The sequence below is a fragment of the Urocitellus parryii genome, chromosome 6, assembly GCF_045843805.1.
Source record: "Urocitellus parryii isolate mUroPar1 chromosome 6, mUroPar1.hap1, whole genome shotgun sequence".
In the NCBI taxonomy this organism is placed as follows: Eukaryota; Metazoa; Chordata; class Mammalia; order Rodentia; family Sciuridae; genus Urocitellus; species Urocitellus parryii.
The window spans coordinates 37,249,515-37,367,393 of NC_135536.1; the positions used below are offsets into that span (position 1 = coordinate 37,249,515).

Sequence of the window (117,879 nt, forward strand, 5' to 3'; positions counted from 1 at the left end):
TCTCTCTCTCTCCTCTCTCACTCTCTCTTTAAAAAAAAAAAAAATTGTTGCTTCGTTTTGGTTGTTGTTCTAGAGATTAAACCTAGGGGCAGTTTACCACTGAATTACATCCCCAGCCCTTCTTGCTTTTTTATTTTGAGACAGGGTCTTGCTAAATTACTGAGGCTGGCTTTGAACTTGCAGTCCTCCTGTCTCACTCTCCTGGGCTGTTGGGATTACAGGCTTGCCTCATCACACCTGGCTGACCTCAGTTCTTGGTAATTAATTAGATGAACAAAATACCACATTGTGAAGGCTAGTATGGCTGGGTCCAACAATGTGTGTGGTTGGCATTCAAGGATCAGGAAGGCATTCATGAGGCCTTGACCATTGCAGGAGGGTTTCCTAATGGAATCTTTAAAAAAAATTTTTTTTAGTTGTAGTTGGACATAAAACCTTTATTTTATTCATTTATTTTTTATGTGGTGCTGAGGATCGAACCCAGGGCCCACACGTGCTGGAGATACATACATATATATATATATATATTCATTTTTTAGTTGTAGTTGGACACAATACCTTTACTTTATTTATTTATTTTTATTTGGTGCTGACGATCAAACTCAGGGCCTCACATGTGCTAGGCGAGTGCTCTACCACTGAGCTACAACCCCAGCCCCTAAATATTTATATTTCTTATATACCTCTCTCAGACCCTGGAAATGTATGTAAAGTGTTCAGTGTAGACTTTGTCCTTTCCGAACTTGTAACAAGTTAAAGAGGAAAAGAGACAATTTCCCTGGCCTGGTGTACTTATAGTCCTAATGAGTAAGGACTTACTCAACTTATTCTTGTGCCAGGCATCGTGGTGGGAGCTTTGTGAATACTAGGTGTGTGTATACATTCAGAACACATGTGGGAGGCAGCAGCAGAATGGTTAAGAACATGGACCCTGGAGCTGACTGCCTGGTAATAAATCCCGGCTTGTGAGTACTAGCTATGTGACTTGGGGGGGCAAGTATTTAACCTGTCTTGAGTTTCATCTGTGTCTAAATTTCTTCAGCAGTGTCATAGGGAAGATATTACTTAGCTGCTTGAGTTGAAATTACGATTAATCTATATAAAGTGCTTAGAATAATAACTATATTGAGTAAAAGACTCAGTAAATAACAATAATAGCTATAATTATTATTATTTCTAATCTTCATAACAAACATGCAAGGAAACTGAGGTTCGAAAAGATTAAGTAACTTGCTGAGGGCCACCCATGTAGTAAGTAGCCAAATGGGACCTGTGTCTGGTCTAGTTTGGTCCTCCCACTTCACCAGCTGCTTTGAATTTTATCTACCACCTGTTCTTACTTCCTGCTCTATATACACTCATAGGAACATCATGCGTGGAACACAGATACCCACAGGTGCAGGTTTGCCAGGTACAGTGTTACATCATAGTCACTAAGGGAGGAGGAAAGGGGATGGACAAAGGCTGAGGTAAGCATGAAATATTTCTTAGTGATTAGCAATCTTGAAACTACAGAGGTTGAGTCAGGCAGGCTTAAGAGAGGAAGTGAGTCTCATGAAAAAAATTTGAATTAAAAAAGGTAGGGCCTGGGTTTTGGAAAGAGAAGGCAGGAAGGGCTTTCAGGCATGTATATGACGTGAAGGTGGGGGAGAGAAAGCCAAACAGACTTAATTGGCTGGCAGAGAGGTGCTGAGCCAGGTGCCTCTTTGGATAAGAGTAATGGAATTAATGATAAGACTCTTGCTTGAAGGCAAAATGAGATTCCAGAAGTTATATCTGGCCTCCTCTGTGAGATAAGTGGGAATCACGCAGGTGTCTGAGAGCCACAGTCTGAATGATTGGAGGAAGAAGTTTTACTGTACTCTGTAGAGACAGGAACAAGTTATGATTGTCAGTAAGTCCCAGACTGCTTATTTAATGCATTCATTATGGATGGGAAGCAGGTGTTACTTTCCATATCTTACAGTGAGGAAACAATGCATGCAGTTGGTTCACCGAGGTTACATAGCTTGCCCAAAGTAGAATAGCTGGGAGGAAACATGGCCAGAATTCAAACCAAAGCCTGGGTGTTCACTGCGTAGGTGAGAACGGTCATTGCCAAAGGCCTAGACTTGAACTTTTTGAGCCCTGGAACCCTGGTGTTTGTTCACATCTGCTAATCTTTCTCTCCTTCTGCCTCCAACATGCACATGCACACACACTGCCTATGACCCTGAGCAGAGACCAGAAATGGTTTGTAGGGAGGAAAGGGTTGATGAGCCCTAGGTCAGGTCCCAGTCAAAGTGGGATAGCAGACATGGATGGTGTGAAGGCAGCAGGAATAAGTAGGAGGCAGATACTGATGCTATCACTGGGCCCTGTGTAGCTTGTGGCATTGTGTGTATTCATTCAGTTGCTTGATACTTAGCATCATAGTTTGGTGTCACAGTGTGCCAGTAGCTGCCAGGGATCTAGTGCTGGACAAAAAAAAAAAAATACTGTCTTCTTCCTGGACCTTCTGATCCACTGCAGCCCTGTCCCAAAGAATTTTTTTTTTATTTGTTCTTTTAGGTATACATGACAGTAGAGTGTGTTTTGACATATTATACATACATGGAGTTTAACTTCCCATTCTTGTAGTTGTACATGATGTGGAGTTACACTGGTCATGTACTCATATATGAACATAGGAAAGTTATGTCCAATTCATTCTATGTCTTTCCTTTTCCCATCCCTCCTCCCTGCCCTCATTCCCCTTTGTCTAATCCATAGTACTTCCATTTTTCCCTAGCCTCACCCCTTTATTGTGAGTTAGCATCCTTCATTTCAGAGAGAAGATTCAGCCTTTGATTTTTTGGGATTAGTTTATTTCACTTAGCAGGATAGTTTCCAAGTTCATCCATTTACTGGCAAATGCCATAATTTCATTCTTCTTTATGGTTGAGTAATATTCCATCATATCATATATATATTGTATATATATCATGTATATCATATATATATATCACATTTTCTTTATCCATTCATCTGTTGAAGGGTACCTAGGTTGGTTCCATAGTTTGCTATTGTGAATTGAGCTTCTATGAAGTGGCCAAGTCACTATAGTATGTTGATTTTAAGTCATTTGGGTATATGCTGAGGAGTGGGATAACTGGGTCAAATGGTGGTTCCATTCCAAGTTTTCTGAGGAATCTCCACACTGCTTTCCAGAGTGGTTGCACCAATTTGCAGTCCCACTAGCAATGTATGAGTTTACCTCTTTCTCCAAATTCCTACCAACATTTATTTTTACTTGTATTCTTGATAATTGCCATTCTGCCTAGAGTGAAATGAAATCTCAATGTAAGTTTTAATTTGCATTTTCTAATTGCTAGAGATGTTGAACACTTTTTCATATATTTGTTGATAGATCCTATTCAATAGAATTTTTTAAAAATTTGGGGGGCGGTACCAGGGATTGAACTAAGGGGCACTCAACCACTGAGTCACATCCCCAGCCCTATTTTGTATTTTATTTAGAGACAGGGTCTCATTGAGTTGCTTAGCACCTTGCTTTTGCTAAGGCTGGCTTTGGACTCCCGATCCTCCTGTCTCAGCCTCCCTGAGTGGCTGGGATTACAGGCTTTCGACACTGTGTCTGGCTCAATAGAACTTTTTTTGACAATTGAAAAAACGCTCATCATTCGTACCATTCAATACAGTTACCATTAGCTCCATGTGGCTGCTGAGATCTTGAAAAGTGGCTAGTACAACTGAGGAATTAAATTTTTAATTCTGTTTAATTTTAATTAATTTAAATTCAAAGATCCACCTGAGGCTTGTGGCAAGAATTAGGCAGGACAAATCTCATGGGTGAGCTATGTCAGCTGGAGTAGGACAGAAGGATTGAGTTATAAGGCCTTTTCCTAGATCTGGTGATATGTAATGGTTTACAATTTTCTTTTAAACTTCAGATGCTTGCTTTATTCTTCCTGTAAAGCTTATTAATGAATAACATACATACATATTAAAAATGCACAAATTATAAGCATACAGCTCTGATCCTCCTATTTTAAAATTCTCCCAATCACAGGGGTGGGTAGAGGTTAGTGGGGGAACTGAAAACACAGAGGGTGGAGGTGAATGTGGGGAAAAGGCTAGAAAACCTTCTCTTCGGGGATGTTTAGGACCTGGAATCAGATCTGAGTCCTTATGTCCAGGAGGGGTGGGTGTGCATTGAGGGCAGAAAGAGACAAGGACTATTCTTTTTTTTTTTTTTTTTTTCTGGTACTGGGGATTGAACCCAGGGGTGCTTTACCACTGAGACACATCCCCAGCTCTATTTATTTAGTGGTGCTGGGGAATCAAACCCAAAGCTTTCCGCACGCTAGGCACATGCTCTACTGCCGAACTACATCCCCAGTCCCTTATTTTTTTATGTTGAGGCAAGGTCTTACTAAATTACTTAGGGCCTCATTAGATTGCTGAGACTGGCCTTGAATTTGAAATCCTCTTGCCCCAGCCTCCCAAGTCACTGGGATTACAGGCATGTGCCACCACACTTGGCAAAAAGAACTTTCTAGGACTCATAGGCAGGATTAGGTAGTAGGTGGGACCGAGATATAGGGACAAAGGCAGCTCTGAGTTAGGTTGTAAAGCTGAGAGACTGAGGATCTGTGGTTTCCACAGAGGTCTTAGAATGCAGTGTGGGGAGACAGGGTTGTGTAAGAAGAGAAAAACGTACTTCTAACCTGTTCAGTTTGATGTGGTGATGTCCCGAGGCAGTAAGAAATACTTGCCTGGAGAGAGGCTGAGAGGTCAGGGCAGAAGAGGTTGGCGTGGGTGTCAGGCATGCACAGGTAGTCATTACCCACCCCCCAGGCAGGGAATGGGCATTGGGGGGAGGGAAGAAGCAGCTTTGGTAGAGTCATCACAAGGGCAGGACTAAGGGTGCAGGTAGAGGAGTCTCAATTGGGGAGCAAAGAGAGAAGTGCACAATGAAGTAAGAAAGACAGCTGCAGTGTTCCCAAAGCCATTATTAAAGAGACAGAATAATGACTAACTGCTTTACAGCCATTATGACTAGAAACTGACACGTGCTCAGAGATGATAGACCTTGGAGCCCAGGCTGTCAGATTCCTAGATGCTACAGTCTTGCTCAGATTCTTTATAGCCTGGCCTTGCACACTGTACTCTGCCTGAGATGGCCAAGGCAGGGAGTGTAGGAGGAAGTGAGGAAGGAAGCTCAGGAGGCTCCTGGGGAGCTGCGGTGGACGTGCTAGAGAATCACCTCCCACCTCCTAGGGGAAAGAGTCAACAAGGGGAGGGAATTCTGGCCTGATGTAGCTCAGCCGGTTTCTAGGGACTGGTGTTTATACAAGACCTTTGGATGAAGAGGAACCCTGGGGGCACCCTGGGGACTTGAGGATAAATCAAATGTTGGGAATTCTGACACTCAGCAGAAGTCATGCTAATGGAAATGAGAGAAATATCTGCTGGTTGGTGCAAACCTGTAATCCCAGCTACTCTGCAGGCTGGGGCAGAAGGCTCATGAATTCAAGGCCAGCCTTGGCAACTTAACAAGATTCTGTCTCAAAAGAAAAGAAAAAAAATGCATCTGGGAATGTAGCTAAGTGGTAGAACACCTCTGGGTCCAATTTTCAGAACTGAAAAAAAAAAAAAAAAGTAGGGGGAACTCTGAAGAGGCTTACACAAGAATAGAATTGAGCAGAAATAGAATCAGATTCTTTGCTCCCTATTGTCTGCACAAGAGCAAATGTGTGAGAGGTGGAACAACACTAACCCGTAAAGGAAGGGAGATTGTGGCTGGCACAGGGTTGGTAGGAGCAGACTCTATGATTTGCTTGCCAGAAGCACTAATATGACTGAGCTGCACTGAGAGACCTTCAGTACCCAGAATGATGGACCTCCTAGGTTCCAAACTCAGTGACAGTCAGACCCCATTGGGAGTGTGACCCATTTGAGAGGGCCAGGAAGGAGAAATCAGGGTGGTCAGGAGAGCCCATAACCAAAGAGAGGAAAGGGAGATGCTTAACCAGAAGTGAAGGCTCAACAGGCAGGTTATAATAGTCTTCAAACTCCTGGAACAGGAAGTACACTGATTCTGTGTATCTTGAAAGAAAAAACAAAGACAAGTAAGTGGATATAGCCTTATTATGGATGACTTTCTAATAAATAAGGCTGCCCCAAGGTAGAATGGGCCTTAATGAGTGGTAGTGAGCTCGCCATCATGGAAGGCAATCATGCAAGTGTCAATCACTTTGTGAGAATATAGTAGAGAACATTCAAGGACCAGAGTCTCCTACCCTGAAGTTCTATAAGATTCTTGATCCTTGGGATATACCAGGGAACTAGAGTGATTCAGAGCCTAAGAAAATGCTCCATACTACCTATTTCCCCAGGGTCCTGGGGAAATAGGTAGTATGGAGTTCTTGGGCACTTGGATTCTTTCTGGTCCTCCCTGCACCAATTCCTTTTGAATCAGACTGCGAAAATTCCTCACTGGCCAGTGATGCCACTCTGCATACTTCCTGACTGGGGTAGGGGAGGAAAAAGGCTGACCAGTGATAGGGGAGGGAAATTTCCCAGGGCAGGACCTAAAGGACAGGAAGGCCACAGAGGGAAAGTCCCCATATGGGACATTCTGTTCCACCCAGGGTGCGGTGGGTGCTGACTCAGGTTGGCATCTCTGCAGAAAGAGATGAAGGAAAAGCAACAAGGAGATGGGACTGAAAATCTGGAAAAACTTCTTGAGCCAGAACTGGATCCTCCATTGCAGGAGCCAGGCAATGCATGGTGGTTGGTGAAGATGACATATTGGCTTAAAATTGCCCAGAGCACTGGTGGGGCTGGAAGTGTGGCCAAGAAGCATACTACCTTCAGTGTTGTGCCAGGGCCACTACACAATTTGAGGGGGCATCATCACAATCAGTTTAGGGTGTCTACAATGTTAGTGCCAGGAAGCAGAAGCTCTGAAGTTCTGTGCCCAGTGAGAAACTGGAAGGAGGACCTGATCCCGTGGGGGAGTCGCATTCACCCATTCCACAACAGTGAGTGCCTGCCCTTTCCTTGGACCTGCACTAGGCACAGCGGCTACTGCAGTGAGCCAAACACCACTCAGTACTTGACCTCACAGAGCTTCTGACCTAAAGCAGTGCTTTTCAATATAAATTTCTTAATGACAGAAATAATCAGATAAGCAAATGTGATCTCAGAGAGGTATATGGTGCTGGGTGAGCATCTAATGGGGAGTACATAGACTTCCTAGAGGAAATAAATCCAGGGCTGGGTTGCAGGTGAGGAGGAGCAACCCTGGTTTGGGGCTCTGTTGTACACCTCTTTTGTACCTCTCAGCACCAGTCCTGTGGTACCTGCCTTCTAGCTCATCATGAGGTGCAGCATCCACTTTTACCCTGCTATGAACCATCCAGGTTGCATTTGACTGCATTTCCCTTCACTAGAAAGGTGCCAGCACCATGATTGCTGCTTCATTTAAACATTTATGTAATTCAGCTAGTTCATTATCAAAATGACAATGGCTAGGCGCCAGCACAGCTCCAAATATGGCAGAGACCAACATAGATAGATAAGGTCCCTGCTCTTAGAAAGCTTACATTCTAGTTGGAGAGACAAACCCTGTAGAAGTCAATATACCTGCCTGATGGTTTCATAAGCATTCTGGGGAAAATTAAGCCATGTATTGAGACAGAGCTGGTGGCAGTGGTGGAAGCTAAAAAAGAATGAATGAATGATGAGCTGCAGAGGCCAGAGTAAGACAGGCTGCACCCCACTGGGCTGGAGTAAGGGATTAATGGTGGGGGGTGGATCTCAGATCCCAAGGCAGGGAGTGTGGGTTAGGTGAATCAGGCAGGGTTGGGTATACTCTGGTCCTCACAGCCAGGGCTTTGGGCACAGGAGGGAGTGGATAGGGAGTGGTGCAGATGCTCAGAATTCAGTGTAAAGGAGACTGCCTGGAATTGCTGACAGGAGCAACGCTGTGAACCCAATCATGATTCAGGCTTGACCTCTGCTTCTGGCAAATGACACGGGTGAAGGAGGATAAGAAGGATCTGCAGTTGTCCAAAGAGCCACCATGGCTCTCGTAGCTGACAGCCCTGTAAGGAGGTCCTCTCCAAACTCCAAACCTCTCAGTAAGAGGCATTAGGTTGAGGTTCAGCATGTGGGGTCCAGGCTAAGGACTAATGGATAGTAGAAGTTACTGAGTCTTCAGAGGATTAGTACTCAGGTGCAGATGTTGCCACAGGCTGCCCAACCCACCAGCCCTCAGGGAGGGAAGGCGGAGCCCTCACCAGTGGGTCCCAGTGGGAGCTCAGCCACAGTCTGGTGGCTTGGCACTGTTCAGTTCTGTGCTGCAGGGGTCAAAGTTTCTGTGTGAGGAAGGTGGCCACAGCATAGTGGGGTATAAAGGGTCTAAGACCCAGCCCTGACCTGGGGTTGGGGTACTTATTCTTATTTAGGGAATGGAGGACATTTAGCTCTAATACTAGTCAAGGCCCAAGTGAACATCATAGAAAGAAGTTCCCCAGAAAAGTAAAAGCAAGGGTACAAGAAACCAGGAGAAGCTTCTAGAAGCTTGAGATGGGCCTGTGAGTTGAATCTGGCAGGCAGAAATGGGGAGGGGCCTGAGAAGGAGGATTGAGTGGTATTACAGAGATCAAAATAACTCAAGCAAAGGTACAGAGAAAAGGAAGTGTGGTTGAATTCAGGCAAGGGCAGGACTGAATTTGGCTGGGAAGTCCTCAGGCTGAGTAAACTTTGAATACTTTTACCATCTGCCCTTCCCCAACACTCCCTCTGCAGAAAATAAAAGGTCCTCCAAAGCCACAGCCAAGCAAAAATCAAAGCAGCAGAACCAGCTTGGTACAGAGGAAAGAACTTGGGCATATTTAGTCAAATCCAGACTCTTCTTTTGTAAGGACCTACAATCCTGGACAAGTTTCCCACCTTTTCTTAATTTACCCAAAGTTGGGACAAGTTACTCATCTTTTGTTTAAAAGATGAGCCTCAGTTTTCTTATCTATTTAAAAGTACTTACTTCATAGGGCAGATGGAAAAATTAAGATTTAGGTGAGTGTTTTGGTCATTGCAGGCGCTTAATAAAAATAAATTCTCTCAGCCTTTATAACACCAGGCACCTCTGCTGTGTTAAAGCCACAGGGAGGGAAGGCAGAGCCCTCACCAGTGGGTCCCAGTGGGAGCTCAGCCACAGTCTGGTGGCTTGGCACTGTTCAGTTCTGTGCTGCAGGGGTCAAAGTTTCTGTGTGAGGAAGGTGGCCACAGCATAGTGGGGGATATGTTGTCAGTGCTCCCTTTTTTTTTTTTTTAATATCTTTTTAGTTGTAGATGGACAAAATACCTTTATTTTATTTGTTTATTTTTATGTGGTGCTGAGGATTGAATCCAGTGCCTCACGTATGCTAGGCAAGCACTCTACCACTGAGCCATAACTCCAGATCAGTGCTCCCTCTTGAAGAAGCCCCTATAGGTGTGCTCAGGATGCTTAGGCCATGTCTGCTCTGGCTTTGTTTCTTCTGGAACTACCTCTTTGAGGAGGGGGAGCCAAGACCTCACTTAATGGCACATGCATCTTGTGTTGGTACTTGCTAACAGAAATTGCACAAAGCTGTCTCCACTTCTTCTTTCCCAGCATTCCTCACAGACTCCTCCATTTCCAAGGACCTAAGGAAGAATCGTCTCCTAGTGATTCCTCATTATCAAGTTAAGCACAGGCTACTTCCAGTTCCTCTTCACTCCTGGCCTTCAAGTACAAGCAGTCCTTCTATTCCTCCACCTCACTCCAAGCTGAGCCTGTCCCTGGGCCCTGGCTGGAACAACTCTTCACCCCTGATAAGTGGTCCCTTGCTGAGTGGCCTGGGTGCTTCGGAGGGCAGTGGAGAGTACATCACACTGAGAACTGCAGACCTCTTGATACAAAACAGCTCTGGCCAAACCCTGAACTAAGAGACTTGACGAGACTCTAGCATGGGTTTTAGCAGCATAAGGTCATGTCCCTAGGATGTCACTAGCCCCCTACCCCACCAAAGTGCCTGCTTGAGAAAACTCAGTGCTGCCAGGAAAATTTACTATATGTTCTAGTCTGTACCTTATGCTAGACCCCTGACCTTCCTGTTCTTAGATCATCTATTAAAATGGGCTTAGGTTTCTTTTTTCTCTTTTTTTCCCTAACAGCAATAGGGATTATTTATTTATTTATTCATTTTGGGGGAGTTCCAGGGTACCAGGGATTGAACTCAGGGTCACTCAAGCACTGAGCCACATCCCCAGCTCTATTTTGTATTTTGTTTAGAGACAGAGTCTCGTTGGGTTGCTTAGTGCCTCACTTTTGCTGAGACTGGCTTTGAACTTGCTATCCTCCTATCTCAGCCTCCCAAGTCACTGGGATTACAAGCATGCACCACCACAGCAATAGGAATTAAACCCAGGGGTGCTCTATCACTGGGCTATATCCTCAGCCCTTTTTACTTTGAGACAGTCTCACTAAATTGCTGAGGCTGGCCTCCAACTGTGATCTTTCTGCCTCAACCTCCTGATTGACTGGGATTTCAGGCATGCAACCTGGAGCTAGATATATAGTTGCAAATACGTATCTCTTACAAGCAGAAGCATCTCTCAAGGACCTAAGAGCTCTTTCTTTGAAATGTTATCTTCAAAAAGGAAATGGCCTGTTTCTCCATTTCTTCGAGGTGAGAATCCTAATTTAGATAACTGATAACAAACACAACTAGCCTAACCACACTGACTGACTCTATTGCGCCTCTGCTCACTCCCCACTCCCCCATCCTTTTAAATCACCAAAGTCACCTCTGCACTAATCAGAATGGAGCTCAACTCTTTCTCCTACTATCACCAGATGCTAAATAAAATCTATTTTCACTCTTTAAAATTAACATTTAAATGTTTTTATCTTTGATACCTCCTGGTAGAAAAATCTAGACTGTCCCCCTCTTTAACCTCTGCCCAGTCCTGGGGTGAATCTTCCTCTGCAGCTCAATGTAAGGATGATCTGTGGGTGAAAGCACCCACAGGTGTGTATTTGTTGGGGAGCTGACAAACCAATGTCAGGCAGGGAATCAGGACAGACTGAGATGGATGAGGACACTCTTGGCCACCTGGAGACAGGAGCTGAGGCAGAGGTAGGTTTGACAGAGAAAGGCAAGGAGTGGGCTTGGTGGCCCACTCCTGTAATCCCAGAAGCTTGGGAGGCTGAGGCAGGAGGATCACAAATTCAAAGTCAGCCTCAGCAACTTAGAGAGGCCCTAAGCAACTCAGTGAGTTCCTTTCTCTAAATAAAATACAAAAAAAAGGTCTGGCGATGTGACTCAGTGGTTAAGTGTCCCTGGGTTAAAAAAAAAAAAAAAAGGCAGAGATAAGAATGTTGTAACTCCCTGTAGATGGTGAAACTTGATAGGAAAGGGTTGTGTGCAGCCTAGGGTGGATCCTGGGGGTTGTGACCCCTCCTGCTTCTCTGAGTCCCTACCCTGAAGTGTTTGTCTCCTGATGGTAGCAGAAAGGTCTTGGAGAACTGACCTTTGTTTTACAGTCTTGCTTATACGTGTCCACTCTTTCCTGCCCAGAGCTGGGCACTGAAGAGTAGCAACAAATACCAGTTGACTAAGAGATGGAAGTTTAGAGAATAAAGATTCCAGTGGAGAAGTCAGTTGGGAATGTTAGGTAGTAGCTAGCAATAAGCAGTGTAATCATGGCAAGGTCACAAGTGTTCTTATATTAGGGTCTTCTTTAAACTACTTTCAAAGTAGATGAGAAAGCAAAGGGTGGTAGTTAATTTGTAGAAAATAAGCAGAAGCAAAGGAGCTAATGGGAAAATATATGTCAAAAGAAAAGGATTCGTGGGACTATCTCTTGACAGGCTGCAATGATGCTGATGTGAAGCTAGGAGTTATGGTTATCAGTATCTCCATTGGTCTCGGTAGGAAGAGTCCTTTAGTAGCACAGCTGCACTAAGGTAACTTTTGACCAGCTACTGACCCCAGTGCCCATATTAACATGGGACTGACTGGTAGATGAAGCCCCCTAAATAGGACGGCCACCATGACAGTTCCAGAGAGGACCAATTAAGGTCAAAAACTCCACCGCCCAATGTGAAGGAGGAGTTGAACACCATGACAGTTCCAGAGAGGACCAACTAAGGTCAAAAACTCCACCGCCCAATGTGAAGGAGGAGTTGAAGTGGCAAAGAGTACAGAAAGTGGTCCCCAATTCTCCTGGTAAACATGGAAAAAAAAAAAAAACTAGTAAATTTGGAGACAGCTTATCTCCTTTGTCGTTCTCTGCTTAGAGATGGCCCACTCTTGAGAGTGCTCTGCTTAAGCCTCACTTTGCTTTCACTTTACTTTCACCTCACTTTCTCTTTACTTTCGCTTATAATAAAGTTCTTTTGTCTGGCTTTTGGTATCGGACTTTCAATTCTTTTTTTCTTTTTTTTCCGGTACACAAGAACCGAGGTTTGGAGTTTCAACTTCCTGTTTTCCTGTGACAAAAAGAATAGGTGGCAGGACTGAGTGTCAGGAGGTACAGTGGAACAATGGGAAATCTGAGGACACAGGCAGAAAATCTCAGGGAGGAAGAATTTTTTGGAGGAGATGAGCCATCTTAGGGAAGAGGACCAGGGACTAGAGGTGATGGGAGAGGTGCCATGGCAAAGTGACTTCTGAGGTCATGGTGGGGGTTCTCCCCAGGGATGGAAGGCTAAACAGCTGAAGGGACCAGATGTCTCATCTGACTCTCAAAGACAGCTTGGAGGCCTTTGGGGGTTGAGGATGAGGAAGAGGAAAAAGGACAGCTCCAAACTCAGCCATCTTGGCTTGATTTACTCATTAAACTCAGCTCCTGTGGGGCCCTTATGCATGTCCTTCATCATGCCTGAACCCCCTCCCCAGCATGACTCACTTTACCTCATTCACTTTACTACTATCCTTGTTTGCCAGGCCAGGGAACTTCCCTCCCATCACGGGTCAAAGGGGCCTTAAGCAGTTAATGGAAACTCCTCATCGACTTGTTCCCAAAACTGGAATCTGAGATACCTCAGTCCAGCCCTGCCTCCATCACCTTCCTATTTAGTGTAGGGAAACTGGTCAGAGCTCATATCCATGGGGACACCGTGGGCATACGCTCCAGTCTGTCTCATTTCAACACCCCTAACACATGGGTAGCTGCTCTAGAAAAAGAATTTCACTTCAGGTGAGACCTGGCCTGCTTTAGTGGGGGAGATCAGGGCTGGGCTGAGCCTCAGACTGGCCTCTTCCAGGCTTTCACAGCACCTCTCCACAGCCTGTAGTCTTTCCTCCTTAAGCCATCACACTCACTCTCTCTCTCTCACACACACACTCTCTTTCTCTTTCTTTCACCCTCCCTTCTGGTGGAGCAGGGAGGTTACAGGTATGGGAACAGTTGAATAGGACTGGAAGGGATGCTGTCTTTGGGCCTAGGGTAGCTGCCTACCTTAGAAAGGTGGGACACAAGGTCAGAACAGGTCTCAGAGACAAGAAAACAGAACCCCTTAGCTGGAGAAAGAGAGGCCAATTCTCTTCTCTGGATGTTTATATATTTGCTTGTATAGGCATGAGCTCTCTGTGGCTACCTGAGAATGTGGTAGTACTGTCTGCCTCAGATTGAGGACTGAGCACTAGTGGGCAGGGGATGTGAGACTTTTCATTTCACCTTCTTTTGGATCTTGGGCCATGCAGATATGTTATCTCTGGAAAATGTAAATTAAAAATGCAAAACAAAATATTCATTCCTCATTGGGCTCCTTTTGGGGGTTAATCATCTTCTAGGGACCTGTGAAGCACCTTGATTTGCTTGGGTAGGGTGGGCTGCATCTCAGCCAGTCCCCCAGCGTCCCACTAGGGCCAGCCATGGGCAAACCACCTTCTCCTCCCAGTGCCTGCTGCTGGTCTCTTGGTCTCCCATGCCAGGAATAATACTGTTGAAGTCTTGTCATGACTGAAGACCCTGGTCTGCAGGTGCTGCCTCCTACAATCTCTCCTCAGCCCACACCTTCACTGATCACATCCCTGGAAATGTGGACACTGTACCAGCCTCCTGCCATTGCTTCTCTCAGGCCTGCCTCTCCTCCCTCTGTTCCATCTACACACACCTCAGCCCCAGGAGGCTTCATCAAATGCAGTCTGATCATGCAGGTCTTCTGCTTAAATCCTCCTACAGTTGACTATGACAGGGTCTGTCCAGATGCCCCTGAAACCTTTTTTCATTTTTGTGCCTGGTGCCCCCCTCAGTGTGCCATTAGGGTTGATACCTGTGGTTCTTGGAGAACTGCCCTTGGCCTCCTGTGGCCTTCTGTGCTGGATAGCAGTTTAACCGAGTAAGCAAGATGACCCTGAAGGGCTTATGCAATCAGTTCTGCAGGAACTGATTCAAGTGATACTACTCCAATGAGAGTGCATCATTGCCATCAGCCATTCCTCTTTCCTTTCCTGGGGTTTTGCCAGTAAATTCTTCCTCATTCCAGGAAATCACAGACAGAAATCTGCCCTTGCTGAATGGAACCTCACCTAGAGATCCCAGCTAGAAGGCAGCAGATATCTATGGAGAGAGTGGAATGAGAGTAAAAGCAGTGGGAGAGTGGGTGCTTCTAGTCAAGAAGGGACCCTGCTTCCCTCCCAGCTGGGGCACAGGAAACAGACCTTGCAGGAAAGAGCAGAAATAGGTCTGGAGGAAACAGGTCTTATCCTAACCCTTTGAGAACTCACACATTTGTGTATCTTTGAGTCATTCTCCCAAGTCCTTGTCACTTTCTGAGCACAGAGTTAGTACTCACAGACACACGGGAGGAAAAATGGGATCTTTATTAGCTTCCAGAGCATTTTTCAATATTGATGCGAAAAGTAAAATGTAGGGACAAGGAAAACAAAGGCATAAAGAAGGACCTATCGGGGCACTCAGAATTGACCATGGATGCCAAGCAGAGGCCTTCTCTTCATATCAAGGGCACGATATGCAAGAAAGGCCAATTGTTCCACTGTCCCAATCACCTGAGGCCCAAAGGGAAGAGAAGCAGAGCTGTGACGTCAGGACAGGAGAGTTAGAACTTGCTGGTGTAGAGGGTAATAATCCACTTGGGCATGCGGAGGAAGCTGGGCAAGTAGGAGGCCAGCCAGCCCAGTCTGGAGACATGTGAAAGAATAGAGTGCAAAGAAAAATAGTCTTGGATAGGGCGACCTGGGGACAAAAAAGGAGAATTTGATCCTTGTTTCCCACTTCTCAGGCACCCCGACCCTGGCTAAAGAGACTGAAAGGAGTGAGCAGGGAAAAAAAGAAATGGCAGTCAAGTCTGGCTGCTGGGCCCAGCTCTTACCATCCACATCTTGAAGGCCATAGCGTCGAGCAAGGTCACAGGATGGTAGCACCTTCCCACTCAGACTGAGGATATTGGGGTCTGTGGACAAATGTACAGTTGGAGATAGCAGGCATAGGAGTGGTGCAGAGTGACAAGGTACCCACTAGGACAAGGCATTGCTGAGACAGGCTGGGAGGCCTGGAGAACTGTTTCTCTCTGTTCCTAGGAAGGCTCTTAGCCACACCTTCCAGGAGCCAGTTGCTGAGGCTTGCAAAGCTTGAACTAGGAATCCTGACCCTTGAGCTTCCAAAAGAGAAAAAAGATGGGCATATTCCTCAATAGCCTCCCAAACCAAAACTAGACACTGGCTGCCATTGCCTTGCAGATCCTCCACACCCTTTCTTGTTACCAGGTGTTTCCAGTGTCTTCACCTGTTGCCAGAGCCACCACACATTTGCCACTCATTTCTGTACTTTCTGCTGACGAGAAATTTGGTCTGAACTGAAAAATGGATTGAGAAGTAAAGGGTTAATTTCCAAGAGTACTGCCCAAATCTTTCCTCCTTGAGGGCTGGGGATGTGGCTCAGAGGTAGACTGCTTGCCAAATCTTTCCCCCTTTTAACTTCTGTTCTAGGAGAACGAGGGACCAAAGATCTCATGCTGGACTTGCAGGATCCAGTGTAATAGAAGGGACCCAGAGCCATTTCTCTCCATGTTCTGGCAAGCCCTGCACCCAGCACTACGACATGCTGCCTTTCCTGAGTAGAAGGGTCTGAGGGTGTCTAGTTTTTTTAATTTTTTTTTTTTTTTTTTTTTTTAGTGGTAGATGGAAATAATACCTTTATTTTGTTTATTTAGTTTTTTTAAATTTTTATGTGGGGATCAAATCCAGTGTTTCACAAATGCTAGGCAAGTGTACTACCACTGAGCCACACCTAAGCCCTGAGGCTAGTTTAATGCAGGGGTCAAGTCCATGGACTTTGGAGCTAGATAGTTTTTCCATTTATGACATGTATGATCTGGAACAAGTTTTTTCCTTCCTTCTCTTTCTTCCTTTTCTTTTTTGGTGCTGAATATTGAACCCAGGGCTTGCACATGCTAAGCACATGCTCTACCCACTGAGCTATATCCCCAGCCATGGAACAAGTTTCTTAACTCTTCTGGGTTTCAGTTTTTTCGATATGTAATATGGAGATTGTATTTTCCTTACAAAATCAAAAGAAATAATATGTGTATGGTGCTTAGCCCTATGCCTGCCCCAGGTAATGGGAATATTTACTTGTCATTGTCTTGTCATTGAGGATGGAGAGGGTGATTCCCCTACATTCTCCATTTCCCTTCCCCTCCCTTTACCAACCTGCTTAAAGATAGAATCTTCAGAGCGCCCCTTGTCTGCCATGTAATCCTTTAGTACTTCTGTCTGTACCAACCCTGGCCACAGAGATACATAACTGACACCATGGTGCCTCAGCTCATGGGCACAGTCAGCAGCCAATCTGTCACACTTTGGAGGGATAGAAGGTAGAATGAGAGTCAAGGCACCTGATCATGTCACCTTCCTCCCCTGCCCTTCTTGTCTCCAATGGGGATGCCCCAGGTTCTTGCCTTTTACCAAGAGCCCACTTTCCCCCATGCAATATCTACTCTGGCAGACCTAGGGAGTCCAAAAGGAATCATTCATGGAACAAAGGGAGAGATGAAGAACAGCCAGAATTATCATTCTGACCACTGGGTATTGTACCTCCCAAGCTGTAAATATCATCACTGTCCTCTCTCCCCCTAGTCCCTGTGCCACTGTGTCCTTACCGCAGCTTTGCCAACACCATAGGGGACGTTGAACATATACTGCAGACCTCCAGGGGAGGAGATAACCACGATGAGCCCCCGGCCAGCTGGTACCATCAGCCGTGCCCCATATACTGAGCACAAGTAGTGACCTCTAGCAGGGAAGAAGGAGGAATGAATGGTACAGATGCTGGCCTTGACACTACAGCCCTTGGCTGCCTCCTGTGCCCTCTAGTGGCTGCACTCAGCCAGGGAGGCTGCATAGGGCTGGAGGCCACATTCTGGGAATAGAAATGGCAACCTTTAGAAGACCAAAAAGCCATGTTACAATGGCAATTATAAATATAAAATAGTTCAGGGAAAAGAAACTTAAGAAATGTATAGGGTCTAAATGGAAAAATTCTAAAACTATAAAAGAACAAGTGCAGATAAAATGATCCAAAGAATTGACATATAAAGCATCTGTTCTATGTAAATTAATTCACAAATGTAGTCAATTTGAGTTATATCTCAATAAGACTTTTTGGAAGAACTGACAAAATAAAGATCAATGATAAAAATAAATGTGCAAGGACAGCCAGGAAAATTCTGAAAAATAATAATAGTATCTTGTAGGTAAAGGGGGTTTGCTACCTGCACTATCACCATATTAAAATGTACAATGACATAATAATCAAAAGAATGTAGTATTGGCATAAGGTGGACAAGTTATGCCAAAGGTATCTGTTAATGAAGTAAGTTAATGAAATAAAAACAGTCAATAAATAGATCCAGGTGTAAGTACATACATAGCATAAAGGGAACATTTCAAATCAATGGAGAAGAGATGGACAAGCGACCATTTACTTGGGTTGGAAAGAACTGATTCTCTACTATATTTCAAAATGGACTGCAAAAGGATCAAATATTTAAATATAAAAAATTGAATGCACAAAAGTACTAAAGGAAAACCTGATTGAAATTATAAACTTGAGGTAGGGAAGGCTTTCCTTAGCATCACACCAAGACAGAAATTATAAAACAAGATTGACAGATTTAGCTGGACACAGTGATGCAGGCCTTGTAACCTAGCTACTCAGGAGGCTGAGGCAGGAGGATCATACCTTTGAGGCCAACTTCCCTGTCTTGAAATAAAAAATAAAACAAAAAAAGGCCTGGGGGTGTAGCTCAGTGGTAGAGAATCCTTGGGTTCAATCCTTGGTACAAAACAAACAAACAAAAATCCCAAACAACCCGAAGATATGACTTCTTAATAGATGGGACACTCATGGGGACATGCGCGTGCGTACACACACATACCACACACACACACACACACACACACACAATTTCTGTATATGTAGAGACTAGAGAAGGATATGCATGCAAAAAATGAGTGATAAATTGGGAAAAATAGTACAATATATGCCAAAGGTATCTGTTAGAAATCTCTTATAAATCATTGTGAAAAAGAATAACTTCATAACACAAATGACAATCACAAAAGTATAAAGAGCCAATAAACAATGGGATAAAAGGTCAACCTCAAAAATAGATAAAGTAATATCAATTAAAATCACCTTTATGGTCAGGCACACTGTCACAAGCCTGTAATCTCACTTGGAATGGTAAGGCAGGAAGATCACAAGTTTGAGGCTAGCCTAGGCAACTTAGGGAGACCCTGTCTCAAAACAAAAAAGGGCTGGAGATGTAGTACAGTGGTAGTGTGCTTGCCTAGCATGTACAAGGCCCTTAATCCAAGTATTGTGCAAAAATTAAAACAAAGCAAAGCTCTTATATAACTTTGGCTTATCAGAGTAGCAAAGCTGGCCTGAGTAGCTTGATATTATCTAGCATAGCTGAGAATGTGAGGGAACAAATTATTCCACTTCATTGTTTTGAGATTAAAGATTGGTTGGAATGCCAGTGCAGTAGCTCATACCTGTAATCCCAGCAACTTAGGAGACTGAGGCAGGAGGATTGTAAGTTCAAGGCCAGCCTCAGCAACTTAGTGAGGCCTTAAGCAACTTAGAGAGACCCTGTCTCAAAATTAAAAAATTAAAAAGAGCTGGGGATGTTGCTCACTGGTAAAGTGCCCCAGGATTCAATCCCTAGTTAAAAAATTGGTGGGATCTTTTTGGAAGACAGTTTTATAATATTTATTAAATCTTTAAGAAGTACATATTTGTCATGGTTTGGATTTGTCACGTCCCCCAAAGGTTCACATGCTGAAGGCTTAGTTCATTGAAGGTGGCATAGTGGTGGAAACTTTGGGAGGTGGGGCCTAGTTGGAAGAAGTGGGTCACTGGGGGCATGTCCTTGAAGGGTCTCTTTCCCCAGACCCCTTCCTTTCTCTCTCAGATTCCTGGGTGCCATGAAGTGAGCAGCTTTATTTCACCTCATCCTTTCGCCATGATATGTTGTCTCATTACAGGCTCAGAAACAATGGAGCCAGCTGACTATGGACTGAAACCTCTGAAACTGAACCAAAATAAATTTTTCTTCCTCTAAGTTGATTTTCTCAGGCATTTTGTCACAGTGACAGAAATCTAACACAATTTCTTTGATTCAAGAATTCACTGCTGTGGGGCTGGGGTTGTAGCTCAGTGGTAGAGTGCCTCACATGTGAGGCACTGGATTTGATTCCCAGAATTATATAAGAATAAATAAATGAAATAAAGGTATTGTGTCCATATATAACTGAAAATATATTTTTTACTTTTTAAAATATTTTATTTTTAATTTTAAAAATAAAATTTTATTTTATTTTTTTAATGTGGTGCTGAGGATCGAACCCAGGGCCTCGCATGTGCTAGGCGAGTGTTCTACCGCTGAGCCACAACCCCAGCCCTGAAAATATTTTTTTTTAAACTCTGCAACAAATAAAGGATTAGATAAAATTTATCTAATTGCAAGTCTTTCCCAATAGCTTTGGGAAAAAAAATAGAAAGTTCAGTGGGAGAGTGCTTTGCTAACATGTGTGAAGCCCAGTGTTCAATTAGAAAAAGGAGAGAGAGAGAGAGAGAGAGAGAGAGAGAGAGAGATAGACAGACAGACTTGTATAAAAAAATCTAAATATATACCAGGCTATTAATGGTAGTTGTTTCAGGCAAAGGAGGAAGGATAGCAGTTAAGGAAATAAAACTGTACTGATTTTCAGCCTGGAGTAGTGGTGAACACCTATAATTTCAGTGACTCAGAAGGCTGAGGGAGAAGGATCATTGACTAATTTTAAGTTCTTTGGGTTTTGCTTTCTTGCTTCTGTACTGACATCCCTCACTGTTCTCACAATCTTTCTTCCACTGTGGAAATCACAATTGCATTCTAATTTTGCTTCCTGGGATTGCCATCAGAGTACCAAAATTGAAGCAGTGTGTGTTCTTATAGGCTTTAGTCACAGATTTCCAGATAATCTCTTGGTTACTTTCACAGGTACCAAGTGTTATAATAAAGTATAATCCATAAAGTATAGTTTAATTTTTATTGTTGGTTGTTCAAAACATTACATAGCTCTTGACATATCATATTTCACACTTTGATTCAAGTGGGTTATGAACTCCCATTTTTACCCCATATACAGATTGCAGCATCACATTGGTTACACATCCACTATAAAGTATAGTTTAATTATCTGAGAGGGTAAAACTGTTTCAACAGTAACTAACATAGATATAACTGCCTATTATGTTGGACAAATTCTAAATGCTGTACTTCATTTCACTTATGTGCCAGATATGTGTGTGAACCCATAACACCCTTGCCATCCCAACTCTGATTTGGGAATGCACTTGCCTGTGGATCTAGAGTGAAGATGTGGAAGCTAAGGATAGCTGGAGCCCCCTCTTTCTTATTAACATTTTCTTGATCAATTCCTCTCTCTAATCATTTTTGAAAATTTAGACTACAGGCTGTGAGCATTACTGAGAGGAGGAGGCTCCCTTTTGGGTCTTACATTTGTGTAGGCAGAGAGTGAGGCAGGGGTGAGGCCAAGGGCTTATTTAGATGAAAATGATGGATAGAACAAGGTGAAAGTTACATTCTCAGCTACACACTCATGTGTATAGAATTTCTCCAGAGATAAGAAGGGCAACTGGAATACAGGGAGGGAAAAAAAGAAACTGGGGAAGGCCAGAGGGAAAAGGAAAGGGAATATGGGGAAAAGCTTGGGCCCTTAGGTAAAATGAGTGAGGGGAGCCCAGCCACTGCAATGGGGCATGGGTAGCACATACCTGAGTCCAACATTGTTCATATCATCCCAAATTGAGGCTGGGGCTTCCCAGAATGCTTTATTGGTAGTCAGGACCGTCTAGAAGGCATAGGAAAAGTGATTGGTTGTATGATCTGAATGAAAGAAGGTATAAAAGGCTGGGTAATAGAAGGGACACTGGGATGAAGACTCAGTGGTCAGAGGGGGAGGTAAGGAGTGCGGAGATGGATCAAGTTCAAAGGGTACCTGGACTCCAGCATAGGCATTGTTGACCAGCACATCCAAACGCCCATGCTGCTCCCGATCTACTTGCTCAAACAGGCTTTGCACTTCACTCTCTTGGCTTGAATCACATACCACAGGCACACACCGGCCCCCAAGGGATTGTGCCTAGAGAGGAACAGGGGATATGAGCTCATAGTTGCACAGTAATACAAGATATAACACAATTTCCCCAAATAAAATGGGTGGGGGGCAGGCTGGGGATATAGCTCAGTTGGTAGAGTGCTTGTCTCACATGCACAAGGCCCTGGGTTCAATCCCCAGCAAAAAGAAAGGAAGGAAGAAAGAAAGAAAGAAAAAGAAAAGAAAGAGGGTGGGGAAAGTGAAAAGATCAGTTCAGGCAACATGGTAGGCAATACTGCCCTCTGGTGTCTTTTTTTTTTTTTTTTGAGAGAGAGAAAAGTTTTTAATATTTTTTTAGTTTTCGATGGACACAACATCTTTATTTTATTTTTATGTGGTGCTGAGGATCGAACCCAGCGCCCCACGCATGCCAGGCGAGCGCTACCGCTTGAGCCACATCCCCAGCCCGCTCTGGTGTCTTTTTGAAAAGCTTCAGGGGATGTGTAACCGATGTGATTCTGCAACTTGTATTTGGGGTAAAAATGGGAGTTCATAACCCACTTGAATCAAATGTATGAAAGATGATATGTCATGAGCTTTGTAATGTTTTGAACAACCAAAAAAAAAAAAAACAAAAGCTTCAGGAACAGTGAGTCCTCTTTCAGTGGGGTAGATTGGGATCTCAGATTTTAAATTTACAAATGTTTACTACGATCATGCATAAGGTGTTATATTTTGCAAACCAAGGGTAAAAGACAAGACATGGAGTCTACTTCCAGAAACAAGTAGCTATTCTTTCCTGTCCTTGGTCATTTCCAACTCTCATGCCCTTAGCTCCATCCTTCAATCCCAGCCCTCTTTCCCTCACTCCACCAGTGTTCTTGCTTGGTAATCAAAAAATTAAAGCTACTGGGAATTAACTATTTCAACTTCTTTCCTGCCTCACTCTCTACAAACGGGTCCCCTTTCTCCAGTTTCAGAGAAGAAGAAGAGTACCTTATTCAAGAACAACACTCTTTTCTACAGATCCATGCTCCAGCCCCACATTATTAGCCCATGGACTGAATTACTGTAGTGCTTCTAAATGCTCACTTGACATTCAATCTTTTTGCCTTAATTCTTTGGTGGGGTGTACCTATAATCCCAGTGACTCAGGAGGTTGAGGCAGGAGTATTACAGGTTCAATGCCAGCCTCACGAACTTAATAAGACTGGCTCTAAATAAATAAATAAATAGGCTGAGGATGAAGCTCAGTGGTAAAGTGCCCCTGGATTCAATATCCAGTACTTAAAAAAAAAAAAAAGTAACCCTTCACAATCAAGTCAGTATGAACTATCTAAAAAAGTATGAACTATCTGAAATCTTGTAGCTGGATCATCTCTTAGAGAATAAAGCCTAAGTTCTTCACCAGTTTTCTTTTCTCCAGTGCTAGGAAGCAAATTCAATATCTTGCTCTATCATTAGGCAACTGCTCTACCACTGGACACCTGCAGCCCTTTACCAGGGTATTCTAAGACTCACTATTTCCCAGCTTTTCACCTACTACTCTTCCCTTGCATTACCTTACAACATTCATATTCTTTCACCATTTCCCTTCTGTTCCCACACAGCTCCCTCTGTTATAATGCTTTTTCTAACCTTCTTTATCTAATTTTTACCTTTCAAGATCCAGAATTTTTTTTTGGGTGTATGGTGCTAGGGATCGAACCCAGGGCCTTGTACATGCAAGGCAGGTGTTTTACCACTAAGCTACATTCCCAATCCCTTAAAAAAAATTTTTTTTGAGACAGGTCTTGCTAAAGTGCTCAGGTTGACCTAGAATTTTGGCTCCTCCTAACTCTGAAATAACTGGAATTACAGTCATGTGCCATCACACCCAGCTCAGAATGCTTTTCCTAACCACTCCCTTTATTATCTTCAAGCTCCCTTCACACCCTTACAGCATTCTGTGCATCTCTCTCTCTTAGCATTTACCATATTCCCTTTACATTGAAATGCCTGATTTCGGTATCTGATTTCCTGTTGGACTCGAAATTACACTTTATTAATCTTAGTAACCCTAGTGACTTTCTCAGAGCCTAGCAAGTCATAGATACTCAAATATTTACTGAAATCCAGCAGTGAAAATTTACAGTTCAGTAAAACCTGCCTTAGAGGAAAACACAGGTCCAAAGCCCTTTAGTTCCAATTCTCAAACCCCTGCAACTCTCAAACTCAAAAAGGTTTTCCATAAAACTTATTTGGTAGCAAAATTCAGTCTTACCTGAAGTTATTTATGAGGTTTATCTATTCTACTCTAAGTAAATATTCATGTTTTCTGAGGAATATTAGGGTGTCATACCACCAGCTCCACCTGCAGCCCTTTACCAGGGTCTTCTAAGATCAGACAAGGGATCAGGAGGTGTGGTTAATTGGAAGGACTCCCTCAAGTGGTCACTCACCTCCTGAGCAGTGGCCCGAAGGGTGTCCATATGGCGGCCAGTAATGTAAACCGTGGCACCTGCTCGGCAGAGCTGCAAGGCAATGCCACGGCCAATACCCCTGGAGGCACCAGTCACCACACACACTTGGCCCTTCATGGGAGTTACCATAACTCACAGGCAAAGAAGGATATCTGTGGAAGCAAAAAGTTACCTTGCGGGGAAATCTACAGACTGTGTGTGTGGGTGGCGGGTGTGTGTGTGGGGGGGCGAGTTCCTGCAAGGGATAGGAAGAAGAGTCAAGGTTGGAATCCTTTGATGCGAGAAAAGCTTCAGCTTCAGGACAAGTAGGTGCGGGCCCCAGGACAGTCTGACTGTCCTTTTGCGGGGCTCAGGAAGTGAAGAAAGGGCTGGATGGCATCCCCCTATGAATGGGGCTAACTAGGTGGGAGAATTTGCAGAGGCGATTCCTCGAGGTGTGTCTCGGGCAACCTACAGCTCTGGCCACCGGACTGGAAGGCGCAGCCAGCAGTGAACGCAGAGGCCCCGAGATCCTGAGCCTTCAACGGGAAGAGCTTGTGCGCTTTACCTGCAGCCAGTGTCGCCTCTGGGATTCTCGTTCAGTCTAATTCTCCAGACCTTTAATATATTTCAGCTCTAGAATGTTGATTCTGAACACAGGGCGGGACGAGGTCAGAGTGCGGAAGCGGGGTGAAGTCCTGGTGCTGACTGGAGTTGGGCTGACAACGTGGAGCGGCGGTTCAAGGATCGCGCCTCAGCAGCATTCCGGCCGATTCTGAGGTAGGACCGAGGGGGCGGGGTCCTGGGCGGGAGTTAAGACCCACCGGTGATGGGCGGGAGACTTGGGCACACCCACCGCGCCCAGGGAGGGCCGTCGCGGAGCTATGACGCAGCACGTTGCGCCAGGAGCGTGCCGGCGCTCCTCAGCTTGATCACGAGTGGGCCCGCACCTGGTGGCTTGAGATTCTTTCTGCAGCTAAAGAAAATTTCCCAGACCCAGAGGCCCCTAAACACATATGGGACTGGGTCCGCGCTCCCCCCACAAGGCGGGGCGCCAGTTCCCAATTGGCGGCAAACGGGGACGCGGAGCAAAAGGGTCGGGGCGGCCCCCACGAGGCCGGGAGCAGCATCCCCGGCCGCCTGCAGACAGGGGATCAGAGCAGACTCAAGATGCTCACCCGCACCTGAGCCCCGAAGCTTTGGAGTATTTCCGACAAGCGCTGTCAGCGCTGAAAGAGGCTCCAGAAGCCGGGGAAGAACGAGGTAGGGAACAATTAAAGGGTGGGACCAAGAGCGCAAGATCCAGGACAGGCATGGAAACTTCCTGGGGTCCCCAGGGTGTGGGCACTTAGTTTTCTCTCTCATGCCTTCATCCTCTGCCCCCATTCTCCGCCTCTTGGTTAAGTGATGGACCTTATGCTTTTCTCAGTGTTTAAAATATTTCTGTCCTCTTTTTTTTTTTCAGAGCTGATGGTACACAATGTTTTGAAAGAAGTGGAGGCTCAGGCTCTAGCCTTGGCTACGAACAGGACTGGCAGTGAGATGCTGCAGGAACTTTTGGGGTTTAGTCCTTCGAAACCGTTGTGTAGAATATGGGCTACCCTGCGCTCCAACTTGCGCTTTGTGGCCTGTCATCGGTGCGGGGTCCATGTACTGCAAAGTACTTTGCTGCAGCTGCCTCGATTGCTGAGGAATACTGCAGAGGAGGAGGAGAAGGAGGAGGAGGAGGAGGAGAATGGGAAAGATGGTTCCTTGGAGACCCTGGAGGAGCTGGTCCTGGGACTAGCCTCTGAGGTTTGTGATGATTTTCTTTTCTACTGCGGAGACACACATGGAAGCTTCTTGGTCAGAACTCTGCTGCAGGTGTTAGGAGGGACTCTTCTGGAGTCTGAGAGAGCCAGGCCAGGTGGCTCCAAATCTTCTGGTAAGTATAAAAAAAAGGGATAAGGATCTGGTGGGAAGGAGAGTTTAAAAGAAGAGAGTAAGCAGAAGAGTAAATCTTTTTGGAGGAGACTTAATCCTGCAGAATTAGCAGAGTAATTGGGGCAGATCTTAGAAGGCCAAGGATTAGTGTGTATATTACTAGTCTTTTAAACTGTGGAACCAGCCTAGATGTCCATCAGTAGATGAATGAATAAAGAAAATAGGGTATATGTATGCAATGGAGTTTTATTCATCCATAAAGAAAAATGAAATTACATCCTTTGTAGGAAAACAGAGACTAGAGACCATAATGTTAAGTAAAATAAGTCAAACTGAGAAGGTCAAGGGTCATATGTTTTCTCTCATGTGGAAGCTAGAGAGGAAAAAGGAAAAGAAAGGTGGGGGCAGATCTTGTGAAAATCAAAGGGAAATAAGTAGAGGAAAGATACCAAGGGTCGGTCGGGGGAAGTGTTGGGGAGTGATATTGGTCAAATTATATTGTTATATTGTGTACAGGTATGAATATGTAACAACATTCAACTATAATGTACCAATTAAAAAATGTGGAAATAGAGGCCTAGAGATAATCATGTGCAAATATGATTAGGGGACAGCTGTTGTCATGGGAGCAGGAAAGGGAGGTGATTTGTACGGAGCAAAGGATTTTTTGTTTTCTTTCTTTTTTTTAATATTTATTTTTTTAGTTGTAGTTGTTTTACTTATTTATTTTTACGTGGTGCTGAGGATTGAACCCAGGGGAAGCCAGTGTTCTACCGCTAAGCCACAACCCCAGCCCCCAAACTTTGTTTTCTTTTTAGCATAACCCACAAGAAGTTTTTTTTGTAAGCATGACTTTAGCTTATGTGTGTGTACACATATAAGAATCAAGTAAAAGTATGGGAAACAATACCTTTGCTATATGCAACCTACTCTGATATTTTCTTTCCTTTTAAATTTTATTCTGCTCTCATTTCATTTAAAAAAATACTAGTTGAGATTAATTTGATTTAATTATACAGTTACAGGCTGAGACTTACATTTTTGAAAAAGTCTGGGAAGTAAGGTTATTAAAGAGTTTAAATAAGGCCTGATTTTGGGATACCTTAAATACCTGGCTGGGGAGTTTGAACTACCTCCTATGGACTATAGGGGAGCTGATTAAAGTTTCTTAGAAAAATTAAAACAGAACTATCATCTCAGTCAGTTATCCAGAAAAGATATTTAGTTGTATGACATCTCTTCTGTATTGTCAAACTGAATTCTTGTTCATGTATGGAATTTTTCTCCCTCCTGGACGGCAGTTTGTAATTTCACCATTGCATGTGTTTTTGATATTCATTCAGAAACCCAAAGGGTCATAGCTCGGGAATATAAGCCAACTGATTTTGAGGTCCCTGAAGCCTTCTTGAATTGCCTTCAGAATCTGAGCTCCTGCTTTTTGAAGGACATTGCTGGTAAGAAGGAAAGTAGGAAGAGGGCCTAGGATCTAATTTTATGGAAGTGATTACCAGAAGCCCTTAGGTCAGTTCATTCTTCCTTTTTCCTTCTCTTTCCTTTTCCTTTCTCCTCCTTCCCTCTTCCTTTCTGTTTTTTTTTTTTTTTTTTGGTGTGTGTGTGTTTTTTTTTTTAAGTTCATCTCTTAAAACTTAAATCTGGTTTGATGTTGCAGAGTAACTCTATATGGATGTTTTGTGTCTATAGTCCCCTTACTTTGTTGTTTAAGGTTTGAGGTTGGACAAGTGGTTTGAATTTTGGATAAGCTGTTTAATCATTTCTGACCTCTCAACAGTGTTTATCACTGACAAGATCTCCAGCTTCTGCCTTCAAGTGGCCTTACAAGTCTTACACCGCAAACTGCCCCAGTTTTGTGCCTATTTGTGCAATGCTGTGATTGGCTACCTGAGTACTCGTAGTTCCTCAGCAGCTGGCAGGTATGATCAAAATTCATGGGACTATGTAAAATGAATGAGGTGATGTGCTACAACTGCATTTTGGATGAAGTGGAGTTAAGATGCCCAATTCCTGGGCTAGGGTTATAGCTTAGTGGTGGAGCACTTGCCTAGCATGTGTGAGGCATTGGGTTCGATTCTCAGCAGCATATATAAATAAATAAAGGTCCATTAACAACTAAAAGAATATTTAAAAAAACAAAAGATTGCCTGATTCCCTTCTCCTTGTCCCTAGCCCCCTATTGCTATTTCTTCGGGATCAAACTAGCTCCAGACTCCTGGAACAGGTGCTGTTGGTGTTGGAGCCTCCGAGGCTCCAGAGCCTCTTTGAGGATCACTTCCAGGGACAGCTGCAGACCTTGGCTGCACATCCCATTGCTAACTTCCCTTTGCAGCGCTTTCTGGATTCAATCAGTACCCCTGAGCTGGTGAGTTTGAAAGTCTGCACTGGGTATCTTTCTGCTATTGTTGTTCATTGGGCCTAATTTTATTGTATGCCTGTCTCTACATATCTCTGACAATGTGTTGTCCATTGCCCTTATAAAGTTATTCCTTGGGGTTTTTCAGGATGGAGGTACACTCCTCCCAGAGAGGATTTGTTTTAGCTTTTCAGGTGTAAGTACCAGCAAGAAACTGGCTTAATTTGGTTTGCAGCTTGAAGATCCATGGCCCCCTCAGACTCTGAGTACTTGACCACAAATCCCATAAGCACTGACTGGGGTCTTTGCCATAACTTCTCTTTTCTTTTGCTTCTTAGCAGCAGGATGGGCTTCTCTGTGGTCTCATGGTTTAGGAGGTGTTGAAAAGGGGCAGATTTATTTCTAGTTTTCCCTTACCTCTACTTCTCCCTTATACGTAGCGGCTATTTAAAGTCCCTTCCCTATGTGAGGTGGTACCTCTAAGACTGCCCATTGTTAGTGCTTTTTATGTTTTATTTAGCATTTTTAGTTGTTTTCAGCCGGAAATTCCTCTGAATAATGTAGTCGACCATTAGCAGAATGCCAAAGATTGATCATCCCATGTTTCCCCTCAGCTGTCTCCTGTGTTTGAGGAACTGAGTCCTGCCTTGGAAGCTGTACTGGCCCAGGGCCACCCAGGGGTAGTCATTGCCCTGGTGGGGGCCTGCCGCAGAGTTGGAGCTTACCAAGCCCAGGTCTTGCAGCTATTGTTGGAGGTGAGAAGGTGTTATTTGCAAACCATTATTGCCCTTGGTCTAAATTACACCAGTTAGGACTTAAGGCATTGTACCTCTGGACCAAGAGGTCTGATGCTAAGCCCTGGAGTGAAAATTCTCTCCCAGAACTAAAAGAGAAGTTTATTTAAGGGACAAGTGTTTATTCAACCCTTGTGTTAATGTGTGGAGGAAGGCTGGGGATACATTAAGATAGATGGGATCCTACCCTCATGGAGCTCACTTTCTTATAGAATTAGGCCTTCTCACCTTTTCTGAATGTCTTTTCTATCTAGAAAGTCAAGATTAAGGATGGGGTAGTTCTCAGAGTTGTCATGTATTGTCTTCCCCTCTAGGCATTCCACTGTGCAGAGCCCTCCTCCCGGCAAGTGGCCTGTGTGCCTCTCTTTGCCACTTTGACGGCTTATGAGGTGTACTATGAACTAACGGAAGAGGAGGGGGCAGTGCCTTCAGAGCACCAGGTGAGGTAGGGGAAAGGCCAAGTTACTGACTAATTGGGGACCAGCTCTCCAGGACTTAGGAAGCCCCTTGGGTGAGGATAGTGAGCCTTCTGACTTCATCCAAGTGAAGGTGGCAGCACCTGGGGATGAGCCTATCCACCTCGTTTTGTGCAGCCTCCTAATTTCCTATCTCTGTGCTCCCAGGTAGAAATAGCCACAGCCAGGACCCTGGGAGAAGTGACAGTGCTTGGGTCTCTACTGCTTCAGCATCTGCTGCACTTCTCTGCTCCTGGTCTTATACTACGAAGTCTGGGTTCCTTGACAGGACCACAACTTTTGGCTCTGGCCCAAAGCCCTGCTGGCTCTCATATACTTGATGCCATTCTGTCCAGCCCCTCTGTGACACACAAACAGCGCCGCCGTGTGCTGCAGGCCCTCAAGGTGAGATTTCTGGCTTTTGCTTGATTTCCCCCATCATCCATTTAGAGAAAGTGTGTTTTCCCCAGGACTCTACCTTCAGAGTCAAAGATAGGAGACTAGAACAAAATTGTTTTGACTTTTGACTCAGCCTCTCAACTCTTCTGAAACTTTATCTCCAGCCCCCACTGACACACACAGAAGACATTTTGTGCACTTCTCTAGTAGAACTTGTCTTGCTTGCCTCAATGTAGGGACAGTACGTGTCTCTGGCCTGTAGTCGTCATGGCAGCCGTGTCCTAGATGCCATCTGGAATGGAGCAGCTTTGAGGACCCGAAAGGAAATTGCTGCTGAACTGGGTGAGTTACCAATGCTTGTCTTCAGTGTTTCCTAACTTCCCCTTCTGTTATGGCAGAATGCTGGGTGACTGGGAGTGGGCTTAAATTCAGCAGAAAATTGAGTTCCAAAGGGTGATCTTGGTCATAGATTCTTAGCAGTCTGCTCTCAATTTCTCCTCTGCTAACTGACTGTGCAGTCCTCTGCTCCCACCCGTCCTTCTGGCTTCTGTTCTTTGCAGAGTGAGGCATTCACTCTGTCTCAGTGACAGGCCCATTATTGGGGAAAAAATGGAGGGGCTTTTACCAGAAGAAGAACCTGTCTTTGAGCATGAATGGTACTAAACATGAGTGGTTCCCTTTGCAGGTGAGCAGAACCAGGAGCTGATAAGAGACCCTTTTGGCCACCATGTGGCTCGGAATGTGGCCCTGACTACCTTCCTGAAGCGGCGAGAAGCTTGGGAACAGCAGCAGAGTGCAATGGCCAAGCGAAGGCGGATATTGAACTCAGTACTTGAAGACTGAGGCCTTGGAGTCTGGAACTGGATGTTAATGGGGAGGGTGAAAGGAGTACCTACTGTCTCCCTTTCCTGATTTAAATTGGAGTCAAAAGTCTTCTCGGAAAACATTTTTATATTTTTACTGGAAATATTTTTGTTATTTTTTTTTTAAAGGAAAGTTAGAGATTTCAAATAAGAGAAGGCTGTCATCAGTGTGCTAGAGCTTAGGGACTCAGTAAGTATCTCAATGTAGCAGCAATCAGGTTGAGATCAAGATGCCTGGGGACAGGCTTGTGGCCTCTCAGGGTAAGTGGGAGACTGGAAATGTGGGTAGAGCAGGGCAGCATTCTTCAGGAAAGGATATAAGCTAAGAGAACAAGATGTTAGAACAGCTCATGAGTTTTGTCATGATATAGGGGTGGAGGATAGTGGGGAAAGCAGGTGAGTTGTCCAGGTTACACTGTCCATAGGGCCTGAAACCTGATGCTGTCGTAGTCTTTTCAGCATTGTCTCATGAAACAAGTCTGGGAGCAGAAGTGCAGAGTCCCTTCTCAGTAATGGAGACGACCCTGCCGCTGCCACTGCTCTGTTCCCTCCACTACATGGCGAAGGGTGGAGGAAATTCCCAGGAGCACATGGCCCAGGCCTTGCAGCAGTGAGGAGATCCAACGAAGGAGCTCCCTAAATGGCAGAGATAAGAGAAAATCAAATGATTGGGGAACGTGAGAGTTGGTTCTTGAGCTGGCAGCTGGGGGTTTTTTTCACAAAGAAGAGCTATTTGGGGATAAGAGAGTATAGGAGATGGAATTATGGAGACTATCCGATGGTAGGGGCTGGGGTAGTATGACATATTGATCTCTAACCTGAGTACTTTTTTGGGGCCAATTCCTTGAAAGTCACAGCTCATGGAGTAGAGCCCGTAGAATGTGGCTTTGACATTCAGGCTGCCAAAGAGGTCTCGAGGATTTTGTTTGTACACATCAAAGGTAATGCGGGCGATATCTTTGCTGTGCTTCGGCTTCTCCCGGCCCAGGCCATATGACAGCACTCCACTCTGTAGGATATCCTCATTAGTGCAGTGGATACTGACACCCCCATCAGCACTGGGTCAGACCCACCCTCTCTTGGGCTTCTGTCCACTATGTCCTAGGTAATTCCACATCTCACTCTGTGCCTCTGTCCCTAGTATCAGGGTTAGGCTAAAGAAGGAGCATTGGAAAACTACAAAGGATTGTTGGCCTGAACAGTGCAAGTATGGTCCTCTTACCCTGGTGGGGCTCCAGCTCTGTCCCAACTCCAGCACCATCAGGCATGTGTCATCCTCCAGCATCTGGAAGAAGTCCTCACTGTCCACAGAGGTCCCATCCTCTTCTAGTACCAGTGTTAATGCTCCATGCAGCAGCAGGGTCTTTAGTGCCTATTCAGTGGCAAGAAGCAGGAGGAGCAGATGTTATACTATGCCTCTCCCCTCTAGTTGCCCAACATTGATCTGTTGTCCCTCGGCAATGGTCGATATCCCAAGTCTACTCTCCGGTACTTGCTATCCCTGGTAATGGCAACAGCTCTCGATATACTTCAGTTGTTAGAGGACCCTCATTAGGGGCTGACCTTTTTCCTTTTTAAAAAATTTTTGTGTTGCTGAGGGTCCAGGGTCTCCATATGCTAGGCAAGTGCTCTGCTTCTAGACTGAACCCTTAGCCCCCTTTTTTCCTTTTTGCTCTGTCATTGTCACCACTTCCTGCTTCCCTCCCTCTAAGTCATTCCTACTAGTTTAGAATAAAAACTTTGGCCAGGGGCTGGGCAGTGGCTCATGCTTGTCCCAGCTACTTGTGAGACTGAGGTTGAATTGCTTGAGCCCAGGAGTCTGATATCAGCCTTGGCACAGAACAAGACCTCACCTCAGCTCAAAAAAATCTAGCTAGATTCTCTTGAAATCCATCTTTCTGCCTTGTCTACAAGGTCTCACCTCCCTCTTCCCCCAACCTCAGTGTTTTCCACATCATTTTTCAGTAATGATGATGGCGAGAAGCAGGAGGAGCAGATGTTACAGATACGTGTGCCACGTATCTATGAAGACATTACATACTTCTTTTATTCTTTTCAACAACCCTAGGAAGTGGTTTATTATTGTTTCCTTTGTACAGATGAAGAAACAGGTTTTGATTTGATAGGTCACATAACCTCCCAAGATTTTTTTTTAAAGAGAATTTTTAAATATTTTTTAGTTTTTGGTGGACACAACATCTTTATTTTTATGTGGTGCTGAGGATCGAACCCAGCGCCCTGCGCATTCCAGGCAAGCACATTACCGCTTGAGCCACATCCTCAGCCCACCTCCCAAGATTTGGACAGCAAGGAAGGGGTAAAATCAGAATTTGAATTTGGTTTTTCATACATATCACCATTTCACACTGACTTCTGAATTCCATTTTCCAGCCCTCCCTATATACTGCTTCCCCTATTCCCAGAGAAAAGCCCATAACTTGGAAAAAAACCAAATTTACCCCAATTCAACAGAAGTTATTTGGGTCACACCTCCGCCCCCATTGACTCTTAGCCCTTGGAGGGACAGCTATGTGACCTTAGCCCTTTATACTCTGTCATCTCAAGTTGTCACTATTGAGCCCCTTGGCTGCCCCTGTTATAGGAACCTAGGAACCTGGCTCACTCACCTTATCTAGCAGTTCCTGGCGGGTGGCAGCTGTCAGACCTTTCCTAATTGTCCGCTTATGATCACAGACACGGAAGGGTCTCTGAGGCGGTGGGGCTGAAGTCCATACCCTTCGGCCAAGCTCAGAGCTCATATTGGATACAGCCCTGGTTGTAAAGTTGGGAAGAAGAGGGAAGAGGGGTGGGATGACTGAGGAGCCAAAGAGGGAGGGTCCTAGGTTTGCAGATCAGCTAAGGGAGAGGCGTTGGAATGGGTCCAGTAGTTCAGGAACTGGACAAATGTGTAAAGTAGGGGGAGGAGGGGAAGTGAGTCTCTTAGGGGCTGAATGGAGTTTTGTTCCCCACCTAACCATATCCCCAGAGTTAGAGGGTAGAGAGGAGAGTTAGTAATCACCTGAGCAGGCCATTGGGGTTCAGGGATGAGAAGTACTCCATGGTAGAGGGAAGTAGGAGAGTTGCCTTCCTGGGGCCTCTGGATTGGACACTGCACTGTGGTGCTGGGGCTGAAGTGACGTTTTCTCTTACAAAGCTGGGCTCTCAGTCCTGAAGAGGTGGGGAATGAGTCAAGCCCAGCTCTGGCCCCCCTCCCTGGCCAGTACGAAGGACAAAGTCCAAGGGGAGAGAAGGAGGAGGGACCTAGATAAGGTGATAGAAGTTGGACTGCCCAGCAAAAGGCTGTGAGACATGCGCAGGTGCCCATGCGTGTGCACGTGCACATCTGTGTGTGCTGAGGGCCCTTGTGAGGGTAAAAAGGATGGAATGTGACCTCCGGTGTTTTATTTCTTTGGAGGGAATTTCTAGGAATAGTTTCTGGCTCCCAGCTGCTGAGAAGCTGTATTGTATGTAAGGTGCACTATTCTGTGCTCCACCTACAGGAAAAGCCATGGGCTGTAGCTTCCTGGAAAGATTGGGCAGAAGGTGAGGAAATGGGTTTAGGGTGGGGAAATGGGGTGGGAAACAGGCTTGGGCAAGGCTTGGATAAAATGAGAGGTGAGGCAAGTGTTTGGAAGTGGTTTGAGGAAAGGATGGATCCTGATCTTGTCTGAGACCCTCTCCTTTCTGTTGACCTGCTCTTTCCTGGGTAGGAGAGGGGCTTGCCAACATATTCTTGGCTCATTCTCCAGAACTGTTGCTTCAGTAGTGACCTTTGTTCCCATCTTTTTCCTTTCACCAAGTAATGGGCATGAAGGAGATGTGTATGGGGCAGGAGGTGTCCTTTGATGGCATCAGGACTTCAGCTTTATCCATCTCTGATTTCAGTTGCAGTGGGATGAACATTGTATGAAAGCTTAGACTCAAACTGGAGTTAAACTTAAACACCTCAAATGACCACAATTCCTCTTCTCCTGCCTTGGAAGGAACCTTATAGGGTCCCCCAGATCCTCCAACTTTTTTTTTTTTTTTCCTGAGAAACATGGAGTTCCTTCACTACTCAGGGACCCAGCCAGTTGCATTTCTTAGGCAGGCTCAAGGCTTTGGCAAGATACTGATAAAGGTGTTTAGATTGTTGCCCAAAACACTGAAAGAAACTAGCCTCAGCCCTGAACCAAATTCCTTAAACCCTCATGAACTCTGTACCCTGATGCCCTTACTGTGGGGATAAGTGGAACATCTTTTACTCTCCCTTTCATAAAGATATACTGCAGCCTGCTCTGTAAATACTTGGGACCAGACACCCTGGAGTTAAGTGTTTCTTTGGATTCCCAACTAGCCCCATGTTGGGATGATTGGGATACCTTGTGGGAACTCTCTTGCTACTTTTGGGGTGACTTTAGCTGTGAATTTAGCCCAGATGTAAGAATCCTTGTCAGAAGTTGTCAGCTTACTCAAACCCCTACAAGCACAGGGGCACTTATAGTGGCATTAATGCTTCAGGACAGTCTTCCAACAGTGGACACACCTTGGTCTCCTGTTCTTGGCATTCTGTACATTTCCCAGAGGTAGGTCCAGTGCCTACCAAAGGAATGTAATGCCACGCCATGCTCTTATGGGTTTCTTCTTTCGTACCTATTTTGGTGTGTGTGGGGGGTACTGAGGATTGAACCCAGGGGTGCTTAATCACTGATCCACATCCCCAACCCTTTTTATTTTTTATTTTGAGGCAGGGTTTCAACTTAGCTTCAACAGGTTAAGTTGATGAGGCTGGCCTCAAACTTGAAAACCTCCTGCCTTGGTCTCCTGAGTCACTGGGATCACAGGTGTGCACCATCACACCCAGCTTCTCTATATTTTTATCTTGCTTCCTCCTCTGCTTCCTGAGTCAACCTTTCAAATACAGGATTACCTATACCCACGCCCTTATCTCAGGCTCTGCTATTGAGGAACCAAACTAAGACAATGCTTTTGGTGTCCTTGTTCCCAGAGAACTACAGTTTGGGCTGTTGACTGGGCAGAGGACTTTCTTTTCCCCCTCCCTCCACTCTATTGATCTGCTGGGCCCTGTTGCTCCCTCACTCCCTGCCAATCTCTTCATTTCCAATCTTTGCCTGACCTCTCCCAGCAGAGAGAACTTCTTTTCAATATGTCTCTACACAAACTGCATCCTTTCCTTTCTTCTTATATCCTTGTAAAGATTGGTAGTGTGATCTTGTGGTTGTGAATAATGATTCCCCAGCCAGGTTATAAGCAAGCCCCTTATGTTAGTCAGCTTTTCATCACTGTGACCAAAGTACCTGACAGGAACAACTTAGAGAAAGAAAAGTTTATTTTGGTTCACAGTTTCAGAGGTCTCATTCCATTGTTAGCTGCCTCCATTGCTCTGGACCTGAAGTAAGACAGAATATCATGGTGGAAGGGCCTGATGGAAAAAAGCTATGCAGCCTGTGAGAACCAACCAGCCAGAAAGGAGGAGGGAGGGGGAGGGGTGAGGGAGGGAGGGGGAGGGGGAGAGAGAGAAGAGGAAGAGGGGAGAGGAGGCCAGGGACAGTGATAGTCCAAGGCCATGCCCAAGTGATCTACTTCCTCCAACAATGTCCAGCCTCCCAGTAGTCCATTCAGCTATCAGTGGATTAATCCAGCAAATAGATTTATATAAGGTCAGAACCCTAGTCATTGCTTAAAAGTTCCACCTCTAAATCTTGCTGTAATAGGGGCCATACCTCCATGAGCTTTTGGGGACATTCAGATCCAAACCACAACACCCCTTAAACCTCCATGCATTTCTGTCTCCTCCTCAACACACCTAGCACCATTCCTTACACTGAAAAGTTGTCATTGACAACCCAGCCAAAGTCCAGAGGGTGGAGAGAAACTCCCAAAACAAGAGATGGTTGGGGGTGGACTGGGAGCTGAGGAAAAAGGGAACTCAGCAGGGTTGGGAGGCTGAAAACAGGCCAAGTGAGAGCAGCTGAGAAACTGAGTTGTGTGGGTCACCTCTGCTGAATGCATGCCAAGGAGGCCAGGAAGCATAAGCATTGCAGAAGGCATGCTGGAAAGATTGGGGGGGCAGAAATGAAGAAGGGACAAGAACAAAAGCAGGGGCTGGAGTTGTGGCTCAGTGACAGAGCACTTGCCTTGCATATGTGAAGCACTGGGTTTGATCCTCAGTGTTAGGTCAGTTGAAGTGGCTAAGGGAACAAACAGCCAACAACCAATCAGGTGCCAACAGACAAGCAGTGATAATCATCTGTCAATCAGTGGGGTCTCCTGACTGATCCTGGAAGGACATGGAATTCAGCGAGATCTCCAGACCAACCCCAGGAGAACAAGCCCTTTCCTATCGCAAGCTCTTCCTTCCTGCCCCAAACCTGATAAAATTACAATCCAGCTGAGACTGGGTGCAACTCCACCGGACCACTCTGTTGTACTGGAGAGTCTTGCCCAGAGCGAATCTCAATAAAGCCTTGTTCAGCAGCTTTTAGTCTGCCTCCTTTTCTTCACTGGTGCCTGACCTTACACTCAGAATCACATAAAATAAGTAAACAAAATAAAGATATTGTGTCCATGTATTAAAAAAAAAAAAAAAAGCAGGGTTCAGGGTCAAGTATCAACTGAGTGTTTCTGCATCCTCAGCTTCATCCTGTTTCCTAGGGAGGCAGGCTCCCACACGTCTGGACCTATTAGTGATGGGAAAGAATGGGGTGAGGGAGGGGCCCCAGGAAAAGGCCAGGATGAGCCTCATCTTGTCCCTCCCCATTCTTGCCTCACCCTCTGCAAATGTGATAGACATTGGCACCTGATGCATTGCTGCCTCACCTTTCAGTTTCCCAGGCCTCTGAAGGCCCCCAGCCCTACCTGCTCCTAGCTGGGTAAGTAGATCTGCCCATGCCCTTTTTTTCCACACTGCCCACTTCTAAGGGGCGGAGATGGTAGTCGTGACAGCCTAAATTTAGGACAGCCTAAAGTTAGGAATGGGGGCCTGAGTAAATTTAGGACAGCCTAAAGTTAGGACTTCTGGGCTCTGGGAGGTGCCAGGAGTGAAGGCCACCTGACCTTCACAGGAGGTGAAGCAGAGGATCTAGGTTCTAAGAAGGAGTGGTATTTGAATTGGGGGTCAGGATCCTCCATGTCAAAATTCCCAGAGAGAAGAAGGGCAGGCTGCAGGGAAGTGGAGGGAAGCACAGTTCCTTCTCACCTAGCATCGGAGGCAATGTGGACTTATGCCCCACTTCTGAAACCCCTTTGTGGCTTCTTCCAGCCCCGCAGGAGAAGAAGGATGTCAGTCTGCTACCGGCCCCCTGGGAATGAGACACTGCTGAGCTGGAAGGCCTCACGGACCACTGGAACGGCCTTTCTATTGCTGGCGGCGCTGCTGGGGCTGCCCGGTAATGGCTTCGTAGTGTGGAGTCTGGCTGGCTGGCGGCCCGCACGTGGGCGACCACTGGCGGCCACGCTAGTACTGCACCTGGCGCTGGCCGATGGCTCGGTCCTGCTACTCACACCGCTCTTCGTAGCCTTCCTGACCGGGCAAGCCTGGCCGCTGGGCCAGGCGGGCTGCAAGGCTGTGTACTACGTGTGCGCCCTCAGCATGTACGCCAGTGTGCTGCTCACCGGCCTGCTCAGCCTGCAGCGTTGCCTCGCCGTCACCCGCCCCTTCCTGGCGCCCCGGTTGCGCAGCCCGGCTCTGGCCCGTCGCCTACTGCTGGCAGTCTGGCTGGCCGCCTTGTTGCTTGCTGTCCCGGCCGCTGTCTACCGCCATCTCTGGGGGGACAGCGTCTGCCAGCTGTGCCACCCGTCGCCCGCCCACGCCGCCGCCCACCTGAGCCTGGAGACTCTGACCGCCTTTGTGCTTCCTTTTGGGCTTGTGCTTGGCTGTTACAGCGTGACGCTGGCGCGGTTGAGGGGCGCCCGCTGGGGGTCTGGGAAGCAGGGGTCGAGGGTGGGCCGGCTGGTGAGCGCCATCGTGCTCACCTTCGGCTTGCTCTGGGCTCCCTACCACGCAGTCAACCTACTGCAAGCGGTGGCAGCACTCGCTCCACCAGAAGGTGCCTTGGCGAGGCTCGGCGGCGCGGGCCAGGCAGCGCGGGCTGGAACGACAGCCTTGGCCTTCTTCAGCTCTAGCGTCAACCCGGTGCTCTACGTCTTCACCGCTGGGGATCTGCTGCCTCGGGCGGGTCCCCGGTTCCTCACACGGCTCTTCGAGGGCTCTGGAGAAGCCCGAGGGGGAAGTCGCTCTAGGGAGGGTACGATGGAGTTACGAACTACTCCCCGGCTACAAGTAGTGGGGCCGGGAAAGGGCAATGGAGACCCAGGGGGTGGGGTGGAGAGGGGCAGTTAGGAATGGGATCCTTGACACCAAACCCTACATCCATGTCTGCTTTTCCCTACCACTTTTCATCTTCCCTGAAACTCACTCCTCTGAGGCATTTGGGGACCCTTTTCCAACTAATTTGGATCTGGCTGGGTAGGATTATTACACACCTGGGGTAGGTCCAGATTCCTCAAAACGGAGGGACTTTGAGGATAGTGATGGCCCTTATTAAAAAATGCTGTGTGCTTGCAAGTTGTCATGTACCCATGTGCCAGCATTGCTTACTTGTTGCCAGTGACTTTATTGTGAAATACATTGGGAAGTCATTAGATGATGACTTAAGTGAGTTTCCCCTTTGGTGGTTAATCCTGTGTGAGTTGTACTAAAGCCACATAATTCCCAGGTAGATCAACCTTGCCAGGGCTGGACAGTATCAGCCTTCAGTGGTGTTTTATGCTGCTCTCCTCAGCCCAGGTGGCCTGGTTCCCCTAGGCCTACCCATAGAACTACCTGGCAAATGGAGAAAGAGCAAGGGAAGGTGTGGGAGTTTGGATGGGGGATGAGGATGAGATCCATTCTTTGGACTCCTAACAAAGCTGCCTGGGGGAAGAAACTGTATCTTCAAGGAGAAAGTAAATCTGTGGGGATTGAAAGGAATGTGTTCCTGTCTTGTTGGTACAAAGAGGCATATGGGTAGGCAGTGGTGTAGGGGCCTGGAAATCTGAGATTTATGTCCCTCTCTGACCATTTAACACCACCCCCAAAACAACTTAACTTGAAAAAGAGCTCAGGAGCCTGTTCTTGCTTCACCAGGGGTTGTTTGGAAGTTAAGGGATTATGGGGAATGACAGGAATATTAGAAAACAGGAAGAATTTTTCAGGGAGGGAGGCTTTCCCTCTCCTCCCCTCCCTTCTCCTCTTCTCTCCTTTCCTCTCTCCTCCTCTCCTCTCTTCTCCTTCCCCTCCTCACTCCTCTCTCTGTTAAGTTTTATCTTCTCCCAAGACTGCTAGCTATTCCTAATTCCTCCTTCAATATTTCTTAGCCCTATCTTTTAGAATCTTTCTATTTCTGGATCTAAAAACTGTTTGGATCTTCACACTTTTAATTTGGGGGTGTAGCATTGGATTTGTTTTCAGGGACCATCCACAAGCACACAGGTGACCAATTCATCCCAGTTGGTCCAGAACTTTCTCAGGTTAGCACTGTAAATCCCTTATCCCAGTCCTGTTGTCCCCCTAACAAACTGAAATGGTTGGTCACATGAGTGGTTACTCTGGCCATTAAGCCAGGCCCTGCTTTAGTAACTCTTCACATCTTCCAGGCAGATGTCAAGACAGCAAAAGAAATCCAGTCCCCAGGGTCATGCCAGGGTCACCAAAACTAAGGTTGGAATGAACTAGGGTGACAGGGATTGTGCTCAGAGTACCTAGTCCTTTATGGGAGAAGAAAGACCTTCAAGGAAGATGGGGGTGGGAGTAGCTTGAGAAGGGAGGCAAAGACAGCCCAGTTTCTGTCTGAAGGGCTTCTTGTTGACCCTGGAGCTCTGAGCCAAGAGCTTCTTTTTCCAAACACAGGCTTCTTCCGGTCCTGGTGTTCTAGGGCAGAAAGAGGTTCCCTAACTTCCTGTTACATGTTCCCCATCTCTCTCATCCAGCTTGGTCAGAGAGCCCTTCCTCAACTCTGCTTTCGTTTTTTTTTTTTTTTTAATTGTTTTAGTTGTAAATGAACACAATACCTTTATTTCATTTATTTATGCAATTCTGAGGATTGAACCCAGAGCCTCACACATGCTAGGCAAGCGCTCTACCACTCAGCCCCAGCCCAGCCCTGCCTTCAGTTCTTGCTGTGGTTTCAGCCCATTTCTTTTCATCATATCCTTTGCCTGACAGTTATTGGGTCGACTCTGCTCTGGCTTTTCTCAAAGCAGAGCAAGTAGGAGCACTGTGAGGTATCAGGGACCTTGCAACTTTCTTGAGAAGTGACAGGGTTGAAACAGAAGCAGGAAGGTATTCTTAATTTTTATGTTCTTCAGGAGATTTCAAGGAGAAAAGGCATCCTTCCATTCAGGAAAAAGAAGGGACTCTTTCTCTTTTCATATTCCTTGATTTCTCTCTTGGTAGAGCTGGTGTGAGGCATTTCTTGTCACTGTGCCCTTGCTTCTGCTTCTCATGTTCAGCCCAGGGTTCAGCCTCTACTTTTCACAAGTGGAACTGGACCACCTAAGTCTGTGGGAATACAGGAAAGAAGTGATGTTGGTCTCCTTGCCCAGACCCTTATTCTTAAAAATCTAAACTTGGCAGGGTAGCCACATGGGCAAGCATAAGGCAAGTGGTTGGGGGAAGGGGAAGAAATTTGCATTCTGTATGGTACCAAGAAGACCACTTAGACTGGTTTCTACAACAGAGAATGGAGAACTGGTTAACATAGAATGGAACCAATCCCCTTAAATTAAGGGAGGGATGGTAGGTGCTGGGAGAGGGCTCTTTTCCCACAAGCAGGATCATGGCTCCAACTGAAGCCAAGAACAGGATGCTGCCCTCTTTGGTTTACCAACATGCTCTCTTTAAATCACAATGTTACCTAACTCACATCCAGACCCAAAATCTCTTACATTTTCAACCTACACATCTCATTTATCTAAAGATCTACATTGTACCTGTGAAATATATGCAAAATTTAAGGAAAAAATTTGGATATTGGCATGTTAGCCTTTCAGTCTGAGCCTGTTTCCCCTCTCCTGCCTTCTTCCCTCCTCCTATAATTCATAACTTTGCTCAATTTTCCAGTCTAGACCCGCATCTTTAGACCACACCCCAGCCAACTCATACTGGCACCCCTATTTCCTCTTCTAATGCCCTTTCCTGGGTTCTTTTTCATTGCATCCCACCCCTCAGGAGTCCTCCTTCTAGCTGGGCTGCCCTGGAGCACAAAGACTATCCCCCTTCCTCCCAGTTAAGGGAGGGGGTGGGGGTTTCAGCCCCACCCTCAGGAAGATGTGTCTTCCCCCTCCCTTGTTCTGTGGTACTTCCTCTCTGGTTGACTTAGCTGATAGCACTCATACCAAGGCCCACGCCTCCGACACTGGGACAGATCCAGATTAAGCTATACCACCTTGCCCTGGCTCTGGGATTGGCATCAGCTTTCAGCTGTTTGGCAAAGCTTATAAGTAAGTATCCTAGAAACTGGGAAGGTGGTGTGGGGGACCAGCTACAGCCATGAGAGAACGTGCAAAGGAATCTCTAAAGAAAGCCCAACCAGTGTAAACGGAGTTGGGAGGATTTGACCTCAAAGCCTACCCACTAACTCCATCCCCATCCCTGTTATTTCTGGTGAACCCCTGGAAGTCTCTGGGGTCAGAGTGGGAAGGTGATTGGAAGAAGTCAAAGGCACTGAGGGGCTAAGGCTCAGGCAGGGGACAAGGGTGCTTTCAAAAGGTACAGCACTGGTGAGGAAAATCTCCCAGTTTGATTCTGGGCTTGAGGAAAGGAGTCTGAAAAGATATGAAAATGTTGTTACTGGGGATGGCTGTTTATTTTGTAATTGGGTCTGTGAACAGGAAGGGGCCCCGTGGCCCAGTTATGAAACTAGTTTTTCTACTCAACCGGATCCCCTTAAGTCAGGTCAGTTGGTGGTGATGGGGCAGTTTCAGAGGTGCCTCTGATGATGCTGATCTTGAAGACAGATCAGCATTTTCAGGCTAAGTGTGTCAGGGAGTCAGGAAACCTTTGGCTTCCTACCCTTATGAGTGTCCACCCTCACTTCCAGGTCATTATGATGGCCACGAACACTACATCTCCTGCTGCATCCTCCTCACGAGGTGTCATGTTCATATCTCTGTTGGCTATCATCTTACTGTCAATTGCACTGGCTGTGGGGCTTCCTGGCAATAGCTTTGTGGTGTGGAGCATCTTGAAAAGGATGCACAAACGCTCTGTCACTGCCTTGTTGGTGTTGAACCTGGCCTTGGCCGACTTGGCCGTATTGCTCACTGCTCCCTTTTTCCTGCACTTCCTGGCTCATGGCACCTGGAGTTTCAAAGTGGCCGGCTGCCGCCTGTGCCACTATATCTGTGGAGTCAGCATGTATGCTAGTGTGTTGTTTATTACAGTCATGAGTCTGGACCGGTCACTGGCAGTGGCCCGTCCCTTTACGGCCCAGAAGCTGCGCACCAAAGAGATTGTCCGGCCGTTGTTGGCAGCTATCTGGGTGGTGTCCTTTTTGCTGGCCACGCCAGCTCTTGCATACCGCACGGTGAGTTTGGGATTGAACAACAGGAGCCTGGTGTGCTTCCCGAAGTACCCCAACGAAAGGCACAGGGCATTTCATCTACTCTTCGAGGCCTTCACCGGCTTCCTGCTGCCCTTCCTGGCTGTGGTGGCCAGCTACTCCGACATCGGACGCAGGCTGCGGGCGCGGCGCTTCCGTCGCAGCCGCCGCACGGGCCGCTTGGTGGCACTCATCATCCTGGCCTTCGCCGCTTTCTGGCTGCCCTACCACGCGGTGAACCTGGCCGAGGCATTCCGCGCATTAGCGGGTCTGCGCGCTGGGTCGGGTCCCACCGGGGAGCGGCTGCAGCTGGCCCGCCACGTGCTCATCGCACTGGCCTTCCTGAGCAGCAGCGTGAACCCGGTGCTGTACGCGTGCGCCGGCGGCGGCCTGCTGCGCTCGGCCGGCTTGGGCTTCGTCGCCAAGTTGCTGGAGGGCACCGGCTCTGAGGTGTCCAGCACACGCCGCGGCGGCACCATGGGCCAGACCGTAAAGGGAGCCATTCTCTCTCCGGAGCCTGCACCCGCCGAGAGCATCACGGCCTCCTCTGAGCCTCTCCAATGAAGCTAACTATATGAGATCTGGTGGAAGGAAGCTCGCTTTCCTCCTCGGAGAATCCCACGCTTGCCTGACCCAGTTCTGTACCCGAGGAGAAGAATCTGCGCGGGAGACCGGGTGGGGCGGAAAGAAGAGGGTGGGGTGGGGCAAGTCAGGGCAGAATGAGAGAGCATTCTCTGGCCAGATTCCTGCAGGAAGCTTTACAATTAAAACTCAAGTCTGAAATCGTCAACCCTGTGAGTGGGGGCACGTGTGTTATGGGGTGTAGGAGTGCTCACAGGCACCATGGTGAGATTCCTCTCAACTGTTGAGAGTCACATTCTTTCGTTCCCTGTGATTTCCAGTTTTGGAAAGAGAACAAAAGGAGATTCTGAGGTAGGTGATCTGCAGATCCCACTTTGAACAGCGTTCACAGACTACTGAAGGAGACTGTCAAAAAAGACCACCCATGTAGGCTTCTCATTGCAGGCTTATGACTCAGGGAACCTTCTGAGATAATGTGCTGCTGTGAAACATCTTCCCTGACACCCTGGTAAGTGTCCTTGTTAAGTGTCCAGCTTCCTGCTAGGAATCTTTATCCTCTCAGCAGATGGTCTAGGGCATTACCTTCCTTTCCTCCATTTCCCAAGGAGCTCTCATTTGAGATGAAAGTCATTACATCTTGTCTCCTAGAATTCTGCACCTCAGCATCTACCAGCCCCACAATATACCCTGGTACAGAGTGAGCCTGAGGGCCCTCTGTGGCTATGGTCACCCACAGGAAACAAAGACTCCCCTAAGTGAGAGGGATGAGCTAGTACTTCATAGGGGTGACTGTTGTCTTGGAGCACCTTTGGCCCAGCTTTGTTCTGATGACATTTTAGGATGATGACAGCAGCAGCGGCAGTGCTGTGTTCTGTGGATCCTCCCCATAAAAAACAAGACAAAACAAGCAAACAAACAAAGAACCAATGTGAGTCCATTAGAGAGAGAGAGAGAGAGAGAGAGAGAGAATAGGAAAACCAAAAGTCCATGCGCAACATCTGTAACAAATGCAGAGTATTAAGATATCTCCTGTGGACTTCAAAATATGAGCAGGTGAGAATGAAGCATTGACCTAAGTCACATGTTTTATATCAGCATTTGCATAGAAAGATGCAGAAGCAAGCAAGGCAGTCATCCAATGGCCCTGAGTACAGGAGAACCCCTAAATTGTCTACAGGTCTTTACAAGAAAGCATGGTGGGACAATTTGAAAATAGCAGCTGAGACTGGAAGGAACCTAATAGATTATTTTGTAGGCCTCTTGCCCATTCTGCATTTATATTGAATGAATAAAAGTTCCATGTCATTTTCCTGGAAATTCTTTCCAGTGTTTGTGAGTAGGGGCAGGAAAGGACATATCTTTGTTTTGAATTATGTGCCTAAAATTCTTTAAGTTTTCAAGGTATACAAAATATTGGAATCAGGTTAGTATGTAGGCAGGCTGGCCAAGAGAGTCCTCTCCTGAGCTAGTGAAAACAATCACTCCCTTCCCACTTGCTTAGGTACATGTGTACACACATGTATACATACTCAGTTTAACCTAAAAAGAAACTGAGGGGTGATTCTCAGCTACATCCACACTTCTGACATCAATTGGCATTAGACATCCTAGAGTCTTTTTTTTAAATATCTTTTTTAGTTGTCAATGGATTTTTATTTTATTTATTTTTATGTGGAACTGAGAATTGTACCCAGTGCCTCACACATGCTAGACAAATACTCTACCATTGAGCCACAACCCCAGCCCTCCAGAGTCTTTTTATTGAGGATCTTAGAAGGGATGAGAGGTCTCAGCCCAGGTGGCTGAAGGGGGTCCAGATCGTGTCAAGTCTGTGTTTAGGAAGTAGGTGCAGAGCTGCCCTTTGCCTTTGACCTTGATAACACCCCTGCTGTAGCATGTATAGCCCAGGGATTGCAGAGCCTGGGCTGTCTCCTCAGTCACCTGCAATTGGAGGGGGCGGTATGAGGGAGTATGGGGCATGCCTATCCTTATCCCCCTCCCCACATGCCTCCAATGTGGTTTAGTTACTTGGATTTTGCCAAGGACTCCTGTAGTCTCCATGCGGCTGGCCACATTCACTGTGTTGCCCCAGATGTCATATTGTGGCTTCTGAGCCCCAATCACTCCTGCTACTACTGGTCCATGGTTCAGTCCTGAGAAGGAAAATGGTAAAGAGGAACCCTGATGGGAGGAACTGTTTTTTGGTACCAGGGATTGAACTCAGGGGCACTTGACCACTGGGCCACATCCCCAGCCCTTTTTTTGTATTTTATTTAGAGACAGGGTCTCACTGAGTTGCTTAGTGCCTTGCCATTGCTGAGGCTGGCTTTGAACTTGCGATCCTCCTGCCTCAGCCTCCAGCCTCAGTCACTGGGATTACAGGCATGCACCACTGTGACCAGCTTGATGGGGGGAACTTTGAAGAGGGAAAATGGAAGAGGAAGCTAAAGGAACTGGGAAGGAGGAAGGACCTGGGGGGACTTAAAGGAGAGGAGGGGTCTCTGGGGCTGGAGGATTGGGTCTGAGGGAAAGGAGGGGGGCATGCCTTTTAGCTCCTGGCCCAGCAGCTTTATGCTTCATTCATAGGAGTGAGTCTGGCGAGGGGGTCCAGGGATGGGGTGCAGTGCAGTGAACAAAGCACTTGGAGTGGGGAGAGCTTGGGAAGGTGAGGAGATACCACACTGCCCCAACAAGGGGGGGGCTCTCACCCACACGCAGGCGGAAGTTGTTGAATGAATGCTTGTTGATGACGTCCAGCTTGGACCCCAGGGCCACTGCAAATTCCACCATGGTGCCAAGGTGGCTGCAGCTTCGCTCAGCATCCTGGCAATGGGCCCGCCCACCAGGATGGGCCAATGAGGGCACAGGAATAAGTCCCACTCATGGGACCACCAGTGAGAGCCCAAAGGAAGGTTGGTAGGTAAGGAAGGGTTGTTATACCTGTTGGGCCTCTTGTCCAGAGGTGGCATTTAAGCCTGTGGCTGCCATGTAGGTGCTGCCAATGGTTTTGATCTTCTCCACCCCACTGAACTTGGGCTTGGAGAGCAGCTGTACAGAGAAGAGGCCTTGTCTCTAGTCTCTCTTGCTTTCACCCTCCCCTCTCCCAGAAGCGCAGCCTCAGGCCTTTGGAGGCTAAAGGACCAGGCTGTAGAGTAGGGGATGGTGGTAGGAAGAAGAGAGTTGATAGTCAGCAATTTGCTGGAGGGAGTAGATATGTGGTATCAGAGGAAGAGAGGGGGTACTGTGAGTGGTGGATAGAATTGGCCAGAAAGTAAAGTAGAAGGAGGTACTAGTGGAAATTCCAGAATCCAGGACACAGGTCCTGGGGGGCCTTTGGAGTTGTCACCTCATCAAAATCAGCAATTATTTCATTGAGTAGCCGCAGACACTCTAGCCCCTCGTGGTTGATGTTGGATTCCGAGTAAAACTCCTTGAAGTCCGGGACTGAGGCGAAGAGCACACAAACACACTCATAGGACTGGTGGTAGAGGTCCTGGAGGGGGCAGGAGGCTGAGGTGAGGGAGGGGTGTATGTCATGTGCTTTCCCTTTCTGGGTCTGTACGGGGTCCTCCTCACTGAAGCCACACTCCTTGTCCCTCTATTTAAGAAGCACTGAGAAGGAGGGAAAGGAGTAGGGCCAGGTTACCCTAGGGATATGACTCAGGAATCAAAGATTTGGTGTTGTTGTGATTCCAGGAAAGACAAGAGATTTGGGGTCAGGATAACCTCATAGCTATATATATGAAGGGACTCACTCTTAGACTCGGGATCATGTCAGTGGGAATTATTGCTAAATTATTGCTAAAAGATGTTAAGTCAGATAAATCAGCTTACAAAAATAGCCAAAGTTTGGAACACAAAATAAAGCATCAACAGTGAGTATGAGAAAAAGGGAAAATTAGAGTAAAATGATAAAGATGGAAGCAGGGCTGAGATTAGTTCACAAAATGGGTGCCATGAAGTCCTTGTTAATCCTAGATTCCAGTTCTGAGTTTTCTAACAGCCAATGTGAAGAAAGAAACAGAACCAGTTACAAAATTTCCTGTGTCCACAAGAGAAGAAACCAGAAGTAGAACTACTTCTGATTTTGAGATCAGAGAGTAGGTGGTAGGGACATAAGTCTGTGAAATAGCTCTTGAAGTGTTTCTTTTAACTTCCTCTAGTATATGACAAGAATATTTCCACAGTAAAGAGGGTCAGGTGATGGTGGCACAAAAAAGATAGTGCAAAATTCAATAACTTTCCAGTGGTCTGATGGTAGCAAGATTTCTGAGTATCTAGAGCAGCAGCATCCAACAGGAATTTCTGCCATCATGTGCTGTCCAATATGATGGGCACTAATCGTATGTGGCTATAGAGTACCTGACATGTAGCTAATGTAACTGAGGAACTGAATTTTTAATTTTAATTAATTTAAATTTAAATTAGAAGGGCCATATACAGCTAATGGCTACCATATTAGAAACTAAGTCTAGAGAGATGGATGAATTACATCCTCCAGACAACTATCATCAACACGTGACTAAACTTAAGAAACGTATGGAGTGGTAATGAGTTGGAAAAGACACGCTCCCAAGTAAGAACTTGAAATGCAGAAATTCTGTCCTCACCAAAGACAGAGTTCAAAATCTTGTGAAAAATGGAGGCACCTGCCTGACAGGGACAGGGCTTGATGAATGTCTGACCCACTGTGGGGGAGTCCAGAGAGGATGGGACAAGGGCCCAGGCTTTCATCCAAACATACTCCCTATGGCATCTGGGGCTTAGGAGCCAGAGATAAGGAATTACCTCATTGCGCCGGTTCTGACCAATGAACTGGGGGGCCACGTGTGCAGGGAGCACATTCTCCAAGAGCAGCCGGGTCAGGTTCTCCATTGTCTCTGTCTCTTCCTGCTCCTTCCTCAGCTTTTTCTTCCACAGGAAGTCCAGGCGGCAGTAATACTCATTCTAGGGAGGGTCAGCAGGGGACCATGAAGAGCCACAGTGCAGGGGAAGCCTCAGTTCCTGAGTGTTCATGTCCCCACTCCACAATGCCTAGAAACATCCCTACCCGCAGCGTAGAGGTAAGGCTAAAGGGGCAACTCTCCTTGGAGAGAGTATTCTGGAAACTAGATTCAAACTAGGGTATGTGGAACTGGCCACAGATTTAATCAGCCAACTAAATAAAGCAGGGCCTTTCCCAGATTTGGGGATGGGGGAAATAGGGACCAGAGAACTTGAGGGCACTCCTCTTGGGAAGTGAAAAAGCAAGAAAGGGAACAGGAAGGTTCACTTAGAAGCTTCCAAAGAGCACACCCCTTGGGCTTAACCCTGGAGATGAGAGAGAACAAGTCACCAATATGGGGACTCCAGATTCACCATTCACAGGCAGACTCTAGAGGGCTGAGCTAAGGACTTACCTGCCGAGCCAGGACAAGGAGGGTGAAGAAGAAGATGAAGAAGGAAATAGTTCCCATCAGTTTGGGTTCCTTCAGCACTCCAGGCCTAAGGAGGCCACACATCAGGGCTGTCCCTTGCTTTGCCCCTTCCTGATGGCCACCTCCCTGTCCCTTCTTCCCTTGTCCATGTAACCCCTCAGCCCCCCTCCTCCTTTGCCCTGTGGGTGGTTCAGGTTAGTGAGGCCAGGACAGCTCTGCTGTGTCCTCTCTGACCCCCTTCCCTGAGGTCCTGAAAACCTCCATCCAGTAGCCATGCATACCTGGAGTCCATGTGGCCTAGATAAAGACGAGCGATGAGGCAGTCAGACAGCCAGGCGTGGGAGTGCAGGAAGAGGGAGCAGGAGGCTGCCAGCCACAGCAGGAGCAGCAGCAGCTTCAGTTCAAAGCTCATGTGCAGAAAGAGGGAGCAGGAGAGGAAACCCAGCACACAGCAGTGCATGGAATACTGTGGGGCCGGGCAAGGTGATCAGGAGTGGGCGTGTCCCATAGGACACCCAAGGGTTCCTGTCCTATTCTTTCTAGGGCCCAGGTTCTATCAGGGGGACAGGAATGTCATCCACACAGACACAGTTCCAATCCATAGTAAGGAGTGTGCCTCAACTCTAGAGGTGGGGTTACTGAGGAAGGCTCTGGGGAGGGAGATGCAGGGCTGTGCAGAATACTCACTGGGACGCTGATGAGAGGCAGGGAACCGGGCAGTTCCCAGGAGAGGTTGAAAGCCATGAAGGATACATTGAGGCCCCGAAAAGGGCAGTCTGATGATGCTGGTAAGAAGAACTGCAGAAGGAGATGAGAAGATGAGGGGGCAGGCAGCTCCTTGGGCACAATGGTGGCTTTAGCTGAGTTTTGGCCAACCTAGGGATGAGTTAGGGCCAGACTCCCACAAAAGGCAGATTCTGTTATTTCTGGTTGGTGAGCAAGCCTCAGCCTGGGTCCTCACTGAGGGAAGGGAGTGTAGGAGGGTATCCTGAGTACTAGTCTACCATGGATGCACCTTTTCAGCTCTTCCCAGTTGCTTAACCTCGCTGAGCCTTAGCTTCCTTTTCTGTATCTTGGCTGGGGGATAATTTCCTGGTGCATTTCACAGATAGAATTCTAGGAACTGTTGTAAGTTCTGTAAAAATCAGCCAACTAAATAAAGTAATAAGTATCTGCCCACATAGGAAAAAGTTAGGAAAGATGTCAATGTGTTATTAATAACAATAATGCTCAGATGATAGGTTGTGGGAGTCTATAATTTTTTCCTTTATATTTTTACAACATTTTCTTTTGGCCTAAATTCAGCTGCTCTCCCAGAGCCAGGGATCCCTTTTCAGTCACTGATGGAGGTGAATAGGGCCTCCTTTGCCCTCACCAGGCTAGTGATGGCCATGGTAAAGACCAGCAGGATGGTGGCAGTGCCCAGGGCTACTCGCAGTCCAGGCCGTGTGGCTACCAGGTTAGACAGTGCAGGTAGCCAATGCAGCATCTTGGGACCTTTCTGGACACACCTCTGTGGAGGGAGCACAGGTGTCTTAACCACTGGGCTGGGTTACATTCTTCAAGCCAGGTCATGTCTTGGCTCAGCTTGCCCCTACCACCCCCATCCACCTTACCGTCAAGTACTCTGAGAAGCAGATGAAGAGGAGGAGAAGGAAGAGGAGGAAGGTGATGCTGTAGGTGATGGCCAGAGCTGGGGGCCTATGGGAAAACCAAGGGAGGCTTTGAAGTGCTAGAATAGGCTCTCTGTGCTGTGTGGGTGCTAGGGCAGCCAGTTGGGAGGTGGCAGGGGGAGGTGGGTTAGAGGTGTTCCTGGGGATCTAGTTTAGTTAAAGTGGTCCAGGCTGATAAAGAACATTATGTGCTGGTATTTTGAGAAAGCTGAAGGGTCTAGGACAGGGTTTAGGTGGAACAGGAACCAATAGGGTGGGGACAACACTGAAGGGAGATGCTCACAAGAGTGGCTGAGACTGTATCAGTCCAATTTCTGGGCCAAAGCTCTTTAACCTGGCTGAGTGTGTGTGTGTGTGTATGTGTGTGTGTGTATGCATGCTCACGCACATATGGGCAGTGTGAGTGCTAGGGATTAAACCCAGGGCCTTGAACATACTAGGCAAGTACTTTACCATTTAGTGACATCCTGAGCCCCGCCCCCCTTTTAAAAATTATTTTTTAGTTGTAGTTGGACACAATACCTTTATTTTGTTTATTTTTTTATGTGATGCTGAGAATAGAATCCAGGACCTTGCACGTGCTAGGTGAGTGCTATACCGCTGAGCCACAACCCCAGCCCCCATCCTGAGCTCTTTAAAAAAAAGTTTACTTTGAGTGACTGGGGCTGTGGCTCAGTGATAGAGCACTTGCCTGCATGTGTGAGGCACTGGGTTCGACTCTCAGCACCACATAAAAATAAACAAATAAAATAAAGTCATTCTGTCCATCTACAACTACAAAAAAAAAATTTATTTGAGACAGTTTCTCACTAAGTTGCCTAGGCTGACCTTGATTTTGCAATTCTGTTTCCTCAGCTTCCTAAATGGCTGGGATTAAAAATGTGTACCATGGGGCTGGGGATGTGGCTCAAGCGGTGCTCGCCTGGCATGCGTGCGGCCCGGGTTCGATCCTCAGCACCACATACCAACAAAGATGTTGTGTCCGCCGAGAACTAAAAAATAAATATTAAAAATTCTCTCTCTCTCCTCTCTCACTCTCTCTTTAAAAAAAAAAATTCTCTCTCTCTCTCTCTCTCTCTCTCTCTCTCTCTCTCTCTCTCTCTCCCCCCTCTCTCACTCTCTCTTTAAAAAAAAAATAAATAAAAATGTGTACCATTGCTTCCAGCTCTGGCGAGTTTTGAACAAGACTTATACCCCTCATAGCAATGGACTAGGAACAAGGGCGTCCCTTGTGTGTGTGTGTGTGTGTGTGTGTGTGTGTGTGTGTGCGCGCACGCGCACGTGCGCTGAGGATTGAACGCAGGACCTTGTACATACAAGGCAAGCACTCTACCAACTGAGCTATATCCCCAGCCCCTATGAGGGTGAACTTTCTAAACTTATTCATTTACTATGAGATTTGGGCTTCTCAATGAGAATACAACTGCTCTCATGGGAATGATGTTAGCACCCAAAGAGGTGAGCAGGTGAAAGTGCTTGGGTACATAATATTTAGATGAGGGCTGTGGTTATCCCTGGTTCTCCAGAACACGTTTCCTTAGTAAGTGCCTGAAGCTGAAGGGAAGGGGTGAAGGAAGAATATGTGGGTCAGGGGTCAGGAAGGGCAAGGAGATCAGTCAGTGTATGACAGCCAGGACCTCCCTTGACTGGTGCTCTCACCTGTTTGTCACCAGCATTTGGATGATGAAGTTGGACAGGAAAACCAGGAAGGTGCAGGCTACATAGTATTTGAAAGCAGGAAGGGCAGATAGCCGGTACTGCAAGGGAACAGGTAGGTGGGCATTGACAGTTGCCTACCACTAGCCTCATAGCTCTCCCTCCAGTTCAGTTCCATGTAGTCCCTACCAGTTCTTAAAGGAACTGTGCCCATACCTCCTATTCCCACCCAATAATCATCCAGTCTACTGGATAATTTGTCCTTTATGAGAAAGGCAAAAGCTCTCATCCCCACCCCAGGGTCAAAGACTTAGCAGACCTGGGGAGGGGAGGGGACATACAAGGCCTGACCTCTCTGGAAGGACCAAGGAAATAAAGATGGGAAATCCTTTGGTGCCCCTCTCCCCAGCCTACCTGTTTCTCCATCTCCTTATCTCGGAAGTACAGTGTCAGCAGGTTGAAGTCCTTTGACTGTTTCCACTGTCTGGTGGGAGGTAGGGCAGAGGGCAGTAAGCACCAGAGAAGACCAGGCAGGGCAGGGGAGGGCAGGGCAAAGGAGAGAGCAGGAGGAGGTGGTCAGGTGGGTCTTCCCTCCAGGACAATTCCTCACTTCCCTCCAGGCCCTCAGGGGAACATCATCCCTCTTCCACCATATGACTTTGGGGCCTGCAGCCCACCCAGTCATCTTTGCTTTCCATACTTCTGTGAGTTGAGCTGTTCGATGACCTGGAAGAATTTGGCATCTCCAGTGTCCAGCTCATCATCTAGTCCCCGGAGGGTCCGGCTCCTGCATGGTGACAAACAAATCTATCACCATGGAGATTCTCAAAGTATCTGAGCAAAAACTGCAGCCCCCGCACCAGGGAGAATGGAGATAGGTCACCCAGTCAGCTCCATTGTCAAAATGGTTCAGGTCTCCTTACCGGTCCAGGCTCCACTGGGGGCTGAAAGAAGCCAGGCCCTTCTCCTGTTGGGAGAACATGAGGGAGCAGTGAGTGTCACCTCCACAGTGAGGGAGATCACAAACTGTACTGTATGCTCTGTGCATGTCCTTGACCTTGGACATTGGATCTCGCTTTTTCATCTGTTTCTACTGATTTTTCTCTCTTCCCCACCAAATCCCTTCTTCCCTAAAGGAACAGTTCAAACCATTTATTCTTTAAAGTTTCCTCTTGACTAGAGACCCCCAGGGTCTTATACTCTTTATTTCCTCATAGTTTCCATAACTTTTAACTCCAGCGACCCTTTGTCTTTTATATTCATGATGGGCTGTTGATTCTGTGTTTCCCTTTCCTAAAGACTGCATAAATTCAAAGGCAGGGACTTTCCCATCACCATTGGATGCCAAAAGAGGGAAAAAAAACTTTGTTAATTTAAACTGAAGTGACATTTCAGAATATTGTGACTCTGACCTTTTGTGAGATTAGCCAGGCTGAGCTGAGAAGTGGTGGGGGTGGATAACAAGGAATGAAGAAGAAAAGAGGAAAGGAAATCCACCTGATTATAGATATTCTCTTCTTCACTGAAAGGAATGCAGGGTATGAAGAAATAGGAAAATGAGCATGCAAAGCAACTGCTCAAGGAGAGTATGAAGTACAGTGGGCCATAGTCCAGTCAAGCAGTATAGTGACCATTCCTCATTCCTTCCTGTTTCCTTGGTTCATGTGAAGGAAGTAAGGTCACAGGGTTACATCTTCCCCTAAACCAAAACACGGTATGTGGAACGAGGGGTTGGGGGAGGGGATATTGTATGGACCCATCTAGGCATTGATATATGCACCTTTTTTTTTTTTCAAACTACCTACCTATCCTCCAATATCTGTAAGTTATTTAATGGCAGGGAAAACATTTATTTGAATCTTCTCAAGAATTAGCCTAGGGTTAGGGCTATAGCTAAGTTGGTAGAGTGCTTGCCTTGTATGCACAAGGCCCTGGGTTCAATCCCCAGCACCAAAAAAAAAAAAAAAAAAAAAAAAAAAAAAGAAGAAGAAGAATTAGCCTAGTATCTGCCACAATAGGTGCTCAAAAATATGGAGGGGTGGGCTGGGGTTGTGGCTCAGTGGTAGAGCACTTGCCTAGCATGTGTGAGGCACTGGGTTCAATTCTTAGCATCACATATAAGTAAATAAATGAAATAAAGGTCCAACAACAACTAAAAAAAATTAATATAAAGGGGGCCTTCGGGTATAGCTCAGTGGTAGAGTGCTTGCTTAGCATGCATAGGCCCTGGCTCCATCCTCAGTGCTCCCAGTTCTTTGCCCCTGCCCCCCCACCCCCCGCACACACAAATTGGAGAGCACACAAAGATGAATGGTATATACAAATACTGCCCACACTCAATCAAAGTTTTACCTTGTTTAAAAGTAGGCTGATGGTGACTCTCAGAACTTCTTTATGTGTGTGGGGGGGGGGCAGGGAAGTACTGGGGGTTGAACCCAGAAGTGCTCTACCGCTGAGCTACATCCCCATCCCTTTTTATCTTTTATTTTGAGACAGGGTCTCATTGAGTTCCCAGGCTGGCCTCAAACTCCTGCCTCAGCCTCCTTAGCTTCTGGGATTACAGGCATTTGCCACAGTGCCTGGTAGGATTTCTAACATTTGATGGAGTTCCTGGAACTTCAGGGATTGAGAAGTGGAATTTCTGGGCTAGCAAGGTCCTGCCTTAGGAGATAGAGGGGTGACTGTTCCTTTACTCTGATATATTCCAGTCTACACACCAGAGTGTACAGGAGGTCTATCGTAGGTTCTGGTGGGCATTCCTACCACAGGAATTGCACCCAAGGTCATCTTGCGGTACTGGGCTTGTGGTAAACCCCGCACACAACTCCACTCCTACCCTGGAGATTTAATCCTGAAATAGTCAGTGGGGCTTTGAATTCTTCCTTCCTCTGCCTTTTGCCAGTTTAATCCTTGACCTTTCCCTTTCCCCATGCTAAGACTAAGAATTAGTCCTCTCCTGAACCACTGCTGCCAATGCTCCCTGACTTCCCAGTGTTCATTGTTCTTTGGCCTTCTTTCCTGCTGGATGGGAGAGGAGGAAGAATGGAAAAAAGAAAAAGTACTCTGAAGACATCCTATAAATGCAACCAAGTCTATCCAACAGGGAGATTCCAGGGAGATCTGTGGAAAGTTGATGGGAAGGCTGAACAGATATGGGGAAGTCTAAGAAAGATGAGAGACAGCAGGCTGAGAGGACAGGGACTTTACCCTGGCACATGCCTTTAGGAACATGACCAGAGTCCCTGTATGAGGGGGTTTTGACAGCTCATCATGGAGCATCAACCTCAAGAGCCATCCTGCAGGGTAGACGCAGGCTCCTCTACCCATATATGGATCACTAGTTACCTCCAGGTGCTACATAAGGAATCTGGCAGTGATTGGCCCTACCCTAGCTCCACCTAGACAAGGGGTGGGTGACTACCTCTCCTTCCCTACTACCCTTCCTGTTCATGGTGACTTCCTGCTTCAAGGCCATGTGTGATTTTCAATTCCACTCATTTTATCCATGCACAAATTCTGGGGAATTGGGGCAACAACTAATTTGACCCCATCTCCCCATTTCTAGTGGGAGTTAAAGAAGAGGGGTGGGGTTTGTAGCTCAGTGGTAGAGCGCTTGCCTTGCAGGCGTGAGGCCCTGGGTTTGATCCTCAGCACCACATAAAAATAAATACATAAAAATAAAGATATTATATTCATCTACAACTAATTTTTTTTTAAAGAAGAGAGCGTGTAGTTGTAGGAATTGCATTAAGCAGTGACATCTCCTGCTGTGATGGGTGTGCAGCACTGGAGTGAGACAGGAGGAAGCAGAGTGTATACTTCCTTTGTGGTGTCAAGGCAAGGGGAGGTTGAGGAACAATGCACATGTTGCATCTTCTCTGAGGTGAGCTCGAGGGCAGTGGTCTTTGCTCTTTCCACAAAAGGAAGTGCAAGGACAGGCTGGACCAATGGCTGGGGCTACCAGACAGTTCATGACCTTGGGATATCACAATCTTCCAGTGACTCACTGGTCCAGTGGTGAGGGATGCTAGGAGTGGGACTTGAGGACAATGGGGGTTGTTGTGCTGGGGCTTCTAATGGAGGTGCACATACCGGGAGAGGGGTAGAGGTGGACACAGGACTGTCTACGTGGCTCAGGTGGGCGAAAGGCTTGGCCGCACCCCAGGACTCCAGGTAGCGGGTCATCAGTAGTGATGGGCGCATCTTGTGGCCCTCCAGAGAGGACAGTAAGCCTCCTGCGGTTCCCTTCTCATCCTCCTCCTCAGCCTGGGGCACAGGAAGACTGAGAATAAAGATCACAGACATTTCCCCTTTTCTCCCCAGTCCCCTGAGAGGCTTTTGTCCCTGCCCTCCACTAGTACCCAGGAACTCAACCCCTGACATAGAAGAAGAGATCAGGCCTATTGCCTGTAGGTGGTTAGTATGGTGTAGTCCATGGGGTTCCTGGTCTTTTACCCGAGGATCAATGACCAGGTATGTAGGCTCTCCTAGCTCCCTAAGGTATGGGTCCCGGGATTCCACAGCTGCATCCTCCACAGCATAAGCCCCTGCCAGCAGGGCCAGGGTAGCCCCTGTGATGTGCACTCGTCTGGAAGGAGAGGGTAGTAGGAGTCAACAAGGAGGGCCTCCAAACCTTCCATTTCTTTCAAAGATCATTCCTGCAAGAGCGACTTCAAGAAAGGCCCTGTGTTACAATGGGTGCCCCCCCCCCATGCCCCAGGATCTCCATGAGCTCCACATGGGGTTGTGTTCATCTTACGGAACTATGAAAAGGGTGGCAGCATGTGGGCAATCTCTTGCGTGGTTGCCTGGGGCCTCAGGTCTCACCCTGGTACACCACCAGCTTCCATGTGGTTGGCCAGCGTGACGTCATGGGACCAGACATCGTACTGCCACTTCTGCAGCCCGATGACTCCGCAGAGCACACTGCCTGAGTGCACACCTACACGCATGTTGATGTCCACACCAGTGGCTGCCCGCAGCTTCCTGAGCAGAGTGTGTGGTACAGTCTGAGTCCTGCCTTTAGCCTTGTCCATTCCACATTCCTCTTTCTCTCAAGGAGAACTCCACCACCCTGACTGTCCCCTCCCACATCCATCCCTCCGTATCCCTCCTGTCCACTTGCCCATGCTAACCTGATGGCCCGACACATGTCCAGTCCCATGCGCACGCAGTTGATGGCATGGTCTGGCAGCGAGTGGGGCAGCCCAGAGACACAGTAGTAACAGTCCCCCAGGATCTTGATCCGCATGCATTCATGTTCCTGGTAATGTGGTGAGGGGAGTGTATAGAGGATCCTGATTAGAGGTCAGAGGGGTCGGAGGGAGTTGAGAAAAGTGGGGAGCGAATGTGGTATTCCTGAGAGTCTTTGAGGTTCTGAATATCAAGGTCAGATCTAGGGACTCCCTTAATTTGATATGGGGCTAATTAAAGTGTCTCCTGTGGATGTTTTTTTAAGAAAGAATTCCCAAATTCTGGAGTGTCTCTGGTTCTCCCTAGTTTGGTGTGTGTAGGGTGTAACTAGATTTGGATGGAAGCAGTCTCAGTATGGAAGGGCTTGAAGGGGTGCAATAACATAGATTGAATCCTGGGGTTTGATTAAGTGCTGCTGAGGTTGCAGAGGACAGAAATTTCTCTTCCCTCTCCAACTTCTCTCAACTTGGAGGACCTGAAAATCTCTCTAGATTTTTAAAAAATTTTTTTTTAGAAATACATGCCCTCATCCAGTACTTAGAATGAAACAAGGGGTGCACATTCCCAGCCCTTTTTAAGGTTTACTTGAGGTTTTTTTTTTTTTTTTTTTTTTTTGTACCAGGGATTGAATTGGGTGGTGCTTAACCATGGAGCAACATCCCCAGCCCTTTATTTTCTTTTCTTTTAAATTCTGAGACAAGATCTTGCTAAGTTGCTCGGGGCCTCACTAAATTGCTGAGACTGGCTTTAAACTTGTGATCCTCATGTTTCAGCCTCTTAAGTTGCTGGGATTACAGGCTTGTGCCACCGCACCTAGCTATATTTTAAATTTTTGACACAGGGTCTTTCTTAGTTGTCTATGCTGGCCTCAAACTTGCCATCCTTCTACCTCATCCCCCTGAGAATCTTGGATTACTGGCATTTGGGATTTGGAACATAAAGTGTAGAGATACCTATGCTGGAGCTTTAAGCATACTTGGGGGCATTATGGTTGTGACATCTGGAGAGAGGTTGAAAAGTCTCTTCAGGTTTGAGGTGTATGGTGAGTAGCTTCAGACTAGGAATATCTGAGAGAGTCTCCTAATTCCAAGGGAGTATCTGGGGCTCTGAGGTAGGACTGGGATCTTAGAAGACAAAAGCTATCCTTGGAAGGGGCTCCCCAGGATGGGGTACTTGAGGATCTCTGAGTGGGGAAGGAGGCCCTCTCTGACCTTGGCAATCTGGTCGAATTTGCCAAAGAGTTCGTTGAGCATGAGCACCAGTTCCTTAGGGGAGCACTCGCTGGCCAGCCGCGTGAAGCCCACGATGTCAGCATATAGTACACTGCACAGGATAGACCACATCAGTGGGGTCAGGGTCTCAGCCCACAGGCTCTCCCCTTCAGCCATCCTTCCTCATACCTGACTCCCTGGTGCCTCTTGACATAGAGGCTGTGGAAATTGTTCGTGCTCTCTGGTCGTGACCCCTGTACAGCCTGCAGCCGTGCCATGATCTCTGCCTTCATCTCTCGGGCCAAGTAGGCAGGTAGGATGGATAAGAGAAGGTGTTCCTAGAGGAGGTCATTTTGAGCACCAACCATCCTATACCCTAAAACCAGGAGCCCCAGCCCCCAAGTCTCCCAGAAGCCCACAGAATGCTCCACTTCTACTAGGATGCTCCCCCAGAGGCCCGCCAGGGCACAAGGCCAGCCATGCTCCAGCACCCCATCCTGACTAATCACCTTTAGGGACTGAACTCTCAGTACTAACACCTCGATTAGAATTCTTCACTTCATAACCATCTTAAGTTTCAGCTTGTTTGAGTTTAGCAACAACCTTCCAAGATAGGCAATAGCCGCATTTTATACAAAGGAGAAAATGCCATAGAAGATCGAATGAGTCACTTAGCTTGTGAAAAAACCCACTTGTGTAATCTAAACAACTCTTTTCTCTGAGCACTGGTCCCAACCCTCTTTCTAGGCCCAGCTGACCTGATGCTTTTTCTCCGTGTCCAACCTCTGGCGAGAATACAGGGAACTGAGTGCCTCCCGGAATGTGGCACGCAATGCTCTCTCCATCAGTGCCTTGTGGTATGCTCCCACCACATTGCCACACAGGAAGAACACTGCGTTTGCTGCCAGCTGTAGGTGAGGAGTACCCTCAGAGGGAGGCTTTAAACTTTCGATCCTCATGTTTCAGCCTCTCAAGTTGCTGGGATTACAGGTGTGTGCCCAGGTGAAGCTGGGGGAGTCTGTAGTTGGAATTGGTCTCCAAGACCTTCTGGGCTCTATAGTTAGTGACCTAAGCATCCCTAGGGTCATTCATCTTCCCTGCTGTAGATTCTTGACTGTTGGTCCATTATGGGCTCTTAGGTCTAGAAATTTCTGCATATATGGAATACCATCCCACCATCCTTATCCTCTGCCCACTGTAGCTGCACAGAACTACTCAAGTCCTGATTTACATTCTCTGTGATGGTTCCATCATCTGTATCTCCATATCTGGCTCTCTTAAGAGCCATGAGGTCTTTCCCTTTGGGTCCGGAGCCCTCTTCTGGTATCAGTAGGTATCTGCACTGGTGTATCAGCTCCACCAAGGGGATCTGTATTTGTATCTGTGGGATTTGTGTTTGTATCTTGCACTCAGTGTTGCACCCTACCGCAGTCATAGCTCAGCAAATGCAGCAGAGCTGGCCCTGGGCACTGCCTGGGCTACTTGTGTTCTTACCTGTGGCAGCAGTGAAGGCTGGGAGTCCTGCTGCCGCCCAAGGTACAGCCCCACGACCAGCAGGTGCAAGAGAGAAGAGGTGAGACCTGCAGCAGCAGCATCCCTCATGCCCAAGGGCAGCATGGCATACACCGTGAAGATAATGAAGAGGAAAAAGGACACCTGGAGCAGGGTGGGAGTGGCAAAAGGCCTACTTATGCTTCACAAGGCCTGGGGCCAGGTCCAGGCTAAGGTGGTCCTCCATCCCTTGCCTGCCATCCCTCTCACCTGGTCCCAGGCGCTCACTATGCCTCCAGTGAATAGGAAGCCGTGTCCTAGAGCCAGCAGTGCAGCCCACACAAGGCCTGACAGGGGTCGAGTCCAGCGCTGGAGTCGCTGCTCCCGGGAAGCTAGGCCCAGCAGCAGGGAGAAGCCACCCAAAGCGCATAGCACTGTGGTCAGGAAGCTCAGGTCTGAGGTCAGCTCCTGTGGGGAAAGAGTGCATTAGGCAAGATAAAAAAGCTTGGGAAGCTCACCAAAGGTGAGGAGGGACGACTAGATAGAGGAAGAATAGATAACCCCTCACGGCAGTTCTGAAAGGGCACCTCAAACCTAAGTACAAAAGAAGCATGACCCCTCTGCTTGCCATTCATATTAGGTTGAACTCTAAGAAATTGTCTATGTCCTGCTGTTTTTATCGACAGGGATCGATAATTTCATATCGTTCGACCTATTATTTTGTTTGCATGATGCTGCAAGCCTGCAACATCTACCCAGAACAGGCTTCAACGCCAGGCTGGCTGTTTGTCAATCTATGATCTTTCCACGCCTCAGTTTTCTATCTTTCAAACGGGAATTGTAGCACCCTCTTGGCCTCTGGAAATAAGTGACCAATCTTAACTCACAAGATGGCACTTAGGAAAGAAAGTCTCCAAATCAGATGATTTGGATGATTTGCTCGGGAGAATCCCCGCCCAAGGAGCCAGAGGTTGGAAGCCTGGGGTTGGCGGGAAACAGCAGGGGGCGCCTGGGCTCCGCCTTGGTCCCGCACCTCCCTAGCCGCGGAGGACTAAGATCTCGCCACCTGCCCCTGCCCTGACGCGTAGTCCCCCTCGGTCCCCGCCCTTTGTCCCCACCTCTTTCCGGACTTTGGGGGTGGACTCGGGTGAATTGGCCGCACCCAGTGACTTCCCCACCTTTTCTCCAAGGAGTGAAAAGAAACCCCGGAGCAGTATATTACCAGAAATGCAATTGAAGACCTCTTCTTCCTCAAAGGAAAAACTAAAAATGGGTTTCTTTGGGGACTAAATGAAAGCGGGATGGAAGGTGCCTTCTGGGAGTCTATCCCACATTCCCAATGTGGGAGAGAAAACCAGAAACTTATTTCCTCCGGCAGCTTGAGTAGAGTTTCCCCTCTGGAAAACTGGAAAATCCGGTATTGGATTGTTCTAGAATCAGCAGACCACAAAAACTTATAAGGTCTGTTAGAATTCTGTTAGAGTGAAATGGGAAATATCCAGGACTCAGTTAACCTTCCTGGGCAGACTCAGAGACCAAGGCCCACAGGGTGTTGTGACTTGCCCAGGGTCACCACAGTTCATAACAAGGCTCAATGCTTCTTTTCCCGCTCCCAGTAAAGAGAACATTGAAAAAGAAGATCCCACAAATCCCAACTCCCAAAATGTCAACTAGGCAGCTACCCTTCTCTGGGCTGCAGCAGAGTCGCAGCTCTGGAGCATGCCCCAGAACCAGAGGCCCATCTCACCCTGCCGCTGGCCCAGGCGACGAGGAGCAGCGCCACTAGCGTGCAGAGGACGATCAGCAGCAGCAGTAGTAGCAGCGGGTACTGCTGGCTCAGGCTGTAGTAGGTCTCATAGAAGAGGTCTTCTTCGCTGGGGGGTGGCCGGGGGCTGAAGAGGCGCGCCATGGTAGCCCTGTCCCGAGCCCCAGGCCTGGGGTGGACCGGACGCTGGATAACTTTCAGAGCCCAACCGGCTCCACGGTGTCTTTCTCACCTGCCCCAAGGCCCTTCCCTCTGCGCCCCCAAACTTGAGGCAATCCCGGTCAGTTTACAGGCGCTCCCTTCGGCCTCCCAGCCCGCTCCCAACTGGCTCCCAGCTGGCGGTGACCGGACTCCCTGCTCACCCCAGCCTCTCCCGCAAACTCAGGCTGTGGAGGTGCCTTAGCAAAGTTTCATCACCGGGGAGACAGGGCTTGGAGTTGACGCTGCAAGGCTTTGGGTTCCCACTTTTCCCCAACTCACTGCGCGCCACACTCCCGCAGCTGGGAAGCTGGTTGTGGAGTCAGGCTCAGTGCTACACTAGTGGCTCAGAGCCTGGGGCGATAGGCGCTTCCCTCTCGGCGCCACGGCCCCCTCCCACTTCCCCGACAGGACAGCCCGGCCCCTTCCCGTGCCGGAGCCGACTCCCCTGGCTTCCTCCCCCAGTCGGATTGTGTTCCCGAACTATCGCCTTCAGTCCTCGGTCCGCTCAAGAAAGGAGAATATGGACAGTGGGAGAGACTGTGGGGTCTGCCTGTTGGGATGTGCCAAAATGGGAACTGAATATTTGGATGTGGGGAGACCGAAGGAGGGCTAGAGTGAAGCCTGGCAAGAATATAAGGAAGAGTGTGAGTCCTGGTGGGCCAGTTGGGGGCTGGAATCTAAGTCAGAATAGGGACACACACTCCTCTCCACTCCTGGCCTCTCTGGGAGCAATTGTGGCAGAATCTGAATTGTCCATACTCCCACCATGTCCAGCTCTGGGAGCAGGGAAGTCTGTGTGGAGCTTTGTGAGCTATAGCTTTCCATTTCAAAAATGCTCCCCAAGCTTAGGAAGCAAGGTGTTTGTGAGCCACTGTGGTAGCCTTGTGTGTTTGTGTGTATGTGTGTGTGTGTGTGTGTGTGTGTGTGTGTGTGTGAAAGAGAGAGAGAGAGAGAGAGAGAGAGAGAATATGACAGTAAGGGGGCTGATGGGAGAGGGCCTGCAGGGATTCCAGTAGGGTAGGAGAAGGGCTGGCATCTTTGATTTCCCACAAACACCCCTTCCCCCAAGGACCCAAAGCTGAGTCTCTGAAATCCAGAAGAAAAGGGGATCTGTGAGTTTAGGCTTAAGGTGGGGTCAGTCCTGAGCTCTAGAGGAAGCACCCCACCCTGAAATAAGAGCACCAGGGCAGTCAGGCCTCTAGGATTCCTTCCTGCCACTGGCTGTGCCCTGACCTTGTGTACCACAAGGTTGCCCATCCCCAACCCCCATTATCCTCCTTCCTGCTTTGGTCAATCCAGCTGCAGCACCTCCTATTCCCTGGTTTCGAGCTCCTGCCCTGCCCCCATCCCTGACTCTCCCACCCGTAACAGAGGACAATTACACGTCAGACTCCCTCATCTGGCTTGGTTTATAGTCCATCACATTTATTGACTTCTTAGGAGGCAGATCACAAAGTCAGTTTGGGCATGGATTGAGGAGTGACACTAGTTGCCTCAGCCTCTGCTGGCAACTTAGCCTCTGGTGCTTTAATTCCCATTGTGATTATGCTGGCTCACTGGAGTCTTCAAGCCTTTTTTTGAATCTATTTTTTGGGGAGGTTCCTGCCCCTACCCATGCTGAAGGGTGTTGGGCCCTGCTTAGGCAATGTAGTTCTCTCTTGTATGATCAAGGAATTGTTGCTTCCAATCTGCACCGCAGAGCAATTGTCTAAGATAATAGACCCTTTAAGAGAAAGAGTGGTAGTGGTCAAAAAGATGAGGTTAGTAGGCACATTGGGGCAGAGGGGCAGCGGCATCTTGTGTTCAGCCTGGGGAAATGCAAGCATGGAGTCTCTGAGCCTACCAGTGGCTATGTCAAAGTGTGCCTTTCCCTCAGGCTGCCCCTCTGGGATTGATTTTGCAGAAACTCAAGAAAATAATAACCTATATTTAGGTGTTTTTGCTGGGAGTTCTGCTGTACTTCTGTATTAACAACAGAATTTAGGGCTCTCGTAGAACTGGTGCTGGGGTAAGTCAGTATACCCAGGGGCATGTCCAGACTTTGTTGTGTGACCTCTGCAGGATTCTCTCCCAGTAGATGTTAGTTTCTTACTTTATGAAATTAAAAGATTGTGTTAGATGATCTCTAGTTCTTCTCCCCACCCTAAAAATACCCTGGATCTACATATAGGTGTTGAAGAAGAAGGTGGTGGAAAATTGAGTAGGGGAAAAGAGGAGAGTAGGGAATAGGTACCTGTTGTTGGATTTGACTTTGGGTCTCTGGAAGACCAGTTGGCATCATATCTCTTAGATCCCTAAAAACAACACATAGTTCTTAAGCTTTCTGTCCTAGGGTCTGGTTCTCCCACTACACCCCCCCCCCCGAAGTCCCAGGTTTTCACTATTAAGGGGACAGAATTTACAGGAGTCCTGGAGCATCCCTGAGTCCTGCCAATGTCTCACCTGATTCCCTTGTGGTTCAGGACCTGGAATCCTAGTGAAGATAGGGTTGCGCATCTGGTTTCTGAAAGGTAAGGTCTCTGGTGTTTGGGGAATTTGAGTCATTGAATCTGAAGATCTTCTTGCTGTCCTGGCATGCTGAATCTGCTCTTCCTGTGTCCTACTCCCCTCAGGAAGGCTTGTGGATTTTTCAAGGACTGAGCTGGGGGACTCCTCCAGATTCATCTTGTTCAGCCGCTCAGAAATTGTGGAATCAGTCCAAGAGAACTGGCTTCCTGTGGCTCCCCCAGGGCCATCCATTTCTATCCCTCTTTGACTTGTTTCTGGGGCAGACAACCTCCTGTTGTTGCTTCCTTGCTCAGACAGAAACTTCTTCACCTGTAGGGACGGAAGAACTTGAGTTGGAAGAGCCAGATTAAACCTGAAGGAGTAGTAGCTTGGTCCATAGTCTGTTGCCTGAGAACTCATGGGTAGGGTGGGAAGGTGGGGATGATAGAACAGTGGCTAGTGGGGAGTCAATAGATGAACAAGAGAGACATATGTGCCATCCCTGACCAACTCCTGATGGAGAGCTGATGTTGGTCACTCACCTTGGAGACAGCAGCATCCATCTTTCCCTGGACCAGGAAGAAGGCCTTATCAGTTTTTGGTCGACATTCTGAAAGACAGCAGAATGGGTTGCAGGTGAGCAGAATGTCCTTCCCTGGGACAAGTCCCCTGCAGACAGACCCAAAGCTACCCCAGTCGCCACTGAAATGGCCAGCTTACCCTGGAAGGATGGCCTGTCCTTGGGCTCAGATCTCCAGCAGTGCTGCATTAATTCCTTCAGATCTTCCAAGCCAGGAGTCTCAGGGCTGGGCAGAGGTATCTCATTCAATGGGGGCCGGATCTGCTTCTCACATACTACTTCTTGCACCAGTGATATCTTTCCCACAACTGGGGGGGGATGAGGGTGGTGATAAGAAAAGGCTGTATGTTAGGCAGGGTCAGGGAGTGTTGCCCAAGGGGGAGGTGAGGAGGGTAGAGGAAGTGAGGAGGGTAGAGGCAGTTTCAGAAGGAAAGGGAGTGCTTGGGATCTTCAGAGGGAGGCACCGAGGGCTGCCTAGTCTTACATTCAGCTTCTCTTCCAGCTAGCATTGCCCACATGAGGATTCCAAAGCTGCAGGAGACACAAGATAGAAGCCTGGCCAACCACTGGCAAAACTCCTCTCCAATATACCATCCTAACAAGGACCCAGAGGTAGAAATCTGGGATGTACACTTGATGTGGGTTGCTTACCTGTAGACATCACTGGCCAGGGAGGCCTTCCCGTTTACATTAGCAAGCAGTTCTGGGGCCAAGTATGACACGGTACCTCCAGGTTCCTTGGATCCTGCCCCTAACTGTGACCCTCCCTGAAATGTGGACAGCCCAAAATCTGCCAGCTGCAAAGGAAGGGAAGGAGGAGATATTAGACTGAGGGAACCGGACAGTCTCCAGAATAATCTGTCCCCACCCTCCAGAAGGTACAGGTCCTGCTTTGTAAAAGGGGTACAAAGGGTCAGAGGAAAAGTGAGTCTACTAGGCTGGGTTTGCCATGGCTCCTAGGAAGGCCTGGTGGATTGGGCCTGAGGAAGTGAACAGGTGGGTCAGGGTCTTTGTCACCTGATATGCCAGGAGCTTAAACTCCTGGCTTAAACTCCCTGAGTCCAGAGGGAAAGGATGAGGGTATTCAATAGACAGGGCTGCCACAGGTCCTGAATCCAGTGTGTGGGGTTGGAACAGCTCTGGAACGGGGCATGGTCCCAAGGCTGGAGTGGAGCTTAGATGGGCTGACCTTGACATGCAGCTCTGGGTCCAGCAGGACGTTGGAGGGCTTGAGGTCCCGGTGCAGGAGCACTGGGTTCAGGCTGTGCAGATAACACATTCCCAGCACCACTTCCTGCATCAGGCGGCAAAGGAGTGGCCAGGGCCGAGGGCACTCTGGCTGCAATAGCCCAGCCAGGGAGCCATTCTCCATGAATCGGGTCACCAGAGCTGGTCCGGACACGTAGCCCCACTCCAGGTTCTCGGTGACCCCCAGCAGGAGCAACACGTATTGATTACGAAGACTTGCCATGGCTTTCACCTCCCTCGATATCGCCTCCCTACACTCCGGGGAGAGAGCTGCAGTGGGGTTCGGGTCCTGGGAAGATCTCCCTCCCTTCCCCATTCAGGCTGCGTCCCGCCTTCTAAGTCAAACCTCGGCTGCAGCCGAGGTCACTCACGAGTTCACGATCTTGACTGCCACATCATAGCCCCACGTCCTGTGTTGTGCCCGGAACACTGAGCCGAAGCCGCCTTCGCCGACAAACTTTGGGTTTATCAGTTCCTCGAGAGGCAGCACGGGGGCGGGGGCACCGTTGGGCCTGAGAGAGGGGTCTTGTGCACTAACTGGCCATGCCCCACGACCGCACTGCTCCCCCGACTGGGGGTGGTGAGATCAATCTCCAACATCCCCGCCCGCCCCGACCGTCCCCGACTGTGGCACCTGGATGGTAGGCATTCTGTGAGCGTGTCCTGTGTTGGGGGAGTGTCTGAGGCTGCCCCTCGACATCCCAATCCCCACTCACCAAAGCTTGACGCCAGACATCAGACTGAAAGGTGCTAGGGACTTCTGGAAGTTGTAAGCTTCACCGATGGAGTGATTTGGGGAGGGGGGGGGGGCTGGGGTTTTAAGCAGAGATGAGGATGGGGTCTGAAGAGAGGTCAGTCTCTAGGCTCGCGGCACGGATTCCGCTTTCCGGATCGTTCCCCCTAGTTGGAGTGACTGAACAACTTCCTTCCCCATTCAGCCACTCTTCAGTCCCGCCCTACTCGGGGTGGGGCAGAATGAAGACTACTTACTGCCTTTTTCTTCTGTCTAGTGTTTCCTGTGCACCTGTTGGTTTCTGTGACCAGATTAGGTGTAGCTGAGCCCTGGAGGTGCCACGGGAGGAGTCCTCACCTTCTGGGCAACCACAATCATCCTACTCCTCCAGCCACTGCTCTCCCTTCTCCAACGGGATTCCCAACTCTACCATCTGCCAGGACTGGGGTGAGGTGTAGATTGTGGTTAAGAGGGTTTTGTGGTCCAAGCGCTTGCAGATGCCCAAGATCATGGGTAAGACAGCTATGAAGCTAACCATATGCCAGGGCCACATATTAATTTATTTAATCTCACATCAACCTAAAGGGAGATAGGTACTGCTTTTTCTTACCTTTTTTATTTATAAGGAAATGGAGGCACTGATCGTTTAAGTACCTTGCTCAAGTTCATATGAAATTTCATGCCTGGCTCAAGTTATCCTACTTTCACATAAACTGCAGGGCCATACCATTCCTCTGATGGTGAAGCAGACAGTGGAAGGTCTAAAGCATCCGACAATACAGTGAAGAGCTGACATCCATATTCCTGCCCTGTCCCTGAGAGCTGCTCTTGCTGAGGCAAGCCCTGCACTAAAACGGACTTGTCTGCCCAGTAATCAGGAGTTCCTGGGGCTGGAAGACCCAAGACCCTCTCTCAGGGTGTTGTGATCAGGCTAGGTGTGTTGACCCAGCAAAAGAGTTGCTGACATTGTGGTTCATTGCAGTAGATATTTTAGAGCTTCATGACCTCTCCTTTACATAATTCTTCTATGCAAATACCTAATTTCTTGACAAGTATATACTCTGGATAGGGCCTTTGAGAACTCTGGAGCATGGGGAAACTTAAGGATTTAGGGTAGACAAAAGGTGTGCATATTTTATCCCACCAAGACCTAACCATGGCTGCAGGTTGTTGGAACTAGATGGAGCCAGCTCTAGGTACTTAGTCCTTCATAGGGAGACCCAACCCTATGGGTTGAGTGTCAGCTGTCACTAAAAAGTATTCTCTTTGGTACATGCTTTCCATTCTGTGGTCCACAAGCTCTAATGGTGGGAACAGAAGACATTAGCCATTAATGGTTTCCACAATAACAGAACTTCAGGATTCATGGATTTAAGTAGGGTTGGCCCATGCTACTTTGGGCAATTTGGGAATGATAAGACTGTAGTCTCCTAAAAAATCACGACATGGTAAGTGCCCAATAAATATTTGCTGAATTGAATGAATAAAGGAACAACCAAAACATGTGAAACTTCCTAAAAATGCTTCTCACCTCAGATGGAACTTCATATTCATGGAGGGGTGGAGGGAGATCAGGCTTCTTTATGGTTTAGGGGTCCTCATATGTATGACTCCATCTAAAGTAGGCTTAATTACAGAGATGTGGTAGACTCCCACAGAATCCAAGAAGACAAGTGCAGTATCCTCAGGAAAGCCTAGAACGAGGAGCTAAAAGTTATCACAAATCCCTTTGTGATTTTCTTTAGGGAGAAAATCCTGAGCTCAATGCTTGCATTTGAAGGGACCAAGAAGAAAAGAGATAGAAGGGTTAATTTTTATGGCTCCCTGTTCCCCTTAGATTGAGAAAAGATCCTGAGAATCAGGGATAAGATACTATGAAGCATAGATAGGGATGGGAGTGGTGCCAGAGCCTGTACTATTTTTTGACTCAAAATAAGCTGAGTCCCTTTAAAAGAAAGAGGGAGCAGAAAGAAAAACCTTGAATGAATACTTAAAACCTTCAGTTTCCAAGGAGCCTCAGGGAGGTGGGGGAGGGCCAGATGGTGGTAGACTTAGGAAGAGTTGACTCCTGGATTTTGGAACTCTGGCCTTCCCTGAGGCCTGGTGTCCCTGACCCCAGTTGTCCCAGGTTTTTGGAGTCTGTTTTGGTATCTTTCCTTCCTTCAGCTCCTAATTGTTTTTGATTACCTTTAGCCCATCCCTGGTAGGAGTTCTGTTTCTCCCTGGTTTTTGTGGGGTTGGGAGAGTAGGAGGCAGGAGAGTGATCTCTCTTGCATATTCTAGTCCTAATTCTCACCCATTGTTTATTAAGGTATCTCAAGTATACCTGGGCATAGTTGAATAGGCCTGCAATTCCAGCAGCAGGAGGATCACAAGTTCAAAGCCAGCCTCAGCAACTTAATGAGGCCCTAAGCAGGTTAGTGAGACCCTGTCTCTAAATAAAATATATATAAAAAAGACTCAGCATGTGGCTTTGTGGTTGGGCACTTCTGGGTTCAATCCCTTGTTTCAAAAAAGAAAAAAAAAAAGAATCCCAATTATAGAACTAATGATATTAAGGTGAAGTAATGAACATTATGGAGAATTTTTATTTTCCTTACTGTTTGAATTTTTTTTTCACATTGAGCACGTCTGACTTTTTTTAAAAATTTTTTTAATATTTATTTTTTAGTTCTCGGCGGACACAACATCTTTGTTGGTATGTGGTGCTGAGGATCGAACCCGGGCCGCACGCATGCCAGGAGAGCGCGCTACCGCTTGAGCCACATCCCCAGCCCAGGTCTGACTTTTATAAACTGTTAAACAGGGAAAAAGGGCTGGGGGTGTTACTCAGAGGCAGAGCACTTGCCTAGCATGTGTGAGGCACTGGGTTTGATCCTCAGCACTACATAAAAATAAATAAACAAAATAAAGGTAATATGTCCTTTTACACCTAAAAATTAAAAAAAAAAAAAAACAGGGAAGAAGATCACAACGAATGCAAAGATTTAGTTATAATGTAAAACATTGAATTATGTTGTTTGTAATGGTGAAAAAACGGAACACTAAATATCCAGTAATAGAAAAATAGGTTGAATAAATTAGTAATGAAAGAATCTACAGCCATTGAAATGATGCTGCAGATGTATATTTTAATATGAAAGGTGTGTATCATGTATCAAATTAAAAAATCAGGTTTTAAAACAATATGTACCATATAGTTACATTTTTTGTTTGTTTAAAAAATCCTCTTCTAGTAGTATGATAGACCTGATATTCTCAAGAACTTTCCATGGCAGAATACCTGTGATATTTAAAACACAATAAATATTTTAAGTTTACTAGTGAGCTCCTAAGAAAATAAGGATAATCCCCCAAGGCATCTCCTAAAACCAATGAGATAAAATAATATAAACCAAAAGTAAACTGAGAGGTTCACTCACTAGAAACTTTGAGGACTAAGTATGCGGATTGAGGAAGAACCAGATGATAAGTCTGAGGACTTAGAAAGATAGGAAAGATAGGAAAGCTAAACTTGAGGGTCCTCTGTTTTCTTGTTTTAGTTTGCTTTCTGTTGCTTTAACAGAGTACTCAAGACTGTTATTTTTTTTTTTTGTTTGTTTGTTTGTTTTTAAAGAAAAGAGGTTTATTTTGGTTCAGGGTTCTGGAAGCTTGGAAGTCTGAGACTGGGCACTGGCATCTTGTCTTCTGCTGAGGCTTTGTCCTGCTTTAACTCATGGCAGAAAGTGGAAGGGCAAGTAGTTGTATGCAGAAGAGGGAAAACACAAAAAGCTGCCTCACTTTATAACATCTTGATCTCATGGTAGCAAACCCATCGCAAAAGAACTGCATTAATCCCTCTTAATGACCTAGTTATCTCTTTTTGAATTATTGTTTTTGGTACATTATATTCATAGATAATAGTGGGGTTCATTTTGACATAGACCTAGGTACTTCTTAAAGCTTTACCACCTCTCAACACCATTACATTGGGGATCAAGCCTCAGCATGAGTTTTGGTGGGGACAAACCATAATATCTCCATGAAGCTGGAACCCTCAAAGTCACTACATTCTTAGTTAAAAGGTGAAAGTCCACTCACTTGCAGAGAGAGCCTACAAGAAAAACTATCTGGCTGTAATACTAGATGCTCAAATTAATAAAAACATTAATTTCCTGGGCTGGGGATGTGGCTCCAGCGGTAGCGCGCTTGCCTGGCATGCGTGCGGCCCGGGTTCGATCCTCAGCACCACATACCAACAAAGATATTGTGTCCGCCGAGAACTAAAAAATAAATATTAAAAATTCTCTCTCTCTCTCTCTCTCCTCTCTCACTCTCTCTTTAAAAAAAAAAAAAAAACATTAATTTCCATGTAAGACCTGTTCTCATATGGACCTGTGGAATTTTTACTTTCCCTTTACTTAAGTAAACCATAAACTGAAAAAAATTCTAGTGGCCTCAGATTAATATCACCTGAAGAAGTAGACCCAACAGAAGCAAATCAAATTCTCCTTAGAGGAAAGCATGCTCAATCTAGTCTGCTGGATTAAAGTCAGTCAAATATGAACTCACCAAAAAAAAAAAAATACTAACACATAAGAATTCAAACTACCATGAGAGGTAGCAAGAATACCAATTGACAGGTCTTAACTTTTAGGGACTTCAAAGTTGGGAATGATCAGATTAAAAATTTAAAGAAGCTATTGTGAAATGTTTAAATAAATAAAAGATGAAACAGAAAAAAATAAGTAAGGAACAACAGGTTATCACAAATGCCCAGATAGCCAGGTGCAGTGGAGCACACCTGCAATCCCATCCACTCAGGAGGCTGAAGCAAAAGGATCATGAGTTCAAAGCCAGCCTCAGCAAAAGTGAGATGCTAAGCAACTCAGTGAAACCTTGTCTCTAAATAAAATACAAAATACAATTTCCAGTGCTACAAAAACACATATAAACTTCTCTGCCTCACCCTTTTCTGGCTAAGGGGTTAAGAAGCATGAACAGCCATCAGGACGAGAGAATGAAACAAAGGATTCCTGTAATGGGAGTTCAACGAGATAACTTCTAAAGTCCTGGCATTTATAAGAACCCCCAAATTTGTTTGAGTGCTTATTTATTTATTTATTTTTAGTTTTAGGTGGACACAATATCTTTATTTTACATTTATGTAGTGCTGGGGATTGAACCCAGTGCCTCGTGCATGCTAGGGGAGCACTCTACCACTGAGCCACAACCCCAGCCCCAGTGCTTATTTTAATGAGTAAATTTCTGGCTCATTAAATGTTAGAAGAGTTTTTTTTTCCTTTTGTAGTCACTAGGCTTTATTGTTAAGGCATAATTTTTGAAGAGGATAAAGAGTCAGAAAATTCATAATAAGTTAATTTTTTAAATAAAAAGCAATACAACATTGCAATTGCACCAGGTTTAAAGGATCTATAGGAGTTACATGTAAATAGTAATATTTATTTTGTGGTTACTTTGTGCTTTTATGTAACCTCATCTCTAATTCTATAATAATATTTTGATTATCCTCTTTCCCAGGGCCAGAATGAGGTACAAGAGATAAATCACATATATAAAGTCATATAGTTGGTATCTAAGAATGAAATCAAATCCAGGTCATTCTGTATTCAAACCTCAAGTTCTTTTTTGATGCAAGCGCATTTCCTAAAACCAGTGAGGATTACAGAATTTTAGACTAGGAATGAAATTTAGTTCTTTTCAGTCTTCCACCAACTGTAGGAGCCCTCCAAATACTGTCTCCTGAATTCATATGCTGTGCTAACACTGGGAAAGGATGTACTAACAAGGTCAATCCATTCCAGCCTTCCTAGAATTGTGATACAAGAATTAATCTAGGCCTGGCCTGGTGAAGTTTGCCTGTAATCCCATTGGCTTGGCAGGCTGAGGCAGGAGGATCATGAGTTCAAAGCCAGCCTCAGCAAAAGCTGAGGCGCTAAGCAACTCAGTGAGACCCTGTCTCTAAATAAAATACAAAAAGGGGCTTGGGATGTGGCTCAGTGGTCAAGAGCCCCTGAGTTCAATCCCCAGTACTTGCCCCCCCCTTTGTATGTACCTAAAAGAAATGGAAGCAGGAATTCAAATAGATACTCGTACATCAATGTCTATAGCAGCATTATTCACAATAGCCAAATGGTAAAAAAACAACCCAAATGTTCATCAACAGATGAATGTATATACAAAATTTGTTATATACATACAATAAAATGTTTTTCAGTCTTAAAAAATATTGTTCATGCCAGGCATGGTGGCACATACCTGTAATCAGGAGGCTGAGGCAGGATCCCAAGTTTGAGGTAAATCAGCAATTTAGCAAGGCCCTAGGCAACTTAGTGAGACTCTGTCTCAAAATAAGAAATAAAAAGGGCTGAGGATGTGGCTCAGTGGTTAAGAGTCCCTGGGCTGGGTGCGGTGGTGCAACCTTGTAATCCCTGTGGCTCAGGAGACTGAGGCAGGAGGATTGTGAGTTCAAACTAGCCTCAGATGTTAGGACAGAACACTCAAAGAAATCTGCTGAGACAAAGTCTCATGTTTAGTAAGTGAAGTGTGAAGTTTATTAGCAGGGAAAGACTGCCAGGCTGCCCAGTAAAGTGGTTTGCAGCAGAAAGAGTTATCTTAATAGGGTTTTTATATTTTTTAACAAGGTATAAGAGCAAGTTCGATATGGCTTTGAGTGCAGCAGCTAGAATTGACCTTGAGTGCAAGGTAGCTGGACAATAAAAGAACTTTGTATTTAGGAACCTTGGAAGGGGGTGAGGTGGGGAGCTATGGGAACAGGGTATTTTGAGTTTCTTTTTCTTGGTAGCTCATAAGCCTTGGCCCCAGGGCCAAGAGGCAATTCCAGAAACAAAATGGAGTCACTTATGTTCAGGATATCCCATTATTCCCCCCTTTTTGTTTTATTATGGCAGAGGGCTGGAAGTCAGTTTTCTGTAACTACTTCTTGCTGGGAGGGGGCTGCATTCTCTGGGTGAATGGTGGGGGGATGAGGTTTAGGATTTTTAATAGTTTCCAGATGTGGTTATCCTGTAACCTTCTGGGAGCCCTTCAGGTTGGAGTCTCATATATTATTCAAGACCATCAGGATGACTGTCTGATTGGTGAAGATCTTTATCTGGTCCATCAGGAAATTCTGGAAACATTGAGAATGCAAGGACCTATATGAAGTACTAGGGGAATCATTAGAAAAGGCCCAATGAGGGGGGCTATTCAGGGCCAGAAGCACCCTAGGAGGCCCATACCTCAAGAGGAGTGGTCTCTTTTAGCTATTTCTGTGGCCAGTTTTTTTTTAGTTTATCTGCTGTGTTGGACTTGTTGATATAAAAACAGCATTCCTGGGGCTGGGGTTGTGGCTCAGTGGTAGAGCACTTGCCTATCATGTGTGAGGCACTATGTTTGATTCTCAGCATTGCATATAAAAAATTAATTAAATAAAAATCCATTAACAACTAAAAAAATAATAATAACAACATTCCTCCTGGAGGAAGACACATGGGCCTACTTCTTTTGCCAGCATAAAGTCAAAGGCCCATGGATTTTGGAGGGCCACAACTGCCAGGGAGTCTACCTGCTTTTGTAAAGTCAGCACCAAATCAGTTGGATAACTGTAATAACCTGCGCCAACAGTTTTTGTAGTGAATAGAGGCTTTTAATTCTGCTACTTTTGTGTTAATCCTAGTGGATGTTTTCAGCCCAATGATTAAGGGAATAATTTGGGGGTTCTTTTAGTCCAGTGTGTGCTGTTAATGAAATGGGTAGACTTTAGTTGTGGTGTTAAATGTTAGTTTGGGAAATGAGGAAAATTAAGGTATAGTGGCTACCAGAGTTTTAGTTTGGGAATGTTCTAGAGATGGATAGTAGGGGTGGATATGCAACAGTGTGAATGGACTTAATGCCACTGAACTGTGCACTTAAAAATGGTTAAAATGGTAAATTTTATGGATCTGCTATCTTTGGAATATTCTAAATATAAATGCTATGTACTAGAAAGGAATGTGTGAGATTTATATTAATAAGCATTTAGCTATGTGTAAACATTACACTTTACTGGGGAAAAAAATGTATGTGTTTAGAAAAATACCTGAGTAGACAAGAAGAAAAAAATTAAAGTAGTTATTCCCGGTTGGTGGGCTCACAGATGGCTTATAGATGATATTTATTTTCTTATATCTGTATCCTTATTTTTTCATCTGTATTTCCTAATTTTCCTACAACAAACCTGTGAACTGTGTACAGTGATACTACACTTCAGCCTCCTCTATCTCCCTAGGACATTGGCCAGGGATGTGGTGGCTCCCCTTTCCTGCCTCCTGGACATTCACTCTTTGCTGCTGACTTTTGATGCTTGATTGCATTCATTAACTCTTGGAGTTTCCATCTGATCAGTAAGATTTTGACAGATATAAACTTGGGAGAGGTCATTCTAGTCAGAGAGGATGTTGTGAGCTGAGGGCACAGTTCCCAGTGTGAACCTTGTGAGAGTGCATGACTGAGTGTTCTGCTTTTTCTGTTTCAGTTTCTGTTTAGTTTGGCTCCCAGGCACCATCACGTCATTATCATCAGCAATGATAACGCTGGTCTTTTTCAACTTGATAGTTCAGAAAGCATTTTGCAGGAAATACTCACAAACCCATGAGGTTGGGCTTATTGCAGATGAACAAATAAGAATGCCCCATTTTTTGGTCTAGATGGGAACAAACAAAAGGTAAGGAATCCTTTCTACTGGGGCAGTGCAGATCCCTTCCACTGGCACAAGGCTACTTCTGCTCATGGGGGAACCCTGATCTCTACCCACAGCTACTGAGAAACAAACCCTTACAGGAGGGTAGTGGGCACAAACAAACTGTCACTTTTGGAAACTGGTCTGTATTCAACTTGGAAAAGCCACAAAACAAACTCCAGTGTTTGAGCAGACAGGAGTTATAGGAAAACTTTCCACTTGGAAAGGGACCCTGTCCACTGTGACCCCTGCTGCTCCCTCCCCTTTGTTTTTGTTTTTGTTTTGGGGAGGCCCCCCATTGCCCAAGCTCTTCTGTGGGATTCCAAGCAGTCTGAAATCCCCATTTTGCTTGTAGTTCCATAGCAAACTTGAGACTGATACCTTCACAAAGAACTATGCTGTTCATCTGTCCACCTTGTGCTTTCCTGTATCAGCAAAATGGAATAACTGCACCTCATCTGTTTCCTCACCGATGAGGAATTGTGTCTTGGAGTTGTATACCAGAGCGTCGCATTGGCAGACCCTAACTCACCTGCCTGTAACTTCTCAAGGGAAGGGTGTTTGGGAAGGGGAATTTCTTTTGATTCTATATTAATAGAAGGACTACAAAGATTTTGAGCAGCTGTAACTACCAAATGTCCACACATATACCCCCATAATGTACCTTCCATCAGCATAGAGTTCTTCCTCTCCATTTACTGTGTCTAATTAATGTTAAAAATCTACTTTCTGGGCTGGGGATGTGGCTCAAATGGTAGCGTGCTCACCTGGCATGCGCAAGGCTGTGGGTTCGATCCTCAGCACCACATAGAAATGAAATGGAGATATTGTGTCCACCTAAAAAAAAAAAAAAACTAAAAAATAAGTATATTAAAAAAAAAAAAAACTACTTTCTGCACTCTCCTAGCCCCTCTCCTTCCAGTGGGGCAGGCCCCTGCTTCAAATGGATTTCCCAGATGCATGTACTACTATTTTTTTTTTTTAAACAGGGAGTTGATGGTGAAGCTCTGGAATCAGGCTATCTGGAATGGAATTCCAATCTGTCAATTACTCGCTATTTAATTGTTAGCAAGTTACTCAATCTCTGAGCTTTGGTTAAATGTAGTGCCTCCTGGGTTAGGTTGTTGCAAAGATGAAATGAAATAAGGCTTGAAAGAACATAGCATTGTGGGAGACCAACCTCACACGTGACTGAGTCACACTCCCCAGCTGAGTGCTGAGGCACTCAGTCACAGAAATGTGGTAGAGCTTTCCCCATCCTTCTTGGGTTTGAGGGACAGTGTCTTGTGCATAGCTGTGTCTTGCTACAGCCCCATGGGTGAAGCTATGCTCACCTATTCCTTTGTAATATAACCCCTTGCTCTGTTTAGGATAGAATCTTCCATGGAAGTGCCTTGTGTGTATCCCCTTCTCTTACTGTGCACTTGGGTGTGGCCTACCCAGATGTCAGTCAACCTGCTGACAATGGACATCATGAAGATAGACTCAGCCCCCTGAAACCTGACCCCTTGCTTCATTTGAATAGCTTTTCATCAATAAAAGGGGTCCGTGCATGCGCTCTCTCTCTCTCTCTCTCTCTCTCTCTCTCTCTCTCTCTCTCTTTCTGTGGACCCTTAAGGTCAGAGGAGCCATCACAGTGACCCCAAAGAAAAAGGTATTTGTGTCTCTTGTGTGGTTATTTTGTGCAGCCCAGTCAGCCCAGTTCAACTGGAGTGACCCCTGAGCCTTTTAGTCGCGAGAACAGAAACCCGGCACAGCATATTTTCAGGCATGTATTAAATGCTCAATAAACAATAATTTTTAAAAATTATTTGTTCTAATTAGTTATACATGACAGCAGAATTCACTTTGACTCATTATATGCAAACGGAGTACAACTTTTCATTTCTCTGGTAAGAGATAGTTCTTAATAAAATAAACATCATTGTATTTCCCATCTGAGGAACATTTCTAGTTCACTATTTGTAAGAGCAGAGAAAACTGATTGAACTCTTCTACTGCTCAGAGAAGCAGCCAGCTCTTCCTTCTGAGGAATTCCCAGCCCCACCCTTTCCTCAGGGTCCCTTCAGTGGCTTGCCACTCAGGGCTATCCCTCTCCTTTCCCCCAGACACCTGTCCTCAGGGAGCTACTCAGGAAGCCAGTGTTCCCTGCCTGTGGGCTGAGCAGAGGCATGGGTCATGCTGAGAGGGTCATGCCTGCCTGGCACAAATCAGAGGCCACCTGAAGATGTGTGGCACAAGGTACTCCGAGGGGCTGCCTCAGGCCCAGAGCCATCCTTGGGTCAGCAGCCTAATGTTCTTAACCCTGAGCATCTTTGTGCCAGGAGAGGGAAAGCCCCGAGTGGTACATATGAAAGAGACAAAAAAAGAATACATGCGGTGTGATTTAATTTCTCTAAAATAGAAAATGCAAACCCACCTAAAGTGACACAAGGCAGATTGTGGTTACCAGGAAAGAGGGAATGACAGAAGAACAGAAGGAAAGGGTTGAAAAGGGTCACAAGGAAACTTGAGGTTAAATAAGATGTTCATTTTAATTGTGGTGATGATTTCATGGGTATACACAAACGTCAAGACTGATTGGATGGTACCCTTTAAATATGTGCAGTTCACTAAGTGTTAACTCTACTTCAATAGAGCTGTTAAACTATTTAATTAAAAAAAAAAAACAAAACAAAACAAGTAATAGTCTTACTTGATTGAAAGTGCCTCTTCAGGTTCTATCAAAGGACCTCATCCAAAAAGGAAAGTAGCTGAAAGAACATAGATTTGGGTTTAAAACCCTAAACTGCCACAAATTCTTCATGAGGACTTGGGTGGGTTATTTAACCCCACAGCCTCCTTAGTTTCTTTATCCACCAAATAGGGCTAATAATTCTGCCTTGCAAGTTTATTGCTAAAATTTGAAAGAACAGACAGAGGAGAGAGTCCCTAGCGGACTCCAGGTGCAGTATACCTTAGGTCCCATCTGTGAGGTCTTCAGGTTTGTTTCTGTCCCTTCCTTTCCACCCCCTTTCCTCTTTCCTTGCAGATGGGAACCCTAATCATAAAGACATTCAGAGGAGAAACAATGGGGAGGAAACAGAGTCCAGGGTGTGTCTTGGATTGTGTTCTTCGGAAAACAGTGCCTGGACCTAGATTTGAAATTTCCTGGGGGGTGGTCCCAGGGATCAGGAGGAAGGGAGCAGAAACTATGTATCAAGGAAGGAGAAAATGCCAATAAGAAGGTAGAGGTTGAGCTAGCCCAACAGAGACCCTCTGAAAAGCTGTAGCATATACCTCAAAAGGATCAGGAGGCTGGGCACTGACTGGTATCCTCTGTGGGCAGAGGACTGCCCTCAAAGGAACATTAACTTTCCTCTCCTCCCCACATTTCTGTCAGCTGAGGAAGAAACGCAGAAATAAAGTACACGGGACCCTGGTCTCCTTCCTTGATACATAGAAATGGAATCCCACAGCATATATTCTTTTTTTGTCTCTTTCATTCAATGCAATATTTTTGAGATTCACCAATGTTGTTGTCTCAATAAATTGTTCTTTTGTTGCTGGGTAGTATTCCATTGTATGAATACAACATGCCTAACATACTATATATATATATAGTGTGTGTGTGTGTGTTTAAATTCTTAAGAAACTACCAAATCATTTTCCAGAGTGGTATACTCTTTCACACTCTCAAAGGATGTACAAGAGTCCCAGTACTTCTGTGTTCTTGCCAACATTTGTTATGTTCAAGTCCTTTTAATGCTAACTGTTCTGATAAGTATCTTGTTGTGGTTTTAATTTGTATTTCCCTTATGACTAACAATACAGGCATATTTTCCTCACATATTTACTTGCTACTCCTGAGTCTTCTTAGGTGAAGTATCTGTTCAAAAATTTTGCCCGCATTTTATTGGATTATTATGTTGTCTTCTTATTGAGCTTTGAGAGTTCTTAACTGTGGATATAAATCCTTTTATAGATATAGTATTTTTTAAAAAAATTATTTAGTTGTAGATGAACACACAGTATCTTTATTTTTATGTGGTGCTGAGGATTGAACCCAGTGCCTCACACATACAAGGCAAGCACTTTACCACTGAGCTACAGCCTCAGCCCCATATAGTAATAGTATCTTTAAAAAAATGTTCATCCTGTCTATGGCTTATCCTTAAATTTTCTTAAGTGTTTTTTGAAGGCCAAAAGTTCAACTTTTGATGAAATCCAACTTATCATTTTGTTTTATGAATCATGCTTTTGGTTTCATTTGTAAGAAAACTTTGCATAATTCAAGGTCACAATGATTTCCTTTTATGTTTTCTTCTAAGCTGTAGAGTTTAAGTTTTACATTTATATTTATTAAATTTTTTAAAAAATAGATTTAAGCCTGGCATAGAGATGTACACCTATAATTCCAGCAGTGTGGGAAGCTGAGGCTAGAGGATTGATTACAAGTTTGAGACCAGCCCCAGCAACCCTGTCTCAAAATAAAAATACAAAGGGCTGGGAATGTAGCTCAGTGGTAGTACTGGGTTCATTCTCCAGTAGCCACCTCCCCCCACCAAAAAATCCATTCTTAAAGGTTTATACATTTTTGCTTATAGTGCATGTGTGTCCTTTAAACTTTTCCCTTAGTTGTTAAGGAAGTTCATATTGAAAGTCTTAGGTTGACTCACTTTATTTATTTATTTTGGTTGACTCACTTTTGATAAGAGAACTACCAACAGGAAATTTCTGTAACTTAGGCCATGTTTCAGGTGGAAAATGGTGCTTTCCACATCTGTAAGTTTGGAATGGAGTGGAGAAGTAACCCAGATGAACGTCAAGGATGCTTACATGACCACTGTTCTTATCTGAAGATTGTCTTCAAGAGTTTTTCTCAACCAAAGGCTTAAAGAGTTGTGCTTTAAGATTAAAAACTGTGGAAAGGTTTTAGTTAGGTTGCAACATGTGATTTAGGAAGACAAAGCCAGTGGCTGCTTGGAGGGTGGATGGAGATGGGGAGAACTAAAGACTGGGAAAACCAGGACCGCAGACAGAGAAATTCAAATGAGAGACAAGAACTTAATGCCAGTGGGAGGGCAGGTAGGGAAGAGGAAACCCAGTCTAGAGCTAAATCTGAGAAATTAATAGAGGGATCTGGAGGAAGGGAGGGAGAGAAGGAGAAAGAGAGACAGAGGTGGGGAGAACGCTTGCACACACTATGTGCTATGTGCTGCCTTAAGGGACCCCAGCAGGCAGGAGAAAATATGAGACCAGATCAGGGAGAGTGGTGATAAGGTAGGATGGAAGGAATAAAAAATAGGTAGAAAGAAGATATAGAGGAAAGACAAGAAATGTAATTTTAAGTTAGAGTGTCTTATATTTTCATATATTTTCCTGTCACTTCCCAAACCAGTCTCTTTCCCAGGCCTGTCACTTCCAGATTTCTGAGAAATCTGCAAATTTTAAATTTAACTGAAAATTTATGTGCTTATGATAATTGCCTTGTGCACTGTTAATTAGCCAACCAATACATAGATTAAGCTAGGAGAGATATGACATTTTGAGAAACCTATAATATAGGGGACTTTCAGTATTATCTATTGATCAGGTCATGGAGACCATGTCAACCTGAGGATCTTGAGAACATCAAGACCACTATAAACTGTCTTGAGATCACCAGACTCATGTCATCTTTACATACCTTCTCATACCCAACCTTGAACTCACCACGTTTCCTGTGAAAGAAGAGCCAGGAATCCTGATAACACATTTCTCATTCTCAAGATGGCTCACATTCTCCAGTGAATGTGTATTCCTTGATTTCCTAGATAAAACTTCATGCCTCTACTGACACGCACTGACATTCTTTTCAGTCACACATATCAAGGACCTTACTTGTCCTGAGTGGAGCCCCCCACCCCCACCAAACTCCTGGGACACTCTTCTGGAGTTGTTTCTCCTCCTGTGAACATGAGATCTAAGCTGAAATGAATTAATCAGGAGGACCTTTGAGGGAGAAGGGAAGAAAACGAAGGACAGAGAAACTTTAATCTTCAAGGTTAGCCAGCAGAAGAGAAACTAGTAAGCTGGGTGTGGTGGCACATGCCTACTATCCCAGCAATTCATAAGACTGAAGAAGGAGGATTACAAGTTTGAGGCCAGTCTGGGCAACTTAGACCTTGTCTCAAAAAAAAAAAAAAAAATGTTGTGGGTGGGGGTCTGGGATTTAGCTCAGTGGTAGAACACTTGTGAGTTCAATTTCCAGTAGCCCCCCCCCCGCAAAAACAGAGAGAGAGAGAGAGAGAGAGAGAGAGAGAGAGAGAGAGAGAGAGAGAGAGAGAGAGAAACTATTGAGAAAAACTGAGGACAGAGAGACAGGAGCAGAATGAATCGAGAGAGGAGAGAAGTCATCTTAGTTAGCTGCTACTAAGAAGGCGTCTGAATTTGGGTTTCTCCAAAGAATCTAAACATAGGTTTAAATGCAGATAATGCTCTGGAAGGGGATCCCAGTAAGCAAAAGGGAGGGAACACAGAGTGACATAGGGAAGGAGGAACAGCTGATACAAAGGTTTTATTGAGATAGCTGTTGTAGTCAATGGAGGCTCCACTGAAGTAGAAGCTCCAATTAGAGAAAGCCTCCAAGAATTGTCCACACAAAAGATGGGAGGCTGGAATGGAACATATATCCACCAAAATATGTACTCATTGGTTAATTATTAGACCTGGGAGCACTAACTCTCCTGTACTTCCTGGCTGTTTGTAACAGTGTGGCTGAGGAGGTGAGCAAGCTCCTGTTGTGTGGGAGAAGAACCTTCTAATGGTTAATTTAGCATATCAATTTAGAAGGTATTTTTGGATGAGATTAACAGCTGAATTGGTGAACTATAAATAGACTGCCCTCCACATGGTGGGCATGCCAATGGTAATGCGCGCGAGCGCGCGCGCGCGCGCACACACACACACACACACACACATTTTTTTTTTTTATATTGGGAATTGAACTGTAGGGATGCTTTACACTGATCTACATCCCCAGTCTTTTTAATTTTTCTTATTTTGAGACAGAATATTCCTAAATTACTTAGAGCTTCCCTAAATTGCTGAAGATGGTCTCGAACTTTCAATTCTACTGAGTTGATGGGTGTGCAACACAACATCTGGTCTGAACTATGGCAATAATACCAATGGAAATGAAGAATATACATACTGAAGGAATAAAACTGATAGGTTTCTAAAGTAAGAGGTCAAGGAAGAAGGAAACGTCAAGGGTGAAACACACATACATATGTGTGTGTGTGTGTGTGTGTGTGTGTATGTGTGTGTGTGTGTGTGTATCCAGCCTGATTAAAAAATTAGCTATTTGGGGGAGCTTGGATTATAAATACATGTATTCAATGCTTAGAGTTGTCTCTGAATACAAAGGTTAATATGAATTTGAATGAATGATCTTGTATAGGACCTTGCCTCATGTACATTCCATTCATCTTTTTGCTCTAGCTATTGCTGTGGTAACCAATTGTTTGCAGCTGTCACTTCATAGTACTTGGTTCCACCTACAGTTTCTATCTTTTGTGTTTTGCCCAAGGTCTTCTTTGCTGTAGCCTTGTGGGAAACCTATCATGCTGACGGTTGTGTAAACCTGGAAGAGCAAGGGAATTCACAACTTTTCACTGGGGGGGCGGGGTGGGATGTTAGGAACCAGAGAATAAATATTTCTCTTCTCTGTCTCTTCACATTCTATATGGTTCCACAGAAACCACAATGAAATTATCTTCAGGTGTTCAGAGTGGTCACCAGTTCAACAAACACCTTTGAGTAGGCTTTACATATTTTCTGGTTTCACTCTTTATAGCTCTCCATTTCTGTTCTTTGTGATTGATTTTCACCATAAACTGCCTGCATCTTGATCTTGTCTCAGCTCATTTTTGTAGGTAGACCAAGCCTATGACAGATTTCTATGTAAAATGTAGGGTGGTTAATTAGCATTGGAAAAGGACTTAGGAGGCTTGGGTTCCAGACCTAACTGCTACTAATTTGATTTGTGAAAGCCACTTTATTTTATTAATAGGAAAAGTGGCACTTTGGTCACCATTTTCAGATGCATCTATACTAGCAGGAGATCTACAAAACATTCATTAATTGAGGGGGAAAAACAAATCAGGATTTTAGTGTGGGGACAAATGCATGGAGTACTGCATACATGGCATATGTTAACAGTGTCTAAGTGGCAAACCACTCCCCTGTGCTAGGCGTGTGAGCCACAAACTGCTTACCCAGTAGGCACAGCCCTGGGTATGAGTGTTGCAGTGCCCATTCTTGCTCCACGGCCCACTCCTCGATTGGTTGCTACAAGCATGGTTGGCCAGAAATTGTATTGGTGGCTGCCTGTAATCTGCTTCGCTATATATACATGGTAACTGCGCAATAAAATCAGACCTGCTTCCTGCTTGGTCTCCGGAGGTCTTGATTATCTTTGATTAGTGACTCCACAGCCACAATCTCCTCTACCCTGTTCCATGGACCTCCTCGATGGATGAGAGAGAGTGCATGCATTTTCGCATTATTTCATTCTCATAATGAAGTAGGACAGAAGAGGCTGGACACCCGAGGAATTTTCAGGAAGCAAGTTTATTGACTTCAGGGTTCAGAGGTGGCTCTTGCCCTAAGAATTCTTCCTCTGAACAATAAGTATAAAAATTTTTTGAACTTTATATCCAGTGGCAGGGAGGGACTAGGAGGAGGTTCATATGACAAGTGCGTTTGTTCCATCCTCTGGACAGACAGGGGTTTCACAAATGTTTTTCTGCAAACCTGGCATTTTAAGTAAAGAGGAAGCTACAAATCACAATATCTTCTACAGATTTTTGCTGATAGCTGATGTCCTGTGCAAAAAGCTCTCTGATAAGAAGAACTTACATGCCACAATATGGTGGGGGTTTTTATTTAATTATAGTAAGGGTCTTCTGGGTGGGGGTCTCTGGCCTGCTTCAATAAAAAGAGCATGAGTGTACATACACATTAGTAAATATATACAAAAGGGTGGACTATCTCAGTTTACAACATATTTTTGTATAGCTGAAGTCTTTAAAAAGAGAATGTATCTTGTGTGATTAAAAAAAGATAAAATCCGCCTCCAAAGCCACTGTACCATGCTTGACAGACAGCAGAAGGCAAAGCGCGCCATAAGCCACTGTATGAAAAGCTAACGTGCCCAGGTGTACGCGGTAGGGGGCAGCAAGCTAAAACCAAGGTCAGGCGACCAGAGCAACCTCGAGGTCGGAGGAAAGGTGGCTGGGTCTATGTGGTCGCCAGGGGGCAGGAGTGTAGAACAACCTAAATCTAAAACTACCAGTTCTCCCCCTGGCTCCAAGGCCAACTGAGACATTTCAGAAGTCATATGTTCCATCCCTCTGCCGAAAGCCAGAGAGATTGGAGGCTTTTCAGAGTCTGGGGGCGCTCCCCGCCTTGCATCAAAAGAAGCTTGGCACTCTGAGCAGTCTCTGGGCTCCTTCGAACCACACTCGGGCTAAACAACTCTTCCCTCTGACCGCCCCCCGTCACATCCCCCAACACCGCAGAGGGGAAATTGAGTCACCAGGGGAATGAGGGCCGACGCCAGCCCTCGGGGCCTTCCAGATGCTAGGAGGAGGGGGCGGGCTATCCAGGAAAACAAGGCGCGGGCGCTGAGGGGGGAGGTTGGCTGGGCAGGAGCTGAGCCAGACACATGGAGAAACGCTGCCCAGGATCAAAGGAAATATGACATTTGAAAAGAATGTGCGCGTCTGCTTGTGCTGCCCTGGGGGCGGGGGTTGAAGGGGAGCAGGGAAGGTCTGAGTCTTGGGTCTCTACCCATTATCTTCTGGCCTCAGTCGCCCACCTCCTCTGCCTCCCCCTTAGGCGCAGGTTGGTAAAGGGTCTCGAGGTGTTCCCCACGCTCCCTCCCCGTCGGTATCTCCTTTATTTCCGCGTTGAAGCTGGAAGGGAAATGTAACCTGAGAAGACCAACAGAAAAGGCGGGGAGTGGGGGGGTGGGTGGAGAAAAATCAAACCAGGCCGCTTCCCCGCTTGGCTTCGGAACATTCTTCTCTCCCCGCCTGCCTGGCCTCTTCTCCCGCCCCTCCTGCGTCGCGGCCCTGGGCTCGCAGCCGGGGCAGCTTCGCACGTCATTGGGGTCCCCGGGGGCCGGGGGGGGGGTCCCCTGGGCGGGTCCGAGGGAGCATTGAGGGGAGGGAGGGGAGCCGCCTCCGCTGCAGTGGAGCTCAGGCCCGCCCGGCCAGCTCCCCCTTCCTCCAGCCCCTCCGAGCCTGTTTCTCATTAGAGTAACGGGCGCGGTCCCCGCCCGGCTCCCAGTGTTTGTAAACGTCTGACCCGAGGGCCGTCGCTTAACCCTCCAGGCGCTGGTCTGGGGTTGCTATGGGGGGGGGTGCGCCCCGGAGCCGAAGGGATTTAGAGATTTGACATCGCTCAGGCCCCTAGAAGTTTGAACCACGTGGCATGCGTGGGGGTGGGAAACGGTAAATGCACTCCGAAGCCTCTCCGCTGACTCGTCCGAGTCACCAATCTCCGAACTCAACCCTCACACAACCCTTGCCACTTCATGCCCGTTCTTCCTGGAAAGTCCAGTCCGGGTCTTCCTTTCTCTCCCTAGCCAGGTGACAGGTGTCCAGCCCAGAGGCCCACTGGGTTTCGAGGCCCCCGGTCTCTAGTAAACCTGGCTAGGATTTTTAGGAGAGAGCCGGAGCGGGATGCCAGCGATTCAAAGATTCATTCCAGACTACAGTTCTAGAGAGGAGGGAGCCAACTTCCCTTGGAGGCTAATTAATGACCCCTCTGGGTGACTGGGACAAGGGTAGCTGCAAAGCCCGGCCTGGATCTACGCCCATCAGGGGTTGTGGGTCTTTGACTAGATCTCCAAGCCTCTTGAGCTCGGACTTCTCTGAGAGACATCCAATTCTGCTAGAAGTTCTTCACCTCCGGGAATGGGGAGGGATGGTGTGTGGAGCTGCTGATTCAGGAGGGCAAAGGTTTCTATAAGGTCCCCTCAGCCAGAGACTTGGAAGGAAAGTCCTTTTCTTCTTCAAAGCAACTTGGAACCACTCTTTACCCCACAGCCCGCCTGACCCCAAGTTAAGAGGGAAAGGGGGAGAGAGGTAGTCCTTCCTTGCTATGTGCTGGCTACACAAGTTTTAAGAACTTAGGGAATTTGTGTACCCTGGGCCTTCTACATTAGGGCCCCAGGATGTGTCCCCTTTAAGACGCTCGGACCCACAACCCCGAAAAGAGACCTAGAGGGGTGGGGACTGGGCGCCCTGCGGGAAATGATTGTCACAACTCCTGGCCAATAGGCATCTTTAGGGTCTTAACACTCTTGGAGGGATCGTTTCCCAATTCAGTTTTTTTTTTTTAATTGAGGGGGAGGGACTGGAGAGAGGAAAGAGGGAGGGAGGTGGGGGAGGACGAGGGGCGCGTGGTTTTCCCATCTCATCCCTGTAGGAGGGGCTGGAGCATCCCGAGTAGCCAATCAGAGATAGGCTGGGGGGGCCGCTTTGAAGAAGTTTGGGGGAAAAAAGTTTGGAAAAGTTTCTATAATAACGAGGGGGCGTCCGGAGGGAGGCGGCAGAGACGGAGGAGGGGGCGTCTCAGAAAAAGGGAGGGAGGGAGCCACTCGCGTGAAGATACAGCAGCCTCCTGAGCTCCCCCCTCCCACCCAGGCCGGGACCTGGGGGCTCTGTCCGGATCCATGGGGGCAGCGAGCTGCGAGGATGAGGAGCTGGAATTTAAGCTGGTGTTCGGGGAGGAAAAGGAGGCCCCCCCGCTGGGCGCGGGGGGGTCGGGGGAAGGTAAGGGGTCTTGGGGTCAGTGAGTGAAAGGCCCCGGGATTTTGAGTCTGGAGAATTTAAGGCAGCGAGCCTGGGGTGGGGGGATGAGGGGTCAGAGGTTGAGGGGAGTCGGGGGGCTCCCTAGTCTGCTAAAGTGAGGCTGGGGGCCCGGACACCACTTTCTCCTTTTTAGGTCGTGACTGGGGTGGGGGTGGGGGTGCTGTTGGCTGCGCGCCGCCTCCCGGCTGGGCTGACTGTCACTGGGATGGGGGGACGGGCGGGAATGGCGGCCCCGAGAACCTCGGACCCAGTCAGGGGAAGGGGAGATTTGCCTTTGGGTTTGCGCTTTTCGGACTGAACCTGGTCTTACAGACGGGACACACCTGGCTGGGGGAGCTCTCAGGCTGCGCCAGGGCGCCCCTCCCCCTCCCCCGTCTGGCCGCAATGAGAGGCAGATGGCGGGGACCCAGCCGGGGGCGGCGGCCGCCGCTCGCACGAAATCCACGCTGCCCGCTGCCCCCCCCCTTTCCCAGCTGGGCCCGGCACGCATCACCCCCTTGGCTGCACCCCCGCCCCCAGGTTGGGGGGAGCGAGGGAGTCACCTCCCCCTCGTCACCACAGCCATCCCCCTCACCCCGCCCAGGCCACGGTTGCGATGGCAACTGGGGCTTCTGCCAGCTCCGTTTGGGGGTTTGGGAACCGCTGCTAATTGGGTTCATGTGTGAGTCGCCCCCAGCCCAGCCCATAGGCTCGCTAAACACGCCTCCAGGCCCTGCTCCGGCCCCTCTCAACCCACTTCCCTCACCTTAAGACCTGCCCCCTCTGGTACCCTAGGTCCCAGGGCCAGCATCGCAAGAGTGAGAGGTTCTGTGAGTGGGAAAAGGCCTGGCACACCTACCTGTCTTTTCCATCTTCTGACGTCCAAGTTTGCTTTTGTCTTGTGGCTCTGAAGGGTTCCGTAAAGACCCCTCGTACTGAGGAGGGGGGTACATAGCAGGATTTAGAGACTGACCACTGGAAGAACCTAAACATCTCACCAGCTTCTCCCCATCTCTCTCTACCCTCTTCCAATTTTGACAGAACTGGACTCCGAGGATGCCCCACCATGCTGCCGTTTGGCCCTGGGGGAGCCCCCTCCCTATGGCGCTGCCCCTATTGGCATTCCCCGACCTCCACCCCCTCGGCCTGGCATGCACTCACCACCGCCCCGTCCGGCTCCTTCACCTGGCACCTGGGAGAGCCAGCCTGCCCGGTCGGTGAGGCTGGGAGGGCCAGGAGGGAGTGCTGGGGGTACTGGGGGTGGCCGTGTTCTTGAGTGTCCCAGCATTCGCATCACCTCCATCTCTCCCACTCCTGAGCCACCGGCCCCACTAGAAGACAATCCTGATGCCTGGGGGGACAGTTCTCCCAGAGATTATCCCCCACCGGAAGGCTTTGGGGGCTACCGAGAGGCCGGAGGCCAGGGTGGAGGGGCCTTCTTCAGCCCCAGCCCAGGCAGCAGCAGTCTGTCCTCGTGGAGCTTCTTCTCCGACGCCTCGGATGAGGCAGCCCTGTATGCCGCCTGCGATGAGGTGGAGTCTGAGCTAAATGAGGCCGCTTCCCGCTTTGGCCTGGGCTCGCCACTGCCCTCGCCCCGGGCTTCCCCTAGGCCATGGACCCCTGAGGATCCCTGGAGCCTGTACGGTCCTAGCCCCGGAGGGCGGGGGCCTGAGGACAGCTGGCTACTCCTCAGCGCTCCTGGGCCCACCCCAGCCTCCCCTCGTCCTGCTTCTCCCTGTGGCAAGCGCCGCTATTCCAGCTCCGGAACCCCATCATCGGCTTCTCCAGCCCTATCCCGCCGTGGCAGTCTGGGGGAAGAGGGGCCTGAGCCACCTCCTCCACCCCCATTGCCTCTGGCACGGGACCCTGGTTCCCCGGGCCCCTTTGACTACGTGGGGGCCCCAACATCAGAGAGCATCCCTCAGAAGACCCGAAGGACTTCAAGCGAGCAGGCAGTGGCTCTGCCTCGGTCTGAGGAGCCTGCTTCGTGCAATGGAAAGCTGCCTTCGGGAGCAGAGGAGGCTGTGGCTCCTTCAGGTGGTTCCCGGAAGGAGGTAGCTGGTATGGACTACCTGGCAGTGCCTTCTCCCCTTGCGTGGTCCAAGGCCCGGATTGGGGGACACAGCCCTATCTTCAGGTGAGGGTTGCATCTGGCACTACCCCTCACTTCAAACATCCCATTAGGGAAATGGGAGGGTCAAAGGATGAGTTTTAAGAGAGATTTTAGTTCTTGGTGCCTTTCACATTTCAAAAGAGAAGTCCATGATCATACCCCTCCCCCAACCTTGATTTTAGGGACAATTAGAAAACATGAGCCTCTTTAGACTGATTTGCAGAACCTTTAAGCCCATTAGGAAAACAAAACAAAACAAAACAAACAAACAAACAAACAAAAAACACCTTCCCCATGCTGTTCTAGGAGGACCAGTTAGGTAAAGGCAGAGTTCTGCTAGGATACCCAACAACTCCAGCTCTGTCCTGCTGTAACTGGGTGTTGAACTTGAGCTGGATTTCAGTCTTTTCTCTGGTCCTTAAGATTCTCAAGTTACTAGCCCTATGTTCTGTTACAGAATGTTCCCTTTCTCTATCTAATTTGTAGGGTCTGACCTCATGGCTTCAGAGCATAACTGCCAATTTGAATAAAATGGCATAGGTTTGAAAGTCAAAGAATTACTGTTAAAACTTGCAGTTCTACCCCTTCCACTTTCAAAGAACCCTGCCTATTTCAATAATCCTAAATCCTGAGATGTCAGACTGAACTGATTCCATCCAGAAAAGCTTCTAAAGGAAAGAGACCTTAAGATGGGATCCTCTAGCTTGCCCATAAGACAGGGAGTCTCAAACTCAGCATCACTTGTATTTTGAGCTGAGTAATTTGTTGTATGGACCTGTGCTGGGGATTGTAGGATGGTTTAGCAGCCTCACTGACTTGTATCCATGAGACACTATTAATACCCCCTCCACCAGTTGTGGTGACCAAAAATGTCCCCAGGAATTGCCAGATATTTCCTGGGGTGATGGTGGGGGGGCAATTATCAGTTGACAGGCACTGGCCTAGCTTATCTGAGAGTATACTCTAAGAAAGGGTGCTCCATTTGAAAGGCTTCAGCTCTCCAGAACTCTGCCTACCAGCCTCAACTTGTGGAAAGGGAGATGACCTGGGAACAGAAAGTAGTCCTAGAACTGTCAATGATGCTGGCCTCTTTTATTTGTAAAACAAGGGGGTTCATGTCTGATGGCTTTTCTGGTCTGCACTGGCACTTCTTTATATTACTCTGCCCTTTCATTCTGGGGATTAGGATGGACTTGGGGGTTTCTTTGTAACCAGGTAAAGTTTCTTCATCCCAAATTCAAACCCTATATTCAGAGCAGGGGAGAAGGGCTGTTGTCATCTTGCAGTTCTCATTTCAAGAGATCTCTTACCTATTTCTTCCTGCTCTGTGCTTTTGGACTTTACTGTGATTTCCTCTTTCTCCCACACCTGAATTCCCTCTCCCTTCACAGACCCAATGGGAACCTGACTGGGGTTTGAGGTTGCAAATGATCAGTGCTCTTCTCTTCTACCTAGGACCTCTGCCCTACCCCCTCTGGACTGGCCTCTGCCCAGCCAGTATGAGCAGCTGGAGCTGAGGATCGAGGTGCAGCCTAGAGCCCACCACAGGGCCCACTATGAGACAGAGGGCAGCCGAGGAGCTGTCAAAGCTGCTCCTGGTGGTCACCCTGTAGTCAAGGTAAGGGGCAGAGGGCAGTCCTGATATCCTTTTTCCTCTTTCATCTCTCAGCTCTGCAGATGGGCCCTAGCTGTACAGACCCATGGCACTGCCCTTTCCCACACTCCCTCTCAGCTCTGACCCGGCAGGCAGCTTGGGGGAGGGGCTGGAGTTGGGGGAGGAGGGGTGCACTTCAAGGACCCGGATATACTCTTTACTTTTCTGTCTTCCCACCCCCACTCAACTCATCCCGTGGGACACTGGCCTCATGTCTAGTCTGGAAAATGGTAGCTTGCCAGATGTGGGGGAGGGGTTCAGCTGAGGCCAAAGGTCACTGGGCCTTAGGTTTTCTCTATATTGAGTTGGGCCAGTCTCTCTTGGAATCTCTTCCTCTTTTTGCCCAGCCCAGTTTAGGTCTTATTCCAAGAATAACACTGTGAACTCCAGGCCACGTTTTCTCCACAACTGGTGCCCAGTTCCCCCAGGGGATCCCTTCCAGGATATCCTTTATCTTTTACTGTCCCTAACCCCTGGTGAACTAAAAATCCAGGGGTGGATAAAGGATGAGACAGTGGGCAGTGGGACCTCCAGTTAGGTGGCCTGTTTCCCTCTGCCAGCTCCTAGGCTACAGTGAGAAGCCACTGACCCTACAGATGTTCATTGGCACTGCAGATGAAAGGAACTTGAGGCCTCATGCCTTCTATCAGGTGCACCGCATTACTGGGAAGATGGTAGCCACTGCCAGCTATGAAGCTGTCGTCAGTGGTACCAAAGTATTGGAGATGACCCTGCTCCCTGAGAACAACATGGCTGCAAAGTAAGTCCCCACTCAACTTCCTCTCAATTTGCAGGATTTAGGACCAATGAGGCCTACTTCTTTCTCTTCCCAGAGGAGATAGACATTATCCCTAAGAGCTGGTTTCTGGCCTTCTCATCATCTTTCTAGATTTGGGGTCTGGGAAGCACTCTGGAGAGGACATCTCTGGGTTAGAAAATAGTCCCCCTAGATACCCTTAGAAGGTCACAAGGCTTTGGATGGAGAGCAGGGGCTTCCCTGCTAGCTTTAGCTAGAAAGGTTTGCCATCTATCCTCTGCCCTCAGCATTGACTGTGCTGGAATCTTGAAGCTCCGGAATTCAGACATTGAGCTGCGGAAGGGTGAGACAGACATCGGACGCAAAAACACGCGTGTGCGACTGGTGTTCCGGGTGCACGTGCCACAGGGCGGAGGCAAGGTCGTCTCGGTGCAGGCAGCATCGGTGCCCATTGAGTGCTGTGAGCAAAGAGGCCCTGGCTATTTCTCTGTCTCTTATGACTGTGTGTTTGCTGCCACCTATTTCCTGTGTCCTTTCTGTCCTGGTTGCCCTTAGAGACTCTTTTCAACGGATGTGGGAGTGGTAAGGATGGTGTTCTCGTTTGCCTTTGCTATGGACTCTGTCTCTGGGCTGACCTAAAGTGACTCTGCACCCCATCTTCCTCTAGAATGGCCTATGCACTTGTTTGGGTAACTCCCTAGTTTACCCTGTTCACCTCTTTCAGCTCCAGGAGTGGTCCCTTATAATGGATAAGTACAATGGAAAAGTATCTCATGGATACTTTTGATTTACTGTGTGTCTGCCACTGAGGATGGCTCCCCAGGTCTGGTGGCACATATTCCAAAGACGGTTGGGGCAGAGGAGGCCTTCACACCTACCCCAGCCAGTCTTCTTCCTTGCACTGCTCTGCAGCCCAGCGCTCAGCCCAGGAGCTGCCCCAGGTGGAAGCCTACAGTCCCAGTGCTTGCTCAGTGAGAGGAGGCGAGGAACTAGTACTGACTGGCTCCAACTTCCTGCCGGACTCCAAGGTGGTGTTCATTGAGAGGGGCCCTGGTGAGTACCCACCTGGGAGGGGAGAGTAGGCAGGAAGAGCTTGTAACTGGCAGGTGAAAGATCTCTGGCATTGTCACTAAGCTAGTTGGTTGAGCCTTAGTTTCTTTATCTGTTGAATGGGACAGATTCTCCCAACCCCACCACTGTACTGTCTGCTTCCCATGGGGAGATGGGTAGCAATCTAAAACATTGAGAATGCTGAGTAAATATAAGAAATATACATCCTGTTTATTAAAGAGGAGCCAGCTTTAAGATGATTTACCCCCATATAGATATGGTAAAAAAGAGAAGGGATAACTCACCCTCACAGCTTCCCCAGAGCTCTTCCTGAGTTATGGGACATAAGCACAGTTATAATTGTAAGAGCCTATGAGGTGTCCCAAGTGGAGCTCAGTGTGAAGAAATGAAAGACTGAGGGTTTCAGATACAACCACCAGCCTGAGGCCTTTCCCCAACCTCAGTCATGCTCACCAAGAGTCTCAGCCCCTAGACCCACATTTAGCACCCTGGGACAATGTTAGAGCATCTTCAGAGGTTCTGTTCATGAGACCTGGGGGTCTCTCTGCCTTCTTCAATGCTGACATCCCCTCTCAGTATGGGAGAGGATGTTTGGACTTGGGTGGGAGGTTTCCAGAGTTGCTTCTGTCACTAACTCGTTCTAGTCCCTTTGCTGGTCGTGCGATCCCCTCTGATCTTAGTTTATTTCCCTGAATCTTAGGGAAGTTTTTAAACCATTCAATCGAGTAAACACAAAATGGCTTCTTTTGTGCCAGACCTTCTAAAAACCTTCTGGATTTGGCCTTGGCTCCAGTAGAAGGGGAAATGGTAGGGGACTAGGGCGGGGGCGGGGGCCTGGAGTTGGGCTGGAGCTCTCTGTTCCCCTTGCACAGATGGAAAGCTGCAATGGGAGGAGGAGGCCACAGTGAACCGATTGCAGAGCAATGAGGTACCAGTATCACTGGGGAACCCATCCTGGAGGCGGTAGGGTGGGAGAAGTCAGGTAATTCTCAAGTGGGTCCCTTGGCCATGGGAGTGGATTCCAGAGCTACGTATTCTTTCCTGGAGGAGTCTGGCCACTCTGGAAGCAGGTTCATCTCTAGGGAATGAACTTTGCTCCTCAGCAAGTGGAAAAAACTAGGAGGTGAGGTTTGGGTCCTTAGAAGGGCTGGGCAGAGCCCAGATCCTTGAGGGCCCTTGCCTCATCTTCTTCTCTTTTCCAGGTGACACTGACCCTGACTGTCCCTGAGTACAGCAACAAGCGTGTGTCCCGGCCAGTCCAGGTCTACTTTTATGTCTCCAATGGGCGGAGGAAGCGCAGTCCTACCCAGAGTTTCAAGTTCCTGCCTGGTATGCTGTAGGACAGCTATGGTGGGGGCTGAGGCATGGGGGTAGAGGGATATAGTGCCCCATCCTGAGGGGTCAAGGGATGAATGAAACCTGAGAAGGGAAGGTGATTGGAAGGTGTGCAGAGGGGACATTGACAGACTCTCACCAGCATGTCCTCCTGCTTCCCATCTTCCCAGTGATCTTCAAGGAGGAGCCCCTACCAGACTCATCTCTCCGGGGCTTCCCTTCAGCATCGGGCCCCCCTTTTGGCACTGACATGGACTTCTCACCACCCAGGCCCCCCTACCCCTCCTATCCCCATGAAGACCCTGCTTATGAAAATCCTTACCTGTCAGAAGGTTTTGGCTATGGCACGCCCCCTATGTACCCACAGACAGGGCCCCCACCATCTTACAGATCAGGCCTGCGGATGTTCCCCGAATCTCGGGGTACCACAGGTTGTGCCCGCCCACCTCCAGTCTCCTTCCTTCCCCGCCCCTTCCCTAGTGACCCATATGGAGCACGGGGCTCCTCTTTTCCCCTGGGACTTTCATTCTCTCCTCCAGCCCCCTTTCGGCCTCCACTACCTTCATCCCCACCACTTGAAGGCCCCTTCTCTACCCAGAGTAGTGTTCATTCCCTACCCGCTGAGGGATACAATGAGGTAGGGCCAGGCTATGGCCCTGGGGAGGGGGCTCCGGAGCAGGAGAAATCCAGGGGTGGCTACAGCAGCGGCTTCCGAGACAGTGTCCCTATCCAGGGTATCACGCTGGAGGAAGGTGGGTGTGGGACCGGGGACTGTGAGTGCGAGTGGGTGCGAGAGATTGCTCTGCATGTTTGCTGAGGGCTGGAGCTTGGCTTTGCAGAGTTTGGGCATTCCTGATCTCTCAGAGCCAGTTGGAAGGCCCCAGGAATAAGATCTTGGTGTGTGTGACCACTTGAATTCAGTTAGCTTATTCTGAAGATTGCATGGAGTTCCTGTCCCAGCCTTTTACCTGCCTCTGCCCAAATCACAAAATCTCAAAGCAAGAAGTATTTTTCAAGGCCATCTCATTTCTCTCTGAATTTGCAGTTCTGGGGGTTGGGGACAGTGGCTTGCTGAGGTCCTAGTCAAGCACAGTTTTTCCTTGCCTCAGCTTTCCCCCAGCATGGTGACTGTGGTTGGCATTGATGATGAGGGACCTTCGTGCTTTGCCTCTTCTCTCCCCCACTGGCTATGTCCACTGACACTGATGGCCCTGACATGCCAGCAGGAATAGGCTGGGATGGGGGCCTGGGAGTCCACATGGATGAATTTGGGCAAGATTTGGTTAGGAGTGGGTGTCAAGACACATTGGGGAAACCTAGGCTCAGTGAAAGAGAAGCCAGTGGAAAAGGAACCTAGAGATGTTCTAGCCCAAGGCCTGCCTGGAATGGATTGGGGATCTCTGGGCTTGCCCCGGGCCAGTCTCTCAACTGCCCCTCCTTTACAGTGAGTGAGATCATTGGCCGAGACCTGAGTGGCTTCCCTGCACCTCCTGGAGAAGAGCCTCCTGCCTGAACCACCACCTGGCAAACCCAGCCCAAGTCTCAGCCCTGCCTGCTTCCCCTTCTACCTGGATGCTGGCTCCAGAAGCTTTGGGCCAACTCTAGTTTCTTTTTCCCCAGCTTCTGCCTATCTCCCCTCCTCTCCCACCAACTGAGGTGTGGCCCCCAGGCCTGGTGCTGCCTTGAAGGACTGGGGGAGGGATTGTGTAGAGGACAGAGGAAGGGGGTGGAGACTGAGGCTGGGTGCCAGAACTGACAGGTGGAGATGATGTCCAGCTTGTGTGCAGGCTATGGTGCTGTGAGGCTGGGGACAGGTTGATGGGTAATAAACTGCTCACTGACCAGTGTTTCAGGCTCCAGAGCTCTTTGGAGAGGGTGGTGCAGCTTACTCCAATCCTGGCCCAAGGAGGCTGAGAAATTGGAAAGAGATGGCCGGGAACATCGCATGCCAAGGAGCTTCCTGGGGGACAAGGGGAGGCATGAAGGGGTTCCAGAGGCTCCCTGACTGGGGCTGAGGTTGGAGAACAGGACTTGAGTAGGCCTCTCTACCCTGTTTTCTGTGGGATTCATAATCTTTTAGGAGCTTAGGGATGGGACCTAGTAATCTTTTTTTTTTTCTCCAAATTCTTTTGTCTTGCTGCCACCCAGATGATTCTGATTCATAGCCAATGTGAGGAAACACTAGTGTAATCATTCCTTCATATACAGAGGAGGAATTTGAGTTCAGAGAGGGAAAGGGACTTTCTCAAGGCCACATAGCTAAATAGTAGCATATTGGTTGCTGCATTCCTAGACTCTTTGACCTCAAAGATATGGGATCCTGAGGCTCATTCCTTGTAGTGAGGGAGATGAGGAAGAGCTGGCATGGGCCTGCCTGTACTCTGGGTCTCCAAAGTATAGATTAGGCCCTGCTGTATTCTCCAAAGTATAGACCAGGTACTGCCATTACTTCATTGTTAGACATTGATTGAGCAGCTACTAAGTTCCAGCCTATGGGGCTTAGAGGACTTAGCTTCATGGGGCTAGAGTAGTTAAACAGTATTATAATTCAATAATTCTACTCTTGCAGACTGTGAATACATTCTGAAAGATTTGTGCTTCAGGGGTAGACTATAGAAAGCCAAGCACCCTCCCCAGCAGCTCTGAGTGCTACCTGCCTGGGACTCAGAACTTTGTCTAAGTTCCTGGCTTGTCCTACAGATTGGCCTTCTGCTTAGCTGGTAAATCCCTCACCATGATAGGCCCAGCCTGGAAACCTGATCTGCCCCCATCTTGAAGGCCTATGAGGCCAAGTCCAAGTGAGCTGGGGAAAGTCAGATTGTATCTGTCCTGCTCACTGGAGCCTGGCACACAGTAGGCTTTGAGTACAACCAGGTAACGTCAGCTGCAGAGTGTTGTACCCAAAAGACATCCAGGTAGTTAGTGCTCAGGAAACTGGCTTTACCTCAATGCTGGTGGGGCCTCTATGCTCAGGGAAGCCAGACAATTCTGGCAATTCCCAGGAGTGCTGAGAAGAATAAGACAGAAACTGCCTAAAGATTAGAGGCCAAGAGAACCTGGGTGACCTGTCCCCCCTATGCCTGTTGCTGCTTTGTAATGAATTCCCTGAACATGAACTGCTGTGAACCAAACTGACATCAAGTGATCGCTTCAACAGGCCTTAGAAGCTATCAGACAGATAGCTTCAGACCCCAGCCAGAGTCATTGCCCTATAATCTTCATGTCAGAGGGACCATGGGGGCACTTCCAGTGTTCTTTAGCTCATCCCCAAGGTGACAGGGGCTGGGTCAGTCTCTATATGAATAAAAACCGTCACAATGGGGATTCACTTCCTTCCAATGTGGACTATTTCATTTTATGTCTGGGCACTGCCATGCTTTCATTTTCAGAAATTTATTGAGTAACTACTAAGTATCAGCCTATGGGGCTTGGAGGACTTAACTTCATGGGGCAACAGTAAGTAAACAGCATTATAATTCCACAATTCAACTCAGTAAATATTTCTTGTACCGAGAGTACATCAGAGCTGGGGATGGGGGTCAGAGCAATTTTTATATGGGGTATAGAGAGATTAGAGAACAGAGGCACTTCATTTAGTTGTGGGGATTAGGGAACATTTCGTTGTGGGCACTAGGGACTTCTAAACTGTGACTGGAAATTGACTAAGCTAAGAGTAGGGAAAAGATAGGCCAGGCAAACTCATTGGAATAGGCGAAATCTTGGAGTAGACAGGCAATCAAGGAAGGTTAACAGATCTTGAGGGCCTGGCATGCTTGGGGAACTAAGAGGGGTCAGCATGGGGAAATTGGGGCAGGTGCAGTTTTGGAAGAGGGGTGCTGTAAGAAGAGACCAGAGAAGGAAGCAGGGTCTGGATTCTGAAGGGCCCTGTAGCTTGCTGGGGATTTAGCTGTCCATGGCTTGTGGGAGCTCTCCTGCTAGACCTTAAGCTGGGAGTGACACACAAGATTTGCCATAAAATTATTCCTCACATGGAGTTCATATCAGCTTCCTTGTGACTTCTGCCAGGGCCGTCACCTGACCTCTGGATCCACTCTGTACAGGCCTGACCCTTCTGTTTAGTAGAATCCTAATGTGGGCTGGCCTCCTGGGGTCTTTGCAAGCTGTTATTCTGGGACTCCAGGGTTATCCTCTCTTCCCAGGATCTCTACAGACATCTAGCTTCCATGAGGCTGTAGTTGGGAGAGAGAAAAGGAAGTTGGGTCCCAGCTAGGGCCAGGAAAGCCCTTCACCAGAGTTTGTCAAAAGTGTGGTTTGAGGATTACTTGTATTGGCATTACCAAGGAGGTTTGGCAGATTTTTTATTTTGTCTTTTTCTTTTTAAAGCAGACTCCTAGACCATCCCTGATCTATTCAGTTACATTCTTGAGGGGTGGGGCCAGGTATTTGCATTTTAAAGAGCACTCTACATGCTTCTTCAGCACAGGAAAGTTTAAGTAGAGTCATCTGCCAACTAAGTGTCAGATTCTAAAATAGCTTCTCTGTTTCCTTTTCTATATCTTGTCTGGACTTTCCTGGGTGGGGTGGGGTGGGGTGGGGTTGCCTGGAAAAGAATTTGGGCAAGGGGAAGGGGGGCACACCTGCTGCATATTGCAACTCATCTTTCCCCTCACATGGCTCTGTCCTGGAGTCTAGGTGCAGGAGCATCTGTTCTTGGGACTTATTAAATCTCATTCTCCAAGTGGAACTTCTGGACCTTCAAGATACTTGTGGAGTAGCACGTAGGGCTGCCTTCCAGTTGGGTTTTGGCCATTCTTGGAATGGATTCTATGATGTCTGGAAGCCCGCTGCTGGACTGAGATAGCACAGAGAAAAAGACCACAATGAAACAACATTCATGCATATCCTGGAAATTCCAGATGCAGAAAGTGCACAGGAGAGCTGGGCACTGAGGCACTTACCTATAGTGTCGGCTTCTTAGGAGGCTGAGGCAGGATGGGCAGTTGGAGCAACACAGATCAGGAAGGAAGGAAGGAAGGAAGGAAGGACGAACAGGCAAGCACAGAGGTTTGACCACTTTTGGAGGGGAATCTGTCTTAGTGGCCTCAGTGTCTGATTGACTAACCAACTCCACACAAAGTCCTACAGGGCCCCTGCTCTGTGCCAAGTCCTATGCTAGATGATGGACCTGAGCGTCACAAAGCCTTGAACCTGAGGAGTGTACTATCCTGTCACAAGAGGGAGAGACCTTCCTGTCTGGAAATCAGGGTGCGATGCTTTGATCAGAACTTGTCTGAGAGGCAGAAATGACCTATTGCTATGGAATACTGGAAACCTGGCCCAAGTGAGAGTGTCAAAGAACATCTTATCAAGGTGGATCATTTTGAACTGGATCCCAGAGGAAGAGTGGAAGTGTTTTGAGTAAATAAGACAGATGAGAAAGAGATAAGAGAAACAGAGGGCTGTGCTTGGGACTTGAAGTGCATAAGGTCACACTTGGGATGCTTTAATTGGCCATGTTAAGTGTGCCATGTGTTCTGTGATAATAGGAAACTATTTACTCATTTTTTAAGAGCATCTTTCTACAGGAATGTGTGTGTGTGTGTGTGTGTGTGTGTGTGTGTGTGTGAGAGAGAGAGAGAGAGAGAGAGAGAGAGAGAGAGAATGCATGTGTGTGTGATTTACGATTTAGAACCTATTTGAAGATATAGTGCAGGGAGACCAGAAAGAAGGGTTTTGTAGTAATTCAGGCAAGAGAAGTCTGGGTTCTACCCACTGCTTTGCTCAGCTAAGCAGGATGAGCTAAAATGAGGGTAAGAATAGGAAAGGCCCTGGGCAGGCATCCCGGCTCAGTCATCAACAGTCTATGATCTTTAATGCATCACTAGACCTAACTAGGCCCTAGGTGCCTCATCTGTAAATACTTACTGAGATCTTGCTAGGTACCATCTTCTGTGTAGTTTCCAGGGATAGAACACTGGATGAGACCCCCCCCCCCAAAAAAAAAATTCCTTTCCTCCTGGACTTCAAGTTTAATATGCTCTTCCAGAATAATGTGTAATGTCAGGATAGCACTGGGTGCTTTGAGAGCTCAGAGAAGGGCCACATGATGCTTGTGTATAGTGATGGTAGATCATTATATTTGAGATGACTTGTTGAACTCATCCCTTATAGGGAGGGACAAGATGTTCTCTGAAAGGAACAGATATTCCCAGTGTCAGCATCCTAAGATGAACAGCATACAGGGTCAGGAACAAAGATCTGCTTCTCAGGCCTCGGATAGAGATGGAAGAAGCATCTCTCTATGCTTTTCTCTCTTGGTCCTGAACTAGAGGCGTCTAGTCAGGCCTGAGTGTAATGGAGCACCCTCTTCCAGTGACACAGGATCCTGGCCCAGCAGGAAGCCAGGGCCAGGGATGGGCAAGGTGACAGTTCTGTGGGTGGGAAACTCCACTTCTATGTTCCTTTGAGTTATTCCTTTTAGTCCTTCCTGAGTGTCTTCATTTCCTAGGACTATTGTAAGAAAGCACCACTAACTGGGTGGCTTAAACCAAAAGAAATTTATCGTTTCATAGTTGAGGAGGCCAGAAGTATGAGATCCAGCTTCTGGTGGGAAGGGCTTCTTTTGGAGGTTGTGCAGAAGAATCTGTTCCGGGCTCTCCATCCAGCTTCTGATGGCTGTTGGCGACCCTTGGTGTTCCTTGGCTTGTTAAAGCATCACTCCAATCTCTGCCTTCGATTTCATGTGGCATCCTTCCCCATGTCTCCTCTGTGCCCAAATTTCCCTCTCCTTTCTCTTATAGACCCCAGTCACTGGGCTTAGGGCCCATTCTAATCCAGCATGACTATTCATCTTAACATGAATACATTTGTAAAGACTGTTTCCAAATAAGGCCACATTTACAGGTAGTGGAGATTAGGACTTGAACATAAGTTTTTTGGCGGACTGATTCAATCCACTACACTGAGTTTTTCACAAAACTTTATCAGTCCTTCCACACACCAGTTGTGCTGTGGAAAGTTAAATAAAGATATCCACATTTGGGCCTGAGTGGCACAGGGGAGAGCATTATCCTCTGACCCCAGCTTGGTGGATGGAGCCCTGATTTATGGGAGTCCCGAGGGAAAGGTGACTTCAAAGGAGGAAGGGTAGGAATTTTAAGACCAAGTCTTCAGGAGATTCTCCCTTTCCTGCTGTCTTTGAACAATCTCAGTGTTATTCTCTGGGATGCTGGTTGATTGTAGGTTTATTTAACAACTGCATTTTCAAACTGGAAGAAGTCAGCAAGATGAAACAGGAGTAAGCCACTAAAGAGAATTCTCAGTGAGCATTCATATGTTGGAAATGCTGAAGAATCTTCTAGTAAATAAGTACTTTGGACTATTTAATCAGTGCTTCCCAAACTTGACTTCATCATGAAGCTCTTTTCCATAGGACAAGAGTATACTAATTATATACTCCTGTAAAATCTATTGCCCCAAAACTTAGTGGCTTCAACAAGAAAAGTCATCTCTCAGTTTCTGGGAGTCAGAAATTTGGGTGTGGCTTGGCTGAGCAGTTTTGACTTGGTATCTTTCATGAGGCTGCAGTCACTGACAGCTTTTGCCGAAACAGGAGCATCTGTTCTCTAAATGTCTCATTCATGTGGCTGGAAAGTTGGTGCTGGCTCTTAACAGTACATCTCAGCTCTTTAATCTCCTGGACTTCTCCATCGGGCTACTTGAGTGTCCTCAGGACACAGCAGCTGGCTTTCTCCAGCATGAGACATCCAAGAAGCTAGAGTAGAAACTTTACCACCTAGATTTAGAAGTCACATAGTATCTCCTCCACTATATCCTGTTGGTGTTGCCAGCCCTGGTTCAGTGTGGCCACACCAGGAGGTGAGGGTAATATGAGGCCATCGAGAAGGCTGAGTGCCACAAATTTGTCGGTTCATTCATTTGTTTAGCAAATGTTGACTAGTGCCTCTTATGTGCCAGGCATTGTTCTAGACATGGAGAATACAACCATCAGCGCAACATACACAACCCTATCCTCATGGAGCTCATTCTAGTGTCACCTCACTTAACATCTGTTTGAGATAATTTAGAAAACGCTGCTTCACAGGGATTTAGATCACTAAGTGAGTATTATAAATACAGAATGATAAATGCTTAGATGAGAGAACTCACATTACCAAGGGAACCAGGGCTCCTAGGACTAGGCTTAGGGGATGGTCAGGGATGATTTCCCAGAATAAGTAACTATATAGTAAGTCAAGCAAAGGAGGAGTAGTGATGAGGACAGAGTGTTTCAGGAAGACTGGACAGCATGTACCACACCCCAAAGCTTGATATATTTGGGGAACTGAAAGTGGTTAAGTATGCCAGGAACAGAGCGTGTGTGTGTGTGTGTGTGTGTGTGTGTGTGTGTGTGTGTGTGTGTTTGTGTGTGTGTGAGAGAGAGAGAGAGAAAGATAGATAGATGGATAGATAGATGGATGTGGGGAAGTGAAATGTTGAAAGAGGATACTAGATTCAGTGATACGTGGTGGGAGTGAAGGGACAGAAAAAAAGTCAGTAATAGTGTCCATGTTTCTGGCTTAGGTAGCACATGGGTGGGTAGAGAGAGGTGGTGCCAACCACAGTGATTGTGTAGAAAGAGGGGAATGGAGAGAAGAGAGGTTTATGAGGATTATAAGATGAAAAAGTTTTCATGCTGAGGATGAGCTGCTTTTGGGGTTTCCAATTAGCAATTCTTCAACTGCTTTAGTAGAGTTGAACAAACCAGGAAATAAATTGTAGCTATTTTTTCACTGCTTAGAGAAAAGCAGAGGACCTGAAGCCCAGGAAAGAGAGATGCAGACACCACATCTATAGAGAGGACAATTAAGTACCTAAGATTATCTGAGCTCACCGAGTCTGTGATCCAGAGAATGAGAGAGCTCAGAGCACCACCATGAGGAAGAGACATATTTAAGGGGTGACGAGAGAGAGAAGATGCCACAAAAGAGGATAGCTCATCTAGGGAGGTAGGAGGAAAACTAGGAGAGTGTGGGTAATGGGAAATTAGGGAAGGAGGAGGGAGGGACACATACAGATGGTAATTAGCTAGTGGTTGTAGACTTGATGAGGATTGTCTGGGACAGGTAAAAATAGAGTGATAAGTGATTGAAATGTGAGGAATTGAGACTTCCAGAGAGAAAAATATTTTTAAGAAATTGGTTCTTGGAAACATCATCAGTGTACTGTTATTGTAATATCCTCAGTGTCCAGTTTTTAGACAATGGGGAATGGTTAAATAAGTTATAGTACCTTGACATGGAAGAAAATTATCCAGCTATTTAAAATGATGATGCCCTAATAAAAAATGACATGGTTTCTTTTAAGAAGAAAGCTTATTTCAGGAGGAAGAAGAAAATATATGGAAAATGAACTGTTTAAGATACTTAAGGAATGTATCAATAGCTTAGCCATTTTCTTTTCTTTTCTTTTTGGTATAGGGGGTTGAATCCAGGAGCACTTAGCTACTGAATCACATTCCCAGCCCTTTTATATATATATATATATTTAAATATTTTTCTTTAATTGTATATGGATACAATGTCTTTATTTTATTTATTTTTAGGTGTTGCTGAGGATCGGACTCAGTGCTTCACACATGCTAGGCAAGCACTCTACCACTGAGCTACAACCCCAGACCCCTTTTTTATATTTTATTTAGAGACAGGGTCTACACTGAGTTGCTTATGGCCTTGCTAAGATGCTGAGGCTGGCTTTGAACTCACAATCCTCCTGCTTCAGCCTCCCTAGCTGCTCAGATTATAGGAATGTGCCACCGTGCCCAGATAGCAATGGCTGATGGTATTGTCTGGTAAGCTTATGTTTAATGTTTTATTCTTGTAACATTAAACATGGGCTTACCAGACAATACCATCAGTAATATCTCCTTTAGATATTTTCCCCAGTTAATCAAGAATTTATGCTCACACAAAAGATTGTTCTCAAAGATTTAGAGTGTGTGTATGTGTGTGTGTGTGTGTGTGTGTGTGAGAGAGAGAGAGAGAGAGAGAGAGAGAGAGAGAGAGAGAACTAAAAGCAGTCAAGATGTTCTTCTGTTAATAAGCAGAAAACCTGTGGTATATCCATATAATGGAACATTATTTAGCAATAAAAAATGAATAGATTTGCTGGGCATGGAGGCACATACCTACAATCCCAGTTACTTGGAAGGCTGATTCAGGAAGATCATGAGTTTAAGTCGAGCCTCAGCAACTTAGCAGGACCCTGACTCTAAATAAAATAAAAAGGGCTGGAGATGTAGCTTGGAGGTAGAATGCTCCTGGTTTCAACCCCCAGTACTATACACACACACACACACACACACACACACACACACAAATGAACTATTGAATCATAAAAACAAAATAGATATATTAAATATGGAAATATCCAAGATTGAATGGTCACAATTGGTGTGGTTTTATTATGTGTCATTCTTGAAAAGGAAAAATGATAGAAAATAGATCAGTGGTTTTCAGGGAAGTAGTTAGGGAACAGTAAGTGGTTGACCACAAATGGACAGCACATGGGAATTTGTAGGGCAATAGATCGGTTCTGTAAGGTACCAGAGTAATAACACAAGACTAAGAAACTGTTGAAACCCACAGAACTCTATAAAGACTGAATTTAACAGTATATAGAATCATTCAATTCCAGGATAAAATTAACATTTAATATATGTAACATGTGAATCTAACTATACCACATATATGGAACTATATAAATGGCTGATGGTATTGTCTGGTGGGAGGAGTTGAAATAAATAATTTTGGAAGTCAATGTTTCAACCAGATTCTGTAGGAATAAAGACTCATAAGTAAACAATTGTAAATTTGTCCTGGGTTATAGGCTAGTGATAATGAAATTACTTTACGTGTATACTAGTGTTGAATAAATAAGTAGGTAAATTATATACAATGGGAGGCAAGCTTCTCACTGTCAGAGAAAGAGGGAGGTTGTTATGGTGGTGGGGTGGGGAGGCTAGAAGGAAACCTGTGTAGCTGGTTTTGAGTTGTAGACATCAATATGAGCTCATGTTCCCTTTAAATACAGACATACGCACATGATATTATATGTGCAAGAGATTTAAATAGACTCAGATCTGTATACATAGATTTATAATCTACAGATTCTATATATGTGGGTGTATGAGTGTATATGCACATTCAAACAGATGCAGAGATAAATATAGATATGTTGTACTGTGTGTGTGTGTGTGTGTGTGTGTGTGTGTATTTAGTTTTGCTAGCTTTGTCTGCCATAAGGGCCTGATGTAAGTGTCACACTCTATTAGCATCAGGCACACTTAACACTTCAGACCTTGGTTTCCCAATAAAATGGACTAAGCTTCCTTGGAAAAGTGGCTAATTCTTGAACTGGGGCAGTGCTACGGTTTGGATATGGTTGAGGTGTGTTTCCCAAAGCTCATGAGACTTAGTCCTCAGTATGGGTGATGTGGAATCTTTTAGAAGTGGGCCCTAGTGGGAGGCTCTCAACAGGGGACATGTCCTCTAATGGGACTGTGGGGCCCAGCCTTTCTGGTCTCCTGTTTCAAGGCCTGCCCTCTCAAGTGTGTTGTCACCATGAGGTCTTACCAGAGGCTGGACCAGCTGATCTTGGACTTTAGACCTCCCAAACTATAAGCTAAATGAACTTGTTTCTTTACAAAATTATTTCATAATAGTAACAAAAAATGGACTACTAGAGGCAGGGAACATACAAGATGATCCTGAAGCAACTTGAAGTACCATAAAATAAGAAAATACTAAAAAAAGAAAAAAAAAAGGGGAGGGGAGCATATAAAAAGGCCACATGAGCCAAAATGAAGGAGCTCCCAATGGCCAAGCTGAAACAATTAAAGCAGTGTAATAAACAATAATAATATTGAATTATAACTCTAAGAATAAAATAGATGTTTATAAATCCATATGGATATAAATAAATGATTAAATACACAACTAAATGGGGGAGGAGGGACAAATCTTCCTTGCAGAAGAATTCAGAAGTCAATGTAGAAGGCATGAAGGAAGTAGAAAATCACTGTTAGGCCATCACAGTCATGATTGCTATAAGCAAGATTCATTGATGAATGCTAGATCAGTAAATAAAGCTTTAAGGGAGAACAGGATATTTGCAAAGCCCTCAACGGTCTGCCCTACACCTACTACTTACTGGGTGATTTTAACACATTGCATAAATTCTTTGATATCCCTTTCTCCAAGAGGTGGAAATTAATTTCTCTTGCTTCTAATAAACAGAGTATGGGAAGGGAATATATCAAATTTTCAGTACAGAAACCTCACAAATGGTGCCTTACTGAGATAGATGGTCAAGGTTAACATCATGGGCAATGAGTTATGCTGACATCACGTGCCTTCTGATGTGCCTTAATGAGAAGGGCACATCACCTCTGTGGCCCTCTTCCCCAAATCCATAACCTTAGTCTTTTCATGAAAAAAAAAAAAAACATCAGACCAACCCCACCTGGGGGGATATTCTATTAAACACCTAACCACGAATCTTGAAAAGCATTGGGATCTTAGCTTTTGTTATGTGGGAAGATCTGAGTATATATCTATGTTGAAGGGAAGCAGCCCACAAGAGAGAGAAGCCAGGACTCTGGCAGGGGGCGGGGCAAGCCGTTCTAAAGCTGTGGATCTGTGACACTAGCCCCCTGTCTGCTGTGCGCAGACCTTCGCCTGGGAGGGTGCGGCCCTGTGTCTGTTTGCAGAGTTGTCACAGGATGCAGAGTTTTCGCAGCACAGTAAATCTCCTTGGTTTCTTCCCTTCCCTCCAGCCTGGGAGTTGCTCGCGGTGGCAGGGGAATCTGGAGGGGAGAGACCCCTTCCTTCCCAGTGGGACCTGGCTCAGCTTCAATTCCGGCTTGGTGGGTCCCTGTGCTGGGTGTTGCCCCTCTCCCCCGAGACTGCCTCAGAGGTTATCACCCAGATAGGTGCTAGGAAGGTGACTGACACCAGGCGGCAGCAGTGACAAGGTGGAGGAGGGGTAGGCAGTGAAACAGCATCTGAGAAAGATGAGAAAAAGAAACTCTGTTCCTGTGTGACTTCACAGCCCATGTCATGTCCTCCTGCATTTTCTCAGACCACCCACGCAGAGTGGTTCCTCTTTCTCAGAATCATTAGTCTTTGCATCATTAATTGTATTTTTAGGGAAGTCTCCCGGTTTCCCCTGCTAGTTTCAAAGTCTTGAAGAGCAGAGGCAGGGCTTATGACCCTTTGTACCTCCTTGTGCAGCTAATCACAAAAGCTGCCACTGTTGTAATGCGCAGTAGGGGAGTGCTTTACGTGTTCCAACTGAAATGCTGCCATTCCAAAGCAAGGCTAAGGCAGTGGCAGAAGGACATAACACTTAAGGTAAACTCACTCTGCTCCAGCCACCTCAACAAGCCCTTTACATCCATAGCTCATCTCATTTAATTGTCTCCCAAAGATCTTGGGAAGTTGGTCTCCAAGATGAGCAAACTGAGGCACAGAGGACTTAAGTAAAGTCTGGAGTCACACAGCTTGCTAAGGACAGAACTGGGATTTGAAGCCCTATCTCCTAACTCCAGGTTCAATGACCCCTTTTGCCACATGGCAGCTGATTCCTTATCACACGGGTGAAATCAAATTAAAAGTAAACATCCAGGGCAGCCTTCAAATGAGGCAGTCAGACAGCCAGAAAATGAACTTCAGACTTTTAATCAAAGGTCCTAGGATTCATGCTTCTGTTTTGATACTGTTTGTTTTCCCTCTTGGGGTTGCCAGATACAGGATAACCAATTCCAACCACCCAAGCCTTACCTAAAAAGATTGAGTGAGAGAAGGGGAATAGTGACTGGGTGTATGTAGAATAGGGGTAGAATTTGCTTTTAGTCTCCACTGACCCCTTCCCCAACTCCATTCTTTAGTTTAGTTTAGTTTTATTTTTTTTTTAAAGGGTATTGCTCAGCCTACTTTGCCTATTGTCTCCCCTGGTGGCAAAGGGCAGAGGAAAGAGAAAGGGCCACAGACTTGACCTGCCCTGATACCTGGCCATTCCTCCACTCCCTGGCTATGAAGATGAACCAAGTGTTGAGACACTTTATAACTGCTACCTGTGTGATGGAATGGAACATAAAAGGTTTTTCAAGGCAGAGGAGATAAATTTCAATTCCATTTTGGGTTGTTTTCATATTATTTTCTTTATCCTGAAAATTCTATCACATCCTGACTTAACATCCCATTAGCTGCTGCTCATAGTCTTGCCTGGTTTGGTAGTTTCCCAATTTGGGGTGGGTCTCACTACACTTCACATGAAGCAACATCACTTCATGTCTACATCAGGAACTCCCATGGTCTCTTGGAGGCTGTATTTGGTTAGGATGACCTTCTCTTTTTTTTCCCAGATGTAGCACACTGTCACCAAAATTCCCATCTACTCAATTAGCCACCCATTTTTGTCATTCAATTAGAACTACTAATTAATTGAACAGACTGTCTTTTGATGAGGATTTTTGGTTGTTTAACTTCATGTGTCCACTTGACTGGGCCCAGGATGCCCAGATAGCTGGTAAAATGTTTCTGGGTGCCTCTATTTGTGAGGGTGTATCTGGAAGAGATTAACATTCGAATCAAGAGACTGGCTAATGAAAATCGGCTCTCACCAATGTGGGTGGCCGTAACCTAATCCATGGAGCACCTGAAAAGAATAAAAGGGGAAGGTAGAGCAAATTCTCTGTCTGAGCCAGGACACCCCACCTTCTTCTGCCCTCAGACATCAGAGCTCCTGGTTCTTGATTCTTGGAACTTGGTCTGTAGGACACCACTGGCCTTCCTGGTTCTCCAGCTTGCAGATGGGAGATCGTGGGACTGCTTGGCCTCCGTAATGACGTGTGCTAATTCCCATGAAAAGTTTCAGTAGCTGCCTCTCTCTCTCTCTTTCTCCCTCTCATCTCTATCTTCTATTGATTTTGTTTTTTGGAGAACTCTGACTAATACAGGATTATAGAACTGCAGGGGGAAATATTGATCTCTGCTGGCATCAGAAAGGCATGTGAGACAATCCCCTGTCCTTAAAGATGTTGTTGCTGTGTCCTCAGTGTCATGTGGCTACATTTTAGTTTGTTCACAAAGGATTCATTCAATATTAAGTTCCCAGCCAATGATAGGCACCGGGGATACGAAAATCAATAAGGTCACTTCCTGTCCTCGAGGGGTTCACACTTGAGAGGTAACTAGCTGGCCATGTGAGGCATTTGTTTGGTTGTCAAGGTGTTTTAATGATTTCTCTGTTATTTATTGCTATGTAATAAGTCATCTCAACTCAGTGGCTTAACACAATAATGACTGGCTTTTCCTCACACTTTTGTGTTTTTTTCCTGGTGGTTCTTTTCTGATATCACCTGGGCACACACGTTCAGCTGCATTCACTGGGCAGCTATTTGGTCCTAGCTTCCACATCAGAGGCCTCAGCTGGGTCAGCTGGTAAGGCTGACTGGGATGACCTTGCTTTTCTGTGACTATGTGACCTCATTCACCTAGGATCTCATCCTCTTTCAAGCTATCCTGGGTTCCTTTTATATGAAGGCAGAGAATTCTGAGAGGGTCAAAACCAAAGCTGCAAGTTCTCTTGAGGTCTTGGTTCAAAGTTGCAAATATTACTCCCTATGAGTGTGCAGAATCATAGACTTCACTTGAGGGGAATCAGCAACATCACATTGCAAAGGGTGTACCCACAGGGATGGAAGGAATGTGTGGCCATGTTTTGCAGTCTACTATAGTTGTTAATTTAAAAACAAAATTAGATTTCCCATACATATCAGGTTTATTCTGTTTTCCTTAAAAATGGGGACACATGGCAACAAACCTCTGGAGCTGAGTCGCTGACCCATTTAGACTGGACATTTCACTTCTAGCTCATCGCAAAACCCAATACTCTTTAAAAGAAGTGATTTTTTTTAGTTTGGATGTAGTCTCTGGGCTGTAGGTGTCAGAGCTGATATTCAATTGCCATCACCAAACGGGCTCTATGGATGGTGGTATTGGAAAACCACTTCTGGAGTTATTGAATATGTTTGAGAAACACAGAGAAAGTGATGCTTTTCAATTAACCAGGGTCGGGATTCAGGGTGGATGGGATGAGGAAGCTGGGTGGCTATTGTTTTGCACTTTGCTGGGCGAGGGTGGATGTCTGTGGCATCTGGACCAACTAAAACTTCCAAAGATGAGGGAAGATTTCTGCGTCAGACAAGGGGAATCTGCCAGAGAATTAGTGAACCCCTCATGAACAACAATTATCCAATGGTGCCACTTTCCTTTTAGAAACTGTATAGGCTCCCCATACCTGTGAGTCTCAGTGTTAATTCCTTGCTATATTAAGAACAAACAAGAAGGCCCTAATGCAAGCTGTTGACTGGTTGATAATGATGTGTCAATGTTGGTTTACCTATTGTAACAAAAGTATCACAGTGGAGCAGGTTGTGAGTCCAGGAAGTAGCACCCAATCCTAGGGCAGAACGCATATGCAATCCAACTTGGCTATGGACAGAAAACTACTCTAAAAATAAAGTCTTTGGGGCTGGGAGGGGCATTTGTGAGATAAATTTAGGAAACACAGGTAAACAATGTTTTTTTTTTTTTTTAAACTGCAGGACTTAACAGCACCACTTTACATTTATAACACTTAATGCAGTTATAATGAAATAATTACATAATCACTATCATTTCAACTCCAGATATAGGCTCTGTCAGAGCAGTGCCCACAATAGAGATTGGCACATGCTTGGCACTCAGTACATATTGGTTGAAGGAAGGAGAAATTAGTCCAAGGACTTAATGATTGATGGGATGAGAAAGATGAGGTGAGGCCCTTAGCTTCAGAGTGGCTTTAATTAGTCATATTCTTGCTTTGGATGTCTCTAGAACTCCCCCCTCCCTGTTCTGTTCTGTTAGACTTGTGGTGGCCTCTGACCTCTGGAGCCCTCGCTTGACCAGCTTTGCCCTTATCTCCTCTCAGCAGCTTCTAGGCTACTATGGGCATATGCTCTGCAACCATGTTCCCCATCTTTCCTCTTCAGGTCTCCAGCCTCCCATAGATACTCACCCCAAAAGTCCCTTCTACTCATCCTCAAAGCCCCAGTTCAGCACCCATAGTATTTTTACAAATTGGGCCGTATGGTTTTTTGCACCAATTATCTAAAGAACACTGTTGCCTCATAGTAGTAAATAGGGAGCAAATAGAGGAGCCATTAGGATCCTCTGGTGTCCTGGGAAGCCAGGAAGTAGATCTTTATGAGCCTGACCTCAGGCTTGTTCTAGGAAGGGCTAGAAATATGCAAGGGCAGAAGCAAGGCAGAAATCACTGAATTAATGTGATGTCAGGGACAGAAACATTCATTGTCAGTGCAGGCCAAGAAAAATAGTAATTCTAAAGTCATAGTGATGGTGTCTATTTCAGAAATGAGTCCTGGAGAGGTGAAAATAGTACCTTTATGTTAGTTAAAACTTTTTTTTCTCTCCCCAGTGTTGGGGATGGAACTCAGGACCTGGTGCACACTGGGCACGCACTCTACCACTGAGTTACATCCCTAGACCTTTTATTTTTTTATTTTTTTTAAAGAGAGAGTGAGAGAGAGAGAGAGAATTTTTTTAATATTTATTTTTTAGTTCTCGGCGGACACAACATCTTTGTTGGTATGTGGTGCTGAGGATCGAACCCGGGCCGCACGCATGCCAGGCGAGCGCGCTACCGCTGAGCCACATCTCCAGCCCTCCCTAGCCCTTTTAAATTTTTGTTCTGAGACAGGGTCTTGTTAAGTTGCCTGTGCTGCCTCAAACTTGTGATCCTCCTGTCTTAGCTTCTAAGTAGCTGGAATTATAGCATGCAACACCATGCCCAGCTGGTTAGAACTTTTATTAATAGCAAAAGACAGAGTTTCCTCTTCAAGGATTGGCATATTTGTGTTAGTATTTAGAAATTAAAATATTTAAAGATTATAAAAGAAGTACCTTCTTATCAAAAAAAATTTAAAAAGAAAAAATGGAAAGGACTCTGAAGTAAGAAAATCATGCCATATGTCTTGTCATCAGTATATTTTTTGGCCTCATAATTTCCCAATGTACAGGTGCATAGTAACAATGGAGAACAACCTGAGTGTGTATAGCCTTTAATACATCAATTCTTGTAGAAACCTGTTTCCTGAAAACACTTGCGCTAGTGTGAAAGATTGTATTATAATGCACATGAATGTGCATTATAAGATTGTCCATAGTGAGTCGAGATAAATCTGTTAATTTGTGATGTAATTGAGGAGAGATGACACCAATACTTAGGTATAGGAAATTCTGACTTTGATGACTTTGTAGAGACCATTATCATATTAGTGCATTTGTCTTTCCTACTTTTGCCAGGTTCAGTGGCTCATGTCTGTAATTTCAGCAGTTTAGGAGGCCAAGGCCAGAGGATTGCAAGTTCAAGGCCAGCCAGGGCAATTTAGTGAGCCTGTCTCAAAATAAGAAATAAAAAGGGCTGGGGATATAACTCCAGTATTGGAGTATCCCTGGGTTCAATTCTCAGTACTGGGGAAAAAATGAAAAATTTCCCTTTAGGAAGACAAACAAGAGATTATCTGGCTACCTGTGAACTGGACCCCTGAGCTCTAAGCAAATAGGAAGGGCACTTCTGACAGTAGTCTTCTTTCTTCTCTTTTTCTTTTTAAATTAAAGGTAGAAGTTTGCCTGGTTTTCTGCATGTTTCTTTTAATTTTTGTAAAAAACATAGGCAAATCAAATTAAATTACATATTTTTTAAAAAAGACAACTAAAATATACCATAAATACCCTAAACCCAGAAAAATAGAATGGTACTTTAAAAATTATTAATTGCATGAAAAGCAGTTTGTGACCCCTACCTTTATGTGGCCATCCCAGGCGAGGTAGTACAGTAGGCAGTTAAAGATATTTCTGAAAAGCATTTCAGCACAGGTTGGCAAGCAGTAACTTAACTGTGCCTGGAGGTTACTGCAGACTACATGAGTACATTCCACTAAACCTACAGTTAATCAGTCTCAACATACCTTTTCTTTTGGGGCTTGCCGTGCATGCACAAGGCCCTGGTTTCAATCCTCAGCACCACACAAAATAATAATAATAATAATAATAATACCTTCCCTTTTACAAAGTCCCCAAAATGCCCACTGCTGCTCCAGTGCCACTAGACGCAAGGGGAGATATGACAGGGGAACTCAGAAGGGAAAGATTTAGTGGTCTTAAAAAAAAGAGAACTATAGTTAAAAAAATTATTATTATTATCATCATTTAATTTTTTTTTGTAGTTGTAGATGGACAGCATGCCTTTATTTTCCGAGATCAGACGAGATCGGGCGCGTTCAGGGTGGTATGGCCGTAGACCTTTATTTTCATTAGTTTATTTTTAATGTGGTGCTAAGGATTGAACCTAGTGCCTCACATGTGCTAGGCAAGCACTCTGCCTCTGAGCTATAACCCCAGCCCTTATTATTATTATTTTGCAAATTAATAACAACAAACCCAGGATCATGCACCCCACTGGGGCCCCTCCCAGGACTTTGGCAGGGACCTGTGCAAGAGAGGGCCCTGCAGCTTCAGCTTTCTTAACGACACTGTCACTATGCCTATGGGTGTGAGTGCTGGGTGCTGGGTGGTGGCCGGGGCAGCCAGCAGCTGGACAGTTCCCTCCAGTCCTCCTTCCTTGCACTTGACTTCCTCAAATTCACCTACCTATGTTTTGGAGCTACTTCCCTATTAGCATAAAGAGAGAGCCTAAATCTATTCTCTACTTTTTCTGAATGATGGCATTCCATTGTATGCACACTGGCATTTAGATCATATTCTGTCTACTATAACTATGCTGAACAGAACATCCTTGTTCAGATTTTTTTTTTTTTTTTAAGTTTTGAAGTAGGGATTCACCCCAGGGGCACTGTACCATTGACCTTCATTCCCAGACATTTTACTTTTTTATTTAAAGACAGTGTCTACTAAATTGCCAAGGATGGTCTTGAACCTGTGATACTCCTGCCTCAGCCTACTGAGTCACTGAGATTACAGGCATGTGCCTGGCTCAGATGTATTTTAGCACTGGTGAGAATATGTCTATAAAATAAATTCTTAGAAGTGTGATTGCTGGGTCATAGAGGATGTCTAGTTAAAATTTTGAAAGATATTGTCAACTGCTGTCCTTGGAGGTTGGGAGAACATGTCAGCGGGAATGAGAATGGTTAAGACTGTGTGTTAGAAAATGTTGCTGATTCTTGCCACTCTGTAGGTGAAAAATAATATCTTGCTAACGTTTTAACTTGTATTTCTGTTATTAAGGGAAAAGTAGAGCAACTTTTCATATTTTAGAAGTGTGTGTGTGAGAGAATTTTTTTTTCCCAGAGCTGGAGATTGAACCCAGAGCCTTGCACATATTAAGCAAGCACTACCACTGAGCTACATCCCCAGCATCCCAGCCCTATCTTTCTCCTACTTTTTTTTTTTGTTTTTCTCACACTGGCTTTATTCTTTGTCCATCTTACTATTGAGTTAGTCTTTTTTTTTATTGATTTGTAAGAGTTGTTCAGACATTAAGAAAATTAGTCTATTATATAATTGACAAATATATTTTCCCAGTTTGTCATTTGTCTGTTGATTCTGTTTATGGTGTTTATATTCCCATGGGAAAATTCTGTTTACATAACTGAATGTGAAATAACATGATCTCTGACTTATGATAGTTCCACTTGTGATTTTTTTTGATGTTATAATAGTGCAAAAATATTATGCATTAATTAGAAACTGTATTTCAAATTTTGATTTTTACCCTGGCTAGCGATATGTGTGGTACAATACTCTCTCATAGTGATATGAGCAAGATCATGAGGGCAAACAACCAACTCTATCATAAACTGTGTTGCTAAGCTATATGTTCAGTAGGTTAGGTGCATTCAGTACATTTTTGGCTTATGATATTTTCAATTTATATGGACTTATTGTGATGTAACTTCATTATAAGTGAAGGAGCATCAGTAGTTGGGTGCGGTGGGACCTACGGCTCAGGAGGCTGAGGCAGGAGGATCACAAGTTCAAGGCCAGCCTCAGCAAGTTAGTGAGGCCCTAAGCAGCTTAGTGAGATCCTGTCTCTAAATAAAATATAAAAAGGGCTGGTGAATGTGGCTCAGTGGTTAAGTGTACCTGAGTTCAATTCTCAGTATTAATAATAAAAAAAAAGAGCATCAGTATAAAAAGTCTCTCATGATTTGTTGTAGTACTTTTATGATTTCATTTTTAAGTATTTACCCTTCAAGAAATTTGTTTAGGTATGTTCTATCAGGTATGGTATTTTATTTTATCTCAGAAGGTTATAGCCATCAAGACAATTTATTGTAAAATATATCATATCTCCAGTGATTGAAAGATTATCTTTTGCCATTATACATTTAAGTCTATCGTTGGTCTTATTTTCTAGATTTTTGAGTCTGTTTCATTAAAACAGTCTGTCTATTCATGAACCAGCTGCTCACAGTAGTTTTTTAATGTTTTGATTTTGGATGTCTAGCCTCCAGAACTGTGAGAGAATAACCTTCTGTTGTTGTAAGTCAGTCTGTGATAATTTGTTACAGCAGTATAACAGGAAACTATCAGGAAACAGATACGGTGGCAAAGCTATGTTCTGAATGGATATGCAGAGATATTCATCTCTGTTCTTAAGAGTGTTTGTGAGGGAAAGTGGAGAGGTTGTCCATATAACTCAATAGCCTGTGGGATGTTAAGAGATGAAGGGGTGAGCTTTGTGTTCTGTGTACTTTTCACTCTCTCCACTGTCTGTGTCCAGGAGGCTGACCTCCCAGGACTGCCTCCACCCAACTTCTTGCCATTTGCTTCTTCTTGGGTTTGGCCAATGCTAAGCATTAGCAAGTAATTGGAAGGTGGCTTCCCTCCACATGGGGTCCTAGGTACATATCTATGCCTAAACTCTTAGCTCTGGTCTTGTGACCTTCTGCAGATTCAGTTCTTGCTATTGGTTGGCAGCAGCACCCATTCTTGTCTTTTCCCTTTTAAATCTCCAGATGGTAAGAGCTTCCCACTGATACTAGCCCCAGAACACTACCAGTCTCTTACTCATTTTCCCCAACCCTGCCCACATCCCTTCAAAAGACCTATACTTTAAACTTCCTTCAGAACTCCCTTTTGAACATACCAGGTGTTTCTACCCAGATCTTTTTTTTTTAGAGAGAGAATTTTTAATATTTATTTTTTTAGTTTTTGGCGGACACAACATATTTGTTTGTATGTGGTGCTGAGGATCGAACCCAGGCCGCACGCCTGCCAGGCGAGCGCGCTACCGCTTGAGCCACATCCCCAGCCCCTCTACCCAGATCTTGATCAATCTGGGGGAACCACCATTTTAAGTGACATACAAAGCAGTAACTCCAGCTTCCTGGGCTCTTGCTTCCACCTGCTCATTTGGAATCAACTTAACAATCCTGACAATTAAGGGAAGCCACTTCTGCTCTGATGGGAGTACGAGCCCCCTAGGAATGAAAGCTGCTCAGGAACTATGGAAATCTAGGAGAAGCCTGTCTTCTTTTCTGGGTTACTCCCACATAAAATTCCCAAGCAGGGCTGCCTGTATCCCAGGGTTTTCCACCCCATTCAGGAACTTAGATAGATGTGAATCTGAACTGCTAGGTA

General features: G+C 46.4%; 8 protein-coding genes across 12 annotated transcripts; 4 read left to right on the top strand and 4 right to left on the bottom strand.

Annotated features, from left to right (window-relative positions):
* Positions 1 to 14,823: 14,823 nt before the first annotated feature.
* Dhrs1 (dehydrogenase/reductase 1) lies at positions 14,824 to 24,958 on the bottom strand. Its single transcript, XM_026406105.1, has 9 exons — positions 24,663 to 24,958; positions 24,095 to 24,267; positions 21,555 to 21,698; positions 21,331 to 21,407; positions 17,144 to 17,276; positions 16,695 to 16,841; positions 15,769 to 15,838; positions 15,356 to 15,436; positions 14,824 to 15,219 (listed from the first exon to the last, which is right to left on the bottom strand). The coding sequence occupies exons 2-9, from the start codon at positions 24,242 to 24,244 to the stop codon at positions 15,083 to 15,085; spliced, it is 939 nt and encodes a 312-aa protein (XP_026261890.1). The 5' UTR covers positions 24,245 to 24,267; positions 24,663 to 24,958; the 3' UTR covers positions 14,824 to 15,082.
* A 52-nt stretch (positions 24,959 to 25,010) lies between these two features.
* Positions 25,011 to 31,248, top strand: Nop9 (NOP9 nucleolar protein). The gene is made up of 10 exons (XM_026406131.2): positions 25,011 to 25,357; positions 25,560 to 26,018; positions 27,361 to 27,471; positions 27,807 to 27,948; positions 28,202 to 28,394; positions 29,000 to 29,140; positions 29,494 to 29,619; positions 29,803 to 30,039; positions 30,270 to 30,375; positions 30,719 to 31,248. The coding sequence occupies exons 1-10, from the start codon at positions 25,111 to 25,113 to the stop codon at positions 30,874 to 30,876; spliced, it is 1,920 nt and encodes a 639-aa protein (XP_026261916.2). The 5' UTR covers positions 25,011 to 25,110; the 3' UTR covers positions 30,877 to 31,248.
* Positions 31,249 to 31,305: 57 nt separating this feature from the next.
* Positions 31,306 to 34,447, bottom strand: Cideb (cell death inducing DFFA like effector b). Its single transcript, XM_026406133.2, has 5 exons — positions 33,916 to 34,447; positions 33,524 to 33,668; positions 32,119 to 32,268; positions 31,715 to 31,905; positions 31,306 to 31,532 (listed from the first exon to the last, which is right to left on the bottom strand). Exons 1-5 carry the CDS (start codon positions 33,954 to 33,956, stop codon positions 31,403 to 31,405), a joined length of 657 nt encoding a protein of 218 aa, XP_026261918.1. The 5' UTR covers positions 33,957 to 34,447; the 3' UTR covers positions 31,306 to 31,402.
* Positions 34,448 to 38,100: 3,653 nt separating this feature from the next.
* Positions 38,101 to 39,237, top strand: Ltb4r2 (leukotriene B4 receptor 2). The gene has a single exon (XM_026406038.2). The coding sequence runs from the start codon at positions 38,110 to 38,112 to the stop codon at positions 39,235 to 39,237; it is 1,128 nt and encodes a 375-aa protein (XP_026261823.2). The 5' UTR covers positions 38,101 to 38,109.
* A 3,742-nt stretch (positions 39,238 to 42,979) lies between these two features.
* On the top strand, positions 42,980 to 44,041 carry Ltb4r (leukotriene B4 receptor). The gene has a single exon (XM_026406073.2). The coding sequence runs from the start codon at positions 42,983 to 42,985 to the stop codon at positions 44,039 to 44,041; it is 1,059 nt and encodes a 352-aa protein (XP_026261858.2). The 5' UTR covers positions 42,980 to 42,982.
* A 1,705-nt stretch (positions 44,042 to 45,746) lies between these two features.
* Adcy4 (adenylate cyclase 4) lies at positions 45,747 to 63,010 on the bottom strand. Of its 4 annotated transcripts, XM_026406069.2 has the most exons (25): positions 62,448 to 63,010; positions 60,971 to 61,168; positions 60,704 to 60,865; positions 59,968 to 60,117; positions 59,399 to 59,547; positions 59,210 to 59,321; positions 57,941 to 58,068; positions 57,633 to 57,791; positions 57,261 to 57,393; positions 56,898 to 57,071; positions 53,729 to 53,772; positions 53,506 to 53,592; positions 53,220 to 53,289; positions 52,809 to 52,906; positions 51,093 to 51,177; positions 50,852 to 50,989; positions 50,164 to 50,274; positions 49,758 to 49,942; positions 49,459 to 49,543; positions 48,848 to 49,006; positions 47,406 to 47,552; positions 47,000 to 47,107; positions 46,768 to 46,882; positions 46,088 to 46,212; positions 45,747 to 46,000 (listed from the first exon to the last, which is right to left on the bottom strand). In XM_026406069.2, exons 1-25 carry the CDS (start codon positions 62,607 to 62,609, stop codon positions 45,830 to 45,832), a joined length of 3,255 nt encoding a protein of 1,084 aa, XP_026261854.2. In that variant the 5' UTR covers positions 62,610 to 63,010; the 3' UTR covers positions 45,747 to 45,829. The 4 variants fall into 4 exon arrangements, with proteins under 4 accessions (XP_026261854.2, XP_026261855.2, XP_026261857.2 ...); XM_026406070.2 differs by lacking the exon at positions 59,968 to 60,117; XM_026406071.2 differs by lacking the exons at positions 45,747 to 46,000; positions 46,768 to 46,882 and having other exon boundaries at positions 46,128 to 46,212.
* A 1,085-nt stretch (positions 63,011 to 64,095) lies between these two features.
* On the bottom strand, positions 64,096 to 67,845 carry Ripk3 (receptor interacting serine/threonine kinase 3). Its single transcript, XM_026406120.2, has 10 exons — positions 67,698 to 67,845; positions 67,353 to 67,493; positions 66,923 to 67,232; positions 66,385 to 66,530; positions 66,218 to 66,264; positions 65,874 to 66,041; positions 65,696 to 65,763; positions 65,109 to 65,483; positions 64,900 to 64,960; positions 64,096 to 64,389 (listed from the first exon to the last, which is right to left on the bottom strand). Exons 1-10 carry the CDS (start codon positions 67,715 to 67,717, stop codon positions 64,250 to 64,252), a joined length of 1,476 nt encoding a protein of 491 aa, XP_026261905.2. The 5' UTR covers positions 67,718 to 67,845; the 3' UTR covers positions 64,096 to 64,249.
* A 20,165-nt stretch (positions 67,846 to 88,010) lies between these two features.
* On the top strand, positions 88,011 to 97,170 carry Nfatc4 (nuclear factor of activated T cells 4). Of its 2 annotated transcripts, XM_026406113.2 has the most exons (10): positions 88,011 to 88,240; positions 89,300 to 90,395; positions 91,827 to 91,989; positions 92,586 to 92,785; positions 93,070 to 93,242; positions 93,695 to 93,835; positions 94,726 to 94,781; positions 95,056 to 95,182; positions 95,359 to 95,940; positions 96,634 to 97,170. In XM_026406113.2, the coding sequence occupies exons 1-10, from the start codon at positions 88,141 to 88,143 to the stop codon at positions 96,699 to 96,701; spliced, it is 2,706 nt and encodes a 901-aa protein (XP_026261898.1). In that variant the 5' UTR covers positions 88,011 to 88,140; the 3' UTR covers positions 96,702 to 97,170. The 2 variants fall into 2 exon arrangements, with proteins under 2 accessions (XP_026261898.1, XP_077655714.1); XM_077799588.1 differs by lacking the exon at positions 95,359 to 95,940.
* Positions 97,171 to 117,879: the final 20,709 nt, after the last annotated feature.

Bases quoted from the DNA above. Each gene is read 5' to 3' on its own strand.
- Nop9 (XM_026406131.2), top strand. From the start codon at position 25,111: ATGGGACTGGGTCCGCGCTCCCCCCACAAGGCGGGGCGCCAGTTCCCA. The intron at 26,019-27,360 runs GTAAGTATAAAA...ATATTCATTCAG, and splicing joins AGGTGGCTCCAAATCTTCTG to AAACCCAAAGGGTCATAGCT. The intron at 29,141-29,493 runs GTGAGAAGGTGT...CTTCCCCTCTAG, and splicing joins TCTTGCAGCTATTGTTGGAG to GCATTCCACTGTGCAGAGCC.
- Adcy4 (XM_026406069.2), bottom strand. From the start codon at position 62,609: ATGGCGCGCCTCTTCAGCCCCCGGCCACCCCCCAGCGAAGAAGACCTC. The intron at 52,907-53,219 runs GTAGGCTGGGGA...GTTCCCTTGCAG, and splicing joins ATAAGGAGATGGAGAAACAG to TACCGGCTATCTGCCCTTCC. The intron at 46,001-46,087 runs GTAACTAAACCA...CTCCAATTGCAG, and splicing joins GAGTCCTTGGCAAAATCCAA to GTGACTGAGGAGACAGCCCA.
- Nfatc4 (XM_026406113.2), top strand. From the start codon at position 88,141: ATGGGGGCAGCGAGCTGCGAGGATGAGGAGCTGGAATTTAAGCTGGTG. The intron at 92,786-93,069 runs GTAAGTCCCCAC...CTCTGCCCTCAG, and splicing joins GAGAACAACATGGCTGCAAA to CATTGACTGTGCTGGAATCT. The intron at 94,782-95,055 runs GTACCAGTATCA...TCTCTTTTCCAG, and splicing joins ACCGATTGCAGAGCAATGAG to GTGACACTGACCCTGACTGT.
- Ltb4r2 (XM_026406038.2), top strand. From the start codon at position 38,110: ATGTGGACTTATGCCCCACTTCTGAAACCCCTTTGTGGCTTCTTCCAG.
- Cideb (XM_026406133.2), bottom strand. From the start codon at position 33,956: ATGGAGTACTTCTCATCCCTGAACCCCAATGGCCTGCTCAG. The intron at 33,669-33,915 runs GTGATTACTAAC...CTTTACAACCAG, and splicing joins AACCCCAATGGCCTGCTCAG to GGCTGTATCCAATATGAGCT. The intron at 32,269-33,523 runs GTGAGTGAGCCA...GCCACTGAATAG, and splicing joins GCCAGGAACTGCTAGATAAG to GCACTAAAGACCCTGCTGCT.
- Dhrs1 (XM_026406105.1), bottom strand. From the start codon at position 24,244: ATGGTAACTCCCATGAAGGGCCAAGTGTGTGTGGTGACTGGTGCCTCC. The intron at 17,277-21,330 runs GTATGTGCTACC...CTTCCCTGCTAG, and splicing joins ATGAACAATGTTGGACTCAG to AGGTCACTACTTGTGCTCAG. The intron at 15,839-16,694 runs GTTGGTAAAGGG...TCCATTTTTCAG, and splicing joins AAGATTCTATCTTTAAGCAG to TTCAGACCAAATTTCTCGTC.
- Ripk3 (XM_026406120.2), bottom strand. From the start codon at position 67,717: ATGTCTGGCGTCAAGCTTTG. The intron at 67,233-67,352 runs GTGAGTGACCTC...CCCGGAGTGTAG, and splicing joins GCAGTCAAGATCGTGAACTC to GGAGGCGATATCGAGGGAGG. The intron at 66,265-66,384 runs GTAAGCAACCCA...TGTCTCCTGCAG, and splicing joins CTGGCCAGTGATGTCTACAG to CTTTGGAATCCTCATGTGGG.
- Ltb4r (XM_026406073.2), top strand. From the start codon at position 42,983: ATGATGGCCACGAACACTACATCTCCTGCTGCATCCTCCTCACGAGGT.